This window comes from Vulpes vulpes, unplaced genomic scaffold (assembly GCF_048418805.1).
Source record: "Vulpes vulpes isolate BD-2025 unplaced genomic scaffold, VulVul3 u000000630, whole genome shotgun sequence".
Taxonomy (NCBI): Eukaryota; Metazoa; Chordata; class Mammalia; order Carnivora; family Canidae; genus Vulpes; species Vulpes vulpes.
In genome coordinates this window covers 604,613-705,883 of record NW_027325744.1, presented here as the reverse complement: position 1 = coordinate 705,883, position 101,271 = coordinate 604,613, and the positions used below count along the sequence as shown (strand labels likewise).

The 101,271-nt window shown below is 40.7% G+C and overlaps 1 protein-coding gene and 1 pseudogene across 1 annotated transcript; both read right to left on the bottom strand.

Annotated features, from left to right (window-relative positions):
- Positions 1 to 23,296: 23,296 nt before the first annotated feature.
- Positions 23,297 to 77,376, bottom strand: LOC140596749 (piwi-like protein 1). Its single transcript, XM_072745236.1, has 19 exons — positions 77,243 to 77,376; positions 43,479 to 43,607; positions 42,670 to 42,884; positions 41,793 to 41,911; positions 41,083 to 41,163; positions 40,576 to 40,773; positions 38,608 to 38,719; positions 35,439 to 35,565; positions 35,109 to 35,226; positions 34,620 to 34,734; positions 33,958 to 34,145; positions 32,729 to 32,801; positions 30,411 to 30,611; positions 30,168 to 30,271; positions 27,456 to 27,526; positions 26,901 to 27,057; positions 26,118 to 26,243; positions 24,910 to 25,057; positions 23,297 to 24,758 (listed from the first exon to the last, which is right to left on the bottom strand). Exons 3-19 carry the CDS (start codon positions 42,790 to 42,792, stop codon positions 24,642 to 24,644), a joined length of 2,178 nt encoding a protein of 725 aa, XP_072601337.1. The 5' UTR covers positions 42,793 to 42,884; positions 43,479 to 43,607; positions 77,243 to 77,376; the 3' UTR covers positions 23,297 to 24,641.
- On the bottom strand, positions 53,621 to 60,488 carry LOC112910505 (FAS-associated factor 2 pseudogene; annotated as a pseudogene).
- Positions 77,377 to 101,271: the final 23,895 nt, after the last annotated feature.

The following is a 101,271-nucleotide window of genomic DNA, read 5'->3' as shown; positions in this document are numbered from 1 at the left end:
AAGCCCTCCTTATTGTTGTTATTTTTGACTTCATATATCTAGGGATCAATATATACGAAGTCATCTTTAACATCTGAGTACAACTCTGTTCCCATTATTCACTCACAGTCCTAAACACGGGATTTGGCGATTTAGCAGGTATTCCTTGAGTGCCTACTGTTGGTCTAGGTACTGAGTGAGCTATGGCTGGAAATACAATGAAGAGATTCCCATACTCATGAACTTAATAGTTTAAGGTAGACAAGGAAATGATCATATAAAATGCAAAATATAAGTGGCAGCATCTATAAATATAGAAAGCAGGTATTTCCTTAACTTTGAATGGCCAATCTGCATATATATGCAGCCCTCTGGACTGAGACCTGCAGTGCTCTGGAATTCAGCCAAGCCCAGAAATGATTTATTCTGGAAATTTGCTCACAGAGATGGGACTCAAAACATGTGGCTGATTCATTTTTGAAAACTTTTATTGAAGATGTAGAGACTTTTTACCTTTATTTACTTTTAGGTAGAAGTCAAATATTTCTGAGGGCTGTGGATTACTGCAAACTGAGTTTTAAACTATCCAATGGTGTTAAACTTGATCAGATGCTCTGAAAAGATAGCATGAAGTTTTTTTTTTTTTTTTAGATAGCATGAAGTTAAAAGTAAATTGAAAGACTGTAAACCTATTACTGTTTTCAATTTGAATGTTAGTTTGTGATTTGAAATTAGTGTGGAAGAAAAAAACAAATATCCAGTGATTAAAACTCAGAGCAGCATTGCTAAAACATTGCTCCAGAGGGGAGGGCTATGAAAATCCTATACAAATACATTCAAGAAGAGGTTTAGTTTTAAAAGGCAACAAAGGCAGTAAAATCTGTATTTTTCCATTCACAGTGTAAACTCTTTTAAATGCTCTTTAGCTACTTGCTTATCATATCTACCAGAGTTTAATGTAGAGAAACATGCTGAGTAGAAAAGTGAGCCCACATGAAGGAGCCTGGAAATGTTATAGAGCAAAGCTTTTTCAAAAAGTATTTATTTTCTATATGGCCAACAGCAGAAAGGCATGGGACACTATGGTGTACAGAGAGTTAAACTGTGTGCGTGTCTGGGGGTGGGGTGGCAAATGTAAGAAGAAATACTAATTCTGAGCCCTCAAAAACCTTTCCACTTTTCTGATAGCAAACTCTATTTGAATATGCGTGTTCAGCCTCTCCTAAGAGAAATCTTGTTCCTAGCCAAGAAAGGTAATGTCATATCAATCTAAACATTCAGCTATACATTGAATGTGCTGATCTGGTCATTAGGAACAAGGATACTGGTTACACATGCACTATTTCTGTTACCTGTTTCCTAAGAGATATCAAGATAATTGCTTTTTGTGCTTCAGTAATATTCTATGCATAATATTTCACTTGCTGCATTATTTTATAAGTATCTACCTCTGTATATATCTCTCTGCTTGAGGACGGGTACTCTTAATTGTCTTTCTGTTTGCAACACCTAACTCAGTGCTTGGCAGAAGGTTGGCACATGGTGTTTAATTCAAGGAATGACTATGTTTTTTGGCAGGCCAACTTCCTCTATAACTCACCAAGTACGGTTTTCTTTCTTTAAAGACTTTCTAAATAGAATGTATAAGTTAAAGGGCAAGAATTAATTATTAACAATTTGCCTAAGAAATTAAGTCTCTAGATGGCATAAATCATATGCTATCAGTAACATTCATGCTTCTGTTGAAAACCTATCAACCCTTCTACAATTTCAACTTACAATCTAAAATGTGAAAATATTCAGCTGGAGATGATCAAACCCACTGGGCTGGACAGAGCAATAGGTCAGCACCTTTGCCCACATCCACAGCCTGGAGGTGTTAGAAGGTAAGCAGCGCCTTCATCATTCTGGCAATCTATTTTAGTCTAAGTCTACATCAAAAGCCTGTCAGGGCTCAGTGCTGATAACAAAGCACTATCGCTTTTCAAAGTGACAGAGCATAGTGACATATCAACACTAGGACTTAAATGAAAAACCCCTTCTAATTTAATGGGGAATCTGCTGAAGCTGTATTCAGCCCAGAATCCTGGTTTTCAATTAAAACTTTTTCAGGGGATCCCTGGGTGGCTCAGCAGTTTGGTGCCTGCCTTTTGCCCAGGGCGTGATCCTGGAATTCCGGGATCGGGTCCCGCATTGGGCTCCCGGCATGGAGCCTGCTTCTCCCTCTGCCTGTGTCTCTGCACGCCCCCGCCCCCATGTGTATCATGAATAAATAAATAAATCTTAAAAAAAAAAAAACTTTTTCATAGCAAGAGAAAAGTTTGGCATATCCTTTCCTTTTTTGAGGCAGTTATGGAATTGTGTGGAGAAGACAGTAGTATGGTGTAGAGATGGCCCGGTACTAGCTAAGTACGTATGAGCCCTTCTCATCCACTAATTGCAGTTCCAACAGTATAACAAAAGTCTTACCTAAAACTCATACTGCTGCTGATAGTCCTACTGCTTTATGATAGTCCTAGAGAGAGAGAGAGGCAGAGACACAGGAGGAGGGAGAAGCAAGCTCCATGCCTGGAGCCCAACATGGGAGTCGATCCTGGGACTCCAGGATCACGCCCTGGGCCAAATGAAGGCGCTGAACAGCTGAGCCACCCAGGGATCCGCAGAAAGGGCTTTAAAACAAAAAGGAGACAACAGGGGGAAGAAGGCCAGAGAGTAGAGTCCTCAACTCCCCCGATCCGCCAACCCACCTAGATAAATTTCCAGTCATCCTGGACACCTACCAATGCGACCTGAGAGTTAAAGAGAAGGGTTTTCCCTTCTAAAAAGGTAGAAGGTGGATACAAAGAAAGAGAGAAGCTGGGGGGGGGGGCGGTGGGGGCGGGCGGCTTCTAACAAGACAAGACAGGAAGGGCCCTAGCTCAGGATAGCACGGAGCCCCAGCAAGCGGGGCCTCAGGGAGAAGCATGGAGGGGGGGCAGACGGGGAGCTGTGCCTCTTTATGCCTTCCTCAATATCTTTCAGGAACCTTCTGTGGTGTTTAGGGTAGAGATCCTTTACCGCTTTGGTTAGGTTTCTTCCTAGGTATCTTATGCTTTTGGGTGCAATTGTAAATGGGATTGACTCCTTAATTTTCGAGGCTCTTCTAACAACAACCTGTCAGTCAACAGCTCTTTCTATGTCCATTTATTTCCCAGGAGCTGCTGAGAATACGATGCAACAGAAATCAAGCAGACAACCTGGGTACACCTGCCCAGGATCACGGCCAAAGCTATTTGCCATCTTCCATAACAGAAAAGTTCAGCCAACGGATGAAAGCCCAGAGGGTAACATGAAAATTGATTCATTAAATAATAGCCTCAAGAAATCTTGTCCTAGGGGCACCTGGGTGTTTCTGTCAGCTAAGTCTCTGCCTCCTGGGTTTCAGCTCTGGTCATGACGACAAGGTCATCAGATTCTCCCATATTCAGCATGGAGCCTGCTTCGTATTCTCTCTTCCTTTCCCTCTGCCCCTCTGCTCCTTACACTTGCTCTTTTGCTCTCTCCACACGCACAAAACAGAATCATTATTCAGTTTTGCTCATGTGCCATTGTTAAGACAAACCTCCTAAGCCGTATTCTTTATGTTTCATGTGTCCACATTTTAACTTAAAAGGTCAGTCATTAGTTTGTGGCCAAAATTGTGAAATCGCATTGAGAACTCTAATTTGGTCAGATTTCATGGGAGGGGTTGTGAGCTAACATTTGGACATACTAGTCCATGTTAAATATTAGCAAAATGTTTTCTGTTTTTACATTTTTGTATTGGAGTTCAATTTGCCAGCATATAGCATAACACCCAGTGCTCATCCCGCCAAGTGCCCCTATCAGTGCCCATCACCCGGTCACCCCAACCGCCCGCCCACCTCCCCTTCCACTACCCCTTGTTCAGTTCCCAGAGTTCGGTGTGTCTCCCGTTTTGTCACCCTCACTGATATTTTCCCTCATTTTCTCCATTCCCTTTATTCCCTTTCACTAGGTTTTATATTCCCCAAAGGAATGAGACCATATCAAGTTTGTCCTTTTCCGATGCACTTATTTCACTCAGCATAATCCCTCCAGGTCCGTCCTGTCGGAGCAAATGGTGGGTATTTGTGGTTTCTCATGGCTGAGTAATATTCCCTTGTAGCCGTGGACCACATCTTTATCCATTCATCTCTCGATGGACCCCGAGGCTCCCTCCACAGTTTGGCTATTGTGGACATTGCCTCCATAAACATCGGGGTGCAGGTGTCCCCGCATTCCACTGCATCTGCACCTTTGGGGTAAATCCCCAGCAGTGCAATTGCTGGACCGTAGGGAAGATCTATTTTTAACTCTTTGAGGAACCTCCATCCACACAGTTTTCTAGAGTGGCTGCACCAGTTCACATTCCCACCTACAGTGCAAGAGGGTTCCCCTTTGTCCGCATCCTCTCCAACATTTGTGGTTTCCTGTCTTGTGACTTTTCCCCATTCCCACTGGTGTGAGGTGGTATCTCATCATTTGGGTTTGGATCGGTAGTTCCCTGATGGCCAGCGATGCGGGGCATGTTCTCATGTGCTTGTTGGCCGTGTCTCTCTCTTCCCCTGTGAGATTTCTGTTCGGGTCTTTTGCCCGTTTCACGATCGGATTGTTTGTTTCTCTGCTCTTGAGTTGAGTATGTTCTTTATAGATCTGGGACACCAGCCCTTTGTCTGAGCGGTCGTTTGCAAGTATCTTCTCCCGTTCTGTAGGTTGTCTTTTACCTTTGTGGACTGTTTCTTTTCCTGTGCAGGAGCTTTCGATCTGGATGAAGTCCCAATACTTCATTGTTGCTTTTGTTTCTCTTGCCCTCGCGGATGTATGTTGTGAGACGTTGCTGTGGCCAAGTTGAAAAACCTGTTGCCCGCGTTCGCCTCGAGGACTGGGATGGATTCTTGTCTCACATTTAGATCTTTCATCCATTTTGAGTCTATCTTTGTGTGTGGTGTCAGAGAATGGTCCGGTTTCCTTCTTCTGCATGTGGATGTCCAATGTTCCCAGCACCATTTATTGAAGAGACAGTCTTTTCTCCAGTGCGTAGTCTTTCCTGCTTTGTCGCATATCAGTTGACCGTAAAGTTGAGGGTCCACTTCTGGATTCGCTGTTCGTTTCCATTGATCTATGGGTCTGTTTTTGTGCCACTACCACACTGTCTGGACGGCCACAGCTTTGTAGTAGAACCTGAAATCTGGCATTGTGATGCCCCCAGCTGTGGTCTTCATTTTGAATAGTCCCCTGGCTATTTGGGGTCTTTTCCGGTTCCACACAAATCTTAAGATGGTTTGTTCCAACTCCCTGAAAAAAGTCCATGGTATCTTGATAGGGATTGCATGAAATGTGTAAATTGCCCTGGGTCGCATAGACATTTTCACAGTATTCGTTCCTCCAACCCTCATGAGCACGGAGTATTTTTCCGTCTCTTTGTGCCTTCCTCCATTTCCTTCAGGAGCGTTCTGTAGTGTTTAGGGTATAGATCCTTCACCTCTTTGGTTAGGGTCTTCCTAGGTATCTTATGCTTTGGGTGCAATTGTACATCATATTGACTCCTTAATTTCTCTTTCTTCAGTCTCATTGTTAGTGTATAGAAATGCAACTGATTTTGGGCATTGATTCTGTATCCTGCCATACTGCCAAATTTTTATGAGTTCTAGCAATCTTCGAGTGGAGTTTTTTGGGTTTTCTATGTACAGTATCATGTCATCTGTGAAGAGGGCAAGTTTGACTTCTTCTTTGCCAATAATGCATGTTATCTGTTGTTGTATGATTGCTGAGGCTAGGACTAATACTCTTTTGAATAGAATTGGTGAGAGTGGACATCCCTGTCGTGTTCTTGATCTTAGGGGAAAGGTTCCTGGTGTTTCCCCATTGAGAACGATATTTGCTGTGGGCTTTTCGTAGATGGCTTTTAAGATGCTGAGGAATGTTCCCTGTATCCCTACACTCTCAAGAGTTTTGATCAGGAATGGATGATGTATTTTGTCAAATGCTTTCTCTGCATCTATTGAGAGGATCATATTATTCCTGTTTTTCTCTTGTTGATATAATCTACCACATTGATTCCTTTACAAGTGTTGAACCTGCCTTGCATCCCAGGGATAAATCCCCCTTGGTCATGGTGAATAATCTTCTTAATGTACTCTTGGATGGTACTGGCTAGTATCTTGTTGAGAATTTTTGCATCTGTGTTCATCAGGGATATTGATCTCTAATTCTCCTTTTTGGTGGGGTCTTTGGTTTTGGAATTATGGTGATGCTGGCCTCATAGAGCAAGTTTGGAAGTATACCACCTCTTTCTGTCTTTCTGAACGGCTTTAGTAGAATGGGTATGGTTTCTTCTTTAAACGTTTGATAGAATTCCCCTGGGAAGCCATCTGGCCCTGGATTTTTGTGTCTTGGGAGGTTTTTGATGACTGCTTCAATTTCCCCCCTGGTTATTGGCCTGTTCAGGTTTTCTATTCTTCCTGTTCCAGTTTTGGTAATTTCTTCTACGTTGCTCATTATATGTTTTTAAAATCAGTGTAGCCCTGGTGGCACAGCGTTTTTATTGCTGACTGAAGCCCAGGTCTTTGTTCCTGGAGACCTGGGATTGAGTCCCATACAGGGCTCCCTGCATCGAGCCTGCTTCTCCCTCTGCCTCTCTCTCCCTCGCTCTGTATCTCTCATGAGTAAATAAAATAAAAAAAATTTTTTTAAAAAAATTAAAAAATCAGTGTATTTCTTTGGTATTGGTGGTGCTGTCCCCTTTTTCATTTGTGATTTTATTAATTTGTGTCTTTTCTGTTTTTAATAAGGTTGGATAATGGCTTATCTATCTTATTAATTCTTTAAAGAAATAACTCCTGGTTTTGTTTATCTGTTCCACATTTCTTCTGGTCTCTATTTCATTGAGTTCTGCTCAAATCTTTATTAACTCTCTTCTTGTGCTGTGTGTAGGTTTTATTTACTCTACTTTGTCCAGTTCCTTTAGGTGCAAGGTTAGCTTTTGTATTTGAGTGCTTTCCAGTTTTTGGATGGATGCTTTTATTGTGATGTATTTCCCTCTCAGGACTGCATTTGCTGTATCCCAAAGATTTTGAACAGTTGTATCTTTATTCTCATTAGTTTCCATGAATCTTTTTAATTCTTCTCTAATTTCCTGGTTAACCCTTTCATCTTTTAGCAGGATGGTCTTTAATGTCCACCTGTTTGAATTTCTTCCAAATTTCTTCTTGTGATTTAGTTCTAGTTTCAAAGCAGTATGGTCTGAAAATATGCAAGGGATCATCTCAATCTTTTGGTATCGGTTAAGACCTGATTTGTGACCCAGTATGTGGTCTATTCTGGAGAAAGTTCTATGTGCACTTGAGAAGAATGTGTATTCAATTGCGTTTGGATGTAAATTTCTGTAAATATCTGGAAATCCATCTGGTCCAGTGTGTTATTTTAAGCTATTTTGTCTTTGGAGATGTTGTGTTTAGGAGATCTGTCATTTACAGAAAGCATGTGTTGAAATCTCCCAGTGTAAGTATCATTATCTAAGTATGTCTTAACTTTGGTTATTAACTGATTGATATTCTTGGCAGCTCCCACATTAGGGGCATACATATTTATGATTGTTAAGTCCTCTGGTTGGATAGATCCTTTAAGTATGATATAGTGTCCCTCTTCATCTCTTACTCCAGTGTTTGGGATAAACTTTAATTTATCTGATATAAGGATGGCTATCCCTGTTTTCTTTTGAGGACCATTTGTGTGGTAAATGGTTCTCTAACCTTTTGTTTTTGTTTTTGTTTTTTTTTAATTTTTATTTATTTATGATAGTCATACAGACAGAGAGAAACAGGCAGAGACACAGGCAGGGGGAGAAACAGGCTCCATGCACCGGGAGCCCGATGTGGGATTCGATCCCGGCTCTCCAGGATCGCGTCCTGGGCCAAAGGCAGGCGCCAAACCTCTGCGCCACCCAGGGATCCCTCTAACCTTTTGTTTTATGTCTAAACTGAGTCTCTTGTAGACAGCAAAGAGATGGGTCTTGCTTTTTGTATCCAGTCTAAAACCCTGCATCTTTTGATGGGATCATTAAGCCCATTTACATTCAGAGTTACTATTGAAAGATATGAATTTAGTGTCATCATAATACCTATTCAGTCCCTGTTTTTGTGGATTATTTCTTTGGACTTCCTCTTTCTTTTATAGGGTCCCCCTTAATATTTCTTGCAGAGCCGGCTTGGTGGTCACTGAAATCCTTTCAGTTTCTGCCTATCTTGGAAGCTCCTTATGTCTCCTTCTATTCTGAATGAGCGCCTTGCTGGATAAAGGATTCTTGGCTGTATGTTCTTCTCATTTAGGACCCTGAGTATATCTTGCCAGCCCTTTTTGGCCTCCCATGTCTCTGTGAAGAGGTCTGCTGTTAACCTAATACTTCTCACCATATAAGTTAGGGATCTCTTTTCTCTTGTTGCCTTAAGGATCTTTTGTTTATCTTTGGAATTTGCAAGTTTCACTATTAAATGTCAGGGTGTTGAACTGTTTTTATTGATTTTAGGGGGGGACCTCTATCTCCCTGATCTGAATGCCTGTTTCCCTCCCCAAATTCAGGAAGTTCTCGCCTATGATTTGTTAAAATACGCTTTCTGGTCCTCTGTTCCAGTCAGCGCTCTCTGGAACCCCAAGTTTACATAGATTTTTCCTTCTGAGGCTTACATTTATTTCTCTTAACCTTTCCTCATGATGTTTTAATTGTTTTTGTATTGTTTCCTCAGCTTCCTGCCTTCCCATCAACTTGTCTTCTATGTCACTCACTTGTTCTTCTACCTCATTAACCCTTGTCGTGAGGACCTGCAGTTTGGATTGCATGCACCTCATTTAATTGATTTTTTAAAATTCGGCCTGATTAGATCTAAATTCTGTAGTCCTGAAGTCTTTTGAATCCTTTATGCTTTTTTCCAGAGCCATCAGTAGCTTTATAATTGTGCTTCTAAATTGGCTTTCTGACATTGAACTGTAATCCAAATTCTGTTACTCTGTGGGAGGGAGGACTGTCTGATTCTTTCTCTTGTGGTGAGTTCTTCTTTCTAGTCATTTTGCTCACTGCAGAGTAGCTAAAAGCAAGTTGTACTTGTTAGAAGCCCGAGCTCTTCTCTCTGTAGCGTTCCAGCTGTTCTCTCTTTAAATCCCAGGGCGAATTTGTAGGTTTTCAGGATGATTTGAAAGTTACCTAGGTAATTTGGTGGGGACACGTGACTTGGGGGACCCTACTCTTCTGCCGTCTTGCCCCACCCTTCTCCTTGCCCAAGGACAATCTACAAATAACAATCAGATCAGGCCAGCAAACTCCTCTGTGGGAACCCCCACGGCAGGGACATGACATCTCCCTTATCTTTGGATCCTAGAGCTGCACTTTCCAGGAGAATAGCCGCTAGCCAGATGTGCCTGTTTATAACTAATTAATGAATTAGTTCAATTCATTAAATATACATAAATTGAAGCATGTTAATCCATCAGTCACACTAGCCACATTTCAAGTGCCCGATAGTTATGTGCCAGAGGCTACCGTATTCAGTGAGTCAGAGGAGATTTCTATTACCACAGATGGCTCCCCTGAGCAATGGCTGTGATCCTGCACAGGGGCTGCACCTGGACCCCACCTAGCCCAGCGTGTGTCCATCAGAGCTGGGATCTCAGGTGGATCCGTGTGCAGATGAGAGCTGTCATGATCTCATGGAGATGGGGAAGTGCCAGGTGAAGGGGGATCCTTTCTGTCACTGAAGGTTTGCAACTGTGGTCACTGTCCTGTTGAAGGGCTCTAGTTCCCAGAGCCCAGGAAGGATGAGGACCCAAAGGAAGAGCGGGTGATGCTGGGTGAGCGAGCCTGGCCTCAGCTGGAGTAGCAGCAACAGGGGAGCCCCTCTCTCTAATAACCTGCTGCTCATGCTTGTGTCCCTAAAGATTGGGGGGTGGAGAGTATTTTTGACTGCAGTAGTGAGGGTGAAGACTCTCCAGGTTGGGAACTACACTCCGGTGGGAATCAATGAAAGATGGTTCCGGGAACAGCCGTGTTACACCTGCTGCTTTGGAGACTGAGGTGGGGGAGGGTGTTGTGAAATCAGAGAGAAGAGGCAAATACGTGTGATGGCTTGTCTTGTTTTCTTCACATATCAATGACATAGTAGTAGGAGATATTATGTGTGTAGGCATCACATGTGCTTTGCTATTTAAAGTTTACTTTCTCCCCGGACCCGCTCTCTTCTGCTCTGCCTCTGCCAAGCAGCAAAGCCTTGCTTATATTTGGATCATGTGTCTTGGGAACTCAGTAGGGGAGTACTGGGTCGGGTTTGGGGTGACCCATGACAAAGGCAGTCTGGTGGGACGCACTGTGTCCCATACATCTGAATGGCAGACAGAGTGCATCTCTGTGAGCTGGGGACCCTCTCCCTCTGCAGCTTTAGGTCATGGAGCAGCACCCAGCAGCACCAGCAGGGCCGCCCTTAGGTCTGACCCTGGGTGATGGGTGCTCCCTGAGCGGGCAGCACAGGGAATGTTCCCTCTCAGCCTCCTGCAACTGCTCCTAGGTCCCACTGCAGAAGGGAGGTGGGAGACACGGCCTGGAGCACATTTCTCTCCTCTCCTCGCCCAGATCTCCAGTCCTGGGACCAGAATGAAATCTGCACTTGCCTCCAAGTGACAGAGGCCTGTGTGTAAGCACCCTGAGATCCTCCCTGGGCGGCAGTAATTGTAGGGACCTGTGTGAAGGTGACACACAGTCCCTTTCAAGGACCTGCAGAGCTGGTCTCCTGGGACTGACCAGGCCCAGGACAGAGGCTCTGAGCACCAGAGCCAGAGTCCCTGCTCCCGTCAGGACCTGCTATTCCAGCCACACAGTGCTGGGCCTGCTCCCCACACCAGGGGCCCGGGCCCACCTGGGAACTTCCCTCGGGCCTGCCCAGAGCCCCCCCCACCCTGCTCCGTCCTACTGGGGCTCAGGGCAAATGCTGGCAGACACCCGAGTTTATGTACCACACCTGCTCTGGTACTCCTTTCACACCACTTATAGACTAGGGGAATTTGGATAAGTTCCTTTTAATTTCATCCACTCGAAGGGTCTGGGAAACTTAAAGAGGCTGTTCTGAGGATTAAGTAACTCTAAGTAGCTGAGGTCACCCCAGCACAGGGCAGATATGCAGTATGTGGCATGGGTTACTATTCCCTTTCACAGGGCCCAGCCCAGGCTGATGGCAAGTGCCCCCAGATTTGGCTGAATTGGTGAATTGATCAATTGATTGATTATGGAGGGTGGCAGCACACCCATGATCATTCTTCCACTGCTCTCATGTCAGAGAACCATCTGGTGGGTGGAGGTGACAGGAGAAGGGAAGCAAACACTGATCAGGAGAGATAGGAAGAAGGGAAGCAGTGAGTCGTGGGTACTGAGGAAGGCAACATCCCACATGGAAATGCATGGTGATGGTGGCTGCCTTCTTGGAAAGACAAGATGACACAGGCCTTCATTCCAGGCCACAGTATGAAACCCAAGAGCCGGAAGAGTGTGGTGAGGATCAGAAACCCAGTCCCTCATGGCAGAGGTGAAGCCATCACGGTCTTTCCTGGGACAGAATTGAGTTCTAGGGTCAGGGACATAATCTTCTGGGCCATGACCCTAGGTACTCTCACCTCAGCCCTGACTGTCCCCTGTCCTCTCCTAAGGCCACCCCCTCCCAGGCCACTCCTGCTATGGTCCATGCAGAGGGTTACTTTGCATGAAGGCTGGATAGAGGGAGCAAAACTGCCAGTGATTTATCTCGTCATCTCTTTTCCATTTTCTCTCTTCCCTACCCATAAGCTTCCTCTGCACCTCTTCCCCATTCCCTCTTTGGATGATTGTCCTCCTGAAGGACCTGGTTCCATCTGGGGACAGGAGGTCCTCGCATCTCTGGTGTCTATCAAATCTCCCACCACTGCCCCCCCTCACCTGCTCTCCCAGCATCACCCTGACTCCGACCCGGGTCTGCACCATCTGAATGGTGTTGAGCAGCCCTGGGTAGTGGGAGGGGGGTGGGAGGGTGAGGTGAGATGGGCAGGGTCCCCATGCTGGAGGGGCCCCGGAAGCCTGGCTCTGCCCCCGGCACCAGCCCTGCTCGGTGCTCTCCTGCCCCCAGGGAGGGGTGGGGGGAGCTCAGAACATGCCCAATTCTTCTCGGGTCCCACAGAAGTCTGGTATCAGAAGCTCCCTCATCCTGGGCTCAAGAGATGGAATGAAGGAAGTGAAAGCTGACGGGGTGGAAGAAGAGGAGGAAACGGGCGTGTAGAGCAGACAGGAGGAAAAGCAGAGGCAGACAAGTGCTCGTGTTTTCTGCTGCTCCCCTGACTTTGTCTTTGCACTTTGGGAAAAGGAACAAACCCAAAGGGGGCCCCTCGGGGGCCACCCTTCACGTGACTGCCCAAGGGATGCAGGAGGGTGGGAAGAACCAGCGCAGGTAAGTGAAGGGTGTCCTGGGGACATCTCTCCTGGAAACTGATGCCTGGTCCATTCTTTATGTGAGAGCACAGCCCTGACTCCTCCCAGTTCAGGCTCCGGCCCGTGGGGAGGACAGAGGCCCCTCAGCCGGCCCAGCTCCCCATCCCCGCGGGTGCAGGGCAGCCCGGTGGCCAGGAGGCGACACCGCAGCGTCCGAGCCCAGCTGGGAGTTGCCCAAGCCCCGGGGGCCCCTCAGCCTCTCTGCACAGGACCTGGGGCACCCCAACCCAAAGTTCTATATAGACTTTCAAGTATATATGTAACAATCAAATGAAACACCCCACAAAGTGAAAGGACATGTAGTGCGATGCCCATTTTGGATATGGTAAAGAAAAAGAATGGCAAATTGCTTATGTTTCTTCTATTTTCTGATTTTTTAAATTAATAAAACAAAAATAGCCAGTTTCATTACTTTCTAATTTTTTCTTAGGTTTCATCACATTTTAAATAGCAGTGTCCCTGTAGTGCCTTTTCACACTGAAACACATTGAGCCGTAAGCTTATTTTTTTATGACTTCAGCATGACCATTTTTAAGCTGAAAGGCACAGGCAAGGCATTGGTGGAGAAGATTCTTAGGGGAGAAAGGGAAGCCCTCCAGGGAACTGTGCACCCTGGTGGTGTAGGTTGCCACACGGCCCCATCACATGTGAGGTGGGGGGCACATCACCTCTCCTGCCCCATGTCCTCAGACCTCCTGCTCCTCACAGGCCCAGGGGTGGGACTCAGGCTTTTCATCCCAGAGTCTGGAGCCTCCCCTTCGGCCTCTCCAGTTCACTGTCCAGGGCACCCAGGGCTTGAGGGCTCCTGGCCCCAGGCCCAGGCAGAGTCTCTCCTGGAGGACACTGACAGACTCACTCCTCAGATGGGTGACACCCTCAGCCTCAGAGCCACAAACAGACCCAGTGCCCCGCGGATCTGACTGCTGGGGACCTGCAGGCCCGAGGTCACCTTCCAGGACCTGAGGAGCCTTCTGGGTCCCGCACACCCCCCCAAGCAGTCCCCCTTCCTCTGTGCCTCTGCGGGGCGGGGGCGGGGGAGCCCTGCACCCGTTTGCACAGCAGATGCTTAGAGACCCGGAAAGGAAGTGCCCTACAGGTGTCGGCTGGGATCTCAGAGCTCCTGGACTTGCAGAGTGTCTGGAAGCTTAAAGGGGACAGGAGGCCAAGGACCAAGGGCTCCCCACTGCTCCTCGGGTCCCAGCCAACTAAGTCAGTGCCAGCCTCCGAGTGTGTGAACCGTACAAATGCCACCTGAGTTGCAGAGAAACGTTTTATAGTTAATGCTGGAGGCTTTTACAGGAAGCAGAATTTATCTTCTGCTAGTTTGATCTTTAAAATATTTTTATGTAAAATGAAACACAAAAACAGAACAGCACTTGAAGCAAAGGAAGCAGTCGCTGAATTAATGTAGGTACTGCACTCTGGAGCAGCGGCTGTTCACTCTGCGAAAGCCAAATGCTTCCGAGAAACTTCTCTTGGCCTCCTTGCCCTGCCCCAGGCCCCCACAGTGGAAACTCTCCCGCTTGCTCCACTACCTTCCCAGGGTGCTGCCACACTATTTTTGCACCAACTATGTGTAATCATTGTGCTTGGAATATTCATGGAGTAACTGATTTCATCCTTGTAACCTAATAAATTAGCAATGATTTTGACGTCCTTCTACAGGAGGCTGCCAGGGTGCTGGAGCCGCTCTGCATGTGGAAACTGGGTGTTGGCAGCAAGTGTGTTTATAAGAAACCATAAAACTGTACACTTAAGATGTCTGCACTGCATAATATGTAGCATAAGAAACAATTTAAAACGAGATATAAAAAAAATACATTTTCACACAAAGCAAACTTCAAGCCTAGGTGGCTTCCTCTGAATTCAACTGAATATTGAAGATGGAAATGCCAGTCTCCTACACACTCTTCCAGGGAACAGACACAGAGGAACTTCCCACACTGCTTTCATGGGATTAGGAGCATTTTGATGCTACCCCAGCATGGACACGGCAGGAATGGGGCGGGGGGGGGGTGTCACAGGTCAACTCCTCTGGATGTAGATGTCAAAATCCAAAACCAAACATTAGCAGTGTAAATCTGGAGATTTAGAAAGGAAACTGGAAAAAAAAAAAAAAAAAGAAAGGAAACTAGGATCTCATGGTGGGATTTCCATGGATGGATGTGGACAGGGTCCCTGGCCATTTGGGTGTTGCCTAGGGGAGTAGTGAGAAGGGATAGTGCCATCGGGTTGATGGAATGAACATTTGGTGACAGAGGGGAGGAGGGCCTGGGTGACTCTCAGAGTCCCGGGGGGTGGGTGTCATAGTGGTGGTGACCCTCTTTTTTTTTTTTTTTTTAGATTTTTTTCTTTTTTTTATGATAGTCACAGAGAGAGAGAGAGAGAGAGGCAGAGACACAGGCAGAGGGAGAAGCAGGCTCCATGCACCGGGAGCCCGATGTGGGATTCGATCCCGGGTCTCCAGGATCGCGCCCCGGGCCAAAGGCAGGCGCCAAACCGCTGCGCCACCCAGGGATCCCTGGTGGTGACCCTCTAAGAGAACATGAGACTCTCTCCGCTACCACTGTGGAGACTAAGAAGGATGAGGAGTCTGTAGAGACTCTGTCATATTGAGGAGTAGGAAAGATACCCACTCAGAGCCAGTGCAGTCCCTGCCTGCCCTCAGCCAGACCTTAGGCCAGGCTGCTCAGACGGGTGCTTAGATCAGTAAGTAAACAGCGGGGGACATGCCAGCTTCCTCCATTAAACCACCAAATACTAGCCCAGTAGATCACTGTCCTCATTAATCAGCACCAACTGTTCATCTAGAGTTAGTCAGTGAAGGCCAAGGTAACTCACTAGAGAGCTGTCATGAGGACAGTTGGCTTGGAAATGCCTGGACTCTGAGCCACGTGGGAGCCACACAGACCACAGGTCAGACCCCCAAGAGTTCATCTTGGGCAGCTATTGTGTGAAGATGCTGAGGGAGAAGGGACACAGATTGGAGCCCCTGACCTTTCAAGGAACTTCCTTTCAGGAAACCTCTGGGTGGAGGCTGAGTCAAGCATATGCCTTCTTTGGCACAAGCACCTCCTGTGTCTCTGCAGCAAGAGAGTTTGGGGAACGGAGAGAGGGAAGCGCTTGGTCTGGAGTCCAGGACATGATCCACAGGACTCAGTTGGGGGCCGGGTTCGGGGATCTCCGTCCCCAGGGAACCAACTCCTTTCTTGTCCCAGATGCGTCTGTCATCAACATCATGACTCTGGGCAAGTTACTAAAAATCTCTGAACTTCAGTGCCATGAACTACGAAATAGAGGGCGACTGCACCTGCCCCGTGTATGCCGTGGGGGGCTGCTGGGGGATCACAGGAGAGGATGGCAGACATTCTCCCTGAGGTAAAGCATCTTGCCCATGTGAAAGGTCACCTTCCACCCTCTCCTGCCCTGTAGCCGTCCACACTACCCCTCTGCAGGCAGCTACTTCTGCATTTCTTGCTTATTCCTCCAGACGTGGCATATGGGATCACTTATGCAGCACTACGAGGTACCAGTCATTTCCTTCGGCATTACCTGGAGTTTAGTAAGCTTTATAACATAATACTAGTAAGTAGGCCCCATGTCACAGGACAGGGACCGAGGACAGGGGGTTTAGGTGACTTTCCCAGGTGGCTTCTAGTATGATCGGATACCAGTCATCAGACACGAGCTCCCATGCTCCTGGTCACTGTCCTATTATCTTTTCTGTGCTGTCATCCAAATAAAATCGCGTCCCCACGCATCACTCTGCTGGGGGTGGTAAGCACACACCACATCGCAATGCCCCTCTTGGGCCCAGCCTGGACTCAGTTGGCTCCCCAGGCACAGGTGAACAAGGAGAACGGGAGTGTGACCCAGCAATGAACGATCGCACTCCCAGGGTCTTCTCCCAGCTGCACAGCGACCGTGTTGTGGTCAGTGTACTTCCAGGATCAGGGCTTACGTTACAAAAAGAGAAGATCATAGGGAATTCAAACACAGGATTCACAAAAAAATCATCTGTAGTCAAGAAAATCTACTGGCTGTCCCCAGCAGTGTCTCGGCAGCATCCAAATGGACTTCTGGCCAAACAACAGGGTAGAGCCACAAATATCACCTCCATGGACTACTCCATTGAAGGTCCTGTGGGTACAAAATCAGTGAGTAGATGCAAGTCGAGTGACTGTAGTTTGTGCAGCAGAGACTGGATGCTGGGGAGGAAGGAAGGAGGAAGGAAGGTGCCCGCTCAGAGCCAGGGAGCCCCTGCCGATTCTGGGCTGTGCCTTAGCTCTGGCTGCTCGGAGGGCGGGTCAGACCCTCGGTCATCGAGACACTGGGGCTTTGTAGACTCCATCCATTAAGCCACCAGAGCACCAGCCTGGCAGGCCCCTTTCCTAGCTAATATTAGCTGCTCATCACCCAGGTTTGGTCAGTTGCAGATGAAGCTAATTCTTTGGGCAACTGTCATGTGGACAGTTGATTTAGAATGTCACGGGTTCTGCGACAGTTAGGAGTCAAGCGGACCAGTGGTCATTCAGGGAGACATCTTCTCTCCCACTGCCCACCCAGCCATAACTCAGGCTGCACCCCAGTTACCACGAATGCTTTCAGATGGACACTCAGCCCCCTCCCAGAGAGCCTCCCAAGATCTCCCTGACTAGAGCTGTGCCCAGCTGATCTGTCTCAGGGGTCTCCTATTAGGAGACAATTCATTGTGAGGTTATTTTATGTGTATCTTCCCCAGAATAATTAGGATCCATGGAGGCAGAGGATGTGACGTTCTTACTCACCAGAGCATGCTGCACACTCCCCGTTGCACCTGATGAACAGGACAGAGATTCTCTGGAGACAGGACAATGAGGACAACACTCCATGCTGGGGACAGTGTGAGGTCTGAATCTGCACAGTCTGCTCTGTGCCCAGCTCTGCCCTTCGCGCCATGTGACCCAGGGCCGGATCAACAAACTTCTCTAGGAGCGCCCATGGCTCGTGTCTAAACTATGAGTGACATATTGAAAGCTACATTTGAAACTAAGGATATACTATAAGTTGGCTAACTGAATTTAAATAAAAAATAAAATGAAAAAAATTAATAAAATAGGAGTGACAGTAATTGGAATTACTCGTGAGGACAGAGAGAAGTATTATTCATGTAAGGTCCGTGGAGTGTGTCGCGTTACTGTCCACTAAATTTGCGTGGCGGCCTGCTGGTGGCCTGCCCCAGGTAACTGGGTCCTCTGCGCAAACCCTGCTTGCTCAGCAGGCCTGAGCGTCTGAACAGCTCAGAGGTGCCACGCGCATCAGAGCTGCTGCCCGCATGATCCCAGCCAGCCCCAGCCAACCTCTGCCATGGGCATTCTTTTCTCAGTTCTATGTTGTGTGCCTGCCATTTTTTCTTTTTCTTTTTTTTTTTAATTTTTATTTATTTATGATAGTCAGAGAGAGAGAGAGAGAGAGAGAGAGAGAGGCAGAGATTCAGGCAGAGTGAGAAGGCAGGCTCCATGCACCGGGAACCTGATGTGGGATTCGATCCGGGGTCTCCAGGATCGCGCCCTGGGCCAAAGGCCGGCGCCAAACCGCTGTGCCACCCAGGGATCCCCCTGCCATTTTTTCTTAAAACATAGATGTCTAGGGGCTGGCTGTCTCTACCAGAATCTAGGGCATGTGGGATATACAGCAGTGTTGCCGTGTCACTGCCCTCCTGGCACACTCATTGTGCAGCCTCACAGGTCCTTCCAAAGAACCCCCCATCCTCCACACTCCCCCACGTATCCCAAGCACCTAACCAGGCTTTGTCCATTTGGCCCAAACGTATAAAGTGAGTTTAGTCACCTCTGCATGCAGCTGCCTTCAGAGGGGTTAAGTTACTTGTCCGAAGCCAGGCAGAAAATCATGGCTAGTCCTACAGTCACTGAAGACATGGGATGAGTCATCAAGACAACTTCCCAAGGAATAGAAATCACACGGAACCCTTAGAGGTCACTTCCTGCATCTGTTCAGCGAACAGATCATTCTAAATAGACTCAAAGTTTTCCATTGAATAGAAGACGGTTGGTTCATTCCACAACTAATTAAAGAGGCAAGTATAACCATAATAGTGGAATGAGGTGGGCGCCAAGAATTTCTGGGCATCACAGTTCTGGGGGCAGCTCCAGGGAGCTGTTGATACCAGCCTGGACCTCCTGATCCAAAAGTGCTGACCTGCCCAGTGCAAGGCAGGTACCTCTCTGTCCAGGATACCCCAACCCTGAGATTCCCGAGACAGTACACACTGTGCTGGGCGTCCTGAAATAAGGGGAGAGAGACACAAAAGTGGGGAGTCTGAGTCACTGTCATGTGATGCCCCTCCTACAAGAAGGAAATGGCAAGGCCTCCCCTGATGCCTTGACAGCAGATTACCTGAGCAGAGAGGGAGGAGGTGGGGGAGGGGTCGAGGCTGTGATGGACAAACCCCTGGAGCTCTGCTTCCCACTTGCTCCACTCAATGGGAGAGTGGGGGAGTCAGCACATCTCTCTTGTCCTGCACTTGAGCTCCAAGGTGGGTGGGGGTAGGGGGCCGAGAACCAGTAGAAGCTGTGCCCCAGGAGGGTGCTCCCCCTGCTTCCTGAGGGCCAGAGGCTCTTACAGAAAGGGGACCCTGGAGAGAGAGAACTGCACCCCATGCTCCCTTCCGCTGCTCCCTCCTCCCAGACGGGGTTTCCTTTCTGCCCAGGAGCCTATCAGGATGCAACCTCTTTTCCACAGTGAAGCCCTGAGCTCAATGAAGTGGCCTCCATAGCCCAGCTTCTTCCTCCACATTGATCCCCATAGAGGTCCCCAGAGGGATCCCAAGCTCAGAGAACATTCTGATGCAGATTCAGATTCACAATGTCCCAAGGACAAAGAGCAGGGACAGGTGACAGACCAGCCAAACCTACCAGCTTCCTATTGTGGTGGGGGGCGGGTCTTCACCTCACCCCGTGGTTCCTTCCTCTCTGGGGGGCAGAGAGACAATGCACAGTGGTCCTCTCACCCAGGAGGGAAAGCGGCGTGGGGGGGGGGGGCTCTGCAAGTCCGGTGGATGTTCCACTGGAGCCCTCCTTGGAACAAGCCCATTACTCTCAGCCTAAGATTGGACCCAGGGAACCAGGGATTGATGAGTCTATAGTTTGGGGAAGGGTGCAAGTATAGAATCCGGAGCCTGGGGATGAGCAAGGGGAGAGGGTTCCTGAAGTTTTTCCATGAGAGAAGCTGGTTTCAGGAACTAACATAATAATCCACACCAATGCTTCCAGGGCTGGAAGGAGCGATCCTCTGAGCAAGAGCCCCAGGCGGTGAGGACCACTGAGTCAGCAGATCATGCTCAGGACCTTAGGAAAGGGGGTGCAGCAACACACCCTGTGCCAGGGGACCAGAAGGCCAAGCATGACACGCCACCCACCCCCCCACACTTCCCCTGAACTCAGCAGCCACCACTTGCCCACTGAGCGATGGGGATGAGATAGGCTGTGGGCAGGAAGTACGAGCAGCCCACAGGTTTTTTGTCTTTTTCTCCCGTGGGCCTCAAGCAAAACGCAGACACCAAGCAGCTGTCTGGACACGAGAGGTAACAACCAACCTCATTGCCAGACTAGAACCCAAAGAGCCCAGGCTGCATGACCTGGAACCCAAGAATCATTCTGAGATCCCTAGGAGTCCGTTGCAATTCTGTGGATCAGCAATTTGGGAACACTGCCCCGGGGGGTGGCTGCAGCCAAGGTGCTCCCTGATTGTCCATGCCGTTGCTGTTTCCAGTGCCAGCGATGGTGGCCATCTGTCCTGGGCTCTTGGACACTGGGGGTAGCTGAGTCAGCCCTTGCCTGGGCCACAGACCCCAGCAGGGGAAGGAACGGCTGGAACAGACACCTGGGTGAGTGAGGGAGTGGAGCAGAGCTGAGGGGTCTCCCACAAATCTTCCACCTGGGGCAGCTCAGCTGTCACCAGTGCAGAGTGAAGGGGACAAGGGGGGAAGGAGCTCTGGACCCAGTGCAGGCACTTAAGGATTCCGTCCTCTGAGCCTCCAGCAGGGGGCTCCCCCAAGTCTCTCTTCTCTCCCTAGATCCCTATGGAGGGAGGGGTTCCTACATTCAAATATGTAGGTCCTTGCACCCTGACACTCCTGGGCAAGGTCTGAGAGGCAGAATAATGCCTCTGCCCCTCCCCACCTTCCCCAAAAGATGCTCCTGTTCTAATCCTTAGAATCTGCCCAGATGTTGCCTTACATGAGGAAGGATAATTAAAGTTGCAGATTTGGGGGTGGGAGGCACAAGAGTGGCCAACCAGGTCGCTAACCAACTGGTTAGGCTTACTTCGGCTCAGGTCATGATCCCAGGGTCCTGGGACTGAGCCCCACATTGGGCTCCCTGCTTAGCGGGAAGCCTGATTCTTCCTCTGCCTACTTGTGTTCTCTTTGTGTCAAAATCTTTCTAAAAAAATAAATAAAGTTGCAGATTGGGCTGTGAGGGCAATCTGGCTGGGACCTCTGTCACCCATTGATCCAGGGTTGATGATTCCCCTGATCTGGCTGGCTAGGCAGGTGCCCCCTTCCAGCCGCACTGCTCCATATGCATCCCTAGGGAAGCTGTGCGCTTGGTGGGAGAGGACGACCTTCCCCCATGGAGGACTGTTCTTTCAGCAAGGCTACAGGAGTAGAAAAAAAAAAAAGAGGGTATAGGAGTAGCTGTGCTCCCCCGCTAGAACCTCCAAACAAGATCACAGGGTCCCTCTGCAAGAGATCACAGGGTAGTCCTTCCTGTGTTCTTCCAAGACTCCAGACACGTCCAAACGAAGCACTTTGTGTGGCAATCTGCCTTTCTTAAAAAGAAAAATTGCGGATGGACCTAAGGTTGCGCATCACCTAACAAAATAGGGACATGATCCTGGCTTATCCAAGTGTTCCCACCATCATCACAAGGGTCATTAAAAGAAGTGGGGAAGGGGACACCCGGGTGGCTCAGTGTTGAGTGTCTGCCTTCAGCTCAGGGCGTGATCCCGGAGCCCCGGGATTGAGTCCCACGTCGGGCTCCCTGCGTGGTGCCTGCTTCTCCCTCTGCCTGTCTCCGCCTTTCTCTCTCTCTCTCTCTCTCTCTCTCTCTCTCTCTCTCTCTCTCGAATAAATAAATAAAATCTTTAAAGAAAAAAAGAAAAAGTGGGGAAGAAGGGCCAGTGTTAGAAAGGACAGGGGAATTAATCAGCCACTGCCGGCTTTGAGGGTGGAAGGGGCCACGGGGCAAGGAATACAGCCAGCCTCTAGAAGGTGGAAAATGCAAGGAGACGCATTCTCTCCCGGCACCTCCAGAAAGAAACACACTGCTGACCTGTTTATCCCACGCCAGACCTCTAACCTGCAAAACTAAGATATTACATTTGTGAGGTCCGCAGTTGCTAGGTTCATGGTAATCAGTTACAGCAGCAAAGAAAACTGATACAGGCATTGCCATAGTGCTAGACTTGAATTATCACCATCATTTCAACAGATAGAGAAAAAGCATTTGGCAAAATTCAACATCCATTCATGATAAAGACTCTCAGTAAAATAAAAATTAAGACTGTCAACCCAATGATGGACTCTTAGAATCTGCAGTTAACATGACAGTGATGAAAGCCAACATTATTTCCAACAGCAGTTGGTAAAGATCGTAACAAACAGGGTCATCGCTCTAGATTTCCTTACACTAGATATTGGTGCTATGTTCTTCTGTGCCTCGCCCTATCTTCAAAGCTGTTCAACATCCTTTTCTGGAATTTTGTCCTGGTCTCTGAACTGTGCTTATCAGTAGGAGGTTTGATAAATTTATATATATATATATATATATATATATATATATATATATATATATATATTCACAACTGCCAGAGTCAGGAAGTTCAATTTTCTTATATAATCCATTGCTAGTTTGGCCAAATCCATTCCTGAAAGATCTTTAATTAGTTCAACAGGGCAGCCCAGGTGGCTCAGTGGTTTAGTGCCACTTTCGGCCCAGGGTGTGATCCTGAAGACCTGAGATCAGGTCCGGCGTCAGGCTCCCTGCATGGAGCCTGCTTCTCCCTCTGCCTGTGTCTGTCTGTCTGTCTCTCTCTCATGAATAAATTAAAATCTTGAAAAAAAATTAGTTTCTCAACCTACTCAAGCAATGTGAAACTAGGCACTATGATACATTATAGACATATAGTTTATAAGCCTTTGGGACGATCAGGCTCTCTCCTAGAAATGTTGACTATCAGCCACCTTCTCCTAATTTATAAAGTGCTAGTAAGGGGGGAATAAATTCAGATAGTGCTTTAGTCACAAAAATATTTCCATGTATCTTAGAAAACCAACAGTGTTTTTTTCCTAGTCTGTAGATTAAGGAGACTGAAGACCAGAATAGGTTTTTAAAATAACAAGACCTGATTCAATTATTTTTAACATGAAGACCTTCATTGAATCACATCATCATTATAAATTTGTAAATCTAGAAGTTTTTGTATAGTGTTAATGATTTATATTGTACATATGGGAAACCTTCAGAAAGTTTTAGTAACCATTTTTAATTTGTTCTCTCTTTCTCTCTCTCTCTCTCTCTCTCTTTCTTTATGAGAGACAAAGAGAGGCAGAGATACAGGCAGAGGGAGAAGCAGGCTCCATGCAGGGAGCCCGATGTGGGACTCGTTCCCAGGACTCCGGGATTACACCCTAAGCCAACGGCAGACGCTCAACCACTGAGCCACTCAGGTATCCCGAATTTGTTCCTATTTCTTTATATATCTCTAGGAATATATTATCACAAGTTAAATTCAGAAAAGAACATGTTGCCTTATCTTTAATTATGGATCCATCAGTATTCCATTTATCATTATGAGGCCAGTTCTGGTAGTTAAGAAGTTACCTGGATTACATTATGTTTTTAAATGACTTGTTTTTATTTCTCATAAGGCTAGTTCAAATTGCAAACCTAAATTGACTGACTTATCAAAACAATTATACTGTTTATAAACATACCCTTTTTGGGATCCCTGAAGCTGATCTACTCCCTGCCAGTCACCAAAATACTATTTTATTTGGGAGTGTAAGAAAACAAAGGTTTACATCTTGTTTCCTGAATCTATTTAAAGATAGTTTTAAAAAGCGAGGGGGGGGGGAAGTATCAGTTTTCAGAAAACCTAACAGCTGCATTTTAACAAATTATCCAAGACTCTTCTGATTATGGCACTAACAGTAACGTCACATTTGAAACACACACAAGAGAATGAATGAAACAGAAGTGCTAATAGAACTCTACATTTCCCTTCTTTGTAGAAAAAGTGAAATTTCAGTGTTCCAAGAACTGCCAATTCTTAAATTGCAAGGCTCTCCTTATTACAGCTCCACCAAAGATAACGTGCAAATTTCCACCCTACCCTGAAGAATAACCAATACTACATACATAGGTTATTCCTTTCCTACAAAGTTTTAGGTAGCAAATAAATCATTTCATTTTGCCTTTTAGAGCATTGTTGTCCCTTTAAACATGAAGGTTTCATAAAGATGTCATTTTTCAAAAAAAAAAAAAAAAGATGTCATTTTTCCAGTCTACTTGTTCATGAGACTAATGCCCAATCTCAACGATGAGTGGAGTAGCTTGCTCTAAGTGCCACATGTTCAAGTGTGGTCAATCATAGTCATGGTAACACATTTCAAAGGTTGAGTTGAAAGACACAGCCTTCGTGGTCCATTTTCCTGCTTGGAAACTAGAAGGGTTATGTTAAGTCAGTGGTAGTAGTGACACACCACTCTGAATTTCCATGTGCTATCAAGAATGATTAGAATTTAAAACTATGCATCTTGGGGCACCTGGGTGGCTCAGTCAGTTGAGCGTCCAACTCTTGATTTCCGCTCAGGTCATGATCATGGGGTTATAAGATCAAGCCGCATATTGGGCTCCAAGCTAAGAGTGGGAGCCTGCTTGGGATTCTATCTGATCCCCCCTCACTCTCTGCCCCTCCCAGTTTATTCATTCTCTCTCTCAAAAAAAAATTTATATATACATATATATATATAACTATGCATCTAGGAAGGCATTTCAGAAGTACAGCTTAAAAAGAAAAAGTTTACAAATGCTGGTTTTCAACATGTCATCAGGCTTTCTTCTCTTGGTCACAGGTAAAAGAGACGGCTTGCCAGGGAATGGTGTGGTTCTTGATGAATACTCTGGCCCACAAGGTAAGCCAGTTTGTGGGCATAGTGACAAGGAGCAGGAACTCGAATGACACCCTTCAGCAGAAAGAACAACAACAAGGATTTCTTTAAACTTTCCATCTAAATTTAATGTTTCAGAGATATCAATTCAGAAGGCTCAAAAAGTATAGATTTAATGTTGAACAATCTTTGAGATCTAAAGGGAAATCCATATAAAAATACTTACCGGCAAATTATAATACATGTGGCATAGTCTGTAAGTGAGATACTGTATCCTATCTGGGGTGAAGCAAACCGTGTCGTGGATGACATTATAATGAGTGGGAGTGACAGTACCGTCTTTCACAGACTGACTCACGATAAAGAAATCATACCTGGAATCACAGAACACATGAATATAGACTATAGCTTATTTTCAGAAGAAAAAGAACATTGCAAACCTACTATCTGATGTGAGACAAATGGACAGAAATCCATTGTACAGAGTTTCCTTTATACTTAGAAGCCTGCTTAACTGTGGGGGGAGGATTTGGGAAAGCAAGTCCATAAAGGGCAATGCAACCACTGACCCATGTAATAATGCTCATGAGATTTCTATAGAAGCATCTGCGCTGACGCCTTGATGCAGAAACTTGAAACTGACACATTGGATCTGGCCACAGGGAAACTCAACTCAGAGTTCTAGGGATGGATGTTTTATGCCCCTCCCGGAGGATCAACGGAACCCATTCAAACCCCCTAATAGAATTGGCAAGATCCACCAGGTTTTTGTAGATACCGGCCTTTTTTTAAATTTTTATTTATTTATGATAGTCACACACACACACACACACACACACACAGGCAGAGACATAGGCAGAGGGAGAAGCAGGCTCCATGCACCAGGAGCCAGACATGGGATTCGATCCCGGGTCTCCAGGATCGCACCCTGGGCCAAAGGCAGGTGCTAAACCGCTGTGCCATCCAGGGTTCCCTAGATACCGGATTTCTTATGTGTATTAGGCTATGCTTTATGTTAATCCTACTTTCCCACCTGCTTTTTCCTTTATCCCTTTCCTGTCTTCTACTAGATTGATCGATGCTTGTCTTTCCTTCCTTGCTCCCTGTCTGCTGGTATGAAGGGGTCCTGTTTAATTTCCCATCCAGGGTTCTACATTAATTCATTTGCACAATCGACAAATCTCTGCTTGACCAGAAGTTCTACCATTGCTCCTAACAACTGAAGAATCTCAGTATGTTTACAATATAGGCTTAAATTCTAAGAGAAAAAGGAAGATAGAAACCTCTAGAATCCCATGTGTATCTGTTCGTGTAATTTTTAAACCGTCTTTAGGTCAATCTATTCTCCACCAAACCACGCAAACCTTTTTTAAAAAGTTTCTATTTCTATTTGAATAAAAGAGAAACTCTAAATAAAAGTGGGGGGGGGCTTACCATTGCCTCTTGGTCACCTCCACATCAATAACTGTTCCTGGAAGTGGGTTTTGAAGTCTTCCTTGAGACTCCACAAAAAATCTGGTGTTTATTCGTTTCTTCACCACAATGAAAGTTAGTTTGACCCTTAAAAGTAATGACAGATGTACTGTTGTCCTAGAGGCATTCAGAGTATTGAAGCACCACACACACACAGGATTCCTTAAGAAGAATCTGCAGAAGGTATAGTCCCCCCACACACCAACTTTACTGTCCTAGCTCCATGAGCCTGACCTAAGCAGTAAGAGAGGTTTCTATTCACAGCCACTCATATCTTAGGGGGAAGAACTTCCTCACAAGGTTGGGGCTGCTCCTATCTGTGGTGGGAACCAGGCCCCAGTGACAAGCAGAGGAGGCAGAGGAGAGGCATTCCCCAGCCCCAGGACCTACAAAACTCCAGAATAAAGAAGTTGCCTAAACACAAACCATCACCAGGCTGTGTTTATGGATTTTAATAAGTACCTGAGCTTAACAAGCCCTCCTACATCAAGGCTTCCAGGGAGATTAGAAAAAAGTTACAGGTTCTTAGGGGTTCCCTGGGGAGGATACAATCAGGAACATTCTAGTTCTGCTCTGTCCTCTGACTTGGGTGTGGACCAGAAAGTCAAAGAATGAATTCCCCATCCAGCAACTGATGCCCTCTGTGCCATGCTCTCTCTCTTAATTCACAGATCATAACTGTGATATTCCTTTCAAAGACTGAAATGTAGAGTTTAGAAAATCTGCACTTTACAATTTATATACCCAGAGTCTTTAGGGTACACAGATCTTAAGGAGGACTCAATCTGTGGGACTTCATGATCCATCAGTGCTTGAAGCTGACCATCCCCAACTCCATCCCGATACACAATGATAGCTTGTGGTAGAAACTGATTATGTTTACACCAGAGCTTCAGGGCAGCTGGAAGGAAACCAGAAACACGGGTGAATAAGCCGTAACTCAGAACCAACTGGCCACTGCTATTTGTAACAACTTCTAGGTTCATGTTCTTTCAATCCTGTAGCCTCCAGGACACGTTCACTGCCTTTTGGTCTTCACGTGAGCTCAGCATTTCTCAACAGCACCACTACAGAAATTCTGAGCCAGATAATTCTTTGTGGGGGCAGAATGGGTGTTGCTGTCTTCTGTAGCATGCCTGGTCTCTACCCGCTAGTTGGAGGCCAGTAGCACCTCCATCCCAGCTGTTACAATGGAGCGCATCTCTAGGCATTGCCAGACGTCTCCGGGGGGACAGTGTGTTCACTTGCAGACAACTACCCAGATGGAGTCAGGCACACCAATCTTGATGGGACACTAACCTTCCAAGCAGGTTTTAAGCCCGTTCACAAGCTCCTGCCCCGATTCCTGGAAAATGCACTGAGAGAACCACCTTGTTTGGAGAAAAATAAGCTGTCAGTTTGAGATAGGAGTCTTAAAAATTCCCTTATTTTTCATCCTGAGTTAATCTAGGACCTCTGGTGGCGGGGAGGGGGGAGTCACTATGAGTAGCTGAAGATCCAATCAGGAATCCATTCTTTGATGCCTCTGCAGAGATCGAAGCATTGGTCTCTTCCAGTACCCTAGGCATTTATTAAAATTGTGAATGCACACAAATAGGAATATGGAAGCATTCACTAACATTGGTACAAATTACACGCACTTTCAATGTGCAGGACTACTGCCGTCTCATGGTGGACACCCAAAATAAATAGCCAGTGTTCCTGGAGATTCCTGCTTCCAAGCTGAGGTCTTAAAAAAATGGTTCATCCATAATCATGCTTTATGGGAACCACCTGCTTTGGAGCAGTAATTTTTACTTGACCACTTCCCAACAGATCAAGCAATACTGGTCTCAAGTTTCTATCCCCTGTTTTTTTAATTGCTTCAAACTATTGCAATGACCTGACATGATATAATACATTTGTCTGCTTTTTTTCCCCAGAATTTACAGTCTACAAGATGAAATCATGGTATGTTCAAATGCTGAGAACAGAGCAGCGGAAACGTTGTGCCAAAAAGCAAGGGTTCGCCCTTTCATGAAGATGGCGCCGAAGGTGAAGAAGGAAGCCCCTGCCCCTCCCAAAGCTGAAGCCAAAGAAAAGGCTTTGAAAGCTAAGAAAGTGGTGAAAGGCGAGCAGTCACAAAAAAAAAAAAAAAAAGATCTGCACGTCACCTACATTCCGATGACCCAAGACCCCGTGTCTCCAAAGGCAGCCCAAATATCCTCGAAAGAGAGCCCCCAGGAGAAACAAGCTTGATCACTATGCCATCAAGTTCCCCTTAACTACTGAGTCAGCCATGAAGAAAATAGAAGACAACAATACACTTGTGCTCATTGTGGATGTCAAGGCCAATAAGCACCAGATAAAACAGGCTGTAAAGAAGCTCTATGACACTGATGTGGCGAAGGTCAACACCTTGATCAGGTCTGATGGAGAGAAGAAAGCATATGTTCGACTGGCTCCTGATTATGAGCTTTGGATGTTGCCAACAAAATTGGGATCATCTAAACTGAGTCCAGCCAACTATAAATCTAAATATAAATTTTTTCACCATAAAAAAAAGCAAAAAAAAAAAAAAAAAGCAAGGGTTCAAAATTATTTATGAACTGAATGAAATCATTTGGGAAATATAAAAATTAATGAAAGGGAATAAAGGGAAAGGAGAGAAAATGAGTGAAAATCTCAGTGAGGGTGACAAAACATGAGAGACACCTAACTCTGGGAAACGAGGGGTAGTGGAAAGGGAGGTGGGTGGGGGTTGGGGTGACTGGGTGATGGGCACTGAGGGGACACTTGGCGGGATGAGCACTGGGTGTTCTATGTTGGCAAATTGAACTCCAATTTAAAAGAATTAAAAATTTAAAAATGAACCGAATGAGAGCTTAATTTCTTTCCATGATTGAAACATTATTTTCCACATGCCCTCCCACCATAAAAGCAAACCAATATTATATTAAACTAGAACTGGAACTAGACTGGAATAATTGATGCCATTCATGAAAATAAAAATGGACCCCCTTAAAGAATACTCTGTAATTATACCAAGGGGGCTAGTAAATCCTCAGGAAGCATAACAGTGATTGGTGATGGTCATACACATGCTAATGCTCAAGAAACTAAACTGAAGAATGTGCAAACTCCTTTGAAGGTAGGTTCTACTCTAAGCACAGAAAACAAAAGTATCCCTGGAGCAAGGGAGAAACATGAGATATGGAAGCATATGTTCTTCGGCAGATCCATTACATATAGATCTGTGAAGAGCAGATCCTGTACCTATAGGCTTCTGATTGTATTCCTAGGTCTGTCTTCCCCATGTGGGGCCTGAGTCCTTCCCCGTGTGTTAATGGGGAGACTCACTGATCATCAGAGCCCCCAGTGAGCAGAAATCTAACGCTTGGAATCTGTGACTATTGTATCGCCCCTGTGATTATGTCCTATGTCACAGTTGGCTTTAGGGAAGATTTTCCAGATGGACCTTATCTAATTTCATAACCCCCTGAAAAAGCAAGATAGCAGAAGGGGGAAGAGAGATTTGAAGGAGAACAAGGACTGTGTGCTCTGGGGGAGCAGGGCATTCGAGAAGGAATATGGATGAAGTCCCAGGAGCTGAAACAGGCCTGTAGCTGGCAGCCAGCAAGGAAAGGGGGACCTCTGTCCTTCATCTACCAAAAACAAAAACAAAACAAAAAAAAGATTCTACCACAAGGATGTGCACTTGCAATAGGACCTCAAGCCTCCAGAGGAGAATGTGGCTTGGCCAACATGGCCAACCTGATGGCTGCCTGACAGACCTTCGCGCAGACACAGGAGTGTCCTCTTAAGCTGCCATGTTTGTCGTCATCTGTTAAGCAGCAACAGAAAAATGATATAGACCCTTCCACATCAAATGTATTTGGAGCATAACTTTGCCAGAAGAGGAAGAGAATACCCTGCCCATGGCCCTCGTCAACAAACATTAGTTAGGCCCACCTCTCCTGTTTGGTCTACAGCTAGTTGCCATCTACACAATGTCTGCCTACGCCCACTCACTGCGTCAATTCCTGATTGATGCTGGACACGAAGCCTGCAATTGACTTCCGCCGATTTACAATATCATGGAAACAGTCGATACCAATGAACATCGCATTCTGTAACTGAAATTTTTTAAAAAAGGTAAGACATTGAGTTAGAACACAATAGAAGCACAATTAAGCAACTGCGTTTAAGATGGTTGAGTCTTAAATTCCACTGAACACAAGTGAAATAAAGAGAAGGCAATGAAATCCAACGTACTCCTGTCTCCACCTTCCAGAGGGCTCCTCCCATCTTGCAGTTCATCTGCTGGGCAATCTTTGTCGCAATGGTCATCAGCGTCTGGGGTTTGTCTAAGGTCCGTGCCACGACACACTGGCTTGGGGTCGGACACTTGACACACAGGTATTGTTTTATGCCATCATACAGGTCTTTCTTTTCACTGGACAGCACGCAAAGGACCTTGAAAGAAAGCAACAAGACTACCGAGGACATGAAACCACAGTAATGGGAGAAGTGGATGTCACGTCAAGCAAACTACCTAGGTGGAGGAACAGAGTCTGTTCATTCAATCCACAGCTGGCCCAGGAGGGTAAAGGGTCTGGAATCCCATTCCATTCAATAATGGCGAAGGTGAGCATATGGAAGAGGAAAGAGCCTAGGAGCCAGGCATGGGCAATATGCATGAATCACTTGCACTTGCAAAGTCTTTACGTCCTGGCTATTCTGTTTCTAGGAGTTTATCATGAAGTTGACACAGAGGGTTAACAAGCACAGACTGAAACGTACCATCATCAGGAACGTCACCCCTTACATGATGGGTGCTATGTGAGAGCACTTGCCAAGCATTGTACTTGACTCAGTTAATTCTTCAATAACCTACTGAGATCAAGACTAGTATCCCCATTTTACCCCTAAGCAAATAAGCTCAGGAGTTATGGAAACTGTCTGATGTACAGGCAGCAGGGCAAGATTTCTAACACGTGCTCAGACCTCCAACAGGACATGGGGTCATAAGAAAGAGCAATTACTGTTTGGTTGCTTTCTAACTATAATGGAAGATCCTCAATGTATTATTTCTAACATGATGATGCTTCTAGGAAGATTTTTTGGGGATAATCCTCAATCAGACTAGGGAAATTCCTTTCTCATTTTAAAAATTTCACATGAATGAATGTGGAATTCTATCAAATGCATTTTGTACTTTTTTTTTTTTACATTTAATCTGCAATTATTTTTCCTATAATTCACCACACTGTTTCTTTTTCTGAAGATTGCATTTCAGGCTTACTGTCACCCTAGGCCCATGGTATTCTACTTTTTTTTTTATGATTTTTAATTTACTTATCTGATAGAGAATGAGAGTTATCACAGGAGGAGAGAAAGAGAAAGAGGCACTGAGCAGGGAGCCTGATATTCTAATATCATTGCTACTTTCAAGTTATTCTTTGGTTTTTGAATGTATATGATTTAATGATTTCTAATTGTAATAGACTGCAGTCAATGTGTGTGTTTGAAAGGACACCAATCCATTATTGGCTTAGGATTTCTCCATGCCTGTTGGGATCACTTAAAGATGAAGGCTAAACTAACTTATAGATATGCTTTTCTTAAAGCACCTAATCTTTTGGGTACAGATTACACACACACACACCTCCATTTATTTATATATACACATATATAAATATACGTATTTATGTATATTTCAATAGCTCAATACGTCAGGCTTTTAAGTACAATTGCAAAATCTAGATTCTATTTTTTTCTGTGATGATTTCTGAGTATTCAGAGAGTGGTCAGCTAATGCATCCTACAATTTCAGCTTCTGGAATAGCATAGGCCAGTCTCCTCCTAAGAAGAGCTGTTCAAACTGATGAAAACACAGGGACTGTGCCTGTTTGGGGCTCAGGCAGTCTAACAAGGTCATAAAGAGTTATTAGGTTAAGACAGGAAAGAAGTAGGGACCCAGAGAGATGATCTCAGCAATTGAGGCCACTTTCTCCCAAAGTGTTTGCCCACTCTCCAGTGAACATGGCTGAAAGGTCAGAGACCATGAACAGGCTGACAGCCTCAGAGACAGGAAAGGACAGAAATTGAAGACAAGTCCCTGCCAAAGAAAGGGCACTTGAGATTAATTTTGAGTGGTAGACACTCAAGATCTAACAGATGAGATTTATAACACTACAAGGTAAGACAGGAAGCTGCTGTCAATGGGACACCTGAGTGGCTCAGCGGTTTAGCACCTGCCTTTGGCCCAGGGCATGATCCTGGAGTCCTACATCGGGCTCCCTGCATGGAGCCTGCTTCTGTCTCTCCTGTCTCTTTCATGAATAAATAAAATCTTTGTAAAAAAAAAAAAAAAAAAGGGTGGGGGCAGCCCCGGTGGTGTAACGGTTTAGCACCGCCTGCAGCCCAGGGTGTGATCCTGGAGACCCTGGATCGAGTCCCACGTCGTGCTCTCTGCATGGAGCCTGCTTCTCCCTCTGCCTGTGTCTCTGCCTCTCTCTATCTGCATCTGTATGAATAAATAAATAAAATCTGAAAAAAAAAAAAGGAAGTGCTATCAAATAGAAACTTACCATCTGTGTTTTGGAGGAAACATGATTTTCTAAGACGGTTGTATAGGACTGGACTGTATCACTTACTTCAAGCCTAGAAAATAAGTATATATCATCTGTATTCAAAAGTTAAGTATGTAACAAACGTTTTATGCAGCCAATGGAGCACCACATAAAAACAAGGTACAATGTTAAAAAAAAAAAAAAACTACTTTTAACTAATGGTCATGAAAGATTTACTTATTTGAGCGAGAGCTAAACCGCTGAGCCACTCAGGTGTCCCATTGACAGAGTAAAATCATTAAATCATATACGTTCAAAAACCAAAGAATAACTTGAAAGTAGCAATGATATTAGAATATCAGGCTCCCTGCTCAGTGCCTCTTTCTCTTTCTCTCCTCCTGTGATAACTCTCATTCTCTATCGGATAAGTAAATTAAAAATCATAAAAAAAAAAAGTAGAATACCATGGGCCTAGGGTGACAGTAAGCCTGAAATGCAATCTTCAGAAAAAGAAACAGTTAGTGTGGTGAATTATAGGAAAAATAATTGCAGATTAAATGTAAAAAAAAAAAAAGTACAAAATGCATTTGATAGAATTCCACATTCATTCATGTGAAAAGAAATTTTTAAAATGAGAAAGGAATTTCCCTAGTCTGATTGAGGATTATCCCCAAAAAATCTTCCTAGAAGCATCATCATGTTAGAAATAATACTTCGTGGATCTTCCATTATAGTTAGAAAGCAACCAAACAGTAATTGCTCTTTCTTATGACCCCATGTCCTGTTGGAGGTCTGAGCACGTGTTAGAAATCTTGCCCTGCTGCCTGTACATCAGACAGTTTCCATAACTCCTGAGCTTATTTGCGTAGGGGTAAAATGCACACATAAGGGGAGGGGCAGACAGAGTGAATCTTAAGCATACTCTCCACTGAGCACCCAGCTGGATCTGAGCCAAAACCAAGAGTCAGATGCTTAACTGACTGAGCCACCCAAGTACCCTGATAAGTTTGTTCTTAAAACAAAAATAAGTTCAATGTTTGGCTTCCTCAGCATGTATCCCAATAGCCACAAACTATATATCCCCAAAGCCTATTTTACAGTTAATTGGAATAGATTAGGCTTTTTTGTTTACAAACCTCCAGGGTTTTAATACAGTGACCAATTCCTATAATTTAATATAATCTGACTCCACTTTACCTCCGATTTGAAGATCGGTTGTTATAGATCTTAATTTCAGCTCTACTTACATTTTTGCCTCTCTCATAGCTATGCCCATGGTGGGTGTGACTTTCCGTAGACTCTGTACTAAGGATGAGGCCGCTCCATAATTTCTCGTAGGATAGAGTATTAGCCAATGATCTAGTGACTTCACATTGAGTAAGGGTCCACTTCTGGTCTCTCTCGACCAATCTGCAAACTGTGGATGGGAGTCAAACTGGAAGACATAGTATAAGACTTCAATTTTTAAAGAAATACTGACAAAGAGCCTTTCTATTGCAAATTCTTGCTACTTCCTACTGAAACGTTACAATTTTAAACTTTGGTCATAACTGAATTACATACTCTTCCCTTAAGATAGTGGTAAGTAATACTGGGATTCTATCATGGGTTACTCTGGATTGTTTGGATTCTAGCTATTTGACTCTTAAGGATATACTTGGCAGATTGTTTTGCCACGAGAGATGTCCACAACTCCAACCATGGTAAACTATAGAGTTTACTATATGCCAAGGATGTTACATGCTTTCTAACTGAACACCTGCTCGCTCTCCCCTAGAGAAAGGACAAACAGCCCAAGAAGAGAGAGCAGTGAGTTACTGACCTGACTTAGGTCCTCTGCATTATTATTCATTTGGCCCCAAATGACTGCAAGAGTAACTAGAACATGACCATTTTGAAGCTGTCTTACCGCTCTTCTTCCTTGAAAAATTCTTACTTCTTTCAAGATCCTTCCCGAGAAGGACACGAAGTTGGTATCAAATTTCAAATCCCAGAGTTGAAGTTCCCGTTGTACCTCCCTATTTCTGAAAGTTAAAATATTTCCACAGAATAGAACCAAAGGAAATAAGCAAAAATGATGATCCATTTGCAAAATTCTAGTTAATCTAAGATGCCTTGTTGTTTGTCTTCTGTATTGACATGTTGCAGAGAGAGGGTTTCTAGTACTCTGAAATCATGTCCTCTCTCACATTTGTGCTTAGGGTCTTTCTATTTTGTTCTTCCCCTCCAGACCTCCTCTAACTTTGCATCAATGGAACAAATAGAGTTGTTCCCACAAGAGGTCGTTTTCTTCCAACCTGTTGTTTTTTAGTTGGAGAATCTGACATATCAAGAGTTCTGCACGGGTCTCATCTTCAGGACACACACACAAAGACACAGAGAGAAGAATAGGACTTACGTTTGTATAGTATTCATCAGTTTCCGTAATTCGTGCTGCCTTCTTTCTGGATCCAACCTCATATGAAGAGCCAAGTCTCTCATCACCCTGTAGTCTTTTCGCATTTTATCTGATAGACCTTTAAAAAGTTAAGAAGATATAGCTAAACAAGCAAGAATAAATATGTATGTGAAGAAGCCTTGATGATTTTATCTGGAAGAGGAAGAGCCAATGGAGAGAACACAGCTCTGGGTCATTATGGAGTACTGTGAGAAGCCTGTACTTCTACATCATAACATCTGGGGCTTGAAAGGGGTGGTCTTCTATGAGGACTGCATAAATCTGAAGTACCTGTCAGGTAGCATAGCTCAGGAACCAGCATTATAGGCTTATGGGGTGTGTCCTGTTGGCTCTTTTTCCATTTGCCTTTGCTGATCAACAGTGGCTGAGTTAGGTCAGTAACCTCTGTATTATACTGCTGCTCAAAAGAGGTGAGAAAGAACACTGGTGTGACTGTCAGCAAAGCCTAGTCAAGTCACCTAAATAGGTACAAAAAAGTCTGGATCACCAACAGAGGCCCAGGGGTGTGCTAGGAAGACTATTTCCCCAAGTTTAAGAACACGTTAAAGATACTCTTAATAGTCTCTTAATTTAGATGTCCCAGGGATGACCTCTTTTTTCCTTGTAAGCACACATGGCCCAGGAGAACAAGACTCTCATAAACATTGTGTTGGGGTCACTGTACCAGCCTTCTTTGACTTGCTATAGGTAAATGCAGGACCAAGCCTTGAATTACATATTTCTCACTATAGTACTGCCTTAAAAAATTAAGGATGTAATTAAGAACTTTGAAGAGGATTCCCACATTAATGGGGGACGACAAACCTGGTCACTCCTTGCAGCTGCAATACTACAGCTATTCCAAACATGCCTCCTGCATCATCGAAACTTTTCCGCCAGGAAAAGGCATTTGCCAAGACATCTATCCAGAAGCTCCTATCCCTAGGCTGCAATTCCTGTACAATAAAGTGCCTTTCCTCTCCCACATAAAGTGATGGTCTGTCATAGATCCTTCCATGCTGACCAGTGAGATCCTCATCAGTCACCAGTTAGCCACATGAATTCTGGTGGGATTGGTTAAGTATCTTGAGAATGTCAAAGGAGTTCCAGAGACAAGAAGACTTCAAATCCAGTGTTCATGGTGCTTTACCTCTGGAGCTGAACTACTACTTTTAATTCTCTGTAGTTATTTGAAAGGCAGCTGGGATTCACCTCCGTTCCCCTGCTTCTAGAGTCTTAAGACAGGAGCTTGTGCAAGTATATGTATATACATGTGTGCGGAATCATGGCATCATTTTAGGGCCTCAATCACCACTCCCACCACTGAGACTAGCACAGCCTTTGTACAAGCTGTTCTGTCGAGAACTTTGAGAAACACACTATTAATTCTCATGGCTGTCCTGTGATATCCCAGACGGATCTCCTACAACACCAACTTCTGCATCTCCACAGGAATTTCCTTGTCCCACTTTGCATTACTATGAAAGCTTTTCTGCAAGCCAGGATTGTGCTTTCCTTTTAAGGGCTCATCTATGGATTTCAGGATTTTTCTAGATCTCATGACAACACAACTAGATTGCCATCTGTTATTATACTGAGTTCCCACCAGGACATCCCAAGACTACTCAAGTCATTTCAAAGGTCACCTAAACCAATGACTTTTGAAGTAAAATCTGGAGAATGAGCAAGCAAATATCAGCCTGATATCCCTGTCTGCAACTCCATCATAGGCTATGTCAACCCAACAATCCCCAAGCCAGCTCCTCACACAGAATCTCCCATTGCAATAAGTGATGCCAGCCTCCACTCACTTCCTCAGATAAAGCCAGAGACTCCTCTTACCATTACTCACTACATTTGAGCCATCAAAAGTCCTCTTGTCTGCCCCATCCATTCCCTTTCTAATCCAGGTTACCATTATCACTGATCTAAATGGACTTAAGCACCTCCCTACTGGTGTCCCTGCCTCCCTTTTTACCCGCATATTCCCTGTACCCATACATTCCCTGTACATTAGACCCACATCTGTAAAATAAAGTGCCCCATTTCATCTATCTGTATAGTCTCACTTAACGGTAAAATCCAATGTGTGTAGGTGGATAGAACTTTATACAGTGTGGCTCCCACGTCCTCCTCTGACGTCATATCCTGCAACCCTGTACACGTCCCACCCACAACTGGGTTTATTTCTTGACAGGACACTCTAGCCTTGTTTGGGATCTGGATACATCATGCCCATCCTGAAAGTGGTGTAAGAGACAATTCTTCTCACCAATCTGCACACAGCTTGCTCCTTTCTGACAGTCACATGCCAGCTACTCAGAGCTTTCTATGACCAGCAGTCTAAGCCACCAGACATTCTCCATAACACCTCTTGATTATCTGCATAGATTTCCCCCAATACATGCTTTCTTCTTGTCTGCCATCTCTCTTCCTGCTACAAGGATGCAAGTTCCTTAAGAACAGAGAACTCAGTAGTCTTACCAATGTATACCCAAGTTGTATAATGAGCACTCATTACATGCTTTCAGGTTAAACAAGTAAGTACTAAGCGTGGAGCACAAGTGGGGATGATGCCATAATAGCACCATACCCTTGAATGGCTGTGTACTCTCAGTGCTTCCAAGTAGCTAGGTTTTGGATTCCTAATAAAATTTAGAGAAAAAAAAACCCCAGCTTATACTTTTCTAAGTTCTTTCCGTTTGCTATAAATATCTCTAACTCCTTGAATTCTCTCTTAACTGCCAAAGCTAGAGAACCAACCTCACCACCTAGTGCATCTTTGTTCATGAAGTTTACTTGTTTCTTTGTGAATAAAGATTGAGGAATCCGGGATCCCTGGGTGGCGCAGCGGTTTGGCGCCTGCCTTTGGCCCAGGGCGCGATCCTGGAGACCCGGGATCGAATCCCACATCGGGCTCCCGGTGCATGGAGCCTGCTTCTCCCTCTGCCTATGTCTCTGCCTCTCTCTCTCTCTCTGACTATCATAAATAAATTAAAAAAAAAATAAAAATAAAAAAATAAAAAAAAAGATTGAGGAATCCATGAGTTATGAGATTTAGCACACAAGTGACATAATTTCTGATAGTAATTTTTCACTTTTTCATTTTGAACCAAGTCCTAGAGAGCTGAAACTTCTACATAGGTGAAGTCCTCATATCTGAAATTTTGCCATATTTTATTTTCAACCCACCAATCCATCAACATGTTTAAAACTATCATAGCCATGTCCAAGACTCATTAAAGAGGTCTTATTGGAGCCATTCTAATTATGTAACATATATACAAGGTACCCAAATACATGGACAAATTCATGTAAGTTATAATACCCTCCAAGAGAAACCCTGTAATATATAGATTTTGACTTATGATCTAACATGTGACTATCAGTTATACATAGGAGACATATTTGATTAAATAAGAAAAAATATTTAGACATACTGAAATAAAAGATTGCATACCTCCCTGTAGTAGTCTACAAAGGTGATTTCAGCACCACCTGATTTCTTAAATTTGGTTCTGGGATTATCCTCCCAATTAATAGCATCCACCCTATAGGTTTTGTTGTTATACCTGTGGAATATTCACAATATATGGTATTATTCCTAATGTATTCATAGCATGCGATCAGGCAAGAATTAATAGGCTTTAAATCCTACAGGTAATTGCAGGATATATCAGCTTTATTATATTCAATATATTCACCGAGTTGTACACTCTTCAACACAACCCAAACACCACAACCACGAGCAGTCACTCCTCATGTCCACTCAACTTCCCCAGTCCTTAGATAACTGCTAGTTTAAAGTCCATCCTATACGTTTGCCTACCTGACCTGTTGCATAGGAATTGAGTCATACGATATGTGACCCTTCCTGACTGCCTTCTCCCACTCAGCATAATGTCTTTCGAGATTCATTCCTGCTATAGCATATACTTGTACTTAATTCCTACTTATTGCCAAATAAAAACATAGCATATCTATAATGGGATATATGTTTCAGCGGATGAACATTCAAGTTGTTTACACTCTTAAGCTATTATGAATAATGCTGTCAGGTCTACAAAATTGGTACATTGGCCATAAGTTTTCATTTTTCTTGGGTACATAACCAGGAATAGAACTGCTGGATCACATGGCCACACTATATTTAGCATGTTGAGGAAGTGCCATACTGTTTTCCAAGGAGATCATACCATTTCACATTTATACCAGCAACGTTTGAGGGTTGGTTCTGATTTTTCACATCCTTGCCAACATTTAGTATCTGCTTTCTTAATTTTAGCCATCCTAGTGGGTACGAAGTGCTATTTCACTGTGGTTTTACTCTGCATTTCCCTCATGGCTAATAACATTGAGTATATTTTCATGTGATTATGGATCATTTTTATATTTTGTTCAGAGAAATGTTGATTCAGATCCTTTACCCATTTTTTAAAAGTTATCTTTTGACTTGTACCTGTTCTTTACTTAAATAGATGCAAGTTATGAGATTGAGAGAAAACAATTGCAAATCACCTTTCTATCCATTGTTTTTCACTTTTGACTTTGAAGAACAAACGTGTTTAATTTGATGAAGTACAATTTATACTTTTCTTTTGTCATCCCTTCTCTGTTGGTGTCCTATAAGGGTTTTGCTCACCTAAAGAAGATTTACTCCTATAGTTTCTTCAAAGACTTTTAAACTTTTAACACTTACATTGAGGTCTATTTTGAGTTTATCTTGGAGTGAAATTGGAGTTAATTTTGTATATTGTGTCAGGAAGGGCCAGGTGGATACCCAGTGGTCACAGCAATATTTGCTGAAAGAGTATTCCTTCTCTAAACTGTCTTGACACTCTTGTTGAAAAAAAGAAACTGACTATAAACTGACTTTGGGACTCAATTCTATTCCATCAATCTTTTCATCTGTCCTTTTGCCACTGTCTTGATTACTAGCTTTATATGTTTTGAAATTAGGGAGCAAAAGTCCTCAACTTTACTCTTAAGATGATGTTGCTAAACAACTTTCAATCCACACTCAAAGTGTCTGGTTTAAAGGGAGAGCAAAAAACTAACTTCAAGTGGAAATTTGCCCATAGGTTCTATCTAATTAAGCCCTGATTTTTTTTTAACTAGTTAGACACAAAGCAAAAGAAATTTGGAAGGAATATATTCTGTTATGTGCAGGACAGGGTTCCACAAGATGACTGGATCAGCATTAGGAATTAAGAACAGCGAAGTCTACAAATGACACGTATCCCTCTCTCATGCAATAGACCTAGATGAGAAAAGCATGGACTGACTTGGCCATTGCCATGCCAGGTCAGCTTCTGAACTTTAACTACTGAGTGGTTTGAGAACTATGGGAACATCTTCTCGGGGTGGGGGTGGTGATCAAAGTAATGGGATAGGTTTGTTGTTTTTTTTTTTTTTTAAGCAGACTTACAGTGTAAAAACAATTGACCCGATTAATTCTTTAGAAACTTGCTCAACATCTTCCTTTCTGGTTTGTGGATCACGAAGACCTGTTATTAAATCATAAGCTGTTTGCATTCGGAGCAGTTTATGGTTCACATCAGCACAGAGGGTAATGCTGGTTTCATACTCAAGAATAGAAGTAACGTATCCAGGCCAGATGACCAGCCTGCAAATAGAACACGTTAGATGGGATTATCAAACTCCAAGCTCTGAGTATAGAGCAAGTGTCACAGGGCCCTAAAAAGGCACTTGAGAGTCAAGCCGTTTCATCTCTTATTTTTAATAAGAAATGGTCTTTTGAAGGACCTTTCCAATAGAGATTTACCTGCTGTGCTAGTTATACCTAATTTTTGTTAAACCATTTTATCATCAACCACAGGCTTACACATATATACCTACATATGTATGCATGTGAGAATCTATGGGATTTAGATGTATACATTACAAACATTACATGAAACTATTTTATACCAACTTGTGATCGAAGAACTCAGTGGCCTCTTGCTTGTTATAATAGTTGCGACCAACTTGCTTCAAATTCATCTGCTTCAAAATTCTAAAAATTGAAGAATAAGTTTTGTTGAAATAGTATGAATATTAAGCATTTGGTAATACACATGAGGATACATTAGGGGGAAAAATCTGCCAGCAACTTTGTATTACACATAATAAACAGATGTACCTGGTACAAGTAAATTATATTGTGAGGTAGATATTAAGGTCCATTTATCCTCTGTTTTCCCCTCCTTTCCCTTATATACAACAAACTGTCATGGAAAGACCATTAGGATATCCTCCATTCCCAGAAATGAACCAAAACATCTTTTGCAGATGATGTGCCTCCAATTTGGGATATTTGTCCACCACTGTTACTACAAAATAAAAAACCAGTGCATTTGCTCTAGGGAGAAATATGCATAGGCATGCATACTCGATGTATGCTCCTCCTTCCAGGCAGGTCCAGGCACAGGATATGGGGGTAGGCAGGGAGAATACTGAGGATAGGCCACAGAACTTAAGCATGTCTAGGTGAGGGTCAAGTCCCATTTCATCCCCAAGATCCGTTGCCCTCTCAGGATGAGGAGGTGTCAAGAACATGAAATTCTAGGAGCAAATGTCTATGTTCAATGCCACTGACACATGAACACAGTCATATCTCAAGGAAACTAAAGCTTATAAACACACCTTCTAAAGAGAATGTTGTAATAGCGTAAGCAGTCTGGTGAGTTGGGTGAGAGTTCGCTGATGAATTCAATGGTCAGCTTCACAACCTGGTTTTTCAGTAGGCTGACCAATTCCGTTTTCTGAGATAAAGAAAAAACAAGAGGGTCTAGCAGTCCTTCCGAAGACAATAAGCTCATTATTGAACCACAAATCAATAGGTCACCTGGGTATAAAACACACCAGTGTGACACATGCAGGGACAATACAAGACTTATAAGGCTAAAGTGAGGAGTCAGAATTAAACATTTACAACTACTTTTTTTTAACTTAAATGAGCTCCTGTAGATTATCCATTTGGTAAATAGATGTTTATTGAAAAAATATTAAGTCCTTCTAATGTTTTTGCTGAAAGATAAAAACTATTCAATACTTCATCAGCACTTGACCCATATTTGCCTTTGAAAATGTAAAAACATGTATATATTTTGCTCTCAGATTCATTTTAAGCACTGACATAAAAAAAAGCACTGACATGAGGCAGGAGGGAACATCAGTGATAAGCACACATGGCACGTGGGTGTTACAAATCCCATGGGCAAGAGATCTTCAGGTCTCCTCAAATCGTTGTACAAAAATGGTATTTGCTTTAAAACAGTGAAGATGTGAGAGGAAGAGAACAAAGGTCAAGAAAATGTCTAGGGTGCCTGGGTGGTTCAATTTGTTAAGCATCTGCCTTTGGCTCAGGTAGTGATCCCAGGTCCTGGGATTGAGCCCGAGTTGTGCTCCCTGCTCAGTGGGGAGACTGCTTCTCCCTGTCCCTCCGCCCTCTTGCTCATTCTCTCTTGCTCTATCAAGTAAATAAAATTTAAAAAGAAAACATCCAATAACAGTACTTAACCGGCAACAGTAGCTTGTGAGGTAATAATAAAGAGCTCCCATCAAATATATGGCACTCTCCAATAAATGCTTTATGCTGCAAAAGCAATTCTGAACGAACTTTTCCATCCTCGATGTCTGGCATGTAGTCAATGTTGTACTTATATGTGACCTGCTGGGGGCGGGACGTCACTCGGAAATGGTTTGTGAATAGCTTTACAGGTCTACCCAGCGTGCCTGCAAAAATGAATTCACGTGTCAATAATGAAACAAGCAGACTGACTGTACCTAAATAATGTGGACATCCCAATACTGAAAGCCAAAGTTAGGCCAAACAAGGATATTAACCACCAAACACATAAACATTTACATACAGCTGATGTCCAGAGTATGTATCATCCATTTAGAGGAGTCCTCACTCAAGCAGACATTTAGAGAGTTAAAACAGAAGATTAAAATATTTAACAAGAGATCAGAAGAAAGATCTCTAACACAAGGCTTCCAACAGGGGGAGTGGGTGGGGAGCCAGAATAATGTAAATGTTGTAATTATGCTTAGGTTTCTTTTTTCTAAAGTCTCAGTGCATTCAAAGAGCTGGGTCATTTTGTCTTAGTGGCTATAAAAGGAAGAGAAAAATGGAGAGTCCATCTAGGACTCTCTAATAGTCTCTGTTTCTGCAAAATCAGGTGCCATTACAACAACGTAAGCAGATTGGGAGGTTACCTCCACTCACAGTGATGGGATGAAGTTTTACACACACTCTTAAACACAAACATGCACAGGTTTCACGTGAACAATTCCCTCAGGCTGGGTCGTTAATGGCCAGCATACCTGTCGTGGACTCTCTAACATGTTCCAAGTACTGTCGGGTATCCACCACATGGTCTCGAAAAATGCCCCCAAAACGCTTTCTCTCCTTCAGTGAGGTTGCCCGCAGTCTAGTCGCCAGCTGGAGTTCCTCTACATGGAAACGGATGTGAAAGCCATGAGTCTTATACAATAAAAAAAGGGAGGAAACATAAAACCACAAAGGACAATATTAAACACCAGCTATTAAGTAAAACTAAGTTGAGGTCGCTGGAGTTAGGAAAGTTAGGACTGTCCAACAATCCAAAGGGTATTTCAGTCATTGGTCACCAGAAAGGGGGAATGGGACCTGGAAACCCCTCTGAACAAGAGCCCACCCCACATCAGTGGCCGGCCTGGCCAGCCCCACATCCATCCCCATGGAATCTGCTTTTGCGCCAGACACTTGTCCGGAGTGCAAGCAGAAACTTTGTCCTTAGCCAGCAGCTTTATAGGCCAATCACTTGGCACCTCACTGCCCTCTCAGGAGCACTGGAAAATGCTGACTGAATAAGCAGTTTATAAAAAAAAAAGTGCATGAAATTGCCTTTGATACAAAATAACTGAGATGTTCTTTTTAACAGCTACTGGAAAAGGCTCTATTTTTTAATTACATTGAAATATGCGTACAGACTTTACGAGGCACCATTTGGAGGACAAGACAAAGCAGTCTTTCAAATACCCTGAAAGAGGGGATTTATGAAGATGGAGGAGTAGGGTCCTCACCTCACCAGGTCCCCAACTTCCCTACAGAACTTCCAAACCATCCTGAACACCTATGAATGTGACCTGAGATTTAAAGAGAGAACAGCTGGAACTCTACAGAGAGAAAAGTTTTGGCTTCTAACAAGACAAGACAGGAAGGGGGAAAGGGAAAGGGAGAAAGGGAAAGGGGAAAAGGGAGAAAGGGGGAAAGGGGGAAAAGGGGAAAGGGGGAAAGGGGGAAAAGGAAAGGGAAAGGGAAAGGGAAAAGGAAAGGGAAAGGGAAAGGGAAAGGGAAAGGGAAAAGGAAAGGGAAAGGGAAAGGGAAAGGGAAAAGGAAAGGGAAAGGGAAAGGAAGGAAGAAGCCTGGGGCAGGTGGGGGGGTGGGGAGCTGCAGGCCAGAGGAGATGGCTCCAGCCTGGCGGGAAAGCCTGGGCGCCCCTAGAGCCCAGCCCCGGAGAGGAGGGGTGTCGGGCTGAACCCCAGGAGGGGCGGCGGAGCCCCCAGGTTCCTGGGGTCACTAGCAGACGAGGCACGGCCGGGGCAGAGCGCCCCAGGCCCGCGGGCCCAGCTCGGGACAGCGCTGGAGCCGCAGGCGGCGGGGCCTCAGGGAGAAGCAGGGGGGCAGGCGGGGGCTCCGGGCGGGCGGGGCGCTGCACCTGCTGCCTTCGGGCGCCCGCCAAGGCCCCGGGAGCGCGGTGCAGGCAGCACAGGCCCCGGAGCCCAGGGCCCGGGGGACACGGCCGAGGTCCTGCCTCCCCCCGGGGCGGGTGGAGGCTTCACAACTGCAGAATTAAGATCTCATCAGGCTGAAGTTAAAAATCAATTAAATGAGGTGCAATCCAAATTGGGGGTCCTAATGGCAAGGCATAAGGTGCTGGAAGAAAGAATGAGCAACACAGAAGACTCCTTGATGGCAAGGAAGGAAGCTGAGGAAAACAGAGAAAAACAATGAAAGGACCACGAGGAAAGGTTAAGGGAAATACATGACAGCTTCAGAAGGAAGAATTACGTATCACTGGGGTTCCAGAGAGCACCCAGAAGGACAGAGGGCCAGAAAGCATATTTAAACAAATCCAAGCTGAGAGCTTCCCTAATTCAGGAGGGGAATAGGCACTCAGACCCAGGAGATAGAGTGGTCCTCCCCCCAAATCAATAAAAACCGTTCAACACCTCAACACTTAATAGTGAAACTTGCAAATTCTATAGAAAAAGAGAAAATCTGTAAAGTAGATAGAGGCAGCAGATTCTTAACGAATATGGGGAGAATTGTTACATTAATAGCAGACCTCTCCTCAGAGACCTGGGAGGCCAGAAAGGGCTGGCGGGATTGATTCAGGGTCCTAGATGAGAAGAACATGCAGGCAAGAAAACTCTATCCAGCAAGGCTCTCATTCAGAATAGAAGGAGAGATAAAGAGCTTCCAAGATAGGCAGAAACTGCAAGAATATGTGACCACCAAACCAGCTCTGCAAGAAATATTAAGGAGTATCATAGGAAAATTAACATGCTTCCAGAAAATTTGTTCAGGTTTAAGTGAGCAGTTGAGATAGAAATGATTTATATATGCTGTGATTTAGTCTATGGGTTTATTTGAAAATTAGTCACCATGCAGTCTGTTTTTATAGTGTATGCATAATGATTGTACTATATAGGAAGGATGACGTGGTGTTACATTATCCCTAATAGGAACAACGCTTTTAACTGTTAAAGAGTAATCTTGCTTTCCTCAGGAGGGGGGAAAAAACCAACTCTACAGAGCTCCAGACATTCTGTACAATCCCTTAGAGGATGGGGCTTCTGCACACACTTTTGGTCAAAGAAGAGACTAAGGGCACATCTTTTGAAAACATTCTAATGAAATGACTCATAAACCCATTCCACCTATAACTGTAATTTAACTCAAATACCAATAACTAGAGCTTGGCTCAGCAGGGATTCCTTAGAGCGAGGCATAAAGCCTTGTGAAGGAAGCTGGGATATGCCACCCCAAAATATATATGTATATATATTTTTGGGAAGAGGAATCCAGAAACAAATCTTAGTGTTAATGTCTTCCCATATATTTACCTTTCCAGTTTGCCGCCCTTGATAGCCTAAAACTGCTTTTCTTTAGGCTATCATTTTTTCTACAAATGTATTATTGTTCTTTGCTGAAGACGCTATAAAGCCGACAGTTTTAAGCTGCTGCTTTGAGTTCCTCTTTATTTTTGATTTCTTCGGTGTGATGTGCACTGCAAACCTTTATAAATTTTTTCTTTTGATGATATCCTCTTGGTAATGAGTCCCCCCGGGGAGAACCTAAGATGGGTAGATGTGGAGTTTAGCCTCCCCCAACACCAGCACTCATTCTAGTTGTATCCTCATTGGAAGAACGCAGGCAAAAATGAACTCTTTGCTTGGTTGGCAATTAGCCTGGGGCTGGCCATCCCAGAGATGCAGCTGCCTACATGAGATTGTGAACTTATTGCGTCAGCTACACTGGTAGACTTTCTCCTAATATACTGAACACTGGAATCCTCAAATAAAAACCCCAAAAGATCCAAGGTCTTTCTTTCATGCAGAAAGGATTCTGTACATCAAGAACCAGGCATGTTGAGGTTTTCAACCTAAGAATCACTTGCTTTACATGGCGGTAACGTGCTTTTTATATGAAGAAATAAGAACCATTTACTTAATATCATATAGCTAGTTTTCTATCAGATTATCTTGTTTCTCACGAAACAGATTTTATACCATCTATATTTAAAGCAGGCTATTGAAAGAACTTCAATCCTATTCATCAATTACTGCTTTTTGGATTGATACTTAGTAGATAGGAATTCTTTCAGAAATTACATATGGCACATAATCCATATGTCACTGTTTTTTGTGAATCTGGGTATCTGGATCTCTCAGACATCCATCTCCAAGTATCTCATAGGCCTGGATTTTCTGTCCTTTTTCTCTCTGCAGCCTATATTCCTGCTTTTACTTACAAAAGATATAAGTATCCCATCCCTGATTCTTATATTTTAATCAGGTAATGATTATTGACTATCAAATATTGTCATCAACAACATAATGTGTTCTATTTGCCCCTTTCCAAAGACAGATCTTAATAAATTACAAGTAAATAACAAGAACACAAGTCTCATTAGTCACAGTGGTGCTTCACAATTAAACACAAGATGTATCATCAATAAAATCCATGTTTTTCCATATTAACTTGAGAGGGATAAATTGTTCATAGTGAAATATGAAAGCAACATATGGGGAAATTGACAGGGCTGCACCGGTTAAACAAAGTTTGTTCAAATAAAAAGATTAAATCATAGATTAATCTGCTTAGAAATATGAAGAGGATACTTAGTATTTACATAGCAAATGATAAAACTGACATAGAGAAAAAGTCATTTGTACAGAAACTTGTAAAGAGCTTGAAAACCTGTTATATACCAAATATTGTTAGGTCGGTCATTTCTGAAATTTTATATTTAAAATTTTTTTGTTATTAGACACAAGTGCATCAAACACAGCTTTGACAAACAATTGTTTAGCAAACAATTAAAATGTATGTGATCCTATAAACAACATCTAGGCCAAGAAAAAGAACATTGCCTTACTCAAGAAACCCTCAAGCAATCACTTTCCATCATTCTGCAAGAACCCTATCATAACTTAGTAATAATTTCCTTATTCTGTTTGTTTTACTATCAGGTGTACATCCCAAAGAATGAAGTTTAGATTTACCTGTTCTTAACTACCCCCCAAAAATCACATTATATGTATTTCTATGTCTTACATCTTTATCACAATTTATCATAAGATGCAGTTATGTTCTTGAGTGTGGTTGTGGTTAAATTATTGTTATAGGTCTTAATTATAATATTGTAATGATAATACCACACTCTATGCATTCTGTTGTTGAAAAATGTTTGGATATTACTCCCTACTGTCAAACTATTTTGAACAATGCTTTTCTGAAAATTATACATACATTTGGGTACATGCGGATATGAGTTTCTCAGGGGTTAAGATACAGTAGGTCACAGTTTATGTTTATTCCAGTCCTACGTAGATTAAGAATAAAGTGCTTCCCAAAATGTTGGTATTATGACGCTATTTAATTTAAAGATAAATGTTTTATTTTTGCTTCATAAATAAAATTACTATAGGTTTGGGGAAAAAACTTTAAAATACAGACTACAGTTTCTTTGTATATATTTTACTAAAAGTTAATCTAAACTTGTGGAATGATGGATAGTTCTTAGGAATATGTATACAAAGTTGATCCATAATTGAACATGGTTTTAATGCCAAAATAAATTAGTAAAGACGTGATCATTTGATTCTTATGTCTTTGTTTTTTATTTGTTTATTTATTTTTTATTGGTGTTCAATTTGCCCACATATAGCATAACACCCAGTGCTCATCCCATCAAGTGTCCCGCTCAGTGCCCGTCACCCAGTCACCCCCACCCCTTGCCCACCTCCCATTCTACCACCCCTTGTTCGTTTCCCAGAGTTAGGAGTCTCTCATGTTCTGTCTCCCTTTCTGATATTTCCCACTCATGTCTATGATTCTTATGTCTTTGAAATGTACTGTACTTACCCCAGAAATTTCTTTCCGAAAAGATATAATAAATTATTTAAAGCATTTAAAATTTTTTCTCTGTGCATTTCCAAATGGGCTTAACTAGGAAATTATTCAACTTTTTCAGAATAGCTGACATGATTAGCTCTATATGATTTCTGATCACTTAAAGTTTGGTAATTTAAGGATAATTTATAATTCTCTAGAAATCCACAAGTTTCTTTAAATTCAGATGTTCACTTATATTTTTATCACAAAATTCCTTCATCTCCCAGGGAACTACCAATCAAAGATAGAGTCAAGGATATATTTTAATGTAATTATAAAACTAAAGGTTCTAGTTTTACAACTCTAACAATATTTATCAAGCGAAGTGAAATAGAATAGTCAATAAATTAGTCTACTAGAATTATTTTAGATTGACAGATGATTTAATTTGGTATCATATCTCAATCATTTACATATGCACGCATGTGTACATGTATATATCAAAGAATTAAGTCACAGTTCAGTGTTTTGATTTTATCTTCATGAGAGAGCTATAGACTATACTCTTGAACATCTACTTAACTTGAACAATCTACTTAAATAAACTGACTCCTCTAATTATTTACAGTATACAACAGTATTGTCCCCTCTATGTTCCTTTTATGTAAAATCTATGTCTAATCACTGTGCATAAAAGAAAATGTATGGTACAGAATTTGATGACAGTGAAAAATAAGAAGTTTAAAATGATCCCTCCTGTCTAGACACCATTTGAATCGTAGGCACTTGTTGTGGTACCATGTCACTGTCTTGTCAGCAGGCACAAATGTCTGATACCAACTGTCATTTCATTGGAAAATAATATCCCTTTAAAATTTTTCAATCAAGAACTTGCTGAAATTTTATTTTATTTTTATGTTTATTTTTTTTTAGAACTTGCTGAAATTTTAGGGGAAAACATCAGAACATGGTTCTTCCTTTAAGTACCAATCAATTTTCAGAATAACTCCAAATTTCTTAAAATTGTGTCTGCTTTTATTTAACATATAACTTTACTTTTATAAATCTTCCTTCTCTTACATATGACTCCCCAAGAATTACATCTTTAGTCTTCTGCTTTTTGAATATAATATATAGTAATTCCCAATGAATCACTTATTTCTCTACTTTCAATTTTATACTTAAAAAATAATTGGGAAATTTAATATAAAAATAAGCTCCTTTCTAAGGCCATGTTTGCCTGTTTTGACACCTTGCTATATGTTTCATCAATTCCTTAAACTCAACATGTGGAATTGGACTAGAACTTCAACCTTGGTTAGGAGGAAATAACAAAAACAAAACAAAACAAAACAAAACAAAAAAACCTCTTCTGTGTTAAACAATTAGACAGCAGACAAAACATAAGTAACATTTTTCAAATACTGGACAACAAGCAACATAGGACTATGACCCCTGGCATAAGTGAACCACAAAAAAGATGAGCCCTTCAATTGTACCAAACAACAAAGGAGGGTTAGCTGTAATGGAATCAAGCCATCTTGCCAAGTTGCAGAGATAGAGACCAAATTTTGGGAGCAGTCAAGAAAACTAGATTTGACAGGTCAGAATAAGAGAGCGGAGTGGGTAGTTGCAGAGACACACAACTCTGTAAAACCTCAAAGAATCTCCCAATTCTGTCACTGAGTATTGCTCTGTACATTTCATGAGAAGAAAATACCAGAAGCCTTGGAAAGAGCTACAGGAAAGGAGTAGAAAAGTTCCTGGAGCTCTCACAGGGCTGAGGATAACTCATGTGTCCACTTGCCAGTGTGGAAAGATCTAGTGATCCACAGGGCATTAAGTAGAGTCCTCAGGATACTGCCTTAGTTTTGAAGCTAAATTAAGTATAAAAATTTCCCAAGACTTTTCTTACCAAGCTTAAAAACAAAGGACTTGGTATATTAACAGAGCATACATTCATGTAATTGGATTGCTAGAAAATGAAGGACACAGAGTAAGAACAAAATATTTGAATAACAAATAGCCAGAATTTTCCCAAGTTGCTAAAAAGTATATACACACAGATTCAGGAAAAATAAGAGTCCAAAGTAGTATAAAAAAGTAAAGCAGGCTACGGAGCCTGGCTGGCTCAGTCAGTGGAGCGAGGGACTCCTGACCTCAGGGTTGTAAATTCAAGTGAAATATTTGTAACACATATATGTGATAAAGGACATGTAAGTTGAATATCTAAATAATCTTACTACTCCTTAGTATGAAACCAAGTAACTTAATTAAAATGGGGTTTTGATTTTATCATACATTTCACCATAGAAGATAAACGAACGGAAAATACACAGGAAAGGACGCTCAACATCATTAGTCATTAGGAAAACACAAACCAGATCACATATGATAGCACTACATGCTCAGCAGAATGGCTGAAATTAATAAAACCAATAATACTAAGTTTTGTTGAAGATGAGGGACAAAATGATTGTAAGAAATGAAATGTGCCACTGCACTTTGGAGAGTGGTTTGGCAGTTTCTCAGAAAGTTAAACTTGACTTTCCTAATGATCCAGCAATTCCTCTTATAGGCACTTACCCAACAAAAATGAAAATATATGTTTACACAAAGAACTATATTTGAATATTTAACACAGCTTTATAAATAATAGCCAAAACCTGGGCATAAAAACAAAGTGTAACTATTTTTACATCAGAAAATACTGCTCAAAGGTGAGAGGGAATGTACATTCATACAAAAGGCAGAGGAAATAAGAAGGTAGTAGGGAACATTTGAGTCCACAGACATCACACAGACAAAGACATATGGAGGGGTGAGAGGACGTGGCATTCAGTAAGTACCTATTAGATAATTGGATAAGTTACTGTTTCTCTTGTATTTGAGTCATTTGGTTTGAACATTGAGTCAGAAGATACAGGCAGCTCATGGTGGGATTCAGAATCTGATTTTCTTGTAATATTTATAAGTATTTTGACAGGGTAAGGAAAAATCTTGCACAATTGTTATGATGATTAAGTGTTTAACTGTGAAGACACAACAGTGTCTGGGACAAAGTAACCACTGCATAAATGCATGCTATTGTAATTATTAGGCCAAATAGATTTGTCTTTTAGAAAGATCTCTCATCCCAGAGTGTACAGGACACGTATGAGTGGATGCAGTTACACGCTGGGAAATAGTGGCAAGGCATTTTCAATCATTTACAATGGAGATATTGAAATCCTGAAGCATCTTCTGTCTTGCCTGGACACCTGGAATGTTCATCATTCTCTCCTGCTATGGTAAACTATCAAATCCTATCAATTTTTCTAGATGCATGTGAAAGTTTATATTTTTCAGTGAAGCTCATCTACACCACCATAATTTCAACATCATCTCTCCTTCATAATATTATTCCATTGACTCGATACTTTTAGTGTTTATAACTCCATCTATTATATATATAATTTACATATTGATGATCTCTATCCAGTGACATAAGACAGTAAAGTAATGATTATGTTATGAATTCTAATGATTATGAACTACAAAGCAATGGCAGGTAAAACTTTTAAAATAATTTTCTTTGAAAAAATTAATTGTATCCACAAAAATATTTAGATTTTCAGTATTTAATTTAAAAAAACCTGCCTTTTTCTCAAAGGAACAGCATTGAATTAGTTATTATAATGGAAAAGAAAAGAGTAGGTGAACTATGGATAACAATCAATCATTTGAACTAAAATAATTAATGATTTTGATATATTTTCATCGATAGAGAACAGAGATTTCAATAGACTGAAGTTTCCTTAAAAAAAAAAAGAAGGGAACCCTGGGTGGCGCAGGGGTTTGGCGCCTGCCTTTGGCCCAGGGAGTGATCCTGGAGACCCAGGATCGAATCCCACTTCGGGCTCCCGGTGCATGGAGCCTGCTTCTCCCTCTGCCTGTGTCTCTGCCTCTCTCTCTCTGTGACTATCATAAATAAATAAAAATTAAAAAAAAAAGATGATTTTAGTCAAGTAAGTCAGGTGAGCTATAACTGCTATATAATTCTAGAAAAAAATAATGAATTCAAGATTTTTAATTTTTAAAATGTAGTTTGATTAAACAGCAATTCTGGCACAAATATTTTTGTTATGGTAAAATACACATACAATTTACCATTTTAACCACTTTCAAATGTGAAATTTAGCATTTACTTTACATTCACAATGTGTGAAAACCATCACTTCTATCTAGCTCCAAACATTTCTATCAACCCCGAAAGAAACCAACTATTATCTTCCCATCACTTCGTGCCCAGCCCAGCCCCTGGCAACCACAGATCTTCTTCCTGTCTCTATGTATGTGTCAGGGTGGATTTTTGATATAAATGGAATCATATAATATGTAACTTTTATGTCTGGTATCTTTCCCTCATTATAAAGTTTTCAAGCTTGATCCGTGTTGTAGCATGTGCTAGGACTTCATTATTTCTATGGCTGAATAATATTCTTTGTATGTATTATGTCACATTCTGTTTATCTGTTCCTCAGTTGGTGGATATTTGCATCCTTTCTACCTTTTGGCTATTGTGAATTTTGCTATGAACATCTACATACAATTTTTTGTTTGAGTAATAGTTTTCATTCTTTTGAGCAGATACCTAGGAGTGAAATTGCTGGGTCATATTGCCATTCTCTGTTTAATTTACTAATCATAAATCTTTCTATTAAGATGTATTCTTTGCTGTGTTGATATTATGGCTAGGGAATCTGATAGAGATTATATATATATGTGCAGGTACAACTTCACATACCAATTATTACTGTAACATATAGAGAGATATGTATCACAGATATGTGTATACATGTGTATATACATATATATGTCATATATGATAGGCCTGAAAAGTAATCTATGTTAATAGAAAATGTTTTCCTCATAATATGTATTATTAACTATAATGCTATTGATTAATGACTATATGCCAGATTTTGTATTAAGTACTAAGATTTTGAACATGAATAAGTCACCTTATACATGGTTCTTGCCTTAAAAAAATTAAATCTAAATGAATACAGAAAAAAATACAGGAGAGCTAGGGAGAAACGAAAGGTAAGTCTGATCCATAATGGGACAGTTAAAAATCTTGTATGCGTTTAGAATTGAAAAACAAAATTTATGTGGCCTTTCAATCTGAAGATGCTTATATGAGGGGAGGATCTATTTAATAAGATCATTCTATTGCCAAGTTTCTAAAAAATCAAGAGCCAGGGCAAATGAAAGTTGGATGGCTTTGGAAACTAAAATAAACTAGCAAATTGTACTTACTGAACCTGGATCCAAACTGTATTCTGCCAATCTCCTCTGAAGCTGGGAACTGACTTTTCTGTATACTGGTTTCCAACATGGAATCACATTTCAGTTAGGTCCCCACCCAGATGGAAGCACAGATGCAGTAGTGGCTGAAAGATTCTTTTGAAACTAATAAGCTGGATTTCCTTGAGATTCAGGAACACTACATGAAAAGGTTTCCAACTTTGGATTTCTCGCAACTTTGTATCTCTCCTGCTGTTCCCTATGAAACTAGGAGAAGATACTAGAGTAGATTATGTGGTTCAGATCATTTTACCACCCTGGTGAAGTTAAAATCCATAGCAGATGGATTTCAAATAAGCCTTCCACCTCAATACTGCATCTCAGTCTTCCAATCCAGATGTATATATTAGTACTCTTGATGCAATCACTAAAAGAAGTACTTACAGCTGTATAATCAGCTGCAAAATAACTTGGTGTAATTCACATGACTGGTTTATTTATTTATTTTTTAAGATTTTATTTATTCATTAGAGACAGAGACAGAGACAAGAGAGAGAGAGGCGGAGACACAGGCAGAGGGAGAAGCAGGCTCCATGCCAGGAGCCCGACGCAGGACTCGATCCCGGGACTCCAGGACCACGCCCTAGGCCAAGGGCAGGCACTAAACCGCTGAGCCATCCAGGGATCCCCACATGACTGGTTTATGACCAGCAACATCTCTGTCAAAATGACCATTGTGTGACTATTTAAATATTTTGGTTTTACTAGATTCTTCCCCTCAGGTGTTTAATAACTATCAAACAAGAATGAAGAGCTGGGGGGATCCCTGGGTGGCGCAGTGGTTTAGCGCCTGCCTTTGGCCCAGGGCGCGATCCTGGAGACCCGGGATCGAATCCCACGTCGGGCTCCCGGTGCATGGAGCCTGCTTCTCCCTCTGCCTGTGTCTCTGCCTCTCTCTCTCTCTCTTTGTGACTATCATAAATAAATAAAAATTAAAAAAAAAAAAAAAAGAATGAAGAGCTGGGTAAAATGGTGAAAAACTTCAAAGAGGTGGCCAGCATCCCTGACTTGGTTTATGTATACAAATTCTGACATGGGGGAACCCTGGGTGGCGCAGTGGTTTAGCGCCTGCCTTAGACCCAGGGCGCAATCCTGGAGACCCAGGATCAAATCCCACGTCGGGCTCCCGGTGCATGGAGCCTGCTTCTCCCTCTGCCTATGTCTCTGCCTCTCTCTCTCTCTCTGTATGACTATCATAAATAAATAAAAATTTAAAAAAATTAAAAAAAACAAATTCTGACATGGGCATATAATAAATAAGTAGCATCTATAAGCATTTTGTATACAGATAGAGAATGTTGCTATTACCTGTTTATATTTTTTCTTTCTCTTGATTGAATGAAAGTTACTTAAGGAGAGTTTGTTTTTTTTCTTTTCTTTTTTTTTTTTTTATCCCAAACCCCACAAAAGTCCAACCTACTGGTGATAGATAAATGATCAATTAAGAATGAGTGAATTCAGATGAAAATTCTAGGTATCTTAATGGTTTCTAGTGATGACTTTCAGGTTCATGTATCTAAACTCTTCTTTCCATTTTCAGACAACATGCTATTTATAATGGGCTTATTCATACTACATTGATATTAATCTTTTACCAGAATGATTTAATCATTAATGATTAAAAATGGTTTTTTTTTGTATAAAACATTTAATGTTAACCTACAACACAATGGGAACTTTTATGAAAAAAATTTAAAGTACACTAGATTTCTTCAGTAAATTATCAGGTAAACTATTCAGGCGCAGTACCAAGTTGGGACACTGTATCTTTTGTGGAGGGTTTTCCTGTTTGCTGCATTCCTCACAAGTCCTAAAAAAAAAAAAAAAAAAAAAAAAAAGGAAACAGTTGCAAAGTGGAGCTCCTTGTTCAAGCACCAGGTAATACTCCCCTGATTTTGCATTCTGGGGGTTATCACTCTTTCCTCCCACAGTCATTTTCTGAAACTCTTTCCTTGGCCTTGGCACCATTAGCAATTTTCATAATGACTGCTCAGCTGAAGATTCTAGGTTCCTTATTATTTTTTAAGAGATATTCTCTGATCATTTTTTATCCAAACATCACAGTGGAGGCAAGCAAGGACAAAAGAAGTATTTGCTGCAGGAAATTCTGCAGAAGTGGAAGAAAAGACCAGAAATGCCCCACTAACTGCAGAAATTCAACGGACTCCAACTGGGTGCCTTTGCTTGGTCATTTCCCATGTCATTCAGTTGAATCTACAACGTCAGTTTTGGGATGCAGAAGAGAACTTGAAACAAGTGTTTTTTTTTTTTTTTTAGGCTGATGGCTTGCTGTTTGATAAACAGCTGAAACAACCCGGAGGTGATCTGGAAATGAGCGAATCCTTGCAGATCATCGGCTTCTCAGTATTTTCTCCCTTGCAGGTCCCATGGAGTTCCGAGGTCCTTGGGAGTAACAGATTGTACTGGCTTTAAGTGACAAAATGTGCATCCTTCCTGGAGGAGGAAGGGAGATGACACCTATGCAGCAGCCCTACGGTAAGGAGACAGGAATGGGGTCTGAGCAAAGCAGGCTTGTTTCCACATGGACTAGGAAGGAACATGTGCTTCAGATAAAACTTCCTGAAACCTAAAGTAAATGGGTAGGCCATCCCAAGAACCGTACCGACATACACTTTTTCTTAACAGTCTGGCATCTGACCTCCTTCCCTGAACAAGTATTGAAAGGCCAAGAGACATAACGTGCACGTTGTAGAATAAGATGCAGACTGAATTAAGGAAAAAGTTTTACAACTTCCCAAAGATGTGTGGGCAAAACACCCAAAACAATACCCAACCTAGAGAAGGCCCTTAATATCCTGCCCTTCTGTGTACTGCCGGGGAAATAGCTATGAGTTTCACAGGGAGGGAGACTCAAAGTTATGTGGGAAAATTCCTCTTTGCATGGTTGTAAGCATGAAGCAGACTTCACATAAGGCTGAATAGAGAACATGCTTTATCCTGGTATCCATTCCAGATACCTTTCATGCCAATAGACAGTGACTTCCCACTCATCTGGCCTTGAGGCAGCAGTAAACAAAATGGAATAATAGGCAGTGAGGAGCAGAATTAAATTAAATTTTCCTAGAGATGGTGTTTTAGACATCTGTGCCAAGACCACTGGGTAATTCCCGGGCTCCCTAGGTGGTGCCTTGTGAGGTTCCTTATTCTGTCCCTTACCCATGTTTACCCCAACCACTGTGGGATGCAAGGAGAAGCCACGTACATCACTGCTACCTAAAAGAGAAAGAGTTGCCCTTAGATTTTAGGGAAGCAAGAGAGAAAGCCTTTGGAGACTGCAAATCTACCACGTTATGTTTTATCTTGATATGAAGCCTGGCCTCAAAGCATGCTAGGCTCCAGTTACTTCAGTAGGTTGCTGTGTTACAAGTCTGCACCAGTCTAGCTATAGAACACTTTGGAATATTTGCCAGCTCATGCTGACATCTGTTAATAATACATGGCATGACCCATGTACCCATTACCATAAACTCAACCAAAGAAGGGACATCCATCCAGAGGTTAAAAAACCCCTATTACCTCAAAACAGCAATAGAGGGAGAGGATTAAAACCTGCCTCCAGCAGGTGGCTATATCAGAAACTAACTGTACCTTCCAGCAGTTTACACACACCTGGAGTTCTGTCTTGGCTCCCTTCAAGGTTTCTAGTTCTATCCTTGAACCACCACCACCACCACCACCACCCACTTCTCCCACTGATACAGGCAGGGCACCATCATGGGGTTCTGCTGGTTCTACCATTGACCCTGCTAGTCCTTTGATAAGGCACCAAGATTGGCAATTCAGGAACACTCGGGGCTGGGCAGGAAGAGCACGTACACATCAGAAGAGGAATGAAGAGCTGCTATCCTTTGGTTCAGATTGCATAGTAACCATCTAGTACAGATTCCAAGGGACAACTGCAGTTAATGAGTATACACAGAGTTCACACTGCATATATGGGGATATCTGTACAGAGACTTTGTGGGGCAATGAACTCCAGATTTCTCCCAATACTCCAAGCGAGGCGCATAGATGGTAAGAAAGGACAGCAAGAGTTGGACCAAAAAGAACAACCTCTCTAGGAATGTGAGAGGGACAATGGCAAAAATAAGCACAAACCAGCCCAGGTCACCTTTATTACACTCTTGTGGGCTAAGGAGCCCAGAGCATGAATTCATGGGCTTAAGAATTGGCTCTTTATCAAATAAAGTTAAAAAAAAAAAAACCCAGCTATGTTGTGGGACTCAGGAAATTTAACAAAACCCCCTACCCCTGGACAAGCAGAGCAGGACTGACTATTTTGGGCTGCACCCACCTTGTGCTGACCTGCTTATTACTTAGGGGCACAACATTGTCAGTCTCATTCCTTTGGTCATTACAAAGCAACAAAAAACATTTAGAAGTTATTCATAAAATGTGGGAAGTTCAAGGAACATCTCTCTTCTGTGCCTCTTCTCTGGTGGTGGGAGAAGCAAGTCGTCAGGAGATGCTGCAGTAGTAGCTGGTTGATAGATGTTTTTTTCCACTTTTATTTTTCATAAAAGCAAGGATGAATGAGAACTAGTGGGAATGTCCCCTTCCCCAGTTGGGACAATGACTGGGTCGAAGTCCTTCGACCTTTCTTTGGAAGGTGTGTGGTGCAGAGGCAGTAGGGAAGGGTGGGCTTGCCAGTGGGAACGTTCACTGCTGACCTTCGCACACACACACACAGGTGGTGACTCTTTTGGGCTGCATGGTTTCTGATCCTCCCTTAGGATACAGCAATCTTAAAAAAAATATTGTATTATAATAATAATATGAATTTCTCTCTCGGTTTTTGTTTGTTTGTTTGTTTCTCCATTTCGTTTAGGGATTAGGAGGGGAGAGGGAAGAAAAATGTCATTCATCTTTCAGGTCCTGAACAGAGAACTTCTGTGTGGCTAAGTCTGGCCTCCTGAAGTGTGGGGGTGTTGGGCCACTCCTCTGAAGGGATGCAAGGCAGCACCCGCCGGGGAAAGTTGGCTTCAATCTGAAACTTTTCAGGGCTTTCTTTCAAGGAGAAGAAGTAGTCATGGATTACTGTTAGAGACTGCGAAAAGTGGAATCATCTCTCTACTCGAGAATCATTGGCTAATTTGAAAATGATCTTGACACTTTCAGGGTCATCAGGGGAAGGCTCTGGGGGCAGATACTCCAGCTTCCCCTCCTTTTCCTCTTGTAGATTCCGCACACCTCTCTCCTCTGCCAACTTTTGCTGTTGCACCTCCTCCTCCTCCTTGCGCCCCTTCAGCTCTGGCTCCTCCCGTGTCTTCCTTTCCTTCTCCTGGTCAGCCCTGAGAGAGGCCAGATAGGCCTCGTCTTTCTGTTGTCGCAGGACCTGGGTCTGATTTCGTTCTTCCCTTTCAAGGCGTTCTGACACGAGGTAAGTCTGGTTTGCATCCATGATACATGTCAGCTGGTTAATAAGGTCATCGGGTCCCACTGCAGTCGTTCTCTGATCCTTCAGCATAATCAAGGCCAGGAATGGATAGGTGTTCCCTCCTAAACCCTGCAAGACCCTATATCCCTCAGGTTTATTTGCGGAGCATGCCCAGCGAAGCATCCTAGTGTTTATTAGGGAAATAACTTCAGGGCCCAGAGTGTGTTGCAACAGAACTCATCGGAGTCCTGGGGATCATCTCCATGAAGACAAACCAAAAGCAACCAAAGCTCCCGCTTGGCATCGTTAAGTGCCTGGCTGTACGTTCCCTGGTGGAAGGCAGGGTGTGCCCTCCCATATTTCTCTTCAAAAGAGAGCATAAATGAAACAATGTCCCCAACGGGGTCAGTGACCCAGCTGCGAGGGGCAAACCTAAATATATCAAGTATTGTGTAGGTAAATCGGAATGGAAGCATTATTAAGTAATAACCCCATCCAGGCAGCCCCCTTGGCTGTGGTCTTGCAATAGCCTAACTGTAGAGCCTGTGCTCAACTGTATTAACTTGCAGGGGTCAGGATGGAGGTGGGTTGAAAACATCTGGCACACCCTCTTGTTCATTCAATCGGTCCTGTACAGCAGCCTCTATGTCCCAGTAATGCTGTTCCAAGGGATGGCAGCATTGATCCATAGTTGCTATGCCAGTTAGATCCTGAAACTGCAGCAGTTTCTCTGTCTGCTCCTGGGTTATATCCGGCTCCTCAGGCGCTGCCATTTGGCCGCCGCCTCTACGCTTCTTAAAGGAATGATTTGATTACCTCTTATTGTAACATAATTTCCTGTTTTGATTTTCATACTCTGGGTGTTTTGTTTTGTTTTGCCTGTTTAAAAATTTTCCTCTAATTAAGTTGCTGATTTTAAAAATACATTACTCAAGGTTGCTTTTTCTTTGAACAGAATGAATAACAGTGCAGAAGGACCACATTTAAAAAAAAAATTACGCTTGAAACAGTACTTAATTCCATGTTATTTGCCATATTCAATTCGGTTTTCTTTTGTTGCTTAGCCCTATAAGACTACCTTTATATAAATAATATTTCCTTTCGAGCACTAGCCATATGAATTAACAAATGTCATACCTGAACTCTGACTGAATCATATTAATTTTGTCTTAATAATTATGTAAAAAATAATTATGTATATGTGCATACTTTTTTGTGGGGAAGGAGTGTAGAATAAAAGAAAGAATGAAAACAGATCCAGAATATTTTTTCATTAATGTATCTTGAAAAAATTAAAATGTACTTGTCCATACAAGTACATATTTATTAAGATGAAACTTTGTTCATAATAAATAATTCTGCTATAAAACGTCTTAAATCCATAACCTTTGTCAAAATGGTAAAATTGCTGAATAAACTGGCAACATAACTGGAAAGAAAACACAGACCTATGCACACAAACACACATTAAATAAGTAGCCATGAAGTCACAGTTTGACCCAGTGAAGAATTTAAAACTAGAAGCAAAAGGTAGTCCTTTTATAAATTGCTGATCTCCTCATACACCTTGTTGCTACGTTAGTTGTTTTGCTTAGGAAAGAGGATCATTCTGACAGCTACAATTTGTGTTTCTCTATAAAATTGGAGTTGAAATATTATAAGATATTCTTATGATCTGTTTGATATTTTTAAGAGTATTATTTATACAATATTGAAATAATGAGGAGACATCTAGTCACATGTTTTTTATTTACCAAAATTGGGCATCTTCTATTACCTCCATGGTGGCATCCAAGCCATTTCCCAGTTGGCTTTGTTTAGAGAGGTAAAATTAACTCATTCTCTCACCATCAAATGCCTAAAAGCCCAACTGGGAAATAGAGAGTAAGTAAGACCAAGAGAGATGATATTTATTGTCAAAAGGGATAACAGCTTAATAACTTAGTTATGACTTCTATAATAAATAAGTTTGTATTACATAGATATCACATATGTAATATTTAAATATTACAAACATGTTACTTATATAATGTATAAATATATAGTTACTCATATATATTAGTATATGTATCAATTGTATATAGATAGCATTGCTATTTCTTATATATATACCTACACACACAGAAGTATATATTGCATATGCCCTGTTTGTGTGTGTGTGTGTGTGTGTGTGTGTGAGTTAGGAAAATGTTAAAACAAGATCTCAATTAGAAATTCAGGTCCTAAAGACCATTCTAAGACATTATACTTTATTTGCTATGTGAGTTGTGTCTTGGAGCAATACTTCTGAAAGTTTGTTGCTTAAAGGAAGCATTGTGCTATACATTCCTACCTTAATGCCAGTTAATAAGTGAGGTAGGGGAAAGCGTCCATGAAGCTCCCTGGAACCTATTTGCTATACTACTCTAGGAACACTTTTAGTTATCTAAGCCCTCCTTATTGTTGTTATTTTTGACTTCATATATCTAGGGATCAATATATACGAAGTCATCTTTAACATCTGAGTACAACTCTGTTCCCATTATTCACTCACAGTCCTAAACACGGGATTTGGCGATTTAGCAGGTATTCCTTGAGTGCCTACTGTTGGTCTAGGTACTGAGTGAGCTATGGCTGGAAATACAATGAAGAGATTCCCATACTCATGAACTTAATAGTTTAAGGTAGACAAGGAAATGATCATATAAAATGCAAAATATAAGTGGCAGCATCTATAAATATAGAAAGCAGGTATTTCCTTAACTTTGAATGGCCAATCTGCATATATATGCAGCCCTCTGGACTGAGACCTGCAGTGCTCTGGAATTCAGCCAAGCCCAGAAATGATTTATTCTGGAAATTTGCTCACAGAGATGGGACTCAAAACATGTGGCTGATTCATTTTTGAAAACTTTTATTGAAGATGTAGAGACTTTTTACCTTTATTTACTTTTAGGTAGAAGTCAAATATTTCTGAGGGCTGTGGATTACTGCAAACTGAGTTTTAAACTATCCAATGGTGTTAAACTTGATCAGATGCTCTGAAAAGATAGCATGAAGTTTTTTTTTTTTTTTTTTAGATAGCATGAAGTTAAAAGTAAATTGAAAGACTGTAAACCTATTACTGTTTTCAATTTGAATGTTAGTTTGTGATTTGAAATTAGTGTGGAAGAAAAAAACAAATATCCAGTGATTAAAACTCAGAGCAACATTGCTAAAACATTGCTCCAGAGGGGAGGGCTATGAAAATCCTATACAAATACATTCAAGAAGAGGTTTAGTTTTAAAAGGCAACAAAGGCAGTAAAATCTGTATTTTTCCATTCACAGTGTAAACTCTTTTAAATGCTCTTTAGCTACTTGCTTATCATATCTACCAGAGTTTAATGTAGAGAAACATGCTGAGTAGAAAAGTGAGCCCACATGAAGGAGCCTGGAAATGTTATAGAGCAAAGCTTTTTCAAAAAGTATTTATTTTCTATATGGCCAACAGCAGAAAGGCATGGGACACTATGGTGTACAGAGAGTTAAACTGTGTGCGTGTCTGGGGGTGGGGTGGCAAATGTAAGAAGAAATACTAATTCTGAGCCCTCAAAAACCTTTCCACTTTTCTGATAGCAAACTCTATTTGAATATGCATGTTCAGCCTCTCCTAAGAGAAATCTTGTTCCTAGCCAAGAAAGGTAATGTCATATCAATCTAAACATTCAGCTATACATTGAATGTGCTGATCTGGTCATTAGGAACAAGGATACTGGTTACACATGCACTATTTCTGTTACCTGTTTCCTAAGAGATATCAAGATAATTGCTTTTTGTGCTTCAGTAATATTCTATGCATAATATTTCACTTGCTGCATTATTTTATAAGTATCTACCTCTGTATATATCTCTCTGCTTGAGGACGGGTACTCTTAATTGTCTTTCTGTTTGCAACACCTAACTCAGTGCTTGGCAGAAGGTTGGCACATGGTGTTTAATTCAAGGAATGACTATGTTTTTTGGCAGGCCAACTTCCTCTATAACTCACCAAGTACGGTTTTCTTTCTTTAAAGACTTTCTAAATAGAATGTATAAGTTAAAGGGCAAGAATTAATTATTAACAATTTGCCTAAGAAATTAAGTCTCTAGATGGCATAAATCATATGCTATCAGTAACATTCATGCTTCTGTTGAAAACCTATCAACCCTTCTACAATTTCAACTTACAATCTAAAATGTGAAAATATTCAGCTGGAGATGATCAAACCCACTGGGCTGGACAGAGCAATAGGTCAGCACCTTTGCCCACATCCACAGCCTGGAGGTGTTAGAAGGTAAGCAGCGCCTTCATCATTCTGGCAATCTATTTTAGTCTAAGTCTACATCAAAAGCCTGTCAGGGCTCAGTGCTGATAACAAAGCACTATCGCTTTTCAAAGTGACAGAGCATAGTGACATATCAACACTAGGACTTAAATGAAAAACCCCTTCTAATTTAATGGGGAATCTGCTGAAGCTGTATTCAGCCCAGAATCCTGGTTTTCAATTAAAACTTTTTCAGGGGATCCCTGGGTGGCTCAGCAGTTTGGTGCCTGCCTTTTGCCCAGGGCGTGATCCTGGAATTCCGGGATCGGGTCCCGCATTGGGCTCCCGGCATGGAGCCTGCTTCTCCCTCTGCCTGTGTCTCTGCACGCCCCCGCCCCCATGTGTATCATGAATAAATAAATAAATCTTAAAAAAAAAAAACTTTTTCATAGCAAGAGAAAAGTTTGGCATATCCTTTCCTTTTTTGAGGCAGTTATGGAATTGTGTGGAGAAGACAGTAGTATGGTGTAGAGATGGCCCGGTACTAGCTAAGTACGTATGAGCCCTTCTCATCCACTAATTGCAGTTCCAACAGTATAACAAAAGTCTTACCTAAAACTCATACTGCTGAAAAGATCCTTTCTCTCAACACAACTTTTCTTCAATGAATGTTTTTTTCTGACACAGAGCATAAGAAGACAAAGGGGAACAATATATCAATTACTTACTACCTGCTTGTGCCAAGTACTATCAGTATAGGGAGGGGAAGGGGCTCTCACCTATGTTATTTCATGTAAATATTACCTATGCTATTTCATTCCTACTAAGGTATAGAATGTAGATGTCTATTTTCATGTTTTGTTCATACAGAAAAAGAAACACATGAGTAATTAAGCAGCTTCTGTATGGTCACACACCCATTAAGGGGTAGAGTTGCAATATGCCCACCTAGTCTTTTATATTAGCTACAATATTGCTAAAATTTAAATGTGGAGAACTATGGATAACATCAACGTGCTGACATAATTAAACATTTATTTATTTATTTATTTATTTATTTATTTATTTATTTAATGGTGTTTCTCACTTGCACTTTCCTTTTTAAAAAAAGATTTCATTTACTTATTCGAGAGCGAGAGAGAGGGGCACAGACACAGACAGAGGGAGAAGCAGGCTCCCCGCAGGGAGCCCGATGAGGGACTCGATTCCGGGACCCTGGGTCACGCCCTGAGCTGAAGGCAGACACTCAACCGCCGAGCCACCCAGGCGTCCCTCACTTGCACTTTCCTTAAACGAATTTCTTGAAACATATATCTTAAAACAAGCTTCGTTTTTTGGGTATCTTTTCTTAAAGGTTTTATTTAAATTCCAGTTAGTTTCGGGTGATTAACAATTACATGAAGACCTAAAACCGTAAGAGTTTTAGAAAAAAACAGGGAAAAAATATCCCTGATATTGGTCTTTGCAATGACGCATTATATATGACACCAAAATTATAAGCAATAAAACCAAAAAAAAGTGAGATAATATCAACTTAAAATACTCTTGCACAACAAAATGAAAAGCAACCCATGGCAAGGAAAACGGTATTTGCAAACAGCACTTAACATCTAAAATATATAAGAAAATTCAACAGCAAAAAACAATCTGATTTAAAATGGGTAAAAGATTTGAATAGACTGTTTTCCCTGAAGAAGATATGCAAATGGCCAATATGTACATGAAAATGTCCTTAACATTACTGATCATCACAAAAGTGCAAATCAAAATCACAGTGAATGTTACCTCATACTTGTCAGAATGGCTATCAGGAAGATAAGTGATAACAAGTGCTGGTGGCAAGGATTTGAAGTTAAGGGAATCCTTGTGCAAGTTGGTTGGGAATGTAATTCAATATGGGTACTATGGAAGGCAATATGGAGGATGGAGGTTCCTCAAAAAATTAAAAATAGAACTCCATATGATCCAGCAACCACCCTATGGTTACATAACCAAAATAAAATAAAATCCCTCTCTGAAAGAGATTTCTGTATTTCCATGTTTATTGAAGCATTATTTACAATAGCTAAGACATGGAAACAACATACTATACATAAACAAATAGATGAATAAAGAAAAAATATATGAATATTATTCAGCCATTAAAAAGGGAAACCTGCTGTTTGGTTTTTTTTCTTTTGTTTCGTTTGTTTATTTTTTTAATTTCTTTTTATTGGAGTTCAATTTGCCAACATATAGCATAACACCCAGTGTTCATCCCATCAAGTGCCCCCCCTCAGGTCCCATCACCCAGTCACCCCAACCCCCACACCCACCTCCCTTTCCACCACCCCTTCTTCGTTTCCCAGAGTTAGCAGTCTCTCATGTTCTCTTGCCCTCTCTGATATTTCCCCACTCATTTTCTCTCCTTTCCCCTTCATGCCCTTTAACTATTTTCATATTCCCCAACTTAATGAGACCATATAATGTTTGTCCTTTTGTGTGTGTGTGTGTGTGTGTGTGTGTGTGTGTGTGTGTGTGTGTGTTCCATCCTTGGAACAAAAGGATGATTTATTTATTTATTTTATTTTTTATTGGTGTTAAATTTGCCAACATATAGAACAACACCCAGTGCTCATCCCATCAAGTGCCCCCCTCACTGCCCGTCACCCAGTCACCCCCACCCCTGCCCACCTCCCTTTCTACCACCCTTTGTTCGTTTCCCAGAGTTAGCAGACTCTCATGTTCTGTCCCCTTTCTGATATTTCCCACTCATTTTTTTCTTTTTCCCTTTATTCCCTTTCACTACTTTTTATATTCCCCAAATGAATGAGACCACATAATGTTTGTCCTTTTCTGATTGACTTATTTCACTCAGCATAATACCCTCCTGGTCCATCCACGTCGAAGCAAATGGTGGGTCTTTGTCGTTTCTCAAGGCTGAGTAATATTCCATAGTATACACAGACCACGGTTTCTTTATCCATTCATCTTTTGATGGACGCCGAAGCTCCTTCCCCAGTTTGGCTATTGTGGACGTTGCTCCCATAAACACTGGGGTGTAGGTGTCCCAGCGTTTCACTGCATCTGTATCTTTGAGGTAAATCCCCAATAGTGCAATTGCTGGGTCGTAGGGCAGGTCTATTTTTAACTCTTTGAGGAAACTCCACACAGTTCTCCAGAGTGGCTGCACCAGTTCACATCCCCACTGACGGAGTAAGAGGGTTCCCCTTTGTCCACATTCTCTCCAACATTTGTTGTTTCCTGTCTTGTGACTTTTCCCCAATTCTCACTGGTGTGAGGTGGTATCTCATTGTGGTTTGGTTTTATATTTCCCTGATGGCCAGTGATGCGGCGCTTGTTGGTCATATCTATGTCTTCCTCTGTATGATTTCTGTTCATGTCTTTTGCCCATTTCATGATTGGATTGTTTCTTTGCTGTTGAGTTTAATAAGCTCTTTATAGATCTCAGATACTAGCCCTTTATCTGAGAGGTCATTTGCAAATAACTTTTCCCATTCTGTAGGTTGTCTTTTACTTTTGTGGACTGTTTCTTTTGCTGTGCAGAAGCTTCTTATCTTGATGAAGTCCCAATAATTCATTTTTGCTTTTGTTTCTCTTGCTTTCATGGATGTATCTTGCAATAAGTTGCTGTGGCCAAGTTCAAAAATGGTGTTGCCTGTGTTCTCCTCTAGGATTTTGATGGAATCTTGTCTCACATTTAGGTCTTTCATCCATTTTGAGTTCATCTTTGCGTATGGTATCAGAGAATGGTCTAGTTTGATTCTTCTGTATTTGGATGTCCAATTTTCCCAGCACCATTTATTGAAGAGACTGTCTTTTTTCCAGGGAGAGTCTTCCTGCTTTGTCGAATATTAGTTGACCATAAAGTTGAGGGTCCACTTCTGGATTCTCTATTCTGTTCCATTGATCTATGGGTCTGTTTTTGTGCCAGTACCACACTGTCTTGATGACCACAGCTTTGTAGTACAACCTGAAATCTGGCATTGTGATGCCCCCAGCTATGGTTTTCTTTCTTAATATTCCCCTGGCTATTTGGGGTCTTTTCTGATTCCACACAAATCTTAAGATGGTTTGTTCCAACTCTCTGAAGAAAGTCCATGGTATTTTGATAGGGATTGCATGAAATGTGTAAATTGCCCTGGGTAGCATGGACATTTTCACAATATTAATTCTTCCAATCCATGAGCATGGAATATTTTTCCATCTCTTTGTGTCTTCCTCAATTTCTTTCAGAAGTGTTCTATCGTTTTTAGGGTATAGATCCTTTACCTCTTTGGTTAGGTTTATTCCTAGGTATCTTATGCTTTTGGGTGCAGTTGTAAATGGGATTGACTCCTTAATTTCTCTTTCTTCAGTCTCATTGTTAGTGTATAGAAATGCCATTGATTTCTGGGCATTGATTTTGTATCCTGCCACGCTACCAAATTGCTGTATGAGTTCTCGCAATCTTGGGGTGGAGGCTTTTGGGTTTTCTATGTAGAGTATGTCATCGGCGAAGAGGGAGAGTTTGACTTCTTCTTTGCCAATTTGAATGCCTTTAATGTCTTTTTGTTGTCTGATTGCTGAGGCGAGGACTTCCAGTACTATGTTGAATAGCAGTGGTGAGAGTGGACATCCCTGTCTTGTTCCTGATCTTAGGGAAAAGGCTCCCAGTGCTTCCCCATTGAGAATGATATTTGCTGTGGGCTTTTCGTAGATGGCGCTTAAGATGTCGAGGAATGTTCCCCTATCCCTACACTCTGAAGAGTTTTGATCAGGAATGGATGCTGTATTTTGTCAAATGCTTTCTCTGCATCTAATGAGAGGATCATATGGTTCTTGGTTTTTCTCTTGCTGATATGATGAATCACATCGATTGTTTTACAAGTGTTGAACCAGCCTTGTGCGGGACAGCTTCTCATTCTTGTTTTCCGTGACCTCGATAGACAGTTTTGAAGGGATGTGTTGGTCAGCTATTTTGTTTTTTTTTTTTAATTATTTTTTTATTTATCTATGATAGTCACACCCAGAGAGAGAGAGAGAGGCAGAGACAGGCAGAGGGAGAAGCAGGCTCCATGCACCGGGAGCCCGACGTGGGATTCGATCCCGGGTCTCCAGGATCGCGCCCTGGGCCAAAGGCAGGCGCCAAACCGCTGCGCCACCCAGGGATCCCATGGTCAGCTACTTTGTTGCAGGAGCCTCAATTTGGGTGTGTCTGATATTTCTGTCATGAGTAGGCTGGGAATATGGAATTTTGGAAAGACTACCACAGTGGTGAAGTGCTTCTGTGCCTTTCCATCCCATCTCAGTTGGGGGTGCATGAGATTCACACAGCATTACTGCTGACTTTCATCACTGACTTTTGTCACTCAGTTAAAGTTGTGTGTGCCAGTCTGCTGCCCCAAGTCACTGTTTCCCTCTCTCTACACTCTGTTGTTTAGAAGTGTGCTCTAAATCTACCCCACCTTTGGGGTAGGGGGTGGGGAGGATTTTCCTTCACCTCCTGAAGTGAGGAGTCTATTGTTAGGAATTCTTTTATTTTTTATTTTTTAAGATTTTATTTATTCATTCATGAGAGATACAGAAACATATGCAGAGGGAGAAGCCAGTTCCCCGTGGGGAGCCTGATGCAGAACTCAATCCCAGGACCCCAGCATCATGACCTGAGCCAAAGGCAGTTATTCAACCACTGAGCCAGGTGCCCCTATCTGGAATTCTATTAAAGCAAAATTAGCCTTTTCTCCCCTATTTGTTCATTTGTTTATATCAATATAAACTTGTGTATATTTATTTCATATTTTGGTTATAGTCCAATGCCGTATTATTAAGAAATCTTTTTGAGTGACAAAAAAAATGAATTAAAGTATCTCCACAATGCTCTGAGGTTGGTACCATTATTATGTCCACTTTACAGGTGAGGAAACTGAATCTTAATGTCAAAACGGCACAGGCCAGATTTGAATCTGTCTGGGTCAGGCAAAAATTGCTCCAGGTTGCTTGCAGGAATTGTCTGCTGGATAACAAACACTTTCCTCTCTCTAGACTTCAGAGGATCCAAACACATCCAGGCCTCCCCTTCTCAATTACCTTCTTCCCTATCCCTTACCCCAATTTGCTCTATTAATTAATTTGTACTTTTATAAAGTTTCTCTTGCCAGAATGTTGAGCAAAAATCACGTCTACCATTTCCACACAGCAGTTATTTCTATCTTCTAAGTTCCCTCCCTGTCTTAACTCCTTGGCATCCATTGTTTTATATTCTATTAGCTCATATGGGCAGAGGACTTGGCAGTTTGTAAAATGCTTTCACACATCATCTGATCCTTGTGATGTCCTTATGAGGTAAGCATCACAACCAATGTGTTTCCCATTCTCTATGGGAGATAGTTGAGGTCAATGAGCCTGAGAAACTTGCCCAGGACCCACTGCTGGGAAGTGGTAAACCCTATAAGGCAGAAGGAACACCATGTAGAATGACTCAAAGGCAAAAACCAGTATGGGACATTTGAGCCAGTGCCCACTGTTCATTATGGAGTATTAATGTGTAACACATTGGTGCCTATTCATATTATTTATTCTTTTTGATTCATTCTTGGTAGGTTTTATGCTTCTAGAAATGTATTCATTTCTTCTAGGTTATCAAATTTGGTGGCATATAATTGTATATGGCAGTTATTTTCTGATCATATGCATTCCTGTAGTGTCAGTTGTAATGGCTCCTTTAGTTTCTAATTTTATTTATTGAAATCTTTTTGTCTTGTTTAGTGTAGCTAAAGGTTTGAGAGTTTTATCTTTCAAAAATACACGTACATTTTAAAGATTTGTTTTGAGAGAGAAAGAGAGAGAGAGAGAGCACACAGGTGGGAGGAGAGAGAATCTCAAGCAGGCTCTGCACTCATGACCTTGAGATCATGACCTGAGCTGAAACCAAGAGTCAAAGGCTTAACTGACTATACTACCCAGGTGCCCTGATATATATATGTTTATTTATGTATGTAATATGTATGTCCAATGTGGGACTCAAACTCATGACCCCAAGATTAATAGTCATATGCTTTACTGATGGAGCCAGCCAGACACGCCTGTTTTATCTTTTTGAAAAACCAGCTCTTAGTTTCATTGATTGATCATTTTTTATTGTTCTTCTAGTCTCTATTTCTTTTATTTCCAGTAAATACCAGTGCATACCTTACTAGGTATGAATCTTTTTCAGCTTTGTCCAAAGGTTTGACATTACCCGTCCAATTAAGACAATGAGGATAATATATACTACTTAGATAAAACTCAGCGCATCACCTGCATGTTTTGCTATTCATTTTGCCCTCTCTATGACATTATACACACTTTTTACCCCATCATCAGATGCTATGTCCTTTAACCCACTGATTGCAACTTATTTTAAAGTAACTCTTAACTTCTCTCTGATAGATAGCTAAAGTTTTGATGGAGTGACAAGGAGTTGTAAAGCATAAAAAATTTTAGATACAAAATGGCCCTTTTGTATCTAAAGGATAACCTTAGACCCTATAAGCTCTCTTGAACTGTCTATTTCCTGTAGGCTTTGCCCACTACTTATTATTTTTCCAACACTAGCAAAATGACTATTTCATACAAATATTTAAGTGTTTTGTTGAATTAATGGACAATATAAAATGTGTATCGGGGGTCCCTGGGTGGTTCAGTGGTTTAGTGCCTTCAGCCCAGGGCGTGATCCTGGAGACCCGGGATAGAGTCCCAAGTTGGGCTCCCTGCATGGAGCCTGCTTCTCCCTCTGCCTGTGTCTCTGCCTCTCTCTCTCTCTTGTGTCTCTCATGAATAAATGAATAAAATCTTTTAAAAAAGTGTATCTAGAACAGGGATAGGAGAAGAAAAGAGAGAAAAAGGCAAACATACTGGGGAAAGTTAGTTGAGAAAATGAATTCTACCAAATGGCTCATTTTTGTTAGGTACCAAGTTGAAAGTACATCCTCTTTCTTAATTCTTACTCTGCCTTGTCTTCACCTTCATCAAATGAAAACAAACAAACAAACAAATAACTAAAGTTGATCTATGTGAAGTTATACAATGCCTTAGGGTTTTTTAGAACATATAAGTATAATGAAATTGGAACCATTAATTGAATCACACAATAATTCTACAGAGAAGAGAAAAAAATGTATTGAAAAGAAGAAACTGGTTCATAAAATAAGATTAAAAAATACATCTTTTAAAAATAAGATTAAAAAATACATCTAATCTTTTAATAAGATTAAAAAAATACATTTGAGTTTCAAGTTTAAAAAAATGCCAACACCAAAGACTGGCATCGAGTGGTAACAGTGGCAGTTTATTAATAATCTGTCATGTAAAGCTGACACAGTATATGCTGAATTCTGCTCTGCTTTACAATGAAATCCCATCCAGTTTATTACTACCAGGATTAAATATGTTCTATTGAAAGGCTTTAGTAAGCTTAAATATGATTTAAAGTTCTTTTTCCAATACATTTATTGCTTTCCTAACACCTTATTATCAAGAAGTCAGATCAACAAAAGTCTAATCTTGATTCTCCCACATATCCATGGTATACCAAACAGGGAGCAAGATAAAACACACATGTTTATAGGGGTTGATAGGTTTGCCTTTAGACAAATGGAAAAGTCATAGCAACTAAATTACTTGTTTCTGACACGTTGGGAGCAGGGAGTAGACTGCTGGAAATAATATAGGGTAAGTATTAAATAATAAAGGGTAAGTATTAAAAGTTACACCTGTAGAATTCACAGATGGATAATTTATTTAATCAGAATCAGAATTGAGCTATCCAGATAGGAAGAATCTATTTAAAGGTGTAAAAAGGTGATTGTCCATATTCAGACTAAAGGATTTGGAGGAGGTATTTTATAAGTAAACATCAATGAACCAGATTTTCATAAATGGTAATTGAAGTTAAATTCCATTTTTTCTACGTATTGTTCAGTTTGGCTATGCAGGATTATATCACCACCAGTTACCTAACATATTTTACATGACCTCTGTTAGTGTCAGGCTTCCAAAAGTGTGCTATGAGGATCTGAGGGAAGACAGGCTAAAAAGCATATGAGCCAGTCCAATTAGTAGAAAGGTTAAGAGTCATTACACAGTAAAACAACTGGAACAGAGTTCAGGATTTGGCATAGCGATCAGTAAAGAAATAAGTAAAACTCTGTACTATAAATATGTTGAGTTAGAATACTAGTTTTCATCCATCAGATAGTTAAGAGTATTCTTATTACTGAACAGTAAGACCATAATCTCAGATACACTTGTCTTTATTCCATGATTAAAACGTTTTTCAAATGAAACTTGAGAATTTGTGTCTATTTCCAAAATCTCAGAATAGAAATATAAATACAAAAGCTCTGCAAGATTTCCAACTTTAATCTCTTTCATTGAAAATATTAATCATCAAGTAGCAATATTCTAACACCTACTACTAGATAAGAGTGCAGAGAGGAGGATGTGGGGAAAGAGGATACCAGGAAGTAAGTATACTACCCAAGATAAAATTTTGCCATGGATAATAGAAATGAAAAGGTGTGTGTGAGTGTATGTGTGTGTATTTCTCATTTATTGGAGAAAGCATTATATAACGGTACTTGTTAATAAATTTCTACAAAGAAGAGGTTTACAAGTTCAAAAGAAGAATAGAAGAGAAGTAGAACAGCAGAAGCCTCAGTTTTCCCCATTCTAAATTCAGGCAATTGGAAGTGACAATTTTTAAAGTTTCATAATTCTCAGATAGACAATTCCAAGTGAATTTCCATAAACCATAATTGACTCATGATCATTGGCTAAGTAGCTCAACATGTAATTCACCATGTGAATATAAATGGAAACTTTGGTCAAAATAAAAGTGTCTTAAAAACATAAATAAAAGTATTTTTTGTATAAAATATTCAGAATATCAAGGTGAGCACTTCCTAAGGAGCTGGATTTGTTGGCATTATGTGTGCAAAGTGTTAAAGAGAAAGTACATAACACTGGATTTAGGAAAACCTCTGGGAGCATGACATAATGCACATAATGACTGTACTATAGCCATCAGCTTCCAGGTGGTGAAGGGTTGTAGTGTGCTGTGGTAAGTGGTATGTTGTGGTAGGTGGCATGTTGTGGTACGTGTGTGTACACATGCACACAATGGGTCACACGAACAATTACATTCTTTTGCTTTTTTCTTGTCTATTTTCGCCCCCCCCCACCCCCCCGTTTCTTATTCCTGACCATACTATGGGCACTTGCCTTTTTGGAAGCTAACAAAAACTCGTTAGCTTCTCCCTGAGCTATTGCTTAAATAATTTCTTTTTTCCCCGTCTCACTCACTCCTTAAGCTTCATTTGGTATAGTGAAGACAGCATAAGCTTTGGAGGCTATCATGCTGGTAACATATGGAAAAGTTATGATTATCTGAGAATCACAGACTTTTAACTATGTACAATACGAGAGTCCCCTTTTCCTCCTTCACGTTTTAAATTCCTTGTTTCCTTCCCATTGTGCTTACATATAAAAATATACTTTGTTCTTCATTCTGCTCCAAAACAATTTCCCAAACGGTATTCTAAACACAAATCTGTGTCAGAATCCTCTTGGGACGCTTGATGAAAATTTCACTTCCGAGGTTTTACTCTAGATCTTACCAAATCAGACACCTTGGATGGTATGGGTACCTGGAAATGTGTGCTTTCATAAGCTTGCTTTGGGAAATGTGCACATGGAAGTTGCATACAACTGATCTAAACCATTATGCTTACGCAGTGGTTTAACAGTCTTGTATTAGGTTCTAGAAACTATTTTCTGAGAAAATCTTAATCATAGCTGGCAGGCTGCCTTCTAAATTTAACATAAGAAAAACTAAAAGTGGGAAATGGAATTAATTGCCCTTCGCAACAGTTCAACCTGGACGGAGATGATTGTGGGAGCACTGCACTCACTTGAATAACTCACCAGAAACCTGTGGCTGACTCTTCCTTTTGTGATTTTTGATCGTCATTCTGGATTCCTTGTATTACATGTTACTAAATACTAATAAATGTATTGCTTATTCATCTTTTCTTTCCCTCCTATATCCTAATTTTAGAAGAAAAATATCGTAATATAGTACAGAAATCATAAAGGACAGGGTTTATGGGTAAGAAGACAATTTTGTCACTCTTCTCTGAAAATTTGAGCATTTAAATGACAATGTGACAATATAATAAATATTTTTATTTCTTTAAATTTGTAAAAGAGTTTCCTGAATATTTCTCACTGCTTGTTTTTTATAGATGAAATAAACTGCTTCATATAGTAGAAGTAAGACAGCATGACATGTGGTTTGTCATTTCAAACCACAAATTCAATTATTGGTGTATGAAAACACATGGGTATGTTGAGTATAGTTCCATAGGATAACTTTTAAAAATTATATCAGAATATTGTGTGTGTCTTCAGTTACATGATTATTTTCTCTAGGAAGATCATAGGGCTTCAAATGAATGAGTGAAACACACTTGGCTAGCAATATTTTAAAATCATTTTTGTTTCAGTTAAAGTCACTGATGCTGACTATGAAAAAAAGAAGTATTACATTTTGACTGTCCAGTTTCCCCTTCTCAGAAACTATGTACAATCAAGGCCATTTTGTATGTGTTTCCTTTGCTATCTTCCCATCTCCATTGGCTTTTCCTGGGAGTTTAAGTGGCTGTCACCCCCCAGCACTGTGCAACACCTCTCTAGGGGCCAGGAATATCCTGGCTTTTCTCATACAACAAAAGGAAATCCTTTGAGGTCTAAAACATTAAGTTTTCCTAAAGTAACTAGAAAAAAAGATAAGAGAGCCCTAACCAGAAGCAGTTGGGTTTATGGAATACAGAACCCTAATTATCAGCTACTACAGACTGGCTAGGCTGTCCCCCCATATGTCATATCGTACTTTCTCCCATCTCTTTTAAGGGAGGAGAAGTTCCACATGTAACTAGCTATCTTTGAAGAAAACAGATGATGTTTTATCCATGTGCAGGATAAAAGAAATCTTTCTTCTTTCTGGAGGGTCAGTGATATATTGTCAAAAGTCTCAGATGTTTCAGCATTTACTCAGAAGTCTCTTTTATTTTTATGTAGAGTAAACAAAACATCATCCTAAAATTCCAGAACTCAAAAAAACTTAGAAATCAGATTATTCCACTATCACATATTATAAATGATAAAATGAAGACCAGAAGGCTATACTTCTAGAAAATCTTACTAGATGGAAACATTCCCCTTATCTGCCTTCACTACTAGCAAACCTCGTATTCTCTCTTTAAGATCTAGTTCAAATTTTCTATCTGTGAGGTAGGACACTTTCATTGACTCCCACAGGCACTTATTATTACCCTGGCCTCTCCTATAACATTTGTTTCATATCCTTCTAATACGATCTATCATCTCTGGTACACCTCTCTGGCTGTGAAACCTTGAGCGAGTTTCATATCTTAATCTCAATTTTACTGCAATAAGCAACAGTCCCTCTCTCGGGGATACTATAAGGATTAAAATAAATAATCATTGTAAAGGATTTAGCACATTTCCTGGTACATCATGCATGCTCAACAAATCTTAGTGTTGTCAGGCTAATTTACGTATCCACATGTCCTTCCCTTTCACTAATTGGGGAGTTCCAAAATGAGCTCTTATTTGGTCAGTAGCCCAGTGACTGGCACTGGGTGGTGCACACTTTACCCTCAAGAAGTCTGCATTGAACATGTTAAAGAATGAATCTTTGTTTTGTTTTGTTTTGTTTTGCTTTTTTTGTTTGTTTTTTTGAAGAATGAATATTCTTACATGCCTGGTCCCTCATAAAATCCTTTCTCTGTCATATATCCTTCAGAATAGGCACAATGCCATTTAATCCCTTAATCAAAATTATTTCCAAAAGTTTAAAATAAAACATAGAATAAGCCAGTGCTTTGGTTATGTGTGTCCTTAGCAAAGTCAGGATTTTCTGTTTTACTTGAGAAATTTCATACCAAGTATAATTAATGTGTCCTTCTATGATTTCTCAAGAAGAAAATGTAGTCCCACCCAAATATATTGGATTTTATCCTTAATTTATATTCAACCTTTTCCTGATGCTGTGATTTGACCTGAAAGTATTGAAGTTATATCTCTATTTCATGCGTGGGCAAATGCTCTAGCCATAGTATTCAAAACAATTTTGCATGGCAAGCTTTTTCTAGAACATTTTACCTGTCATGCTTGAAATTTACATTAGAAGAATAATTGACTTCCTTACTTAATGATATCTTTAAGGAACTATGAAAATTCATGAATAAAATTCTATTTTAGAATAATTTGAAGTAAAGAATCTTACTTTAATGATTCAGTTAATAGATAAACGCATACTTAAATATAATAAAACATGCTGTTATAATTATCAATTTTGAAAATAATCTATGATGTGAAAAAAATCAATATTCACAAGGATAAACATGTTTACTCTGTTACAGACTTACTGTAAAATTATGATGCCGTAGGAAACCCATCTCTATCACAGACTTCTATCTGGGTAGTCATACAGATCCTATGAACACAGGAACCCAATGCTATTAATAAGAGACAGATTAGAGGGATCCCTGGGTGGCGCAGCGGTTTAGCGCCTGCCTTTGGCCCAGCGCGCGATCCTGGAGACTGGGGATTGAGTCCCACGTCGGGCTCCCGGTGCATGGAGCCTGCTTGTGTCTCTGCCTCTCTCTCTGTCTCTGTGTGACTATCATAAATAAATAAAAATTAAAAAAAAAAAAGAGAGACACGTTAGAACCTCTTCAGGTTAGAAACAAACTTCACAAAGATTTTTGTTTGAATTAGGTATTAGTTGATTATAAATGTTATCACTTATAACAGAGGAAACTCAACTTCTTGGCTTCAGAGACTTATCAAAATAAAAAGCCCCCCTTAGCTAAAAATTTTCATATAATACTTTCAGGGATAGTCTACCTTAGGTAAATGCATTTTACAGATTTTAGAGCAGGGGCAAAAAAGCTCATTTTAAAGATCTACACTCAAAAAAGAAAATTAGCATTGCCCCTAAATTATAGATGTTCCTAGCTTGTGATTTCTTCATTGATTCAGATATTATGAAATGGCGTTTTCAAGTTGGCAGAAAGGGTAACGGGAAGGTGGATCTCATTTATGCTGCTTCAAAATATTTAGAGCATTCGTAATTTCTCTCCCCCCCCTTTCTCTCTCTCTCACAAACACACACACACACACACACAATTATCTCCTATAAGTATAAATATCCAGCACAATAGAAGTATCAACAGAATAATAATTACCGTATCTTTTAAAGTTGCTATATATTTTGGAATAATAATAGGTTTTCCTCAGTCTCCTCAGACTTTCACCATCCTCCAACTTGTTCCATTCATTTTACAATAGTGCAGATTATTGTCCGTTCCAGAGTACTTAGCAAGAATGTTAGGAAACCAGAAGAATTTCTAAGTCAAATTCTTAATGATAACATTGTGGTTTCTTTTAACACTTTACTTATGAGCTAAATGCTCGTGGTCTTACTCTAAGCACACAATGGAGACTTATTGATTTAACTTAAAAATAGATTGACCTCTTTGAATACAGCAAAAGAAATAAAGCACCTCTTACTCTTAAGTTTATTTTGAGATAACAAGGTATTCATAATGACATTATCTTTCTTTGTAGCCCACCAGATTGGAATAAGATGACGTAGTTGAAATGAATTCATATTCTGGAATGCATTCTATTAAATATAGTATATTTGAATTTTGTAATAATTATACATTGAAATAAACTCACTAATCAGTGAATGATTATAACAAGTAACAATACATTTCAAATAAGCATGCTTAGCTTATTTATTTGACTCTGAAATCAAAATTTCGAGACAGACTTCCTTGATTTATGATGGGGTTATATCCTGATTAACCCATCATAAATTAAAAATGTCATAAGTTGAAACGCACTTGTACACCTAACCTACTGACCACTATAGCTTAGTTTTAGCCCAACTTAAATGTGCCCAGACCACTTACGTTAGTCTATAGTTGGATAAAATCCTTTAATAATGTTGATTGTCTCATGTAATTTATTGAATACTGTACTGAAAGTGAAAGAGATTGGCCATGCGGCATAAGAATGGTTGTCAGTGTGTCAGTTGTTTACTCTTGTGATGGCATTACGGGCCAGGAGCTGTGGCTCACTGCTACTCCCTGGCATTGGGGGAGAGGACTGTGCTACATACTATCAGCCTGGGGAAAGATTCAAATTCAAAATCTGAAGTATGGTTTTTATTCAATGTGTATAGCGTTCACACGATTGCAAGTAGGGTATCATATGCGTATAATGAATTCTGAGATAATTAGGGTTTTAATATTACCATATTCTTCTGTTGCAGACATAAATTATGGTTATTATGGGTAAAAAAAAGGAGATCTTTGAATGAGAAGCCATTTGATTAAATTCCAAGTTTTTCTGTATTTATTAATCATGACTAATCTGATATGCTGTTCTCAAGATTATAACTAGGGATATGCTGGACAAAAATGGAGTGGGATGGTCTGAAGTAAATGCAAACAATTCTTATGGGCAAAATTTCAGATAGAATGTGTGAGAATACACGTCAGTTTATGATAGTGCAGATAGATATAAGTTATGATATAATTATGCTATTAAATAAATGAAATGAGGCATCAGGGACGACATGCTACAAACACAACTGCAAGGCAATCAGCTGTCCCACCTTCACAAACAGATTTGAGGAATGACAGGAAATTTTTGATTGCCGATGTTTTCAACCTTGCCAAAAAAGGAAGATACAAATGTATAGAAACTTCCTTGCAAGTTAATGAGGAAAAATGGTCCATTTTCATTTCTCTTCTATCAGATTCTCTCGTTTTGAGATGTGGTTTTCTAGAGACGATGATGGTAATGACAGAAGTTTATAGAGCTCTTTCAATTTTCACTTATTCTAGTAAATTCCTCCTTCTATATTGTTCTTACTTGTGCTTATGTTCAACTGCGAAAGGTCATGTGAAGGTTAGAAATTCTTTGCTCAATAAAATAAACTTTTCCTATTTTTCCCCAATTGTTTATTTAAGAATACCAGCCATTGCTACTCCTTTCCATTTGTCACTGCCCTGATCACACTGTAGACTCATTTTATAATCCCAAATACTGTTGAAGTCTGTTGTATAAAAATAGATTTAATCTCAACCCCGTAGAATGCAGAGGTCTCAATGGTTACCATATGTCTTTGCAGTGTCAATTCATACATATATTTACACATATCAACCTAGAACAATTAGCTACAATTGGGTTGCTAGATCATTGGCTTGAATGAATCCCTGGAATGTCTAGTATTTAATCTTTCTTCCCCACTTCTAATTTGGTTTTTATCTAAAGTAATAACTCCAAATCCATACTCTGAGTAGAAGAAAGTAAAACAATACATTCTCAATCCCAAAAGCAGTTATTGATTCTTTTTTAAAAAATATTTTATTTAGGGGATCCCTGGGTGGATCAGCGGTTTGGCACCTGCCTTTGGCCAGGGCGCGATCCTGGAGTCCCGGGATCGAGTCCCGCGTCGGGCGCCCGGCATGGAACCTGCTTCTCCCTCTGCCTGTGTCTCTGCCTCTCTCTCTCTCTGTTTTTCATAAATAAATAAATAAAATGTTTTTTAAAAGATTTATTTATTTATTTATTTATTTATTTATTTATTCAACTACTGAGCCACCCACGCATCCTGAGTTATTGATTCTTTTACTAGCGCCTGTCTCCCAATTTCATCTTGACCAACTCAGTTGTGAATGTTTTTGCTATATAATCAATTGCTCTAATCTAGGACTCATGTTTGTTGTCTCTTTTTCTCTCACCCTCTACATTCAATCAGTTATTAAGTCCTTTTGATTCTGCCTCCAATAGATTGCAAATCCATGTCAGTGGTCCCATCCTGGTCTAGGACATCATATCTTTCTCTCTTGGAAATCTTCAAGTGTCTCCTCCTAAATGCTCTTTCCACTTCTAGTCTTACTTCCCACTAATTCATTCTCCATAAAGCACTTATCTTAAAACATAAATGCAATTACCACACACTTTTGCTTAAAAGCATCCAGTGGCTTCCAATGGCATTTACAATGAAATCCAATACACTTGTTATGGACTACAAAGCTTACTTCATTTCAAGCCCCTCTCCTTTTTACGTACTATGCTCCTGCTACACTAACATTCTTTTATTTCTTTGGACATTCCAAGCTCCTCCTTAATTCAGAATCTAGAAGTCCCATTATACTGTCTTTCTATCTCCATTTCTTCATGTAGTGAGCTCATCTTTCATGAGTTTACTTTCATGAGTAAAGTTATTAATTATCAATTTCTGTATTCATTATTCTACATTTGAGAATATTTTCCTTCATGACATTTATCAAAGGTGAGATTTATTTTGCACGTTTAATTCTTTTTCCCCCATTAAACTGTGAAATAAGTAAGATAAAAACTTTGTCAGCTCTGCCATTGTGAGATAAGTTAGACATTTTCTCAGCACAGAGTGAATTCTTCCTAAATTTGTTAATGGAAAGAAGGAAAGAGAGAGAAAAGAAAGGATGGAGAGAGAGATGGTTGGAAAAGGAATGTGTTTGAGAAACAAATGTTTGATTTAGCAAAAGAAACCCGGTAATCTGTCTAGCTCACATACAATTGTTTTTCTAGATAGCAAAAATTTACAGGGTATCTGCTACTGCCAGATGTTGTGCCAGGAACTAGAAAATATTTCTGTTTTTCATAGGGGAACTCTAACGTTACTTTAGGAGTTCAGTGAAATAAATATACCATTGAATAGGTCAACAGAAATAAAAGAAAAAATAGACTATTTCGTGTGTCCAATCATTTTATCCTGAAGTTCATTCTTCATTTATGTACCAAAGATTTTTTGTTATATATTTTTTCAGACTTTATCTCTTTTTGGTCTTTTTAAAGGGTGTTCGTGCTCTCAGATTATAATTTTATTGTATTATTCAATCTTTTAATTTTGAGTTCAGACTATGCATAATAAAACAATGTACATGTGTATAATTCTTTAGTTTATACCACTTTCCTTCATGTAGCATGTTAATTACACGTCTTTGAACTCTTTTGCCCCCAAGCGCTGAAATCTCTGTGAAAATCAAGTCAAGTGCCAGTATTTAACTGGCATCAATTACTTGTATCTGTGATATGTCTCTACCGCATTGTTCCCTTTAACTATCATTTACCTTCAGGGATGGCTTCATAAATCAAATCCTGAAGTATTTGTGTAAACCATGCTGTATTTCACAGGTAAACATTAATAAACTTGTTATTTAACTATTTGAAATGGCTAGTGGAGGATCAAACCTATCAATGCTACATACAGTCTTTGTACCAATCATCAAGATACCTTTCTGGTTTCACCACTGCTCCCCCTGCTCTAATTACCCCACATAGATCAGTAACTTAGTAAAAGTAAAAATCACCTAATTAGCTTTTAATTAGCACACACTCCATATTTCATCATCTTTGGCTATCTAAAATAGACAAGCAGATCTAAAAGAAGAAAAAAAAGCTCTTGGGATCCCTGGGTGGCGCAGCGGTTTGGCGCCTGCCTTTGGCCCAGGGCGCGATCCTGGAGACCCGGGATCGAGTCCCACGTCGGGCTCCCGGTGCATGGAGCCTGCTTCTCCCTCCACCTGTGTCTCTGCCTCTCTCTCTCTCTCTGTGACTATCATAAATAAATAAAAAATTTAAAAAAAAAATATTTAAAAAAAAAAAAAAAAAAAAAAAAAAAAGCTCTTTTTTTAAAAAAAAAAAAAAAACAGATACAAACACCATACTCTCCAAATATATGAAAGTAAATAAAATACAATTTTTAGCCTTAAGGATTTTAACCAATAAGCCCTATATTTTTCTCATCAGATTTTTCACTATTATAAAGATTTTTAAATGATTGCTAATTATTAAAAACAACCTATTATATATATGGTTTCTTTCATACTTTCATTGCTTAGGAGTTACTCCAAAGTTAATGATGGCTTGTATTATGGACCCAGAGATTTTTTTTTTAAATGGTCAAAATTGGGTACGTGAATATGAAATTATCGAACTTTCCATTTTAAGTGATTATCCAATTATGTCTCATTACGTTTCTTAAGTATTTCAACTATTCTGGAGACAGTTGAAGGTATTTAAATCAAGATGAATACTTCTTCACATGCAATTCAAACCATGCACAATAGAACAAAACAGTCTGTGGCAAGCATATACACATTTGCATAATTGACTCCGAATCTTAAGGAAGACTTAATACTGATTTTTACACTATTATTCCTATCAAGCACCAAACAGGTATGCGATGAACTTCCGTGTCATGGAAAACTTTATACATATACATGTCTATACATAAATCTCAAGGCAAATAAAATCTCAATGTAGTACATAATATTCTGTAGTTAATCCTTTAGACTATATTTATCATGGCTGTTATGTGTTTATGCAATTTATGAAACGTGATATTTTGGAGACAACTAAGTACATTTTATTAATTTTATTTGAATGCTAAGACTAAATTCTGAGTTTTTTTTAATGATTCTGTAGATTATTTATTTTGCAGGCTTCACTTAATATATGCTGGAAATAAATTATCATAGTACATTAAGAGTTAAAGTCAAATTTTGATCTTTATGTTGCTGAATGTTCATTTCAAAATTGTAACTGATGGAGGGGAGGGGCAAGAAGGCGGAAGAGTAGGGTCCCCAAATCACCTGTCCCCACCAAATTACCTAGATAACCTTCAAATCATCCTGAAAATCGACGAATTCGGCCTGAGATTTAAAGAGAGACCAGCTGAAACGCTACAGTGAGAAGAGTTCGCGCTTCCATCAAGGTAGGAAGACCGGGGGGAAAAAGAAATAAAGGAACAAAAGGCCTCCAAGGGGGAGGGGCCCCGCGAGGAGCTGGGCAGGAGAGCCCCGTCCTGGAGGAGCAGGAGCTGCACCAACCTTCCCGGGCGGAAAGGGGCTCGCAGGGAGTTAGAGCAGGACCCAGGAGGGCGGGGATGCCCTCGGGCTCCCTGGGACACTAACAGGCACCTGCGCCCCGGGAGAGTGCCCCGAGCTCCCTAAGACGGCAGCTCGCACAGCGGGACCCGGAGCAGCTCGGAGGGGCTCGGGCGGCGGCTCCGCGGAGGGGGCTGCGGGGCGGGAGCGAATCCAACAGCGCAGGCCCCGGAGCACAGGGCGCCGGGACACAGCCCAGGATCCGGCCTCCCCCGGGACAGGCAGAGACCCAGAGGGCCCAGGACAGCAAGGACGCTCCTGCCCAGAGCTGAGCAGATCAGCGGCCCCGCCCCGGAGCCTCCAGGCCCTGCAGACGGAGAGCCCCGGAGCTACTGCGGGGGCTGAATCCCGGTTCCCAGAGCTGCCGCCCCACTGTGGCTGTTCCTCCTGGGGCCTCACGGGGTAAACAGCCCCCACTGAGCCCTGCACCAGGCGGGGGGCAGAGCAGCTCCCCCAAGTGCTAACACTTGAGAATCAGCACAGCAGGCCCCTCCCCCAGAAGACCAGCAACACGGACCAGTTCCAGGGGAAGTCAAGGGACTTAAACTGTACAGAATCAGAAGATACTCCCCCGAGTTTGTTTTTTTTTTTCTTTCTGATTTCTGATTGCTTCCCCCACCCCCCCCCTTTTTTTCCACCTTTCTTTTTCTTTCTCTTTTTCTTCTCTTTTTTCCTTTTTTTCTTCTTTCTTTTTCTCTTTTCTTTCCTTCTCTCTCTCTCTTTTTCTCCTTTTCCCAATACAACTTGTTTTTGGCCACTCTGCACTGGGCAAAATGACTAGAAGGAAAACCTCACCTCAAAAGAAAGAATCAGAAACAGTTCTCTCTCCCACAGAGTTACAAAATCTGGATTACAATTCAATGTCAGAAAGCCAATTCAGAAGCACTATTATACAGCTACTGGTGGCTCTAGAAAAAAGCATAAAGGACTCAAGAGACTTCATGACTGCAGAATTTAGATCCAATCAGGCAGAAATTAAAAATCAATTGAATGAGATGCAATCCAAGCTAGAAGTCCTAACGACGAGGCTTAACGAGGTGGAAGAACGAGTGAGTGACATAGAAGACAAGTTGATGGCAAAGAGGGAAACTGAGGAAAAAAGAGACAATTAAAAGACCATGAAGACAGATTAAGGGAAATAAACGACAGCCTGAGGAAGAAAAACCTACGTTGAATTGGGGTTCCCGAGGGCACTGAAAGGGCCAGAGGGCCAGAATATGTATTTGAACAAATCCTAGCTGAAAACTTTCCTAATCTGGGTAGGGAAACAGGCATTCAGATCCAGGAAATAGAGAGATCCCCCCCTAAAATCAATAAAAACCGTTCAACACCTCGACATTTAATAGTGAAGCTTGCAAATTACAAAGATAAAGAGAAGATCTTTAAAGCAGCAAGAGACAAAAAATCCCTGACTTTTATGGGGAGGAGTATGAGGGTAACAGCAGACCTCTCCACAGAGACCTGGCAGGCCAGAAAGGGCTGGCAGGATATATTCAGGGTCCTAAATGAGAAGAACATGCAACCAAGAATACTTTATCCAGCAAGGCTCTCATTCAAAATGGAAGGAGAGATAAAGAGCTTCCAAGACAGGCAGGAACTGAAAGAATATGTGACCTCCAAACCAGCTCTGCAAGAAATTTTAAGGGGGACTCTTAAAATTCCCCTTTAAGAAGAAGTCCAGTGGAACAATCCACAGAAACAAGGACTGAATAGATATCATGATGACACTAAACTCATATCTGTCAATAGTAACTCTGAACGTGAACGGGCTTAATGACCCCATCAAAAGGCGCATGGTTTCAGACTGGATAAAAAAGTAGGACCCATCTATTTGCTGTCTACAAGAGACTCATTTTAGACAGAAGGACACCTACAACCTGAAAATAAAAGGTTGGAGAACCATTTACCATTCAAATGGTCCTCAAAGGAAAGCAGGGGTAGCCATCCTTATATCAGATAAACTAAAATTTACCCCGAAGACTGTAGTGAGAGATGAAGAGGGACACTATATCATACTCAAAGGATCTATCCAACAAGAGGACTTAACAATCCTCAACATATATGCCCCGAATGTGGGAGCTGCCAAATATTTAAACCGATTAATAACCAAAGTGAAGAAATACTTAGATAATAATACACTTATACTTGGTGACTTCAATCTAGCTCTTTCTACCCTCGATAGGTCTTCTAAGCACAACATCTCCAAAGAAATAAGAGCTTTAAATGATACCCTGGACCAGATGGATTTCACACATATCTACAGAACTTTACATCCAAACTCAACTGAATACACATTCTTCTCAAGTGCACAAGGAACTTTCTCCAGAATAGGCCACATACTGGGTCACAAATCGGGTCTGAACCGATACCAAAAGACTGGGATCGTCCCCTGCATATTCTCAGACCATAATGCCTTGAAATTAGAGCTAAATCACAACAAGAAGTTTGGAAGGACCTCAAACACGTGGAGGTTAAGGACCATCCTGCTAAAAGATGAAAGGGTCAACCAGGAAATTAAGGAAGAATTAAAAATATTCATGGAAACTAATGACAATAAAGATACAACCGTTCAAAATCTTTGGGATGCAGCAAAAGCAGTCCTGAGGGGGAAATACATTGCAATACAAGCATCCGTTCAAAAACTGGAAAGAACTCAAATACAAAAGCGAACCTTGCACATAAAGGAGCTAGAGAAAAAACAGCAAATGGACCCTACGCCCAGCAGAAGAAGAGAGTTAATTAAAATTCGAGCAGAACTAAATGAAATCGAGACCAGAAGAACTGTGGAACAGATCAACAGAACCAGGAGTTGGTTCTTTGAAAGAATTAATAAGATAGATAAACCATTAGCCAGCCTTATTAAAAAGAAGAGAGAGAAGACTCAAATTAATACAATCATGAATGAGAAAGGAGAGATCACTACCAACATCAAGGAAATACAAACGATTTTAAAAACATATTATGAACAGCTCTACGCCAATCAATTAGGCAATCTAGAAGAAATGGACGCATTCCTAGAAAGCCACAAACTACCAAAACTGGAACAGGAAGAAATAGAAAACCTGAACAGGCCAATAACCAGGGAGGAAATTGAAGCAGTCATCAAAAACCGCCCAAGACACAAGAGTCCAGGGCCAGATGGCTTCCCAGGGGAATTCTATCAAACGTTTAAAGAAGAAATCATACCTATTCTACTAAAGCTGTTTGGAAAGATTGAAAGAGATGGAGTACTTCCAAATTCGTTCTATGAGGCCAGCATCAGCTTAATTCCAAAACCAGACAAAGACCCCACCAAAAAGGAGAATTACAGACCAATATCCCTGATGAACATGGATGCAAAAATTCTCAACAAGATACTAGCCAATAGGATCCAACAACACATTAAGAAAATTATTCACCATGACCAAGTAGGATTTATCCCCGGGACACAAGGCTGGTTCAACACTTGTAAAACAATCAATGTGATTCATCATATCAGCAAGAGAAAAACCAAGAACCATATGATCCTCTTATTAGATGCAGAGAAAGCATTTGACAAAATACAGCATCCATTCCTGATCAAAACTCTTCAGAGTGTAGGGATAGAGGGAACTAACCTCGACATCTTAAAAGCCTCTACGAAAAGCCCACAGCAAATATCATTCTCAATGGGGAAGCACTGGGAGCCTTTCCCCTAAGATCAGGAACAAGACAGGGATGTCCACTCTCACCACTGCTATTCAACATAGTATTGGAAGTCCTCGCCTCAGCAATCAGACAACAAAAAGACATTAAAGGCATTCAAATTGGCAAAGAAGAAGTCAAACTCTCCCTCTTCACCGATGACATGATACTCTACCTAGAAAACCCAAAAGCCTCCACCCCAAGATTGCTAGAACTCATACAGCAATTTGGTAGCATGGCAGGATACAAAATCAATGCCCAGAAATCAATGGCATTTCTATACACTAACAATGAGACTGAAGAAAGAGAAATTAAGGAGTCAATCCCATTTACAATTGCACCCAAAAGCATAAGATACCTAGGAATAAACCTAATCAAAGAGGTAAAGGATCTATACCCTAAAAACGATAGAACACTTCTGAAAGAAATTGAGGAAGACACAAAGAGATGGAAAAATATTCCATGCTCATGAATTGGCAGAATTAATATTGTGAAAATGTCAATGCTACCCAGGGTAATTTACACGTTTAATGCAATCCCTATCAAAATACCATGGACTTTCTTCAGAGAGTTAGAACAAATTATTTTAAGATTTGTGTGGAATCAGAAAAGACCCCAAATAGCCAGGGGAATTTTAAAAAAGAAAACCATAGCTGGGGGCATCACAATGCCAGATTTCAGGTTGTACTACAAAGCTGTGGTCATCAAGACAGTGTGGTAGTGGCACAAAAACAGACACATAGATCAATGGAACAGAATAGAGAACCCAGAAGTGGACCCCGAACTTTATGGTCAACTAATATTTGATAAAGGAGGAAAGACTATCCATCGGAAGAAAGACAGTCTCTTCAATAAATGGTGCTGGGAAAATTGGACATCCGCATGCAGAAGAATGAAACTAGACCACTCTCTTTCACCATACACAAAGATAAACTCAAAATGGATGAGAGATCTAAATGTGAGACAAGATTCCATCAAAATCCTAGAGGAGAACACAGGCAACACCCTTTTTGAACTTGGCCACAGTAACTTCTTGCAAGATACATCCACAAAGGCAAAAGAAACAAAAGCAAAAATGAACTATTGGGACTTCATCAAGATAAGAAGCTTTTGCACAGAAGCTTTTGTATTTTTTGATACAGTCAACAAAACTAAAAGACAACCTACAGAATGGGAGAAGATATTTGCAAACGACCGCTCAAAGGGCTAGTTTCCAAAATCTATAAAGAACTTATTAAACTCAACACCAAAGAAACAAACAATCCAATCATGAAATGGGCAAAAGACATGAAGAGAAATCTCAGAGGAAGACATGGACATGGCCAACATACACATGAGAAAATGCTCTGCATCACTTGCCATCAGGGAAATACAAATCAAAACCACAATGAGATACCACCTCACACCAGTGAGAATGGGGAAAATTAACAAGGCAGGAAACCACAAATGTTGGAGAGGATGCGGACAAAGGGGAACCCTCTTACACTGTTGGTGGGAATGTGAACTGGTGCAGCCACTCTGGAAAACTGTGTGGAGGTTCCTCAAAGAGTTAAAAATAGACCTGCCCTACGACCCAGCAATTGCACTGTTGGGGATTTACCCCAAAGATTCAGATCCAATGAAACGCCGGGACACCTGCACCCCGATGTTTCTAGCAGCAATGTCCACAATAGCCAAACTGTGGAAGGAGCCTCGGTGTCCATTGGAAGATGAATGGATAAAGTAGATGTGGTTTATGTATACAATGGGATATTACTCAGCCATAAGAAACGACAAATACGCACCATTTGCTTCAACGTGGATGGAACTGGAGGGTATTATGCTGAGTGAAGTAAGTCAATCGGAGAAGGACAAACAGTGTATGTTCTCATTCATTTGGGGAATATAAATAATAGTGAAAGGGAATATAAGGGAAGGGAGAAGAAATGTGTGGGAAATATCAGAAAGGGAGACAGAACATAAAGACTCCTAACTCTGGGAAATGAACTAGGGTTGGTGGAGGGGGAGGAGGGCGGGGGGTGGGGGTGAATGGGTGACGGGCACTGAGGGGGACACTTGACGGGATAAGCACTGGGTGTTATTCTGTATGTTGGTAAATTGAACACCAGTAAAAAATAAATTTATTAAAAAAAAGAAATATAAAAGACAATCTGCCCTCAATTTAAAATGTCTTTCAGAAGTACAAATTATATGTATGATTTTATTTACAAATCACACAAGTAAGTATATAAACTTTATCATTAATAAAATTGGGGTCTCTTGTTTTGGCAAGACTATTCCACGATGAAGAAACTGGATGGGTCAGAGAAAGAAGGCTTTGAGACTGAGAAAGATGTAATGAGCAGGAATGAAGATACATTGGCTTGTGTCAAAGAAACTGTAGGTGGGAAACTCCCAGTGTCTGAGAAACTAAGGGAAATAATAAGAGAGAGGAAATAGGCCCTTAAACATCTCTGTAACTCTAACATGGAGAGGGGAGGAAAACGAGGAGAATCAAAATCATAGTTAAAAGCAAAGAAGTGGACAAAGGCAAACACATGTAACCACCCCCATTGCAGGTTTCCAGCCTATTAGAGTAAGAAATGAAAAAAACCATAACTTTAAAGAAAACTATAAATGCTATCACTAGTTGATAATGGCATATTAATTGTACTGAGTTAACAATATTTTGTATTGTTTGACCTGATAATTACAGAAATGTGCATCCTTAAAGAATTACTGAAAAACAAAAATACTGTAGAGGTGCAAAAATTAACGTGTAAAGAATCTTATAAAACTAGAGAAATTCAACAGTACAGAAAGTCAAGAAACAGGAAAAATGAAAAGATCAATGATCTGTGAAAAATAGAAAATAGAATGATGTGTCATAGATGGTAATGGAGAAAGTAGTTTCAGTTCAGTAGTAAAAGTGGACAGGAAGAGGCATGTGGAAAGGAATAGATCGGAAGATAAAGAGATATGTGAAAAAATTGGCAGCAAAATAGGGAAATTTCAGAATGTTAAATAGAATATAATGTGCCAAATACTGGGGATCCCTGGGTGGCTCGGTGGTTTAGTGCCTGCCTTTGGCCCAGGGCGCGATCCTGGGGTCCTGGGATCGAGTCCTGCGTGAGGCTTCCGGCATGGATCCTGCTTCTCCCTCTTCCTGTGTCTCTGCCTCTCTCTCTCTCTCTCTCTCTCTCTCTCTCTCTCTCTCTCTCTGTCTCTCTATGTCTATCATGGGTGGCTCAGCAGTTTAGTGCCTGCCTATTTATCATGAATAAATAAATTAATAAATCTTTAAAAAAAATATGCCAAATACTAAATTTGCAGTGTTGATAAAAGATTGTTCTAATTTTCCTTGTTAGCATAACTAATAATTTTGATCTTTATATTTTAATCTTGTTCTAATTTTCCTTGTTAGCATAACTAATATTTTTAATCTATTGATTCTTATATCTTTTTCTTTTTTAAGAAAGATTTATTTATTTGACAGAGAGAGTGCATATGAACAGGAGGACACGCAGAGCAGGGGGGTGGGGGGGGAGAGAGAGAGAGAGAGAGAGAGAGAGAGAGAGAGGGAATTTCCAGCGGACTCTCTGAGGAGAGAGGCAGGGCTTGGTTAAGATCTCTGAGACAGAGACCCTGACCCAAGCTGAAATCAAGAGCTGGTCACTTAACCGATTGAGTCACTCAGGAACCCCTGTCAGCATCTTATATATATTTTTTTATTAAAGATTTTATTTATTCATTCATGAGAGACAGACAGAGAGAGAGAGAGAGGGAGAGAGAGAGAGAGAGAGGCAAAGACACAGGCAGAGGGAGAAGCAGGCTCCACGCCGGAGTCTGATGTGGGACTCGATCCTGGGACTCCCCGAACATGCCCTGGGCCAAAGGCAGGCACTAAACTGCTGAGCCACCCAGGGATCCCATCATCTTATATTTTACATCATCCCTCCTATTCATATAAAGTTTGTGCACAAAAGCCATGTATCAAGATTAAAGATATTTTTCCTGAAAATGATTATATACTCAGAACTTCAGGATTTTACTGTTCTAAGAAAATCTCAATTAACTTCCTTAGAAATCAGATTTTACAGAAGCGTATTTTGTTGCTTTATAATTCATTTTTGAATTAAATCCACTCCAAGTTTTCTATATTTGCTTACCAAATTAGAAACCATTTAAATATAGAATATGGTTTGCTACAATAGTAATGATACCTGAACTTAGTCTGGGATGTATTTTTTCTTTTTCTTTCTTTTTAAAGATTTTATTTATTCATGAGACACACACACACACACACACACACACACACACAGAGGCAGAGACACAGGCAGAGGGAGAAGCAGGCTGTATGCAGGAAGCCCAATATGGGACTTGATCCTGGGACTCCAGGTTCATGCCCTGGGCTGAAGGCAGGCGCTAAACACTGAGCCACCCAAGGAACCCTGGGATGTATTTTTTCATATAGATTTGTTCACAATCTATAACAATCTGGTATTCTACAGAGTTCTGAGTACAGAAATATTTTTGAGTTAAATACTGAATGTAGCATAGCAATATTTACTCAAATTATAAATTGGAAGAGTTGGTTAAGATATTCTAAATTTGAGAATTTGTCTTAAAATTAGCATATATACATTTTTTTCTGTAATAACCAGTACAAATTATAGTGTTGTTCTCTTGTATTCAAAAACTAGAGTGTGAGATTCTTTGTTAAATTATCTCTGTATACGTAACACTGTAATTCTTCTTGGCATTTTTATGCAAACAATATAAAAAAAGTTTTCATTTTAAAATGTGTCTAAAAATTATTTGATACTCTTCCCTTCAAAAGTGGAGCTCAGGGGCACCTGGGGGCTCAGTTGTTTATGTGTCTGCCTTCGGTTCAGATCATGATCCTGGGGTCCTGGGATGGAGCCCTGAGTTGGGCTCCTGTTCAGCGGGGAGAGTCTGTTTCTCTCTTCCTCTGACCTCCCCCTGCCCCTGCTCATGCTGGTGATCTCTCTCTCTCTCTCAAATAAATAAAATCTTAAAAAAAAAAAGTAGAGCTTAATATCCCCCTCCTTGAGTATTCTGTCCAATTGCTGATTGTCCTGAATAGTCCAGGGTATGATAAGCAACAGAGAAAAGGAGAAAGAAAAAAATGGCATTCTGGCACATATGCAGGATTTCAGCTCCACTTGGCTTAGGTGAACAGATGACTGTTCGGGCGTATGCCCCCAAACTCCCCCACTCTGCCCTCAATATCAAGAGCCTCACAACTAAGGCCCGTGCTTTGATCACAGCACAGACATACAAAAATAGGAGTGGAAAGGTTATCAAGTAAGAAACGGCTCTCTCTTCTTCTGGTGGATGCAGTGGTATCTTAGCACTGGACTGAAGCCCTCCTTCATCCTGTTAGACTGGATCTCTTGTGCAATATGCACCCTGAACTACCATAAATGTAGGAAAAATCAAAGGGAAAATGAGTGAGGGCAATATGAGAGGGAGGAGAGGAAGGAGAGGAGGTGGAAGCCTGTCCTTTACTACTTTTTTATATTCTGAATTCATTATAAATAGAAACTACTGCTTCCCTTCAAACTCCTAACTCCAAATGTGGTTTCTTGCCTTTCTTGAGACTATATTTTGTTTTAAAAAGTCATTTTTAAATAAAATTATTAAAAAGTAAAAGTTTTCATGGTAGAAGAGTATGGAAAGCAATAAGGAGTTTTTTTAGAGGTAAATACAAATCTTTTGTTTAACTCCTTCCCAGACCTTTTTAAACTTCTATTAAAAGAAGTCTTTTATTTTTTTTTGTTACAAGCTCTGTACAAATTTGTATCCTATTTAAAATGTATTCATAGTATTTCCTTCCTTCCTTCCTTCCTTCCTTCCTTCCTTCCTTCCTTCCTTCCTTCCTTCCCTACATTATTGGTAAACATAATGTGAATGCTTCCCCTATCACTTACTCTGCATTTCAATGACTCGGTGTGTCTCATAGTGGCTTATTAGACAGAAATTTGCACAGGGGTGCACCATGGGTTTGAATCCTGGCTTCATCACTACTCAGGTGTGTCATTTTGACAAATGATCCAAGCTTTAGTATTTTTTTTTATCTAAAGTGCCCCCTAGCCCAAAATTTAGCTCCCCACAATTCTTAGTTCCTAATCCCGCCAAACTGGAATCTTTTGAGCTGAAAAATGAGAATAAAATTATACTACTATTGGAATGATAGCAGCACTAGATATGCATGACAAGTGTTTTCATCTCTAAGGAACAATGTATTTAATTCCATGATAGCTAGGTCTTAAAGATATTATTTAGCACCTCTACACCTCCATATAATTAATATTAATATAATATAGCAATATATAAATCATTACATTATTATTAATACATTAATAATTAAATAATTCTATACAATATATTAATACATTGATTTATCATTCATCAGTTTATTCTATTAATGTGAGTAGCATTACACTTTTAGAATCCTATAAGAGGTAACATTCTCTGGGTGTTATGTGTCAGGTACAATACTGAACAGTGCCCTTGTATTGTCTCACTGACAATATGATAAAGTAGGAGCTCACGTGATGCCCATATACAAGGGCACTCACACTTTTCGTAAATGTTGGAGCTGTGACTTTAACTGATACTAATTTAAACCTAAAGTCCATGTCATTAACCATGATGCATCATGCCCTAGTGGGCTTCTCCAAGGCCACCAGAACAGTCCTGAGCTTTCCTGGGCCAAGTTTTGATACAGTTCTCCCTCCAATATCTACGGTATCCCCTTCTAGAACTTGTTACTATAGACTGGGTCTCCTCACTTTCTCCTTCAGTTATCTCAATCTCTTCTTCTTATATTCTCTCTCCCTCTTTTTTTAAAAGATTTTATTTATTCATTTGAGAGAGAGATAGCAACAGAGAGCATAAATGGGGAGAAGAGCGAGAAGCAGGCTCTCCTCTGAGCATGGAGCCCAAGGAAGGGCTGATCATGACCTGAGCTGAAGGCAGACACTTAACTGACTGAGCCACCCAGGCACCTCTCTTCTTCTTCTATTCTTATCTTTATTTCTCTGCACTTCATTCTGATTGATTTCATCAAATTCATTATCTAGTTTACTATTTTTCTCTTTGTTTTTCTCTGTTTTAATCCATATTTCTGAAGTTCCAGTTATTATTATCAGCATTTCAGACCTTCTGTAAAATCAGCACATTTCTCTACATAGCAATAAGTTAGAAAATATAGCCAAATATATGCTACCATTCACAAGAAAGAAAATGCTACAAAATATATAGTTGTTAAGTGCAGAATATTTACAGATTTTATGTAGCAAATTGTGAAACCCAATGAAGGGATATTAAAGAAGACCTGAAGAAATGGAGAGATATATTCTATTAATAAAATTGTTTAACATTGTTAATATCTCAATTGCTGTGTTCTTATGTGTGTGACATACAGACTAATCCAACAAAAAAAAATGGTATCACAGCAGTACGAGAAAACACAGGAACAAGGGGACTTGCTGGTTTATAGCACAAATTATTTAAGAAGATAATAATGAAATTTAGGATAAAACTGAATAATGGTAAGAAGGAGTATAATTGACAAGTTTAGGTAAAAGAACAACAACAACAACAAAACTTACACCCCAGTATGTTCTTTATCTAGACAAACACAATAAACTCTCATTCTCTGTGGCAGGTGACTCATAGATCTCATTCATTCATCCATTCATTCACGCATAGTTTGCCAGACGGCCTGGGTTTTAAGGAGTAGTCATATCACGGAGAATAAATATTCTAATCTTGCACACGGGTGTGTGAACAGAGTCGTTTATTTCAGTGTGAGAAGTATCTAACAGAACCTGTGTCATTGTAGAGGAAGGAGCTATGAACATAGTTTTGACATCTGCCTGCTTCCTCCTATCCAACAACCAAGAGGCCCTCCCTACAAAGAGTATCAACTGTTTGATGAGCTCCCTTTATTCTTTCTTCCCCACTTATCCTCAGGCTGAATCTCACAAGACTTGGCGAGTATTCTACAACAATTATATAGAACTGTTCATCCTTCTGTTTTCATTCACTGGCTGATAACTCAGCTATATAAAAAATTTCCTTTGTACTAAAATGTAATGAATAGTCCCTAAGTGTAAGAACATGTTTTCCTTCCTCACAAAATCTAAATTATCTTCCCACATTTTATCAGTCTGTCTTCTCAGTAGTAGCTGTGATAAAGATATATTGGCTAGCGATGCCATAGACTTTTTTTCTACTTGTACATTTTATGATACATTTGGTTATTAAGGTGACTTTTTAAGTTCATGGTTTCATCTTACCATTGGTAATGAAACCTGGATATTCTATTTGAAGAATGGCCCAAAAATATGAGAGTAAGGACACAATGCTGGAAAACAAAATAAAATAATGAAAACCAATCAACAAATCAAAGAAACATCATCTGAGGTACCTCAGATATCATCCGAGGTAAATACACTGGGGAAAAATGTCTAATTGTGTGTGTGTGTGGGGGTGTCAGTATGGGTGTAATTCCGAATTTAATAATTTACTTGCTATAATAATATTTGAATTACCATTATTTTTGATAAAATTTTTCTGGTCATTAAGACATTGTAAACTATCAACTTACCCTTAAAGAAACTTTCAATCAAAACTGACACTTAATATGGACATTTGATAATCCTATAAGAAGTGGTGGCTTTGGCCTCCACATTCTATGGCTAATTCAGGGAACAATCTGTGCAGTCATATAAGTGATAGATGGTTATTATAAGATTATATATTTGTTATTTCATCCTAAAAACACTACAACAACATGCATGGTCTATTACTTTTAAAAGGATGAAGTTAGGGATATGCAGATCAACAATTCAATAAAAGGTTCTTGAATTCAAATTTGAGGCTTATATTCTTAATACGACATATACAGTCACTATAAATCTATTTATTGGTTCAGGAAATAATGAGGGACTGTTTTGTGTCAGAAACTGTTCTAGGTGAACTGTTGACCATAATAGACAAAGGTCATTGCCCTGGTGGAAGCTGCATTCTGGAAAGTGGAACAGGCAATGGACACTCAATGCATGAGTAAATTACATCATGTGTCGTCAGATGGTGAAAATGCTAGGGAAAACAAACAGTGGAGGGTAATTGGGGTTTGAAATCCTTGGGGGTAAGCATGAAGATTGCAGGGAGTAAATAATTGTAGGATCTTGGGTCATCATAAATCTGTGGGTTCTATATTTCATACTACTGCATACATAAAAGGGATTTTAATTGATTTGAGGATTGGAGGATTAGTGTGTATGCATATGTAGTTCTTCTTCTGAGAAGATGATCTATTATTTTCATCATACTCTTAAAGAGATCATGTTCCTAAACAAAAAATTCTGACATTCTCAGTATTATGTGTTTTCACAAAACTAGATAACATAGATATCTATAATTAGATAACTAGATAACACTTCTTTCCTATTATCTTTGCGTTTATTAAAAATAATTGTGAGAGATAGACTTTTTGGAAAAGACTGTTGTTATTACACATGTTGATATTGACTTTTATTCTGAACACTGAAAAAATAAAGTTAATGATATAAATAATTCTGGTCTCTTCTTTAATTGCAGTCCTTTTGGGGATCCCTGGGTGGCTCAGCGGTTTAGCGCCTGCTTTTGGCCCAGGGTGTGATCCTGGAGTCCCGGGATCGAGTCCCCCGTCGGGCTTCCGGCATGGAGCCTGCTTCTCCCTCTGCCTGTGTCTCTGCCTCTCTCTCTCTCTCTCTATGTCCATCATGAATAAATAAATCAATAAGTAGCTCTTTTTTTAAAAGATTTTATTTATTTATTCATGAGAACACACAGAGAGGATTGAGAGAGAGAGAGGCAGAGACACAGGCAGAGGGAGAAGCAGGCTCCATGCAGGGCGCCCTACGTGGGACTTGATCCCGGGTCTCCAGGATCACGACCTGGGCTGAAGGCGGCGCTAAACTGCTGAGCCACCCGGGCTGCCCAATAAATAACTCTTTAAAAAAAATTCCAGTTCTTTTCAATTTAGAGAGAAAATGAATTTATAAATGTTGAATGTGATCACAATTATTGATCCCACCAATACATTGAATTTTTACATTTACACTACTTTTCTTTAAAAACAGCATCATCCAGAAAATGTTAAACACAGTGAAACAATAATCTTCAATTCATTATAAACAACTGTAACTTTATTCTATATAAGATAGTATTGCACTGGTACTTTACATCTAAAGTGAAGATTGTAATTCCTCTTTCAAAAGACTGTTGTAGGAATTTAAAAAAATTTTTAAATAAAACAAAAGACTTGTAGGAATTAAATGATGTAGTATATAAGTCAATTCAACCTACATCATATTCCTTCTTTTTCTTTATAGGTAATGTGTAACTGTGATTTTTTTCATTATTACAAAAAACATACACACAAGGAATCTTTGCTATATTTCTTTAATTCATTAAGATATGATAGGAACAACCCTGAAAATCAAATTACTTTTATCAAGTTCAATTAAAGTTCAAGCTAAGGAAGGGTATATTCAGATTTTTTGAAGGGAATGTTTGTTCTTTGTAATTTAAATGATTTGTAAATAAGAGAGATCAGTGACACTATATCAGTGTATTTGTATGTCTTTCTTAGAATGAATGCTGTTAAACAAAGATGTTCTAACATTTAGTCAAAGAATCTTTCTAACTCTAAAAACAACTATGACAATTCATTATGTTCCATAAAGTGTTCTTGAACTGGTAATTTTGCACTGGTGCTTCCCGTAATGACCATTACTATACTCATTTCCTCAAATCATATCTCCTTTTACACAGCTTATTATATTTAGAAATTTAAACGTCTGTACATACGAATGGCCAATTTTCAAGAGCATATATTTGAAAAAGTCAAATATGATCCATTTCCATGCCAAAAACATTGACATTCCTGGTCTTTAATCACTTTTCTTCAGCTTTCCAGTGTACTACCAAATGAATGTAGACTAAGAGAGGATTTGGTGACCAAGAAATACTCATCATTCACAGAAAAATGCAGATTCCAAAAGAAACAGGAAGAACAAAAATGTAAGTCTATATCGAAAGGCAGACTTTACTACTTTCTTATAAACTTCACAATCTTGTTTTAACAAGATGTTGTCCCCAATGTGTAGGTAAAATCTCATGGGCCAGAGCTTATTTTCAACTGTGAAATATACAATAGTAAACTCAGATTTTTAAAAATCTCCTTGAATAGAAGTTTTGCAACATTATATTATCAGCTGGCAAAATATTTCCTTCCCTTTTACCCAGTATTTTCACATAATTTATACACTGGAACCTTACCATAACAACATCCTCAGTCTGTGGAAATTCCATAGTAGAGGATGTATTATACTGCAGTACTTGCCACATTGAAATAAAGTTTAGAAAATTATTGTTGAGCGGTTATTATGTATTAAGTACTATGCCATGTTGTATAAAATGTTTAATATATATGAGCTATTAAAATTTTGTCTGAAATCTATCTGGTCCCTGACCTGTATTATCTATGCCACTGGAAGCTGTGAACTCTTTACAATGGAAAATGTTAGGAAACAAGACTAGCAAAGATCTGCAGCATCTACTCCTCTCTATGTTGTCACTACCTTTTTAATACATTTTGGTATATTTGTGTGTGTTTGTGTGTGTGCGTGTGTTACGGAAAATCTGATTCCACACAAGCAATATTACTACACTGTATGATTTGCTAATGACCTAGACTTTACCATGTAGGCAATAAGGAAAATGCTGTAAATGTATAATCAGGAAAATAATGTGATGAAATTTGTGTTTTGATCATAAATACAGAGAATGTACTGGAAGGAGTTGAAACTGGTGTCAGGAAGAACAGTTAGGAAGTATGGGCAATGATACAAGGGCAGGAACTATATGTGAAAATCCTTGTAAACTTCAAAGTCCTTACAAATATTACTTATTATTATTGGTGAGATTTTTTAAAAAAGATTTTATTTATTCATTCATGATAGTCACACACACACACACACACACACACACACACAGAGGCAGAGACACAGGCAGAGGGAGAAGCAGGCTCCATGCAGGGGGCCCGACATGGGACTCGATCCCGGGTCCCCAGGATCGCGCCCTGGGTCCAAGGCAGGCGCCAAACTGCTGGGCCACGCAGGGATCCCCCATTATTGGTGAGATTAATTCTTCTGGTAATTAAACCTCCCTGGACTAAGAGCAAGAATGAGCTACATTAGACAGATTTCCTGCCATAATAGGGCTTGTCGTAATGACAGGGTTTTATGTTATAAGGCCAAAGTGCAAAACTAAGCTGATGCCTGTTTTGCACTACAATGCCCAGCTGTCTATTCAAATAACTCTTCTGCTAAAAAGGAATCTCTTGTTATATTAATGACTCTTGGTACTACACAAAACCATCTAAAACTGTTCCACTAGACTGTTTTAAGAGCAGTCTTCCCATAATGACCCAGAATGAATTTTCCTAGATGTAACCTAGTTTAAATGGCATATAAATCTCCAATTTGCCATTTGCTATGTAGATAACCATAAGCACTCTAATAAGAAAATGTGGGTGTCATTACACTTGGTCAAATTTACTACTGAATGACTAGCTAACAGACTTGGAAAATTTTACATCCTTTATCAATGGAGGTGTCATTAAAAACAGACCCTGGAGCTATGTCCTGAATTTCATTTTAAAATCACAGCACATTATCATTATCTGGACCTGTCTCATTATAATAGGTTTGGTCTCAATACAACAGCAATTTCTTTAAAGCTTATTGTATGATAGAGTGAAATCTGGGAATTTTTTAAAACTACAAATAGCTTTCAATTTTTTACTTTTTTTTTTAAGATTTATTTATTCATTCAGAGAGAGAGAGAGAGAGAGGCAGAGACACAGGCAGAGGGAGAAGCAGGCTCTATGCAGGAAGCCCGACTCAGGACTCGATCTGGGGTCTCCAGGATCACGACCTGGGCTGCAGGCGGTGCTAAACCGCTGTGCCACCAGGGCTGCCCAAATAGCTTTCAATTATTTCCTCCCTCTATCCCTGCCTGCTTCTATATTCTCCATTACTAAATTGGTACATCATGAGGCTAGGATGAAGTTCCTCCATTATTTGGGAGGCTATGCTCCTGATAATATCTGGCAATTTTAGAAAAAAAGAAAAGCTATGAACTTGTATGTTAAGCGAAAGAGTTTCTGATCAGGGTGGCTCAGTAGGTTTAGCATCCAACTCGTGGTTTCAGCTTAGTTATAATCTCAGAGTCTTGAGATTAGCCCCAAATCAGGCTCTGCTCTCAGCTCTGAGTCTGCTTAAGATTCACTCTTTCCCTCTCTCTCTACCCCTCCCCCACTCACGCACACATTCTTGCTCTCTCTCAAATAAGTACATAAAATCTTCAAAAAAATTAAAATTAAAATAAAATCTTTTGAATGCTGTTCTTCAATGTTTAAGGCACACAGAACTATCTGGAAAGCTCATTTTGGTGGGGAGATCTGATTCCTCGGCACTGCTATAAAGGATGTGTTTCTGCCATATCATAGTGCAGCAGAGTGCAGCACTAGTGATGTTGTGCTAAGCATAGCTGCCTTTCATAGGGCAGCATAATTCAGAGGAATTTACCCTCAGAGGAAAACTTCCCCAATGCAAAGCAGATGACTGATAACACCCTTTATACAGACTGAACGTAATGGTTTATTCACTTATGCATATTAAATCCCTTTGAAATTAAAGGGAATCAGAATAGGCTGC

Excerpts from the sequence above, each read along its gene's own strand:
- LOC140596749 (XM_072745236.1), bottom strand. The coding sequence starts at position 42,792 with ATGCCAGACATCGAGGATGGAAAAGTTCGTTCAGAATTGCTTTTGCAG. Across the intron at positions 41,164-41,792 it reads TACAACATTCTCTTTAGAAG|AATTTTGAAGCAGATGAATT; the intron begins GTGTGTTTATAA and ends TTCAATTTTTAG. Across the intron at positions 35,227-35,438 it reads TGAGCTATGCTACCTGACAG|GTCTATCAGATAAAATGCGA; the intron begins GTACTTCAGATT and ends AACTTTTTAAAG.